Here is a 123149-nt window from a genome sequence, read left to right on the forward strand (position 1 = left end):
AAAAATTACCCTAGAACTGCCCCACAGGATCACATCACACCAGGGTCTAAATTGAACATGTTCTAAATTGAACATACTCCATTTTCACACAAAAACATCCAAGTATTTATCTGCAATCTTGTGCGAAAATCGTTGGGACAGATGATGTTTTATAGATCAAATTCCTGTGAATTGAACATAAGGCTGAAAATACATGATACGTTTCATAGCTCATGTTATGTACTTGCTTACTCCCCCTCCCCTCCCCCTGGAAACAATGTTGGAGCAGACATTGAGCGCAACCACTTGTTACTATTTGTCAGCATTCAACATTGAATAAGGGGAGCGGGGATGCGTAAAATAAACAAACTGTCCCAAGCATTTCGCGCAGGATTGTGGTTCTAAGCAATGTTAAATATGTGATGCGATCAAGCAAAATCAGTCGGAACTCGGGAATATTGATTTTGAGATATAGCCAAACTAAGGCAATATTTCCTTTTCTTTCCTGTTGTTTTGGTAACTCTTTAATTGCTTATATCTTTGGAACTGGGTGTTCAATTTCAATGGGGTTTTCTGCAAAATGCAGTTTTAAAAACTTAAAAACTGAAAATTTTATATTTCCGAGTTCCGACTGATGTTGCTTGATCGCATCACATATACACTCATGAACTGGATGAAGTGTAATTTCTGCTACCTGTATGGTCCTGTTGAGGCCATTTTCAGGGTTGCGGTGCCAAAATACTGATTGGCAAACAATGCATTTCAAATTTAGCATCCTCAGTTTACTAAAATAGAGTGGTTGCTAACTTTCACTCAAAAATGTTGTGCGCATCTTGAATATTTGAAATTATAAAGTCTACAAACCATGCCTAGTTTCACACAAACTTGCAATTAAGATCACGACAAACAATTATACCATTAAAATAAAACCAACATACATTTTGATAAATCAATTTTGACTAAAAAATAAAATAAAATAAAATACACTTGATTTGTAACAGTTCAAAACATCAAATTTCTATGCAGAACTGTTTATTTTGATAAAACATTCTTATTTACAAACCTGACTATAGTCTGTATGCCTTCCTCTGGGCAGTAAAGTAAAGTAAAATCAAATTTTGTGACTTTCTCAAAAACTGCTCATTTTTGCAGGAATCTACTATGCTAGTTGGATTCCTTGGACAATTTCCTTTCAGAAAATGTACTTTTATATACTTTTCATCATTACGTTTAGAGATACAATAAAAAACAATATCTAAATTACTTGCTCAAGGAAGACATACAGACTATAGCAAGAGCTTTGCTTGTGACCTTTTCATTGAAAATCATATTTCGAATCATACTAGCCACAAATTTGGGGTAAAGGAAGCATATTATAACTGGTGTTTTATATCTTTGATCTCTTTTTAATGGTTCACACACAGGGTTCCCGCACCTTGGAAGTCTTTAAAATTCAAGGACTTTCAAGGTCCAAAAGCATGATTTTCAAGGACTTACCACAACACAAAAATCATGATGCGGCTCTCCATGCGGCACGCATTAACGAAAGTGACAGCTCCTCTCCACTCTCCAAATTTTGTCAAAATTATACTTCGGGTAAAATTCAAATTTTCAAGGATTTTCAAGGCCTTGAAAAGGTGTTTTCAAATTCAAGGACTTTCAAGGACCGTGGGAACCCTGCATTTTTTCAGGTAAACAACTCTTCAATTCAACTTATAAACTGGCTTCAAAAACAAACTTATAATTTTTCACAAGGTCATATCTTAAAATCCTATCTATAAAAATGAACACAAATTACACACAGGATTACTTCAATACTCTACTCTAAACACATGTCAGTAACCAAACAGTTGTCCAACTGACACAACAGCAAAATGCACTGACATGGGCCAGCTTCCTGGACCACATTCACAGCCCAGCCCTGTTTCATGAAAAAAAGTGTATGAAAAGCAGAAAGCAGCACCGTTTTATCATCTGTGCAAGGATCTTGTGTGCATTCTCACAGATTTTTTGTCCCGGGTGCCAAATGTTGGGCTGTGAAAGTGAAAGAAGTCCAGGAAGCTGTCCCATGACAGTGCATTTTGCTGTTGTGTCAGTTGGACAACTGCTTGGTTACTGACATGTGTTTTGAGTAGAGTATTAAGGTAATCCTGTGTGTAATTTTGGTTCATTTTGATTGACAGTATTTTAAGATATGACTTTGTGATTCACAAGTTGTAAAAATTACAAGTTTCTTTTTGAGCTCAGTTTACATACAAGTATGTCAATTTCATAAGGTTCTTGCATTCATAAAAATGCAGCAAATTTTTGTTGTGTTGCGACTGTTCAAGTTGCCCTCCGAATGGTTAAAATGGGAGAGGTCGGATGGTCAATTCCGATCCTTTTTAACTTTTTAGTGAACATTAATAATAATAATAAAAATAATAATCTTTCTTAGCTAAATTCTTGACTTATATCCATTTCATGTTATATTGTTTTTGTATTTTCTTTAAAATATATATTTGCATATTTTGACATGGCTTCATCTGCATTGAATTTCTTCCACTTTAATTCTCATGAAGTAGTGAGGAAACAGTGGCGTAGCGTCATAGGGGCACAAAGGGGGCATCGATCTAAAAATTTAGAAAATCCGATAGGAAAATGGCCGAAAAATGGCTTGTGCCCCCCAATCAGGCCCGGTGCACCCCCCATATGATGAGCCACGCTATTATGCCACTGTGAGGAAATGTTCATTTATTAGATCAAATTGATCCATCAACATTAGCACCACAAGACATAATGACAAACAATTAAAATCAAAAAAAAGAAAGAAAAAAGACAATAATTTACAGTTTTTATACAGAGATACCTAAATTAAATGGACGATGGTTAAAACAATGTTTGAAACAAAACTTTGGAAACAAATAATTCCATATTTGTTAACTATACATGTATTTACAAATATAAAATAAAATGTGCAAATATAGATGTACATCTATATACAGCCCAATAACTTAATTCATTATAAAGCTGCTTAAGGATGCACGCAGGGTTGTGTTTGGTGTGAAGTTTTTCAACTTTATTTTCACTATATCTTTTAAAGTAACAAAAACAAATAATTATATGAAAATACACATTTTTGGAAAAGGAATGGTGAAAGGAATATGAGGAAGTAGATTTTTTGCTCCAGAACATTATGCCATTTTTATCATTCAGAAGTGCAACTGTAACTTCTTCTGGTGGACCAAAAAATGTTGGTCCTTTTTCAAAAATTGGTAATTTTAACACAATTTTGAAGATCAAGCTGCATTTCTTTTCAAAAATGAACACTTTCATATTGTTACTTTAAAAGTGCATTTCGTGATCCACAGCATCATCCCCCCACTTTTCTCAAAAATGGCTACATAATGTTTATGTACAAAATATTTCTTGCAGAGTAATTCGTTTTGCAAAGATATCGTGAAATTTGAATTTCGTTCTGGTGCACCAGAACGAAATTACAACGCATTGTCTATGGAGCAGTGTAATACACATAATCATGCATAACTCATAACGCATAAAACTGAAATTTTGGGAATAAGCTTTTTTTATGGGTATCTACTGATAAATGTCATAAAAAGAGGATGCTAGGATCACGAAATACTCCTTTAACGGACATAGTGAAGATAAAGTTTAAAAATGTCCCATCATAATGCGATCCTGAATACACCCTTCTTTAACTACAGTAAAGCAAGCCTTACCAACTATATTCAATAACAAATATTATAGCCATCCAGGCATACAGCAACACACATAGAGAGGACCACTGTTGGACAGAAAAGCGTATTCAAGGCCACAAATTAGGTGACCTTTCTCACCAGCACGATATAGAAGCTGCAAAAATATTACTTTGTTTTGGTAATTTTATAATTAGTTAAATATATACATATCACTTTTTTGCACATATCAATGTTTTCGAATACAATGCTACGCTACATAATTATGCACATGTATCAAACACTGAGCAAGTCCTATTCCATACCGGGCTATTCCAGTTGAAATCCATACACCCCCTATGGAAGACATGACCTTAATCTCCCACACAGATGGTGTGAATTTCAAATAGAGTTACCCATTCAGGTAACTCCATTTGAAATTCACACTCCCTAATGGAAGATAAAGTCATAACCCATTTGAAATTCATACTCCCTGTGTGGAAGATGAAGGTCATGTCTTCCATAGGGGGTGTATGGATTTCAACTGGAATAGCCTGCTGTTCCCAGCCCCAACATTAACATAGATTGATTGATTTGATTTTTCACTCATAACTTTGAAGAATTACACAAAATAATATAGATTTACTTGGTGCATTCACTAATTTGCTACATATTTCAAATCATATAAGGAAGCAGTAAGAAATACCATGGTGGGGGTTGGACATTTTATATTTCATGTACTGTATGAAAATTTTGTTGACCCCCTCTTTGAAAACCAGAAAGTTTTTCAACCCCTCTTTCGAGATCAAATACTTCTTTTTTTTCCAATCCCCCACAAATGTATTTCTAAGTACTCCCTAATGACTATAACAACTAGTATACCATTTTTCACCCTGATGTGGCAGTGACATCGATGCATTGATGCAGCTGTTTCTTGCGCACCATATGCGGCACCTTTAAGCGTGTGTACACCAGCACTTTGAGCGAATGCTAGCAATTTGAATCTGCGCCCAATGAAATGTGCACTGATGTCACTGCCACATAAGGGTGAAAAATGTTATAGACTATTTCTACTTTCATTTCACCTCACTAGGATCCACAACATGCTCATCTAATCAGGGCAGTTCTTTAACCCCAATACATTTGTATATTCATTGAATGACCTCTGAAAATTTGGGTACAAAAACTCATACCCTGCAACTTTAGGTCAAATTTTGAACTATGATTGTTTAATTGAGGTTATTGAACTATTCCATTGGGATGAGGCCATTGTGGTCCATAGTGCCTTGAGGTTGGTAGAAACTTAGTACTCTTACAAGCTTGCCCTGTACAGGTGTGTATAGACGCTTTCCGTGATTACGTTAGCAAGTACGTACCAATACTGTATCCAGCGAAATACGCACTTACGTTACTACCATACTGATTCGAGGTGAAACAGAAGTCGCTACCATGGTTGACCTATCAGAATTGTGCGCAGTAAGTTAGACAGCTTTTTTTGCAGCATATTACCATTATAATACATACACCCTGTTGTATAAATTTTTCTATACATGTAACGTAACAATACAGCTTAAACACAGGTTGAGTCATGACTGGAAATGATTCTTATGAAGTCCCTTTTTTGGGAATACTTGGTATTTCTAAAATCATGCATATTGTATACAGAGAATTTCAATAATAATGTTGATTCTTGTAAATAAAAACAATCATAAAAATCAAAGTTAATTCTCATTTCTCCAAGCATAACCATTGAGCCTGTTTAGAGCTGATATTATGAAACAAAGGTCTAATGCGGCCCATACATGATCAATTTGATTGATCAATATCAAAGACCCCTGATACAAGAGTGAATACAGAATCTACCATTGTGCACTGTACACACGAACAAAATAGTGATTTTATTGTCCAACCGTCAATAAAATCAAACTAGATTATTATTTTGTATATTATTTTGTATCCAGTCCTGCATCTAGGGTCGCCAATATCGATCTATCAAATTGATCGTGTATGGGCCGCATAAAACACATTATAATACATAAATATATGTAACCATTGCTCCATTCAGGCTTCAGTTTGTTTTATTGTTCACAAATTAACAAACAATAAACTTATAATTTATTTCTTTGAAGTAAGCATCAACTTCACCCACTTCAAGTTAATTGTGAATGAAGATTTGCAGCAAACTTAGAATTTAAAAATAAATTGAAATGCAAGCTTCTATAAAACTAATCAGTCACATTATAATAAGAAGATTGCAAATTATTTATATACATAAATATAAAATAAATTTGTATTCATTAAAATTTGGTGTAGATGCTTTAGCTTGCTGCAAAAACAAACATTTTAGGGGTGAAATCAAAACTCGACCGGCGGTTGACCAGCGGTTCCGTCCGGTTGCTATTGTTCTAAACAATGGCAACCGGATGGAACAGCCGGTCGAGTTTTGATTTCATCCCTTAACAACATCAGTTGATCATGACATATTGACACTCTGTTCGTTATATTGTACCCATGAAAGTACAAAAATAAAAGACACATAATTTCTTTTCCCTTCTTCACCTTGTCAACTTTTCCCACAATATGGGAGAAATCTTATTTTACAAATATACAAGATTATTTACAATGTTTTTTACCAGCTATGACTAATTACATATCGACTGCTCAGTGCCAGAAGCGAGTAAGTGCAATAGCTGCCATGCAGATACGTACAATTATACTGTGTGTAAATTGCCAAATGTTCACAGGGCAGCTGTTACACTTACCCACTTCTGGCACTGAGCAGTTTATATGTTCAAGAAATAAAAGCACCAATACAAAATACAACAAAAACAACACATATCTATATTGGACAAAAACAAAATCTATATAGTCTCATTACCTACGGGGCCAAAAAAATGTTATCATGCTCTCCGCTCAACTAGTAATGCACAGTTTTCAACTTATAAATGTACAAACAGGAACTTCAGAAGCTACGATCTTCGCGACCGACTGCTTAGTAACAACGTATCCTGGCATGATTGTGGTTTAATTTTTCCCCATAGTGCATGCCGGCTGTACAGGCATCCACTACTCAAAATATTGGACCTGCCTGTCATCTATCACACGGTAGAGGATAGTAAAAACATAAATTCCTATCGTTTATTTTCTAAGTGAATTCAAGCAAACTGGAACAGAATCATTACAAATCATAATTGCTATTTCGATTCAATCTACATGGTTTCAAATCATATATATTTACAATCTTACAAGAACCAATTTTGAATGTCATTATTTCACCTTGTTTAAATATTACCGATGCGGCAATAATAACTAATAATGCCCATGAAAGAAATTACATAAAAACACTCAAGTTGGTGTCTTTATCTTTGAAGATTGTTGCCTACAATTATGTTATGCCAAGCCCCTTGCAACTCTTTTCCCAGCACAAGAGGGAGGGGACAGCGCAAACGTACATGTGTATTATTATTATACACTGTGGTCCGAGCACAGACCCTTGTGCCACAGCTTCATCAGAAGAGGTGCTGATATCCACACACTGTAATCTGTCCTTTATGTAAGATTCGCACCATCCCAGTGGAGAGCATAAAAGTTTTATGCAAAATTTTCACACAAAGAGCGCATAAATTACACTAAAATGGCCAATATGAGGTTAATTCGGTCAGAAACCCACATAAAGGCATTACCATTGGGGGGGATTGTATGGACCTCCTTCCTTATCAAAATATTAAGGAGGGGGGATTCACCCCCATCCCCTATGGCAGACAGTTTTCCCAAAAAAAATGTTAGCCTAAGAAAAGAGCCTCCATACCATGCTGTGAGCTGGCAGGCTATTCATAAGCAACAATATTAACAGGGGTGTTAGTGACCACAAACAAAAGCTGCAAAGATATTAACAGCTAGCAAAAATAAGCTGAAACTGGAAAGCCACTAAACATTTGTACAGAGCAAGAGCACAAAAAAGCCGAAAAATCAAATCAACAAAAAAGCTGAAATCAGCTAAAAACTCACACCCCTGTATTAATTTTTGATCACAAATTATTCATTACCTTGAGTTGGTCGAGAAATGGAATTACAAAAATATTCTTGGTTAAAATTTCATTCCTGCACATCTGGGGCTCTAAACCACAGCTTTTTACCAACTGAGCAATCAGTTAATTTAACAACACAGCAAATCAAAGCAAAAATAGTTTCCAGCCCTAGTACAGGTATTTATTTGTAGAACATGTGTATGATCATTCTCTATGGGTGTATACAGGCTGTATCAAAATGATTGGTACCCACCAGTTTCCAGTGATTATAGACATGACTGGCACATCAAAATGCAACATAGGATCCGCATAAATTTGTTGATTAATGTCATAAAAAGTCATATACGATTGATTTAAGGTCTGGTCATTTTATCATTTTAAGGGGATCCAATATTGCATCTGGAAGAACCAGGCTTTTCAATAACTATCAAAACTGCTGGGTACCAATCTTTTTGATACAGCTTGTAGACGGATCATTCTATGAATGAAGCCTGCTCGTACACACCATGAAAACATGCAAATGATCTACCGTATTTCTTCAAATTGCATTTTCCAAGCGGGGGGTATTAGAGGTCATTTTAGAATGATAATTCCTGTTAAAATCACTAGGTAAGCGAACTATGAACTAGACACACTGACTTTTGGTTCACTTCCGGGTTTCCGATGCAGATTTTCGCCAATTATTGACCCTATTATTGATCATGTGAGCAACTTGGTAAGCTTACTACACAAGATATTGAAATATCAGCATTTTGAAACATCTTGGTTAAAAAAAGTGGTGGGGCGTTTTTTTTTTTTTTTTTTTGAGGGGCGACTATTCAAGGAAATACGGTATTATTGAAAAACCTTTTTCCATGTCTTGCTCTCTTTTATCCACAAAATTTTACTTTACTTTGATCAGTTTCTTTGGTTTCTACAATCAAAGAATCATAGAATTAAATTTTACAAAAATTGTTAGTCTCACAAATTATTCAGACTATTCAATTTATGATTGTCACAAAAATTATTATTACTTAAACTTTACAATTTATGAAAATCAGCTGATCTTCCAAAAGATTCTCGCCGAAATTCAAACCCTTGGCGAGGTAACTAATACAAACCTGGTATTCAAGAATAATGTTTATAACCCGCTCTTAATCATTTAGAAACACAGCAAATCTCATGAGTATGTATGAACTTTTTCCTTAATCATTACGAGGTAGCTACATGGTGGCTAACCTGACCAACCATCAACCCCTTGGTATTTGAGTTCATTTCACCAAAGGGCCACGGGCTGTTTATAACAATCCACCACTAAAAACTATTTCATCTGTCTTGCTTAATTGAAGTTAATTATGCTAATACAGTACTGCTATTAAGACAAAAGATAAGCAATAAATTATACAAGCTGACACAAATAATGCAAGCTAACATTTAAAGCGCTCAATTCCAGACAGATTTTCACTCTGATGGCTTCTTTCTCCGATTTATGTGGGAGATGAATGGACAACCACTAATAGACAAGGATGCTGCTTTACTGAAAACCTTACATCCGAATTTGCCAATTCAAATCCCTCAAAATTTGGCTTAAGCCACTGGAGTGAACACCTTAATTTAAACAAGTAGATACATAATCTTTAAATTATCATTGTATGTATTCTCAAAATACACTTATAATTATAATGAAAACAGGAATCATATTTCAATAAAAATTGGCACTAAAAGCAGGCCCGATTGGTCACAAGGTGCCAATATGACAATTTAATGCGATATATATTTGCTACTCGCCATTTTGTAACATTTTACAACCCATCATTAAATGAACTTAGAGGTAGAACCAACAGAATACGACATTACTATTAATCCCCGACTTATTACATTAAAGCCATAATGTGTGATTTGCTTCACAGCGGCGCCCTCAATTTTACTCGGATTTCGACTTTTTGCATAATTATAATGCCCAGTGGTGTACTAAAATACCACGTAAAAGACTAAGCCTGAAGTGCTTTAATAACAGTAAAATTTAACTTTTTATATTAAAACCAGGTCGACCCGGTTTTATTCAGAGTTCATCAATCGACTGCTTGCTAACATCTCCTGTGGATGTCAGCTTATGTGTACACACATCGAGCGCGATGCTCCGTGTAGTATTATATGTTACGATCGGCGAGCGTAGTACACTTATTGCGGCGCTGGAATGAAATCGCAATTTTCTTCGTTATACCTCATTTGTTTGGCTCGAAATTAAAAGGGGATAATGTGATCAGTGAAAACAAACATTTAAATAGGAATCTATTCTTTATGCGAATCACACATTATTGCTTTAATATTAACATTGACATTTACTACACTTGCCAACGATTTTGTTCAAAAGATGGCACCCTGTAATAAGTCATTCCTTTGACAATATCCTCTGATAGCCTAAAGGAGGTCGTTTTCATCTTGGTATGGCTCCACTAGTCGTATAGGGGATCCCGAAAGTGTTCATAAATGAGACCAAAATGTGGCAAAATTAGTGGGACTCGAAAATGTATCAAGAGAAGCTCATTTTTAAGCCTTTCTAGGATTTTTTTATATCCTTATTGGGATATCTTCAAAAAAATTGATCCACTTGTGATCTTGATACCCTATTTAGTATCCCATATTGACTTCTATTCCTGCATTTTTAAGTACCATGAGGCTATAATTCCTCTGGGCTATTCCAGTTGAAAACCATACACATCTATAAAAGCCATGTCCTTAATCTCCCACATCATACATGGGTGTAGATTTCAAATGGAGTCACCCATTCAGGTAGCCCCCATTTGATATGCACATCCCCTGTGAGGAAGATTAAGGTCATGTCTTCCATTGTGAGGTGTGGACTTCAACTGGAATACCCCAAGTGGAGACAATTGAGGATATTGCACATTTCTTGTGTTGAGGAAGGTTATGTTTGACATCCAAGACCTTTAACCTCAAAAACCCTATGCCCCTCTTTCACACCTTCATCATGACACACATGCATGACCTGATAAAGGATCCACATCCGACTATTCCCCACATCACTGCTATGAATACATTCACATCTTCGTAATGAATTTGTCGCTTTGCAACCATTTCATACTTAAAGCGCCCTCTCTAGTCCTCGTCCTCTTCTTCTGTCTTGGGTAGTGGATTATGGTCCACCACATCCAGTGTTATGTAATAAGGATTTTTCAGTATAATGTGAGCTAATTCTTGGTGTTTTTTGTGTACAACATCTACACTGTTCACAGCTGTGATATACTGCTTTGCCTGTTGAGAAAAGTGATAAAAATTTTCATATTTAGCATAGCCATGATCAGTGTTTACTCTCTCTGGAATTTGTGTGCACCAAATGAAGCATTTTCCCCCAAAATTTGCCCAATGTTGGCTCAGTAATTCCTCAAATTGACTAATTGTAATAGAGCATTGCAAAATTGTGTGCGCCAAATATAATTTTCAATGGGCCAAAATTGCGCCATACAGCCTCTGAGTAAACACTGGCCATGATTTCCTGTGCCGTATTCACAGTGATTGGTTACATTGAATGGTTTATGCTAATTAGTCTCAGAGTGTTTGTTTTGTGGTGCGCATTTGTCTCTCCAGAAATTGACCAATTCAATTTGTTCTACTTTTTTTAATAAAAATATCGGTAAACAAAATGTTAAAAGCATTTTGTTGAAATAATTTGCGATTCAAACTTAAAATTAGTGAAAATATTTCATTGTGTGTATAAAAAGGCAAGTTTTAAAGTTTTGAGGATGTCACACTTATTCTGACTGTTGCAGAGTTTGCATCAGGTATAAATAAGAAAAGAAAAAAATGCATTCCTCATTTGACACTGGTCGTGCGCCATAGCTCGCCTTCTTATCGGTGCCAATGCCTTATCCCGCCATTGCGACAGGTTCACGTTCTGGTGTTCTAAAAATATGTGGTCAAAAACAATCATGGTCAAAAAGTTCATTTGGACACAACTGTGCAGTCTCAGACCACCAGATTCACATGGTCAGTCCGATACTTCTTTTAAAATGTAAGTTTCTTAGTCGTCAACCAGAATGTTGATGATTGAGGGTAGCAGTCTACCCTGCTTGGTGGAATTAAGTTAGCTTACCTTGAGCCCTGCAGCGGCTGCGGGACCAGCTGGATCTACCGTGTGTACATAAGAAGGGCCTTCACCTCGCACTACAAACCCAAAACCAACCGAATCACCTGTTATCTGCAAAAAATAAATGGTTGACATGATATGGTTAAAATCAAGTGTATTTTGCTGTGAATAATTGAAAATTCTCATATGGTCTAGCTGCTGGACATTTTTGTTCATACTGCCTAAATGAAACATATTCCAGGCCTAAAAGTTCACTGAGGTTATAAGAACAATCATGCCTTTTCAACTGCTTCACAAGCTGCATTTTGATGAGGGTAAAGTGTGTGGGGGGATGAGGCTATCAATCAGATCAAGCATTTTAGTAATTTACAAGAATATATAGATAGTATTTGTGACCTAATCTGATCCACTCGGGCCAAAGTCGGAAATGTTGAAAAATGAGTTACTACCATAACAAACTTGCTCAGTACCTACACTTACTGAAGTTGAATCCCACAATCTCTTGAATACTTGGTTGCAACGTTAAGACCCTTTTATATGTCCAATTTCTTGTGTTTTTTATTGTGTTTTCTCGTATCTTTTTGCCTATATGTCAGTTTCATTATTGCCGACTTTAGCCTGATTGGATCAGAGCTGGTCACATTTATTCCTTTCAAGGTATGCTTGCTGCTAGGGAAGTATGACATATGTGACGCGATCAAGCAAACTCAGTCCAAACTCGGAAATATTAACTTTTCAGTTTCTTATAGAATAGTACAAAGCATTTACAAAGTTACATTTTGAAGAAAACCCCATAGAAATTGAACAACCAGTTCCAAAGATATGAGCAATTAAAGAGTTTCTTAAACAAAAGGAAATATTTCGTTTGTTTGGCTATATCTCAAAATCAATATTTCCGAGTTCCGACTGATTTTGCTCGATCGCATCACATATATGAACTGGAATGTTGGGCCTGAACATTACATCTAAAACACATGGATGTTATAAGCTTCATTGCTAGTTCAGCTGGTAATTAAAAGTGGCCAAGAGGTCCCCAGTTCAATTCTGGTGAAGGATGAGTTGGAAAGACGTAACCAGTCTAATAAAGTAAGGTTTATAATCCGAGACTGAGTTTAACAGACTAGTTTGCGTCCGGCGTCATCTGTCAATCAAACTCAGAAACGAGTTGTTCACGATTCGTTGTGACGATTGAAATTCTGAACAAAGCGGTAAATAGTGTGCCTTATGGTTAATTTTACACCTTCAAACATACAAACCGTCTAAAAAGTCTTAGTAATAGGAAACTTTCTTTCATGAAGACACCATGTCCAAAATGCCTAGAAACAATTTCTGCATTTTCACCATTTTATGAGATTCCTTTTTTCTGAAGGCACCAGATGAATCATCCTTCATTTTACATGCTTAACCAATCACAGGATGTGGAAAGTTGATTGTCAGACAAAAACTAGCATTTTTTCACCTGGCTCCCAAATCTACTTGAATGTGTACACAGCATATTTCAAATGGGAGTATGCAGCTTATGCTTCATATTAATTAAAAACACTTTTCCTGTATCAAATCTTACCTTAATTGTATTTTTCACCATGTATTCCTCATCAGAACTAATTCCTCTAGTCCGTACAGGCGACATGGACCGTGACCCTGTTGATATCTTCCTGACCCTTGGTGGTAGTGGTGAACTGGAATCTGATGATCCGGGACTAGATTTTCTGATGTTTTTGTTTTCATCGCCACTATATGAGGTAGGTTCCAATGTTAAGGGACCCAAAGCAATATCTGTAAATAGCAAATAAAGTTTATTTGGATCAATAAATGTTCTCATACTTCCCCATTTCCACAGATGTTTCTCTAGATATGGAACAAAATCTCAAAACTCTGATTTTGAAAGAGGCTCAAAGAGATTATACCCAAAAGTAGACCTGAATCTGGTCAGGAAATTATTAGTAGGCTTCAGTCGGCCAATCATGCACTCCACTTCAGTATTTGCACACTTGTTATCAGCAAAAAATGTACAAGAATTGTGACAGCAAATGTAATAATGCTTCTATTCCCATTCCTACCTATTTTAATTAGGTGTTCTAAATGGCGAATGTCTTGGCAAAACCTCACTGTGTCTTCTCAAGGAAAGAGGGCTATCTTCATTAAGGCTACACAGTCTCTTCCTCAGATCAAACCTGTACATAACTATTGAATTAGGTGTACTAATTGGTGAGTGTCTTAGCAAAACCTCAGTGTCTTCTCAAGGAAAGAGGGCTTATATATCTTCATTAAGGCTATGTGGTCCCCCAACCAGATCAAACCTTGTACGTACCTATTGAATTAGGTGTTCTAATTGGCGAGTGTCTTGGCGAAACCTCACTGTGTCTTCTCAAGGACATAGGGCTATCTTGATTAAGGCTACGTGGTCTCTCATCCAAATCAAATAAATCCATCACCTTAAGATGTGCCATGTTGGGGTGAAACTGGTATAACACTCTCTCATCTTTGAAATGGTGTCCTGTGGTAACTGCAGATGAGAAACAAACATGTAATCTGTAAAACAACTTTATTTTCATGATGAATCTTTGAAATGTGTCAACTACCAGAGGAAAAAATTTGGCATAAATCTCATATCATTAACCCTAACCGAACCGAGTCTCACTAAAGCTCACTATTTTGGCATGCACATGTGATGCGATAACGCAATCAGCCCAAGTCATATACCCAGGCAATCGCTGGCCGGGCAAGCGTAACCTCTGTGGCTATAGGTCGGTAATCATCTGCATGGCTTGCGAGGGGTCCAAGGTTCAAATCCAGGGGGTACCAAGAGACTTCTTTGTTCATCTTATCTCCTTTTTCGTTTCTTCTTTCCCTTCTGATAGCAAAAAAACACAGGTTCGGTTAGGGTTAAGCATATTTATAATGATATACTGTAAACTTGGAAAGCTATTTAATTTTGCTGGTATTTAATTCCGCTAATTGCTAAATGCCCACCATGTTCATGGGTATTTAATTGCATCAATTAATACAACGATTCATTTTTAGAATTCAATGCAAAACTGTCAAATTTGCGGGTATTTAATTTTGCTATTTAAGGCTTCAAGCAAAATTAAGTCCCTAGTGCAATTAAGTAGTTAAATTATCCTGAACATGAAATACACCATTGAGTATTGTAATAGAAACCATCAGCAGACAGTGATGACCATGAATTCTTTTTAACTTATTCAAATTTAATACTAGTTACTAACCTTTAATCGATTTTTTAAAACTCAAGTGTCAAGTGTGGACTGAACCTTGACCCCAACTGTGGACATTATTTATATTGCGTTTATGCTATTTTCGATATATAGCAATATAATCCAGCAAGCGCGGAACACAGCTATCCTCACTGGCACAGAAATTTCTCATAATTGTCCACGACTGACAGTTTTTACAAAAGTTCAACTATTTACACACACACAACTTCTTGTAAGTGTGGAGTTTATAACTGTGGAGTTTCATACATCCACATTCTAACCGTTGAGTTCAACACAAGCAAGTACATAATTATCTTACTGTGGAGGCCTCTTCGTATCACAAATGAGGGGTGTTATACCCCCTCTATGGCTCAAAGGCACTGGTTTTGATGCCAACTTCTTCACAGTTTGATCAGGCTCCATAGTTGAGTTGTATGTTTATATGTGGATACAAATGCATCCCACATACTTGAGGCTATTTGCTGACACCAAATCCTACAGAACCTCCCCCCCCAACACAGACCATCCCCCTCCCAGATCTTTCATACAATTTTCTATATATACAGTTGCGGCGCCATTTTTTTTTCGGGGTGGGGGCAAAATCAAATTTTGCACAAAATTGCCTCAAAAAATGGACACATTTTCGCAATTTGGGGTTTTTACAGGGGAGGGGGGGGGAAGAGTTCTGCCTTGCATGGCATTCCCCCCATGCTGCCACTGACTACATAAACTTACCATGTCTAATAATATCGCATTCTACCAATTCTTTACCCAAGCCTATGGCTTGTGCCCTTGATGCTGCTAATCCATGCTTGACGACCCATTGTACTAGCTCGCTACCATAGAAACTCTGCATAAACAAAAAACAAAGAGAAACATACATTAAATGCAGCTTGTAGCATATTATTAACGCTATTCCACATATAATAATGGTACTGTAAATTGCATGCTATAACCAACAGGTGGGAGAATTTTGTGCTTTAATGAACACAAGTGCACATAATGCATACATGTATGTTGTAGGATGCAATAGGACATGATAGACATTGCAAACACAATGACTGGATATTCCAATTGCTTTGCATGGTCCTTGTATAAGGCCATCTATAATAGTTTGTCTCAAAGCCCCCGTGCGCATTAGTAAAATCGCCCGCTTTTTGCGCGTTATTCCCACTGGATTGAGTAAATTTCAGTTTTTTCCCCATTTTATTTTTCCCCAATTCCACCACACAAAAACATCACATCTGACATTGTCAAGCCTTGAAATAAGTGGGCGAGGGAGCAAATTTACCCTAAATAAAGCCATCAATTGCTCCTGGTCCTTGTAAAATTCACATGAACCAGGAGCAATTTTATAAAATAAATTGCTCCTGGTTACAGTTCTGCACTTGATGCAGTCGTGCTGGTATGCTGTATTGTATATATGCAGAAAAGGATTTAATATTGAAAATTGCTCCTGTTTCTTCAGAAATTGCTCCTGGTTCTTGTAAAATCCCAGTGAACCAGGAGCAATGTTCAAAACAAATTGCTCCTGGTTCCAGTCTGCTTATTTCAAGGCTTGGACATTGTCAAACGTCAAAATAGCCTAAATCGTTAATCTTAATCAAATTCTTCATCTTGACCACAGTAAAACCTCCTTGACAGATGAAAAGGTGGTAAATTCTTGACAAAAAGCTCATCCCATAGATAAAAAAAATAAAGTAAAAAAACAACCCCAAAAACCGCATTCGGTTTTCAACTTGGGAAGGGCTTTGAAACGAACTATTAAATTATTAAGATAGCCTAATATGAGAGAACATTTCGTTTGCTGCAGTTTGCTCTCATTCTTATCTTATCATAATGCGACCTACATTGGTTAACCTGGGGCATCCAGGGGGCAAGTCCTGATGGGTAGCTCTTAGCCTTAAGATTAGACATTTTGTTTTTATAAAATTGTCATCATCTGCTTTAATGGTTCCCTCAAACTAAAATTAACTTGGAAGGAAAAAATTGGTTGCAAAAACAGCAAAGAATAGGTATAAAGAAAGTCAGCAACCGAAAGTCTGTCTGGCACATGCCTGTACAAATTGTTTAAAGGACCCCCGATATAGAACAGAATATACTATAGTTATCAATTAGAAGCAATCTTCTTCTTAATGCAATCTAGTTTCTTACCAAGACCAATTGATGTTTGCAGCACTCTTGCACTAAAAGCATCATAAAGAAATTGAAGTACTTAACATTTACTTGCCAAGTGCAATTCAATTCAATTCTAGGATCTAATTTAAACAAGTGTCTCTCATAATTGTGTAGCCCTACTATATGGCCTTTTAAACACACTATATCCGAGAACCGCTAAACCCACTAACCGCTCCACCTGGAAAAAAATAGCACTCACAGGGTTTTAGTTCTCTGGATATAGCCAGGTTTTATGATATAGCATGGTTTCGGATCACCACAGTCAAAAGGCCCTATACCAGTAGGGCTAATATTGTGTGTATTAATGATGCGGCATGGGTGGGAAAGGTGCTAATAGTATTTCATGTTGATTGCATTTGGCAGCACTATATAGCAATTGTGACAGTAAAGCGAGTTCCAAAAGATGATATTTAATTTTGTGTGTCCATTTATTTCCATACAGAATTCACTTCCCAATTGATATTCATGAAATGTAATTATGTATAAGGCTGGCATTTTCGGGGGTAGCGGGTACACAAGAGAAAGGTATGTTGAAGAATCTGCGCTGTGCTGGAAGGGTTGCGGTTTGTGTGAATGTATTGTAGACTTTTACTTGGATATGATTATTTTTAATTGAATTTGAATGCATTTTGAAATCATTAATAGAATATGACATGAATACAAAGTATCAATTTTCATATTAAAAATACAAAATATCTTGAATGATCCTAGCATTTAGGTCTAGGTCCAGGGACACTACAAAACCGAAAAAATAATTTTTTTTTTTTTTTTGCAATTTGGTATTCGGTTACCCGCCCATAAAATGCGCTGGTACCCGGGTACAAAATTACCGAAAATGCCAGGCCTAGTAATGTACATACAGTGGCTCCGGAACCAACCTGGGGATCCCCGGCCCACAATTTTTTTTGGTGAGGGGGCCCAAGTACCCTAGAGCCCTCCCCACAATAATCTCAGGTAAAATTCATAATTTTAATATCAAATTCATAATTTTAAGGTAAAATTCATAATTTTAGGGTCTAATTCAAAATGTAAGGTACAATTCATGTAAAAATGCATTTCAAAAGCTTCCACACGAAGCACAGAAAGATACCCCTCCAGCACCCACCCCTTCAGTGTTTAACGCCTCGGAGCAGGCCAAAATGTTGCCGCCCCCATATTCAAAATCTTTTGGAGCCTCTGACATAGGGGGCAGGAGATGTTGATTGTTTAATATTACTATTAGATTTATGTACAATTTATTCTTATTGAGAATGAGAGGGGAAATCCAGGGGGGTAGGCCAGGGAGGTAGGCCTACATGTAACAAGCAAACAATTATACATGTGCTCATTAATCAACCCAAACAGACCCTAAATGGAGTAACCGGTGGTGGCACGGGGGTAAATGATAATTTTTCAGATACAGATATTAGGTCAAAATCGGACGATTATTATTTTACCAATCATATCGGTTAGACACTAATAGGGGTAGAGAATCTGAAGGGGATAGGAGTACGAGTAGTATTTGGTCTACTTGGAAAGGTCAACATTTTAACATTAGATTTAACAACTTTGCATTTCATACTGGCTGAACATAATGTACCAGCTTTGGAAAAAGCATGGTCTAAACTACTATCACTACATGACTAGTAGTAGCAGTACATTTGACATTTGTAACATGAGTTGCTTCACACCAAACACACACTGTTTACAAGCTCTCCATGTGAACCATTATTCAACCATACTTCTGTACATTCTGGAGTCTATGATATGACTGTATACAGGCCTGTAACTAGAACTTCCTCAGTTTTGCACCTAGCAACACCCTAAATATCGGTGTCCGCTTGCTATGCCATAGGTTCAAGCCCGTAACCAGGATTTCATGGGGGGGATTTTGAAAAAGTGGAGTTGGGAGAGGGGTTGTATTTTGAAAAAGTAGACTTTCTTTTTTCAAAATGTGGACCTTTTTTGACCAAAAAGGGCTAAAAAACCTTCTATTTTTGTCGCTTGCTACGCTCGCAATCACCCGGTACAAACCAGTGAGCTTATCCTTTCCTTTTTGTATACAACTCTAACAAGGGACATGCCACAGATCAGTTCCTGCCAGCAACATGATGAATTACCCATCAAATACAAATTTATGTAGGTCATAATTTTGCATCTGAATAAGCTAGACTCATGTGCTCTCAACAATTGAAAGTTTCTGATATGAAAATTTTCCAAAATAGTGTTGCAATCAAAATGGACCACATCAAACCATATTTTCACATTGGACATGGCATACTTTTAATTATATTTAGTACTCTATAAACATTTTCTCCAAAATGTTGATCAAATGAGGCCTATACACCAATCCGAGAAGCGTTTACTCTATTTGGCCCTCTATTGACGGAACCACAGATGTACCAGTGCGGGAGATTTAATTTGTACAATCAAGTCATGATCGTGTATTGAAAATTACTGTTGTGTACAATTCTGTATAGCACACAAACAAGTAAGTGATGGAACCCCCGACCTTGGGACACCGCAGTTTTACGTCGGGGACACCGCAGTAATGGCGTTTTCGGATTGGTGTATATACTATGTGATGACAATGTCAACATTCCTATTCAATTATTCACAAAATTAACTGCAAATATCGCACTCATGTATCTCAATATTTTATCCTACACACCCTAGCCAATATTACTATTATTAGAACAGATAGATCGGAGTCCACCTAACCAGACACCAAACATAAACAACGCAATGCAACACCTAGAAAATCAATGACCCAGTAACTAGAGATATTAATTGCAAACCAGCACGCAACCATGTTTACAACTAACGAGGCTGTGGTCAATCTTTTCTGTGCCACACACGCACACTGCCTCCGTATGCAGTTTGCATACAAACCCATTAGATGTAGCCTATATCATAAGCCTCATTGCATATTAATAAGAGCACCCAAGTTTTCTATGTATATGTGTGTATTCATAATAATCAGTTTAAATGCCCCATCAACAGTTTTGATAGCTACAAAATATAGCCAGTCATCATTTATATGCAACCGTCCACCACAAATGTAAAGTGTAACTGTAATGTGAGCGTTTCCACTTTTTGAGATACGGGACAGGAAAATTCTCCTCAAAATAAGCTTTACAATTACATTTGTTGTTTGTTTGCATGGTAGTAAAAAATCAGTAAAAGAGTTGAGAAATCCATGTTTTCTAAATTCTATTGTTTTTGACAAATTTAAGGATCATTAGGTTTAAAAGAATACAAAATTGTGAGGACCATAATTCGACCTAATTAGCGCTCTCCAAGCAATGTTGAGGCAGATATACATTTTGTAGCACAATCATCTGACACACTTCACTCAACATTGATTAAGGGAAGTAGGGATGAGTGAAACCGGCATGATTGTGGGCTCAGAATCACACCTTTAACCAACTATAAAGTCTCTTTGAAGTGAGGGGGGATTAGTGAAGCGCTAGACTGGCCTTGAACGTGACACAAAATTTTCAATTCTTGTGTCACATTGAAATATAAAAAAAGGGCAAAATAAAAGGGACGCTTCTTGATCTTGAATCAGAGAGTACAGTACCAGGGGGCAGTGTTTTGAAATTTTGGTTGTCCGTTCGCCCGGGACAACCAAAACATGCACCGGACAACCAAAAATAATGCTCTAGTTGTCCGGCGGACAACCAAAGATCTACAGCCAAAAGTCACCTTTTCAGCATGTTAGTTTGCTAAAACCTGACACAACTGATGAATTGTTAAATATTTAAGAGTAATTGTTCATAAATTGACTACACTCACTCCACTTTATTGGTCACATGTACATGTAGTTGTTTCAGATTGTGGCAGCTTACGGAAAACCAAAAACTTTGCTGGACAACCAGAAATTCTAACCTGGTTGTCCGTGGGACAACCCCTTTTATTTTCTTAATTTGGACACTGCCAGGGGGTGATGGACAACCTGCACGTTATCGGATTGAAGATATTATGGAAAAGTAAAGAATATTGTCTTAGCACGTACTACACAAGCACACGTTATTGGCCATTTAGAATCATAAAAGGAAATAGGCTTTATGAATGACAGCATTTATAATGGCTATTTGCCAACTTGTGCCAAGACCCCCGACTTGAGAGCCGAAGAAGCGATATGTCCACCCCTGCTGTGTCAATGTCTGTGCATGTCTTATGACTATTAGAGTATACTAACATTATACAGATACACTAGGATCCACAACATGCTCATCTATCAAGGCACAGTTCTTTGACCCCAATACATTAGTACATTCATTGAATGACATTTGAAAATTTGGGTACAAAACTCATACTCAGCAAACTTGAGGTCAAATTTTGCACTATGATTGTTTAATTGAGGTTATTGAACTTTACCACTGGTATGAGGCCATTGTGGTCCATAGTGATAAGGTCAAATTTTAAAAGGACATACAAAATGTGTCATCGCAGACATTTTTTATCACTTCCCAAAATATCTGATGCGATCAAGCTAAATGAGTCTGATGTTGATCGAAATCAAAATTCAGTTTTCAATTTCATTACATTTATTCTCAGAGCTTTATTCTGCTGAAAACCCCATCGTACTAGACTTCGGTTCGAGAGACATGGCCATTTTAGTGTTGCTCAGAACGACAAAATACAAAGAAGCTGAACACTAAATTATTTGCTATATCTCGAAATCAATATTTCCGACATCTGACTCGTTTTGCTTTATCACATTATTTTCTTGCATAATGTACATGACAAGTTCAGATGCAAAACACGATATACGCCATTTCCAAACTTTATGCGTCAAGGCCACCAAGATCTGGCCTATAATAATAATTGACACCCTAATTCTGCCAAATCCAACAACTGCGAATGCATGCATCCCTTGTTATGCCATGATACAATCGCCCAAGTCATATATATACGCACAGAATCGCTGCAAAACCCACAAGGGGTCCTAGGTTCAAATCCCGTTGTACTAAGTGACTTCTTTGTTCATATATATGTCGCATCTGAACTCTTCGCATGTTTACCAAAACATGTAGTAAATTGGGCTGTTCCAATTGAAATCCACACTACCCCTGTGGAAGATTGTGGAAATATCTTCCATAGAGGGAGTGTGTTTTTCAAATGTAATTGGTCAGGGTTAATCATTTTGAAACCTATACTCCCCCTGTACTGTAGTTTTACCCATATCTTACACAACTGTAGTGAGTATTTCAAATGGAAGTTACCCAATTGTCTATTGTATTCAAAACTCATACTCCCTTTGTGGAATATTTTAGCTAAATCTTCCACAGGGGTAGTGTGGGTTTTAAATGGAATAGCCCATTCTCCATGCAGAGAGATGCAAGAAACCATGGAAGTGAAGAAACCAGAAAGCCTATTTTTATCTTGTACTACAAAATATGTACAGTGAATTCAGAAGCCATGCTAATTATGCGCACAAGCAGACAATAACAACGACATAGCATTCAATAACACCGGTCATCAATCATCTTTATACACCCACCTTTTCATATACTGTCCCACTTTCAGTGTGAACTTTCAGAATTGTATTTTTTGTCAGCTGCGAAGTTAATCTGCAAAGAAATGAAAACGAAAGTAAAAACATATTAGCTATAAAAACGCACACAAATAAACAGCATTGAAGCAAATCACAAAATGTTTAAACATTAGAGTTGGGAATCACACTCTGAATCCAAGAATTATTCCTTAAATTAAAGCGAAAAACAAAGAAACAAAAAAACAAAAACCTATTCTACAAGCCCGACCAACCCAGATTTTCTATATTGAGAATTTGTTTAATAGTTGTATGACATTAAAAACAACCATTTTTCGCACTAAAGTGGATCAATTGATTTTAACATTATTTTTTTGAAAATATCAGATTTTAAAAGCTTTTGGTGATTTTAGGGTCATTTAGTCTCTTCCAGGAAAACATAATTTTTTTAAAGCTTTTGGTGATTTTAAGGTCATTTAGTCTCTTCCAGGAAAAAAAATCCTGACCAACTGACCCTACTTGGCAAGTCCGCCCAACAGTAGAACAGATTTTCCTAAGCATTGACCACTATTTCTTAACCCTTACACTATTACCCTCACCCTACAACCAAACCCAGGGCCGTAGCAAGGTCGAAAAATGTGGGGCGGTCATCACAAATATGGGGCGGGCCATGGCATCCCCGGCCGCCCCGCTTGCTACGGCCCTGACCAAACCTTTCACTCAACACTAATCCTTAAAGCTGAATTTATATTCTTCTGCTGAGCGTGATTAATTTCTGACCAATGAGATTCTGGCAAAAGTGCTCTTCTGCTTCACTGCTCGCAAATCAAGTGCTCCCTCGGGATCGCTCCTTGCTCACCGACTGAGTATAAATGCAGATATAGTCTTCGGACCATATACATGTAGCATCCAAATTTGATTTGAAAGTCTTGCTGATATTTTCCTGTTTGCGACACAGTTTTTGATGCAGATTGATTTTTCATTTTTCATTATTTAAATCAATACTATTGAAAAGTAATACTTTGATGCTTTGCAAAAGTTCATTCTACAAATCATATACTTTGAAAATATGCTAGATTCAATGTGGTTAATGAGTTATGTACGTTTTTCAAAAGTGTTGTTGTTTCAGCCCTCTTTACAACATAACTCAAGAACCACAGGACCTACAAAAGTATAAAGTGATATTTGAATTCTTCTACATGCTCGCTATGAAATGATCAATGCAATTTTTGCCAAAGTTCACTACCATTCGCAAGATGCTGTGAACTATCAAATTGCAACAGTTTAAAATAGTTGACCTTAATTCTCTCTGTTCATGAACACGCACCCAATTCATCATCTTTATTTCCTAGTCAGTCTCTCATCACTTGGGACAGAACCAAGTGTCAATTCACTTCACAAGAAATATCAATGACTGCATAATGATGACAGTGCATCATCTCTTTAACGAGACAGTTTACTCTAGCTACATGTTCAGCCTACTGGGCCTATACCACAGAATCAAAACCAGAGAACCAGGACTCGACCGCCATCTTGATACAGGCATGGAGCAAAAATTGGGGGTATTCTGTTTCCCTCGGAATACGCTCGAGGCATTCGTTGTCATGCAAGCGCGACATGGCTGATGGGCGCATTTGAGAGACGCACTTGATGCGACCTGCACGCGAGTACCAAGACGCTTCAGATGAGATGCAGAATTGTTTTCGTTCCTCTCCGCGCACCGCGTCGGCAAGGACCCGAATACCCCCAATTTTCTCCCCATAGCTGACCGCGCGATTGTACGTGGCGGTATAGGGAGTCCCGGTTCTCCTTCTCTAATTCTGTGGCCTATACTCTATCCTGCCAGATGTATGATGAGATTCAGGGTTTACTTTTAAAACCCCATGAGAACTACCTGCCTATTGGTCAAAAAGGAGTTTTCATTATCAATTGGACCAATCAGCAACATTGTTAGAATAATTTCAACATGCAAAAAAATTGGGGTGAATTATTTGCAAAACTCCATTCTGATTGGTGATTAAAATGAAGATATCATGTAATTGACCAATCAGAGACAACGTTAGATCGGCATGTAGTGCCAGCCCTCGAATTAACCCACGGCACCCATGGCATTTTGCTGTGGGTGCCCATCCCCACTGCCGTAATGCCCTCAAAATATGTCCTTTACCCAAGGCAGTCAATTGCCGTGCCCTCTAATGACGTTGCCGTCGGTGCCCCAGCCCTGCCCCTTCATTATAAAATCATCTATCAATGTTTGTGTGTGTTTTCATCACTTTTGAGAAATTGCCTTGGTGCCCTTCTCAAGTTGTCAATAGTTGCCATGATGCCCTCTTGAAATATTACAAACTGCTGTGCTGCCTTGCCTTTTCTGTGAAAATCCAAGGCAATTTTCAACTTGCCCTAAAAAAGTTGCAGTGCCCCTTCAGATCCTTAATTCGAGTGCTGTGTAGTGCTCAGGGGGTTAACCAAGGATATGCTTGAACACACAAATCACAGATAATTCACATACTTTCTGTACCCAAACATGTACAAAATCTTGAAAACATACACGTTCATATACCGTAAAATTCCGTCTACAAGCATATATATGCCTCTAAACAAGGTTTTTTTGACACAAGAGACACAAGGCAGACACTCTCAACAAAAACGTTATTTGGAGTTTGCACAACTATATTACTGATAAAGGCGGCTGTACAAACATGTATATTTGTAAGACCAATCTATTGCAATGTTTTTGAGAAGGGTATTGGCCTTTCATATCTTTCGTTAAAAAAACCCTCGTTTAGAGGCATGCTTCTAGACAGAATTCTACGGTATTCAATGATTTAATACAGAAAAATCCCATATTTTCATCTGGTCATGCCTAGATGACAAAAATAATCCCTTCTCTTTATATTATGGGAACGAACCATGTGATTATGGCTATAGGTAGTGGTGGCACAAGTCAGTAGTATAAATAGTATTTTATTATAGTTGTGAAAGTAGTGAAAAATTTCAGTCTGTACCCTCATGATATATGTGACGTGTCATGTCAAAAGGAGACACTTTTGGGCAGTTTTTACAAATCTTAAATATAGAGATATTTTGCTCCACAATGCCGTTTTTTCTTCCTAAGCGAAGATATTGAGTTTGTAAGTTATGGTATTATAAAATTGGAAATTGAGATATCGGCCTTTATAAAAATATTATTGACAATGTTGAGAGTAGGAATTACCTAGAAAAATGTCTCAAAAAATACAAGATGCCAGTTATATTCCGGTCTGAAACTATCAGACAATATTTTAAACATTAATAACATCACAAATTATAACAAACCCAAATTGTGAAAAAAATCTCCCGGGCAGATTTTTGGCTATTTCTCCATTTACGATCCTGCCCCAAAGTGTGTCCTTTTGACATGACACGTCACATACATGTACAATGTATGTATCCGATGTTGTTTACCTCAGGGGTTTACCTATTGATGTCATGCATTTACAATATAAACTGATGTTGTGAAAAGTTTTTTTTTTTTAATGTAGGGGCCTATGCATTTATTATGCAATTTACATGCACTTTTGAATCAATGATGATAAATGTGTAGGAGTGGAATTACATAATTTGACTGCAAACCCAATAGAGTATATCCAGCCAGACAGATTACATTGTATGTAGGGCAAAGTTTAGAGATATGCTCCTGCAGGCATGATCAGAATGTGACAGGCAACCGCAGGTAAACTCTCTCCCATATAGTCCAACTAACAGAATATAAATAAACCATCACAAAGGACAACTTAGGACATCTACATGTAGAAACACTAGAAAATTATCAGCATTGAATGCCAATGATAACAAGGATGGAGAATCAGGGGCTTTGCTAGACCAATATGATATATTCGAGGGTGTACAGCATGTTTTGCAGATAGAAATATTTTGTGAATTGTAGACCCATTTTTTTTTAGCCAGGACGGCGCTCAAGAATCAATGGGGTGTGTGTGTGTGTGTGGGGGGGGGAGGAGTCAAAAAAAAAATTGACTAATTTAAAAAAATTAAATGTTTATCTCTAGTATATCCACAACAAAGTGGAACTCTGAAAGAATCTGCTCCCAGGGCCCTGCCCCCCACCCCGCCCCCATGAACCCAGAATGCCCCAGATTAATATACTGTATTTTTTTCGCGTATTCCTGGCGCCGCCACTGAAGGTGCAGCTCCACTGGGATTTTGACAAACTGCAGCACCCCACGGAATCAATTGTGAAAGGTTTTTAATGCGCTATACAAACTGTTAAATTGTTGTTGAAATAAGTGGTCTCATCTGACGGGACTACCATGTTATAGTCGACTACTAGTACCCCATTAATTTCATGTATGGTTCAAACATCAGCATGATCAGGTCAGGAGAAAAGCTCACCCTCACATTGTTTCCCCTCGGGGAGCGTAACTGCATGACTTGAACTTCAACTCCAGACACAATCCTATTCATTTTAATGCACTTTAAGCCACCTTTGCAGAGTAATTTCTGAATTCTCTGAATTGGAGGAATGTCCTTCTGATATCAAATAATTTTGATTTGATGTAAACTCCCGTATGTTGAAGATACAATGTATACATTTTTTCCCAGCCTGGAACACTCAATAAGTAAATCCAGTACCTTTTGGCAACAAAATTAAAGTTCATGTGCATCGCGCCCGTGCTCCGCGTTCAAGAAATAAAATTACCCGTGAAAATCACGGCTTGCTGCAACCAAGGTTAGACCTTTTCAAGCCTGCAACAGCCTATTTTTTCAAATGTTGAATAGCTGTTTTTTAATACTTTTAATAATATTTTTAGCACATCCATTAACTTAATTTATTAAATACATCAAATCGACCAACAATCCCACTCTCCAGACCAAGATTTATACAAGAAAAATACTGTTTCAATCACAAAAATTAACCTTAATTTCGCGCCTACACGTAAGACTTGGCAATAGTCTATTCAGATATCGTTGTCAAGCTCGAGGTGATTGACCCTTGATGATTGACAGTCGGGAACGCGTACTGTTACGCGTAGTCATGGTACTGGGAGCTGCTGGACGCGTTCGGGGGTGCTGGCGGACGGTCGCCAGCACCCCCTTTTTTCCCAAGATGGCGGCGCCCATGCTGGTACCAAATTTGTGATTCCGGCAACTTTTGTATAGCATACCGTAGCGTGCAAATTTGGCCAAATTTGGAGAATCGGCGAATCACTGTCAACCCCTTGACTGAACCTTCCTCCAAATATCTTCTGATGGATGGGAAACAAGGAAAGAATCAGCAACAATTTCCTTTAAATTTTGAATATTTTGGATGGAAATCAAAACTGTTCATTCTCTGTTAGGCCCGGTGGGGTCACTCCCTGGCAGGGAGGACACATAGGACCGTTACCACAAGTACAAATTACCCCCTTTCGAGTCGATTTCAAGGACAAATCATGAAATTTTGCCCCCTTTTTTACTCCAAAACAAGGACAAAATAGTACTCTGAAACACCCCTATTTTTTAGATTCCGAGGACACATCTGCAATTTTGACCCTATTTCAACATTTCAAGGACAAGGCTTTTATGAATGTTTTTTTCAGTAATTATTAACAGGGCATCACAGAATTCAAGTAGTACCCCTTGCATATAAATCAGAGATACATAGTGGTGGTTGTTGAAATACAAATATTTCTGTGACACCCTATATAAGAACCCCTTTTTTTTTTTTTTTTGACATTTGTGAGAGAAAACACCCCTATTTTTCCAATTTCACGGACAATTTTGTCCGTGCACAAGCCCTAAAAATGACCCCTTTTTCCGCGATTTTGGTAACGATCATGCGGTCACTATTGCAAGTTGAGTGACCCCACCGGGCTGTTAGGCCAAAAAAAGGTTTGTCTCAAAGCTCACGAGTGGTTTGAAAAAAAAAGCGAAATGCAATCTTTTTTTTTATTCCCGACTTGGTATTTTTATGGTATTTTGAGAAAAAAAGTGTGATTTTTGCTGAATTTTTCCGGAAAAAAGTAAAATAAAAAAATTAAAAAAATTCTGCATTTTTTTTACAAATCGCGTGTTTTTACAAACGTGCGCGCAAGGTTTGTGACAAACCTTTTTTTTGGGGGGGGGGTCTTCTCAAACTCAGTTAATTTGAAGGAAGTCATTAATTCTGATTAGAGTTTCTTGGGACTTGAAATTTGATCTAAATTCTATTAAATATGTATAGAACCTAGCTTGGCGCCTTTGGGGAGGCTAGATTCTGAGCCATGCATGCCAGCTACTGACTGGAAGAAAGGGCACATAAGGACATGCAACTCCAGTCACTCCTTCAGGGCTGGTCACCAGACCTTTTTCAGAATCACCAGGTCAATGGTCAAACCACAATCAGCTAGATGTGGTAGGTTTTCAGCCAAGTTTGGGAGTTTTTGGTTTTGACAATATTTGCATCCTATCAAAGTACGGTATCAGGGCACTGCATGATGGCCTTGATGGGCAAAGTGGCAGAAGATCATTTCATTTGGTTGATGATGTCAAAGAAATGGTGCATCATCGTACCGCTTAAAATTAATAATAGCCAAAAAATTAATACACATACATGTAGGCCTACAAACTTAGTACCAATATGAGTTTGGATTTCGGTTCAAAGGTTCATGTTTACAAAATTAATCCAGAGTAAAGTTTAAGTAAATCAGGAGAGTTCAATTGCAGTTTGATCCTGGGAAGTGGAACCTGCCCTGGTCATATATACATCTAGGTAAAAGATAACTCTGCATGAATTTGTTGTTATTTACACAACACAATAGGCCTAAATGTCTTATTCAAATTAATAGCAGTTGCAGAATATATCTAACAATATGCAAGTTATTGAATGGTCAGTGGGCGGTCGCTGGTCACAATTGAAAGAGACCAAAACCACCTTCCCTTGTGGAATCTGTGTTCTCCTTTTAAGTTCCTTGAATGAAAATTTATAATTTTGAACCTAAAATGGTCAAATAAGCTGTTAATGTGGTCCAAAAGACACATACACATAGGCCTACATGTATGTATGGGGGGGGGGGGGGGTGATTGTATGGACCCCCCCCCTTTTCAAAATATGGGGGGGGTTTTGCTGGTTCCTTTCATGTCTCATCTCTGTAGACTAGAGGAATGTAGTCATCTAGCCTGCATGTTACAAGGCATTGCCATCTTTGACGTAGACTGACATGTAAAGGTGAAACCCGTGTTCTCCTTTTGATTTCCTTGGTTGATACCTACCTTGCGTATAATTGTTCTCCCTTGATATACGGTTCCTTTTCACGACTCATAGGAAATGTACAGTCATCTAGTCGGAATCTATACAAGGCATTATCGTCTTTGAATAAATAGCTTTGGTCTGAGACTGAAACAAAACATACAAGAAAAAAGTAAATTATAATCAAAGAGGACATATCTGTGACAAATTGATACATTTTGTGACCCAAACAAATTAAGAGCACATTTTTTGCTGTGAAACAGGAAATTAAAACCTGTATAACCATGACATCATTTTGTTATTTAGGTCAGAAAATGAAATGTTCATGGTTTTTAAAACTTTAAACACAACTAGACCATACATGTACAAAATCTTACAGTACAAAAACGACTGCAAGCGCAAGTGTCTCACGCAGGGCTCGAATTAGGAATTTTGAAGGGCACCCATTTCAAGGCCATCAACAAATCCTTTGCAAAGCCACCATTGCCATTTAGTGCTGAAGAATGCTTTGAAACTTGAAGCAGTGCTAACTAAGGCATCAATGCCAAGTTTAAGGGCACCGAAGGCCATGGCCTCGTTGGCCTTCGTTTAATTTGCGCCCTGGTCTCACATGTTATTGCACAATCATGAGCATTGATGAGCAAAGTAAAAAAAACTCGGAAATTGGAGGTATGAGAATAATTATTTCGGTGCAATGTGTGTGTAAATGCTTCTTTGGCGCGCCAACTGCTGCGCAATTTGCACTTGCCGAGCGCACCACTCTCTATACGCGTCACATTTTTTAACACAAAGTGCATGTGACGCGAAGCATCGACCCCCGATGCGACATATTTAGTTTGTACTTATGGACAGATTGTAGTCACAAATCTGCAGGATCAGATTGCCCAATTCTATAAAAAAACACAATTTTTATTTTTTCATTTTTTCATTTTCTTAATTTTTTCAATTTTTTTTTTTTTTTTTTAGATTTTGCGTTTTTGGCGGAAATCACAGATTTTTGGCGCGTTTTTGGGAAAATCGGGGTGCGTTTTTTGGCCTCCAAAATCGTGCATTCTTAGCAGGCCTATATAAGACAATCTCACAGTTATCATGACGAGCATGATTTGCAATTTACCAAGTTGGCAATTATACCTGTAGATTGGATTTTATCTTGAAATATTATGTAGGCTATCTTTGATCTGGGACCAGGACAAAGTCAATTTGCATTTTACACATAAAACAATTGAAATCAAATAAGAAATGTCATCAACATACAAAGTACATGTGCGTCAATCTAGGGTCAGCATGTACAAAAATATAATATTTTTTGCATTATCATGAGAAGTCAGATGACAAGTCACACAAGATCACACCATATTTTTCAATTGAATCATCCAAACTTGATCACTAGATAAGCAAAATTAGACAGCCTAAGTCTGGAAACATGACAAACACAAGAAATTAAGTAACCTATCAAAGGTGAAAATATTATAAGAGCTTTTCTGCAAGCTAAGTTGAGGGAAAAGTGAGTCCTGGTTCACCTGAACTAAGTGGGGACCAGCACTCACTTTAGTCGTCAGAAACAGGACTCATTTTTTCAAAGTAACAGTCAGTAAAAGCCTCTGTACAACAAAAATAGCTGAAATTCTGACCTCAAATTGCAGAGAAACCCCAGTTTGGTTCACCGATTCCTAAGTATCTTTAAGGGTGGTGCAATTATTATGCATGATACCCTGGGGTGGTGAATTATAGGGGGTGGTGAATTATAGGGGGGGGTGCTCCTGACAAAAGGAAAAGGCATTGCACCCCTTCATATATTCACCTAAAAATGTCTGCTGTTGTATGGAGTCTTCCCAATCCCCCTCCCCCCATTGATCTGCCCCTCCCAATTCCTGGCTAGTCTTGTCAAATGTTATACATTTTGAGTCAGACAGTACATACAGTATAGTACAACAAATAATAAATATCATCCCAAATATTATCCCAAGCTTGATGAAATCAAACTCATTATTCCCCACATCATAGGGTGTGGGATAAAATATAGAGTAATAATTTAAGGAAGCCAATCCCACATTTATGACCTGTTTTAATATTTTTAGAATCGGACCAATCTTTGTACATCACGGGTTGGTAATGGTATGATACATATTTTTGCAGTTGCCACGATTTATGTACAGCCATTGGTCATCTGATCTGTGAAGTTGGGTTTTTAACTACCAATGACATCAGAGCCAACTATTTTTAAACAAACCTTTTCCTTGTTTTGATACCTCAGCCTAATTTCACAATTTAAATCAAGTGACGCAGCCTATGTGAAACAATATTTTTATTTGCAATTTCTGTAATAAAATACCATTTTTCTCTAAACATAGCAACTTAAACCGATGGTGCATGTTGGGAACTTTCGATTCCTAGTTTAAATTCTTTTCGTTTTTAAATTCTTTTTTTTTTTCTAATTAATGACTGCAGCAATAGAAAAAGCATGAGAAAAACTAGTTTTGATCTCAGTATCCGGCATTTATCATGCCAAAATTATTAAGACTAATTGACCCTATTAGAGCTGACAGGTCTGGTATAGTATTAATTTTAGAAGCACAGGGTCAGAATTTCGTTTCACAGTGTGAGAATCAATCTTGATTCTTGCAGAATAAATTTGAGGGAATCATTTGATTCTTGCAAATCAACTTCTGTGTAAACTACATGTACAAACGTTTGCGGGAATCAACTTTGACTCACGCAAATCTGTTTACGAGAATCTTTGCGAGAATCAATTCTCTGATTCACGCCAAAATTCTGACCCTGGAAGCACACAAGTATGTAGCATACTGTACAAAGCATTTTAAATTAATTTCTAAAATATAGAAAGACTTGAATCATCTAAAGAGAGCTCTGAACATTTTTTTTATTCCCCAAGTTCCAGAACATAACTCTACCTTTCATAATACATACACATGAACTTGTTTAGAGCTATGTTGCATAATAACACAATGTTCTTAGTTTGAAAAATTGTGAAATCAGAACTCTATGACAATCCATATTGTGGACAGGCAAAAAATGAGGAAGTGCTGGACACATAAATATTATGTGGTTGATTTTTCAAAAAAAAAAAAAATCATTTTAATAGTAAATTACAAAGGCAACAAAAGATGAAAAATATAACCCAACAAACCTGTTCTACGGTCCTGACCGACCCAGATTTTGTGTTTTCTGAAATTTTTTAGCTGAGCAAAAATTAGGCAATTTTTAAACTGTCTGCCTGATGCCTGTAGAACAGTTAGTTTTTTTTGTCGCCTCAATGATAAAATTTAGTTGATCTCCATATCAGGTGTTTTCATCCTTTTTTATTTACAGGGGTGTGATTGGTGCTTTAAGAAAAAAACCCCAAGGCAATGAAATTGCGAAGCGGAGCGAGCGAAGCGAGCGGAGCTATCGCCTGTTGCGGCCGGGGGTCCAGGGGCCCGCTTAAGGGCCACTGGTGGGGTCCAGGGGCAACGCCCCGGTGGGGGTCAAGAGGGTTTTTTACAGAGGGGTTTTACACACTTGAGCACCACTGGAGATGCAATTTCATGGGGTAAAATGCAAAAATGAGAAACTGTTAAAATACTTCACTTTATAGTATAAAAACATTTATTATCTGTGAATACATACTTCCAGTATCATATCATTCACATACACATGAGAAATTGCATCACCATTTTTGCACAGTACAGTGTGTCTATAAATCATCCAGTCAGGGTTCTAAGGAATTTTCATTTTAAATGAGATTTTCTCATATCTGGAAACTGAAAATTCCGGAAATGTGACATAGCATTTAGCTCTTGGTCAAGGGCCACTCCAAAATTTTTTGAAAATCCGGAATTTTTTTTAATCCCCAAAATCCGGAAAAATCACACCCCTGTATTTAACATTCAAAACATTGAGACCTATAATGATTAAAATTAATGCAGTGGGACAATATGAATGTTTTCTAGAAAATCAAATTAACGGATCGTGCGTGCGTTTAACGGTACATATGCGTTTAACGTTCCCATGCCTAATCATATTGTATTGTAGGACTGTATTTAAAAGCCTCCTCTGACACGACTCAAACTGAAATTAAAATGCATGTACCAAATGTTATGCAATCTGTACAAACAGGTTGAATAGAACAAATCAATTTATTGTATAATTACTGAACAAACAGCGGAAGTCATGTAGCATGCTTCCAGGTGATGATGATCATGGCAAATGAAATAATTGATTTTATTTGTTGAATGATTGGAATCAGGGATGTTTACAACAGGTACACCCAAACCTTTCATATTCAATTAATAATGCATGATAACACATTGATCAACAAATATTGACAAGGGCACTGTTTTGATAGACTGCACAAAAAAGTCTATGTACACAATATGTAAACAAACGCACAGCGATGAAAACAATCACTATCTTTCAATTTCCACTGAATCAAGGTAGGGATCAAAACACTGTTTAATAACAAGGGCTATTTCAAACAGATTCTAGGAAAAATAACCCTGGTGTTTAGATCTTGCCATCCACAAATATTTGGGGCTATTTTGTAAATAATATGGGGTGCATTGTCCTAAAAGCCTGCGGCGCTGTGTTTTGGGATTTTTGAGCCCTGAAATAATGCATTTGTCTCCAGTTATGAAATATTATTAATGTCTGTTTCAGCAGCACATTTTCATACTTGGTCGCACTCTATTGCCCGCACAGCATTATTCCCAATGAGGAGCAAATTGACAAATAGCGCACTAGTCTTGAACATTTCCACTTGTTCTAAATTTTCCGGCTTGCTTCGCTTGCCGTAATAGCTAATAGCTAAATCCTCAGATTGAGTGCATTTCCCACAACTTACTGACAAAAGTAGGGGGTGCCCCTAGCCCGAAACATCATGGCCCTAGTTGTTCCTTCCTCACCATAGGGCCATGAATGCCGTACGTACATAGAAACGGGCACCTTGAAGTCATGTCGCGGCGATGACGTCACACTGACGGCATCTATTTATAGGAAGAATTCAAAACACGGCGACGATAATAGTCACAAGTCTGATCTTTTACATCCTCAAATGTGCTCAAAATTTACGAACATGCACCAAATATGTTTTGTTTAAGTCTCATCTTCACATGAGGAATATGGTAGTGGTATTTATGAGAAAAAGTGGTATTTTATGTGTACCCTGGAAAGGTTTAAGGTAGACATCTCAGACCTTCGTAAGGAGAAGGGCAGTGGAAATCGGAGGTGTGAGTACCTCGGGCTAGGGGTGCCCCCAGCCCAACCTCCCCTTTGTGCATGCCACTGGTTAACCAGCTTTTTCCTCCGGCATTATTCTACTGAACAATTAAAGAGAAATACCGGCGGAAGATCAGTCAGTAAATTACATCATACGTACGGTACATCATATGGCAGGAAAATGTAGGAGGACAGCTTTTTCTACTGGGCTTTTAAAATAAATTCGAATATTCCGGTTTAAAAAATCTAGTTAACAGCAAAATGCTGAGTGTGAAGGTTGACGTGATTAGTCTACTTTAATTTATATTATTGCTCCCACCTGATATACACATGACGTGTTTCACCCAACAGAGTACATACATGTATATCGCAGATGCGATGAAAATCAATCATTCTAATTTATACTAAATGTAGTGATGAACTGATTCTGATAACAGTATAATAAAATCGGCCTGTTCAGTCCTGCCCACATTTCAAACAGACCTTTTTGATACAATGCATAAACTAAATGTGACCCGATCTGATCCACTCAGGCCAAAGTCAGACATTTTGAAAATTGAGTTCAATTGTACCATTACTAACTTGCTCAGTACCCATACCTACTGATGTTGAATCCAAAGGTATCTTGAAATACTTGGTTGCAAAGTTATGAACTTTAATCAGTGCCATTTTTGAAACAATCGCACGCGGAGCACACAGAAATTTGGACAATTAGGGCCTACCACTAATTTGTTTTGGTCATAATTAAGTTGAATATCGGTCTTACAATTTGTAAATTGATCTTTCACATGATTTTGTGCCTGAATAATGCACGCGAAGATTTTGACATTCATCGCTCGGAGGGGCGCAGAATCGATGCTGAATTGGCCAAATATATCCAAATTCTTTTGTCTTTTCTCTTCACTTTTTGCTTTTATGTATCTCATATTTAAGTTTCATTATTGCTGACTTAAGCCCGATTGGATCAGATCTGGTCACAAATATAAACCCTACACACAGTGTATGTACCACAAAATGAAATGCATTCCTCTGCAAACAATTCAAAAGTAGGACAGTGCTAGGTCTGTAAGCACTCTTTCACAGCCTGGGAAAAACTAGGACAGAAAAAGGGTTTCTTTTGTAATGACAGCACTATAGGGTGTATTCTTGATGTCCTCATCAGGTCATCCATTGAAAGACTAGACTGAAATAATTCCACTATAGACCATAACGGCCTCATCCCAAAAGCATAATTCAATAACCTCAATTAAACAGTAATAATGCAAAATTTGACCTCAACTTGCAGAGTATGAGTTTTTGTACCCAAATCTTCAAAGGTCATTCAAAGAATGTAAATGTATTGGAGTTAAAGAACTGTGCCCTGATAGATGGGCATGTTGTGGATGTTAATGTTCCATTCAGAATGGTGGAGTACAATACATTCACCTGCTATACCTGGGCATGGTGTGGTATTCTTTTAAGGGGGTACTACACCCCTGCCAAATTTTGTGCCTATTTTTGCATTTTTCTCAAAAATTATAGCGCATTGGGGACAAGTAATATATGAATATTATAGGGGCAAGGACTACAACTACTGCTCTGGAAATTTTATTTCTGCACAGACAACAGTTGTGGAGTTACAGTCAAAAATGAGGGAAAACCAGTATTTGTCCAATAAATCAATAACTACTTGCTTTGAGTTGCTGAATTTTCAGTGCAGTAGTTGTAGTCCTTGCCAGTATAATATACATATCTTACTTGTCACCAATGTGCTATAATTTTTGAGAAAAATGCAAAAATAGGCCAGGGGTGTAGTACCCCCTTAACAGGTGATTGTATATTGTTCTTCATGCACTCCTGGAGGCCGTTAACCTTAAGAGCTCAGTGTAAGGGCGCTATACAGTGCGCAAAAGAATTAAGGTACTATTCATGTTGTTCACCTTCTCAATGATTAGCACATTATTTAGCAATGTGCTCTCATTGATTAGAACACAAAAGTGCAACTTTTGATTTTGTTTCTTCCTTAGGTTTTAGATTGCCGCTTCTAAAATTCTCAACCAATTTAACAAATGAGGTCTTAAATCGGAGCGAAAGGGTACATGTATTGGCTTCTTCTTTTAATTTTAACATATTTGTCTCGGTTTAGGACATACATGTACTAGGTGAACATAACTGGTACCTTAATTATTTTGCGCACTGCAAAGCAACAGATTTGGTATTAACCTACCATGATGGAGCACATTATTCCTTTGCAATATCCTGAGTAATTTGACAGCAAGACCTCTGTCAATAATATCCCGGTTTGTCACCATCCAATCCACTGCTTCTCGACCAGTGAAACATTGTGTGTATTGACGCAAGAGCTGGCGTCGGTCCCTCACTATCGCAGGCTTGTTGTTGTGGAAAGCTTGCCTAAAATAGAAACAGAATAAAGAGATATATGATCATTTAATTGTGTTTCTTTGCTAGAATTTCAAATCAATTGTGGCCCTGGTGGAATGTACCATATTTGTTCCATTTAGAGGTAGCCCCATCAGAGCAGTTCTTCTGGGGTGAAACAAACCTACCTGGTTATCAAATTAATCAGTGACAATGTTATCTCTGAATTTGACAGGTGCTAATTGATGTTTTAATGTTATTGCATCAATTACCACCTGACAAATTCAGAGACAAACTTATCACTGATTAATTTGATAACCTGGCAGGTTTGGTTTACCCCAGAAGAACTGCTCTAACAGGGCTAGGGCTACCTTTTTAACCGCCCATGCTCCTCTAAGCGCCCACCCAGTGACTTTACAACAAGCAAACTGATATTAGTTTATTAACTGCCCATGCCCATAGATCATGGTCTGAAACATACATGTATGGCTCACTGATGATGATGGATGAATATTTTGTGTCTTTTTCACATATTGTCAGCTTAGACAATGTAAAAAATAAGTCCCAGTAAAACCTGAACAAAATATGCTTTGTAATCATGATTGGTACCGTTATCAAGCTCATTGAACTCCTGAGAATACTAAATTATCAATATTACCTGCAGTTGTACCGGAAAGGATAAAGACCATCAAGTTCAATCAAGGGCCAGCTAAATTAAAAACAAAATTTGGGCAACAGTTTTCTACCATCTGCGCTAGCACGTGAGTCCAAAGTACACGTACTATACATTGTACAGAAGCACGTACATTCCAGTACCGGTACACAATCATAAACTGTATTCATAAATAGCATTTAGATTAGCTTTGTGGGCTCTTATCATTTGATTTGACTGATAGTTGGTCTAATTCTGCTGATCATCAGCTGGTCATGACCCACAGTACGTGTGTACTACTTGACATTTTCAAATTTGGAATTTGACAGGCCTCAAATTTGCACAATTTTCTAGAATTGCCAGCTCTGTAAAATGAACAACAGTCAGTGGACAGGGCAAAATAAAACCTCATTATAATGAAATCTGATACAAGAAAAACCCTGTTATAAAGAAGTATATAACGAAATAACTGATATATAACGAAATTTGGATATAAAGAACTAATTTCTCTGTCCCTGACAACTTCGTTATAATGAGTTTCCACTGTAAATGAGCTGCATGTTAATCTAGTCCCCAAACTATACATGTACATACTAGATCCACAATTAAAGGCCTGCAATGTACATGTAGACTTTAAATTTAACCCCATGAGAACATACGTATACACATGTACATACATACATACATACATAAACAACATTTAATAGGGCGCCTTTCCAACTTGATCAAAGCGCCGTAAAAACAAAGCAATAACAAAAACAAAGTCAATCAATTCGATGGATAAAAATGAGACTTCCTTGAAACTAGGCAGTGTGCATGCCTCCCTGATGGTTCTTGGGAGGCTGTTCCAGAGTGTGAGAACTTACTGCTGATTGGCCAAAACTAAGTTTTCAATCTTTTCATTATCAATTGGACCAATCAGCAACATTTTTAGAATAATTTCACCAAACAAAAAAATTGGGGTGAATTATTTGCAAAGCTCCATTCTTATTGGTGATTAAAGTGAAGATATCATGTAATTGACCAATCAGAGGCAATGTTAGATCGGCAGGTAGTGCTCAAGGGGTTAACTTATGAAACTCAATTTCCTATCACTATTTTTTAATGAGGCAACTTTTTCATAGATTCATTATTTTGGCAATTTCCATTTCTCACACAAATTTATAACCCCTTTAGCGCCACCCATAGATTATACAAGACACTTCAAGCTAGCGAAATTAATATAGGGGATCACCGAAGACTGAATTATTTATTCCCTGCTTCCGAAATTATTTTGCAGCAGGTTTTCACTTCAAAGAACAAGTGCTACAGTTTTACCAAATCCTTAATTTTTTCGGATTCTTCAAAACGCAGGCAAAATATCATAACGAGCGCGGAAGACAGGGAAACAACAAGGACTTTATACATGTACATGTGGGCCTACCGGTACATTATTTTGAATTTAAAAAGTATATTATTTGATTGAAAGACAACAAAACGTGACCTGATCAAGCAAACTGTATCAGTTGCCCAAGTATGAGCAAAGCCGAATTGAGACGGTGACTAAAACCAGGTACCTGCCTCAGAATTCTAAACTGATCACTCGCCCCATGCCACCAAAATTTATGCAGCTGTATAAATGTGACCAAATTTGAACATGTTGATGACGTTGCTCGCTTACAAAGAAGAGTCCTACAAAACCGTGCTGCCCGCATTATCTTCCAAGTTCCACGCCGTCACTCATCTTCACCTCTTTTAAATTCGTTACACTTGCTTCCAGACAAGAGAATTTGCTTCAAAGTGCTACTGCTACTCTACATTTACAAGACATTGAACGATCTGGCACCACCCTACCTCTCTGATTGTCTGACCATCCGTGTTCCAACTAGGGAAGGCCTTCGTTCAAATCAAGATCTTACGCGCCTTATCATTCCTAAGACAAACAGACTGATAGGCGATGGATCGTTCAGTGTCTTTGGACCCAGAATTAATCTCCCACAGTTACTACTTTCAAACGTAGCCTGAAAACCCATCTTTTTAACCATTGCTAATTTTACAAAATTGTATGTTGTTTCTTTTGCATATTTTTGTTTTCTTGTATAGTCTTTAGTAGTAGGCAGGGGTAGAAATAAGGGACCATTTCCTGATAGCCATCCGGGCTATCTAGCCATTTTTCTGATAGCCCTGAAGGAAATTCAATAGCCCTGAAAAAGACATTGTTTTAGCACAATTCAAACCAATCGTTTGTTCAAATATTCAGTTATTAGTGAGTAACCCTTACCCCCCCCAATGCCCCCCCCCATAATCAGGGGTACATTGTAGCACTAGGTTTTAAAACCAGGGGTTCTCAGAACCCCCTGAAAGTGTTAAAAATATGCGCTCAAATCCTAAAATGAGGGGTTCTCTAATCTGTCAAGTATTGAATGTACGGTTTTAATTAGTATCATCAGATTTTGTGATTTTGGTTACAATGATGTGTTTCCGGTATCTGGTATAAATACATGAAATAGTTAAAGCCCGGCAAAAAATGTGATCTCACTTTTCACGCCACGATTCTCGCCTGTAACCAACTATCTCGCTTTTTAAGAAAGTTCCCAAGCAGTTTACTTACTATAAAAGTGTTGCTTTATGCCATAAAAGTTCGCCGAATTCCACAAAATGCAGTTCAACTTCGGCAAAGTGCAGAATTCAACACCATTGGCACCACATGGAACCCATGCTTAACTCAATAAAAAATGACATTTCATTGCAAATGAGTTCAAGTTTAGGCCAAATATTATGATAATGGTTTAAAATCACTTTGTAGGTAGAGATATTTTACAAGTTTAGGACATGAGATGATGAACATAAAAATGTAGTTCATAAATTTGCAAGAAAAAAAAGAAGAGGGGTACTGATGAAAATCAGGGTATTATTCCCCCTTAAGGGGGTAAGTACCCAGGCTGGACAATTTTGTGCCTATTTTTACATTTTTCTCAAAATTATAGCGCATTGGTGACAGGTAAGATGTATATGGGCACAGACTACAACTACTGCACTCTGCACTGAAAATTCAGCAACTCAAGGCAAGTAGTTATTGATTTATTGATCAAATATTGGTTTTCCCTCATTTTTGACTGTAACTTCACAACTGTAGTCTGTGCTGAAATAAAATTTCCAGTGCAGCAGTTGTAGTCCTTGCCCCTATATACATGTCTTACTTGTCATCAATGCTCTATAATTTTTGAGAAAAATGCATAAATCCGGGGGTACTCAAGTTTGGTTTTGGTAGGGACGTGCGCTGAGATTTTGGAAGTGGACCCATACCAATTTTTCAAGAAATTTGGACCCATTGATATACCAAAAGTCCAAATTTTCGGCCAAATTTAACCAAAATTGTCTTAGTTTTTACAAATTTTCACAAAATTTTTGAAATTTTTTGAAAATTTTGGCTAGATTAAGGAAAAATTGGGCTGTTTTCCAAAAAAATTTAGAAAATTTTGAAAAAAGGACCCATTCATATCCAAAATAGGCTTTGAAAAAGGGGCCATTGATCCACAAAATGCAGTTCAACTTCGGCAAAGTGCAGAATTCAACACCATTATATTGGCACCACATGGAACCCATACTTTACTCAATAAAAAATGACATTTCATTGCAAATGAGTTCAAGTTTAGGCCAAATATTATGATATGGTTTAAAATCACTTTGTAGGTAGAGATATTTTACAAGTTTAGGACATTATTATGAGATGATGAACATTCATTCATATTCATATTCAATTTATTTCCATCAAAAAGCACAAACATAATAACACCAACAACTTTATATAAAAACAAGATGGAGGAGGTGCAACTAAAAGCAAAAGCCTGAGAAAATGTTGCACCACCTGACAATTAAATTAAACACTCAAAAACCAAACAAACATACAAACAAGACATGACAAGAGCGGTGGCCGAGAACACACACACACAAAGCAAAAAAAAATATATGAGAAAAGAATCATTTACATTACAGACATTTGACATAAACACAGACATTTGACATAAACATAAAAATGTAGTTCATAAATTTGCAAGAAAAAAAAGAAGAGGGGTACTGATGAAAATCAGGGTATTATTCCCCCTTAAAGGGGGTAAGTAGTACTACAATGTAAGTACCCCTGGCCAATTTTGTGCCTATTTTTACATTTTTCTCAAAATTATAGCGCATCAAAGCCATTGAGAAGATCCAGAGAAGAGCTACCAAACTGGTTCCAAGCCTGAGGGAGAAGTCCTACCAAGAAAGACTTGAAGAACTGAACCTGTATCCCTTGGAGATCAGGCGACTGAGAGGTGACTTGATCGAGGTCTTCAAAATTCTCAACGGCTTGGAAGATATCCACCCAGATCAGCTTTTCACCATGTCTCATAACACAGGCACCAGGGGTCACAAATTCAAACTCTTCAAAAGGCAGCTGAAGAAAGGTTTGAATTTGAGGAAGTTCTTCTTCTCCCAGCGAGTGGTAGATGTGTGGAATAACCTTCCTGAAGATGTTGTTGGAGTTAATACTACAAATCAGTTTAAAGGAAAGATTGATCAGCACTGGAAAGAAAATGGATATGGGGTACTGAAAGGCCTAAACCTATAATTAATCCCATCAATCCTGTAAGTGTAAGTGTGTAAGTGGTGACAGGTAAGATGTATGGGCAAAGACTACAACTACTGCACTGAAAATTCAGCAACTCAAGGCAAGTAGTTATTGATTTACTGATCAAATATTGGTTTTCCCTAATTTTTGACTGTAACTTCACAACTGTAGTCCGTGCTGAAATAAAATTTCCAGTGCAGCAGTTGTAGTCCTTGCCCCTATATACATATCTAATACTTGTCATCAATGCTCTATAATTTTTGAGAAAAATGCATTTATAAATCCGGGGTACTCAAGTTTGGTTTTGGTAGGGACGTGCCGCTGAGGAAGTGGACCCATACCAATTTTTCAAGAAATTTGGACCCATTGATATACCAAAAGTCAAAATTTTCGGCCGAATTTAACCAAAATTGTCTTAGTTTTTACAAATTTTGGAAAAATTTTGAAAATTTTGGTAAGATTAAGGAAAAATTAGGCTGTTTTCCAAAAAATTTAGAAAAAAGGACCCATTCATATACCAAAATAGGCTTTGAAAAAGGGGCCATTGATATACCAGAAGGCCGAAAATGCTACCCATGTTTGTGGCACGTCCCCGTATGGTCATTTGTACTGAGTACCCCCCCCCCGGGCATAAATAGGCACAAAACAAAATTGGGCGATTATTCAATTGGGCAGGGGTGTAGTACCCCCTTAATATTTCTGGACTAAACCATGGCACTTGGCAGTGACATTTTTATGATTTAAAAAATTTATATATAAATAAAGCTGCACTTGCATTGCATTTCATTTGGCGCAGTTTTAAATCGCTATAAATTAACAAAGTGACATGCGCTCAATTTCAAATTTAAGCGCTGGCGTACATCACAGGCAGGCACTTACACCGCATAGATTTCTACGATGACCAATCATTATTGTAAGTTCATATATTAGTATATCACGAATGTGGTTATTGTGGTATAGCACTAGCAGCATGGTCCCACCGTCCAGCATGTCTAAAAGCATGAAAAGGGCAACAAGGACATAGGCCTGAGTGATGGAAGGTCACACGTGCAGCATGCATGCAGGACACCAAACGCAAGACCTGGTCATATCACGCGCGATCTAATTCTTAAAAATACTAACCTCAATCTTTCACCAATCATAAGAATGTTTCCCGTAATTTTGGAACCTATAGATGCTGTTGATGAAGTCCGGATGGTTGTAACAGATCTTCTTGGCAACATTTTGTCAGTTTACTCTTCAAAGTCTAGACGATCGACGATGTCGTGAAGGTGGCTTACCACGTTTTTCATGTCACGTTGATAATACACGTGAAAAGCAAGTTTGTTATGATTGCGGCGGGTGGACACGCTATAATCCACAGCATATTACAGTCTTCTCCAACCAGATAATTCTCAAAAAATTGAGTTTTACGTATCTCGAACATGTAAACGTTCAATCTGCACTACGGCTTAATAATATGACGCAGTCAAGTGAGCAGAAATGGCGTGGAAAATGTAGTGTTGTGATGACAAATTCACCACGACTTCGAAAATGAGTAAATGACGTAGTCGCTCTGTCTCGCTGGCTAAATCTGGTTGAGCGACCTTTTTGAGAAAACCTAGAACCAAGACTTGTGTAGTAAGAATGGAATTTGTAAAATCCTAGGTATCAATATCTAAAAAAAAGCGGGAACTTTGTTGGGAATATTTTTTAAGTTATACCCAAATAATCACAAAGTTGCTTTAAACTGTAAAATTGTCATTTCAGAGTGTATGTTGACCAAAAAGAAAGAAAAAACAGCCAGTTGTTACCTGAAACTACAAACCATAGTAAAAGACTGGTACCAGTCTAGCGTTTACCGGTAGGATTTTCTAATAATAATACAGGGGCCAAAAAGGTCAAACAAGATCAAAATCAAATTGTCTTTCTAAAAGCATGTTGATACAAAACCAGTTTACGTGTGAAATATGAAACATTATTTTAGAGATTAATATTTAATACATTTGATCTATTTCTACTACATCAGTGGCTAGTCTCACACCGTCACACGTCAATGTCCAAATACAAAAATATCATGACACCCCCACGATGTTAATGGATCTGTCTCTATTTACTAATAAATCGAATAAAGCCGCTAACTTCCGGGAAAAATGTAGGTCAAGTTTTAATGGCGGGAGTTCATGAAACAGCGATGGAAGGCGAAACGGATCAAAGGTAAGCTTAAAATAAGATGCTGAATGTATATAGAATTTAGAATAACATAGCTAGTTAGGTGAAGTTTGGAATATTGGGCATATTTTATTAATAGAATTTCAGAATCATGCCATAATGGTCAGGATGATATTTGCAAGCTAGACTATTTTAAGCTTACCGGGATGTGGGACTCATCCTACTATACTAAAATGCAGCAAACCTTTTACGAGCGCGACTACCGTGATGTTGCAAATTCGGCGCTAACAACGCGTACGGCGCACAGTTCATTCATAAATTTCCACTCAGCAACAATATATCGCCTTAGCAGCCAATCAGAGACAAGTGCGTGCAACGCAGTATATACGCGATGTATCCTTACAATACGCGCTCGTCTAAGGTTTTCTGCATTTTAGTATAGTCCTAGTAACTAGGTCGGGGAGATCGAACACAGACATAATCATTTGGACGTTTAAATAATACCTACCATGATAATACCCAATGTAAAAGTAAATGTCGTCACGTTCTCAGTTACTGGGACTAGCTAGGACTCATCCAGTTGTTGTACTTGTAGTAGTAGTAACTCATGAACTACAATTTACCACAAATTTCGAACGTTTGAGGACTTGTTCTCAAGTTGTAGCAGGTGCCATAGGTAGGCATGTTCATAAAATTTTGAAATTTAATAAATTCATCTAAAATTGCTTTCATAAAAAAGAGAATCATTTAACGTAAAAATGAGGGGTCAATCATGTATGTAGGCCTATAATTGGCAATGTTATTAGGGAGTTCGGCGAAATACGGTATGGGGGAATTCCTATCTGAACGCATGGGGAAATACCCTTCGTTGTTTAGCATGGAAATTTTCATTGAAAATGTATCTAAAAAATTACAAGTAGTTTTGAATATATTTTCTTTCATTTACCATCGCTTTTTTTTCTCAAATCAGTTTTAGTTGCCCTTAATAACTCCAAATTGACATGACATTGAATTTTATTTGCTTAAAGGGGGATCCAGTTGACCAGGCAAACTTTCAAGGACAACCCAATTAAGTAGGCTTAAAATATAATCAAGTCAATGTTCACCTCTATACCACCAAACTTTGTACAGTTCCCAACTTAATGTGTTTTCCAGATATTTATAGCGGCCTTTAATTTCATACCAAAATCAAGAAAAACATGGTTTTGTTATTACAAAATAACATGGAAATCACACAGGGTCATATCTGGTCACTGCAGTAGGCCACTTGAGGTAATCAATATTGGTACTTGAATGGTGTGACTCAGTGACTTTCTGCTCATTGTAAGACTGAGTGATAGTGTTGTAAACTTGATTGCATAACATTAAAATTGCCAACTGATATCCTTTGTATTTGAGTTGTCAGTTGATGGTATTAGAACTGTCATGGAAATAAACATTTTAAAAATGTCAACAAAACATGCTACTGCAGATTGCAGAACTCTATGCCTGTATGTGTGTGTCTGAGGGCCGATGACCGGGCCGATGACACACATTCGATGGGTGTATAGTTACATGCAGAACCCCAAACAGAAACAACAGATTATTAGGGCATGTAATGCCTATAGTGGTCTCATGTATGTAGGGGCAGGGATGCCAAAAGATTTCAGCCCGAATCGCAGGTCAAATAATCGAAAAGTCACCCAATTGTTCTCCTTATCATGGTTTCTATGGGGCATGAACCTATCGGAAGTTGCGGGAGCCAATGTTGAAAAGTCACCCAAACTTTTTCTTAACCATTGCTTTCTATGGGACAGGAAATTGTCAAAAGTCGCGGGAAAAATCTTCAAAAGTCGCCCAAGTGGGCTACCAAATCGCGGGTTTGGCAATCCTGTGCAGGGGGGCCATGGAGTATATACTTGAATAGTGCATACAGAGTGATATAGAGTGGCTGAGAGTGCCAATAGAGCAATAAACCAACTGTAACAGTAATTGAGATGGCAGCTTAACCCCATGAGAACTACCTGCCGATTGGCCAAAATGAATATTTTGTCAAATTTTGAACCAATCAAGGAGGGTACATCATCTGCATGCAAGTTTGACCATAAATAGTTTAAAGCCTAGTCATAATTGGCAATTGAAATGAGAATTTCAAGTTATCAGCCAATCAGAAATGCTGTTAAATGACCAGTTAGGGTTAAGATGACAGAGGGACAGGTCTCTAGATCGATTCCACAACCATTCATACCCATCACCTGTTTTATTGTATTATCATATGTATATGTGAATTGCCCTGTACCTTGTGGAGAACAGAATATTAATTTAAATGGGGATGACTCTATCATGAGTGACATTATATTAAACACCCTCTACACGGCACACTATTTTAATTGTCTTGTTTGTACTTGTTTGTTACAATATATTCTATACAGGACCATAGAGCATGTTCAAGCTATAGCAACTCAGGCCAAGTTGGACCCAACTGACCTTGCACCCATCTCACAATGTCTATACTTTGCTGAGGAACTCAATCCAGAGGAGATGGCCCTATTACAGGTTGAAGATGGTATGCTGGAGCATATCATGGAAGGCAGCAGGTAGGTATAGGGGTGGGAAGAACTCAATCCTGATGAGATGGCCCTATTACAGGTTGAAGATGGTATGCTGGAGCATCTCATGGAAGGCAGCAGGTAGGTATAGGGGTGGGAAGAACTCAATCCTGATGAGATGGCCCTATTACAGGTTGAAGATGGTATGCTGGAGCATCTCATGGAAGGCAGCAGGTAGGTATACTATAGGGGTGGGAAGAACTCAATCCTGATGAGATGGCCCTATTACAGGTTGAAGATGGTATGCTGGAGCATCTCATGGAAGGCAGCAGGTAGGTATACTATAGGGGTGGGAAGAACTCAATCCTGATGAGATGGCCCTATTACAGGTTGAAGATGGTATGCTGGAACATCTCATGGAAGGCAGCAGGTAGGTATACTATAGGGGTGGGAAGAACTCAATCCTGATGAGATGGCCCTATTACAGGTTGAAGATGGTATGCTGGAGCATCTCATGGAAGGCAGCAGGTAGGTATACTATAGGGGTGGGAAGAACTCAATTCTGATGAGATGGCCCTATTACAGGTTGAAGATGGTATGCTGGAGCATCTCATGGAAGGCAGCAGGTAGGTATAGGGCTGAGAAGAACTCAATCCAGATGAGATGGCCCTATTACAGGTTGAAGATGGTATGCTGGAGCATCTCATGGAAGGCAGCAGGTAGGTATAGGGCTGAGAAGAACTCAATCCAGATTAGATGGCCCTATTACAGGTTGAAGGTGGTATGCTGGAGCATCTTATGGAAGGCAGCAGGTAGGTATAGGGCTGGGAAGAACTCAATCCAGATGAGATGGCCCTATTACAGGTTGAAGATGGTATGCTGGAACATCTCATGGAAGGCAGCAGGTAGGTATAGGGCTGAGAAGAACTCAATCCAGATTAGATGGCCCTATTACAGGTTGAAGATGGTATGCTGGAGCATCTTATGGAAGGCAGCAGGTAGGTATAGGGGTGGGAAGAACTCAATCCTGATGAGATGGCCCTATTACAGGTTGAAGATGGTATGCTGGGGCATCTCATGGAAGGCAACAGGTAGGTATAGGGGTGGGAAGAACTCAATCCTGATGAGATGGCCCTATTACAGGTTGAAGATGGTATGCTGGAGCATCTCATGGAAGGCAGCAGGTAGGTATAGGGCTGGTAAGAACTCAATCCTGATGAGATGGCCCTATTACAGGTTGAAGATAGTATGCTGGAGCATCTCATGGAAGGCAACAGGTAGGTATAGGGGTGGGAAGAACTCAATCCTGATGAGATGGCCCTATTACAGGTTGAAGATGGTATGCTGGGGCATCTCATGGAAGGCAACAGGTAGGTATAGGGGTGGGAAGAACTCAATCCTGATGAGATGGCCCTATTACAGGTTGAAGATGGTATACTGGGGCATCTTATGGAAGGCAGCAGGTAGGTATAGGGCTGGGAAGAACTCAATCCTGATGAGATGGCCCTATTACAGGTTGAAGATGGTATGCTGGAACATCTCATGGAAGGCAGCAGGTAGGTATAGGGCTGGGAAGAACTCAATCCTGATGAGATGGCCCTATTACAGGTTGAAGATGGTATGCTGGGGCATCTCATGGAAGGCAGCAGGTAGGTATACTATAGGGGTGGGAAGAACTCAATCCAGATGAGATGGCCCTATTACAGGTTGAAGATGGTATGCTGGAGCATCTCATGGAAGGCAGCAGGTAGGTATAGGGCTGAGAAGAACTCAATCCAGATGAGATGGCCCTATTACAGGTTGAAGATGGTATGCTGGAGCATCTCATGGAAGGCAGCAGGTAGGTATACTATAGGGGTGGGAAGAACTCAATCCTGATGAGATGGCCCTATTACAGGTTGAAGATGGTATGCTGGAGCATCTCATGGAAGGCAGCAGGTAGGTATACTATAGGGGTGGGAAGAACTCAATCCCGATGAGATGGCCCTATTACAGGTTGAAGATGGTATGCTGGCGCATCTCATGTAAGGCAGCAGGTAGGTATAGGGCAGGGAAGAACTCAATCCTGATGAGATGGCCCTATTACAGGTTGAAGATGGTATGCTGGAACATCTCATGGAAGGCAGCAGGTAGGTATAGGGGTGGGAAGAACTCAATCCTGATGAGATGGCCCTATTACAGGTTGAAGATGGTATGCTGGAACATCTCATGGAAGGCAACAGGTAGGTATAGGGCTGGGAAGAACTCAATCCAGATGAGATGGCCCTATTACTGGTTGAAGATAGTATGCTGGAGCATCTCATGGAAGGCAGCAGGTAGGTATACTATAGGGGTGGGAAGAACTCAATCCAGATGAGATGGCCCTATTACAGGTTGAAGATGGTATGCTGGAGCATCTCATGGAAGGCAACAGGTAGGTATAGGGCTGGGAAGAACTCAATCCAGATGAGATGGCCCTATTACAGGTTGAAGATGGTATGCTGGAGCATCTTATGGAAGGCAGCAGGTAGGTATAGGGGTGGGAAGAACTCAATCCTGATGAGATGGTCCTATTACAGGTAGAAGATGGTATGCTGGAGCATATCATGGAAGGCAGCAGGTAGGTATAGGGGTGGGAAGAACTCAATCCAGATTAGATGGCCCTATTACAGGTTGAAGATGGTATGCTGGAGCATCTCATGGAAGGCAGCAGGTAGGTATAGGGCAGGGAAGAACTCAATCCAGATGAGATGGCCCTATTACAGGTTGAAGATGGTATGCTGGGGCATCTCATGGAAGGCAACAGGTAGGTATGGGGCTGGGAAGAACTCAATCCAGATGAGATGGCCCTATTACAGGTTGAAGATGGTATGCTGGAGCATCTTATGGAAGGCAGCAGGTGGGTATAGGGGTGGGAAGAACTCAATCCTGATGAGATGGCCCTATTACAGGTTGAAGATGGTATGCTGGAGCATCTTATGGAAGGCAGCAGGTAGGTATAGGGCTGAGAAGAACTCAATCCTGATGAGATGGCCCTATTACAGGTTGAAGATGGTATGCTGGAGCATCTCATGGAAGGCAACAGGTAGGTATAGGGCTGAGAAGAACTCAATCCCGATGAGATGGCCCTATTACAGGTTGAAGATGGTATGCTGGAACATCTCATGGAAGGCAGCAGGTAGGTATAGGGCTGAGAAGAACTCAATCCAGATGAGATGGCCCTATTACAGGTTGAAGATGGTATGCTGGAGCATCTCATGGAAGGCAGCAGGTAGGTATAGGGCTGAGAAGAACTCAATCCAGATGAGATGGCCCTATTACAGGTTGAAGATGGTATGCTGGAGCATCTCATGGAAGGCAGCAGGTAGGTATAGGGCTGAGAAGAACTCAATCCAGATTAGATGGCCCTATTACAGGTTGAAGATGGTATGCTGGAACATCTCATGGAAGGCAGCAGGTAGGTATGGGGCTGGTAAGAACTCAATCCAGATTAGATGGCCCTATTACAGGTTGAAGATGGTATGCTGGAACATCTCATGGAAGGCAGCAGGTAGGTATACTATAGGGGTGGGAAGAACTCAATCCAGATGAGATGGCCCTATTACAGGTTGAAGATGGTATGCTGGAACATCTCATGGAAGGCAGCAGGTAGGTATAGGGCTGGGAAGAACTCAATCCTGATGAGATGGCCCTATTACAGGTTGAAGATGGTATGCTGGAACATCTCATGGAAGGCAGCAGGTAGGTATAGGGCAGGGAAGAACTCAATCCAGATGAGATGGCCCTATTACAGGTTGAAGATGGTATGCTGGAGCATCTCATGGAAGGCAGCAGGTAGGTATAGGGGTGGGAAGAACTCAATCCTGATGAGATGGCCCTATTACAGGTTGAAGATGGTATGCTGGAGCATCTCATGGAAGGCTGCAGGTAGGTATACTATAGGGGTGGGAAGAACTCAAGCCTGATGAGATGGCCCTAATACAGGTTGAAGATAGTATGCTGGAGCATCTCCTTGGTCTGGGGCGGACATTTTAAAAATGAATTTAGAAGAGCAGCAACGACATTACTTGCATTACATTCCAGATGTTAAATCTACATCATATGCAAAATTTGAGGAAATTCGCACGAGTCCGTTTTATTTTAGGGCCATTTGTCTACAACTGGTCTTTACATGTAGCCCTATGGGAAGAGTGCCCGTTGAGGCGCTATAACCCCATTTAGGAACAAAATGTGATTTTAAAAAAGCGGACTCGTCATGAATTTTCTAAAATTTTCAGAGTATGTAGTATGAACATGTAGAAATATAATCAAGTAGTTACCCTACCTGCTCTTCTCCGAAAAAATAAAAAGTCCTATACCTCAATGATAATGAAACCTAGGTGAAGGCAGCAGGTAGGTATACTATAGGGGTGGGAAGAACTCAATCCAGATGAGATGGCCCTATTACAGGTTGAAGATAGTATGCTGGAGCATCTCATGGAAGGCAGCAGGTAGGTATACTATAGGGCTGGGAAGAACTCAATCCTGATGAGATGGCCCTATTACAGGTTGAAGATGGTATGCTGGAACATCTCATGGAAGGCAGCAGGTAGGTATAGGGCTGCAAAGAACTTCAGATTTAGGGGCTGTAATTTTCTTCGGAAGGGCGCATTATGAATATACTGGGGGCATAGTTTTTTACACCAAAAATAGGGGTCATAATCATGATAATCTTTTACACTAAGCATCATTGGCCAAAATTGTAGTTCTTTCTATAAAAAACTTATATAACACATATTTAACTTTGTAGGACTAAGTAAATAAACACCAATGCAAACCCAATTTTTGGAAGCCCCTCCCAAAAAACCAATCCTAGCTACAGGTTTGAGTTGGGTACTTGGATTTATTGGCATCATCCAGTGCTCGAAATACCACATGCATACATGCACAGATGCATGGAACTTTGACTCAGTGCATGTAGAATTTTGCCTGTGCATGTAAAATTTTGTGAAAATCAGCCAATTTTTAGGAAAAATTACAAGTTGTGCATGTAAGTTTTATTCTGTATTTCGACCCCTGGCGTTATCACAATCAATACTGTAGACAAAGCGATCAACTTGTTATGCGAAGAAAGTCTGATTTTAGATGCAGGAGGAAACTGGCAAGCTACTATTGATCGGACTCTAAGTGCACTTAAAGTCGCCTGGGAACGGCCGGGCTGGAACCCAGGACCTCAGTGGGGGAAAGTGAGGACAAAACCGCCATGATAAACCGCTCCCCACTTTTTCAGGAATTTAACATACTCTTTCCAAATTTGCATATTAATTAGACTCAGTACACGGTCGATCTTACCGTTTCGATGTTGATTAAGATACTTCTTGCATCGATCCCGAGATGCGGAAAAACCAATAGTCATTTTGTCCCACATAAATGAATAAATAACAAAACCCCGATCCCCGAGTGGACTCACCCATTCGGTGACGTCACTACGATAATCACCCTTATCCTCCTTGGTTTCTAGATGAGATAGGCGTGTGGATTTTTCTTTACCAACGCTAAGTATCATTACGAACCAAAGGGCGAGATATACAGTTTGTTTGTTACACTGAGGTAAAAACCAACCAGTATAGTCGCTAGGGAGATAGTTTTGACGACATTTTTCGGCTAGAAAAGTGACAAAAACGATCCAAAAACTTAGCTTGTATGTGTGTTTCCGTTCATATACGGGACACACGTTTTCAAAGTGGCCGCCCTTAGGACGCCATTTTATTTTTGTTCTCACGTAAAACAACTATAACAGACTAGTAAGTTACAATAGATGTTTGTACAGTACTGTGTATACATGTATGGTGAGTGATTATCGCTATGTTTATGGTGTGCTCTATCGTTATATCTTTCAGTACGCTGGCGTCTGATGACGCCTTGAGTTACTGCTAAGAGTTCGGTGGGTTTCGAAGGACCAGCCTGACAAATCTTCCCCAAAAGGTTTTCAGTTTTTCATCCCTTTGTATATATATTTTTATATCATACCACTACATCAGCGTCAGCCACTGTGCGTGTGGGTCTGTTTATTGGGCTTGAGCTTGTGTTCGGGGGTAGTGCTGTACGCTCCCCCATTACTACGATGTCTAGGCCTTGTCAATCATGCCCTTCCCTTGTACCAGAGTGGGACCCGCATCCACTCTGCTACTCCCACAGGGATTGCTCTAAATCAAATAAGTGTGCTTCCTTTTGCATAGGCTTATCGGACATCCACTTCGAGGATTTAGAAAGTAGCGCTCGTTTAGGTCTTGACACAGACAGAAGGCGAAGACTAAGAAACAGAGGCCTACAGGTAAGATTGATATGGTAGGTACTAGCGAGGCAGGCAAGGGCCACGCTAAGGTAACCTCTGGGGCTCCGGTCCCGGGCAAGCAGGCGGACCCTCCGGGGACGGCTAGCGAGCCCAGAAGGCCTAGCAGCCAGCGAAAGCACTGACTTTACGTCTAAGCTAGTAGCAGGCAGCAGGGCGGTACTTGCCCTAACAGGCGAGTACCAGTCTACCAGTGAGATCTCTAGCGAGCTTCTTGCAGGTGGACACCCGTCTATTGCTGGCGAACAGCGGGTCTAGCACCCGCATGAAGTAGCCGGCGACGGACAGTATGCCAAGGGTACCCGGGCTTGCCTGGGTTGAATCCTAGCATACAGCGTGCAGCGGACTTGCCTCGGCCGGTCTGTAGCACGCAGCGTGCCAGTGGAACCCGGGCTTGCCTGGGTTGATCCACGGCACGCAGCACGCCTTTCGTTCCCCGCAAGGGTCGAATGAAAACGTGCATGGGTTTAGCAGAGACGATACCGGGGCTAACGCTTCAGGTGTAGTCTTAGCAGAACCAACTGGGGTTGTCACACGGCAGCGTTCCATGGTGGGACCGCCGAGTGATTCCCGGGGCCTTGGAATGGCTGCCGGCTGTCCTCCGGGACTGGCTAGCGGCTATACGGGGTTGGGCTCGCAGTCTCTCACGGGACAGCGACCCAGGTGCAAACAGGGGCAGCTACCGAGGCGAGCTACGGCTTGACTTCAGTGGTAGCCACTATGCACGCAGCGCCCATAGCTGCCGTGAGTGGTCCGCCACACACAGCGACCTTGGGCGAGGCTCAAGAGGTTAGGGTAGGTAGTTTGAACAGCCTGGCTGATCAACAACCCACTTATGTCCTCGAGAGCCAGCAGAGCGTGGGTGATCCATTACAGTCAATGGGTCAATTACCCTCTTATGATCGATCACTATCTATTCAGCGGAGCATGGCTCCATTGATTGATACTGCCTATTCAGGTAGCGAGGTGACTGATCGAGGGTATACACGCTCAGCTACCCGTGATACTAGGCAAGCTCCTTTTAGCCAAGGGACAGCCAGTATGGCGGGGTACCCATACACACGGCTTGATCCTCTAGCGGGGAACGCTGTGAGGCATGGGTACAGTGGTACGCAGCCGGAGCCCTACCGGGCACCTACGCTACAACCACGCAGGTACCGCAGTACTCGTCCTGGTTACCACAGTCTCTGTGGCAACAGGGGGGGGGAGGGGGTACTGGTACTGCCGTTCCATGGGGTTTCCCTGGTGGCGGATCCTTTCAGGGTCAGCTACCAACAGGGTATGCCCGTGGTATCCGCCGCAGGGTGGTTTCTTCCACGGTCTTCCACCGTGGCAAGTGCCGCCTAGCGTTGGGCAAGCAGTACCACCAGTTGTTACCCAACCCGGCGGCGAGTGGCTAACCCTGATACAGCTCAGGGTAGGCCGCACACTGCTATGGCTAGGGCGACAGCAGCGAGAGCGTGCGGACCCCGGGGTGCTATAGCTAGCATCTCGGGGTCTAGCGGGAGTACTCCCTCTTCTGCTGGTGTTCAGTTGGCTAGCCACACGGTGGCGACACCTCCCTGTCCACCTTCAGATGCCCGTCGTCAGACCTCTTCCTCATCAGAGAGTGAGTCAGAGTCTGAAGGCGAGGGAAAGGAGTCGGAAGATGAAACCAGTAGCGACTCACAGTCTGTTGAGACTGTGCAGCTAGCTTCAGGTATCCTTCCCCGCTTCCCGTGAGGAACTCGCTAGCAATGGTCTGCCTGCGGACACCGCTGAGGTGATGAGCCGTGTGGCCCAAGGTTTGGGCCTGGCTTTCTCTCAGGAGGAGTCCGTTCAGGAGGACCAGGGCATCTTTTCAGTAGGATGCCCAGCTAGCGCGTCCACACAAGGGTCGCCCGCACTTGCATTCCCGGCGGACCTCAAGGGTAGGTTTCAGAGGGCTGTCAGGCTCGCTGGAGCTTCGACGCCCGCGTGCTTGCACGCTTCCACTGCGTGTTTCGCAGGAGGACTACTGAAACCTACCTCAGGGTCCCTGACATGGATCCAGGCGTTGCCAAGCGCCTGCCGCTAGCGGCTAAAGCGCGACGGGTCGTTCTCCCCCAGTGGAGGAGGAGGCTAAAGCTCATCGATAAGCGAGCACGCCGCTTATCAGAGTCTCTAGCGTCGCTACCACGCTTGCCGAGCACCTCGGTAGGAAGGTAGCGAACGACCACGGGCAACGTCGGAACTCTTCCGCGAGGTTAATCTGTTAGCGGTGCTAACAGCTAACCTCAACGAGAGTTCTATGGGCCTAGCCCATAGGATGTCATCTCGCCGCCCGGAGAATGCCTGTCTGTCCCTCCAGTCAACTTACGGCTCCGACTTTGCTGATGCAATGAAGAAGTCAGACTCGGTGGGACAGGGGCTACTCTTTGGACAGGCCTTGTGCGCTACGGTTGAGGACCGGGCAAAGAAGGCCACCAATGAGAGCACTCTGAAGAAGTCGGAGGCTGCCCTGACCAAGGGAAGGGCAGTAAGGCGAAAGAAGAAGCACAAGAAGAAGAAGTCTTCTAAGCGTTCTTCAGCGCCAGCTCCGGCTTCAGCAGGACGCGCACCACAGACTACACCGAGCCGAGGCTACTCCAGCACCTCCCAAAAAGACTGGGAAGCGCAAGAGTAGTGCTGGACCGTATGGCAAGCCCCCTAAGAAGAGCCGTTCTTCTAAGGGTGGCAAACCAGATCGGTCCTGAGGGCACGGCGGTCGACAGTCCATGCCGGCAGGCCTTGGACTTCCACAGGGGATTCCCCTGTGGGCGGCCGCTGTGCATTACGCCCAGAGATGGCATGCCATCTCACCGGGCGCCTGGGTATTGTCAGTGGTCAGTGGGGTTACAGGCTGGAATTTACCAGCCACCCTCGTGCGCCTGCACAATTCAGAGGTCCACGGTAGTGCCGCCAGACGGCCCCCAGCGTCGGGCACTACTGTCAGAGGTCACTCAGCTTCTCACGAAGCAAGCGATTGTCCCGGTCTACCCCCCTTTCACCAAGGGTTTTTGGAGCACGTTTTTTCTGGCTCCAAAGAAGACCGGCGACTGAGGCCCATTCTGAACCTCAAGCCGTTGAGCGAGTTCATCAGGCCCAAGAGGTTCAGAATGGAGACTCTCGCTTCGGTGCTAGCCTGCCCCATCAAGGGTATGTGGGCGGCATCGCTAGATCTCTCGGACGCATATCTGCATGTTCGATCGCACCTCAAGATCAGAGGTTTCTACGCTTCAAGGTACAGGGTCAAACTTACCAGTTTCGATGCCTGCCATTCGGCTTGTCCACCTCCCCAGAGTGTTTACACTCCTGGTCAGGGCGGTGGCAGCGTACCTGAAGCGCAGGGGAGTCAACATGTGTTGCTACCTGGACGATTGGTTCATTTACGGACGCACCCCACTGGAGACACAGTGTCTCGTGGAGTTAGTAGTCCGTACGGTGCGGGACCTGGGATTTCTGATCAACGTCAAGAAATCCAATTTGGTCCCGACGCAGACACCACTATTCCTAGGGGCCCAGATCAACCTCAAGGAGGGATCGCGGCGCCCTCACCGAGAGGGTGACGAACATGGCGAGGTGTGCCCGACTCTTGGCCGAGTCAGAGGGAGCACCCGCTGTGGCATGGATGAAGGTTTTGGGCCTTATGGCCAGTATGGTAGACCTCGCACCGCACTGCCGCTTTCACATGAGGCCTATACAACTACACCTTCTAGCCTTTTACAGGCCCAGTCGTCACCCAATATCCCTCGCGGTTCCGATGTCGGAGATCGCGCGAGAGGAACTCTGGTGGTGGACCCATCAGCCCAATTTGACTCAAGGTGTCAGGTTCCCTGCACCAGCGGTCAAAGGCCACGTAGTGACGACCGGACGCGTCAAAACTGGGCTGGGGGGCCACATCCACGGGACTCAGTCTCGGGCCTATGGTCGGCCACGGAGACGGAGTTCCATATCAACCTTCTCGAACTTTGGGCAGTGGAGAGAACTCTCCAGCATTTCGAGAAGGTGATCGTGGATCTCATATCGTTGTCCAACGGACAACACAACCGTGGTGGCCTACCTCAACAGACAAGGGGCACAAGGTCACCACACGGTTGTGCCTGCACGCACTACGCCTGATAGGGTGGTGCAAGGCCAGGCAGATTACGTTGAGAGCGATGCACATAGCGGAGTCACCAACATCCTCGCGGACGATCTGTCACGAGGAAAGGTGTCGGGACCTACAGAATGGTCCCTTGCTCCGCAGGTCGCCCAGACGCGATCTTCGAGGTGATGTACCACCCCTCGATAGATTTGTTCGCATCTCATCGCAATCATCAGCTGCCGGTGTACTGCTCGAGGGTCGCAGACCCACAGGCATTCGCCGTGGACGCTCTGTCCGTAGACTGGGGAGGAATGACTGCTTACGCTTTCCCCGATCTCGCTACTCGCAAGGGTGGTGACCAAGATCGGGAGGAGGATTGCAACGTCATTCTGATAGCACCGTTCTGGCGAAACACCTGTGGTTTCGACCGATGGTGGATCTACTAGCGGCACAGCCGCGAGTACCCCAGTTACCAAATCTACTCCGGATGCCCGGGAGAGGTACCAAGTCTACCACTAGAGCACCTGCAGTTAGCTGCATGGCCCTTATCAGGGAACGTGCGGCGGAGGGAGGCTTTTCATCAGAAGCTGCTTCTCTCATCGCCGGGGGTAGACGAGAGTCTACCCTCCGTACGTATAGTCAGCGTTTGGCTCCCTACTACGCATGGTGCGATGAGAGAAATACATCTCCCACTAGAGCCTCTGTGCCTCTAGTGGCAGATTTTCTGACAGAAAAGTTCAGGTCTGGACTTCAGCAGGCAACGATAGCCAACTATAAGTCAGCCATTCTCTCGATTCATCGAGGATTCGAAGACGGGTCGACTATCAATTCAGATGGGTCCCTAAGTCTTCTTCTCGACGGTATGTTCAACGAGCGCCCGCCCGAAAGGAAGGTGGTCCTCCATGGGACCTCAACACAGTCTTGGAGTATATTAAGGGTCCCCTTTGAGCCCCTGTCAAAAGCGACCCTTAAATACGTCACTCTTAAGCGGCCTTTCTTCTGGCGTTGGCGGGACGGCGCTGCTCAGAGTTGCACGCAGTCTCGAAGTCAGCCTCCGTATTTACTAACAACGGGCGACGCTGTTTCTTCGCCCGGATTTCCTTGCAAAAATGAGCGAAGTACATTCCGACACTCGCCCTCTTCCTCCCCAGTATTGGGCAGGGTTAAATCAATAGCCGAAGACAGGTTGTGGTGCCCGGTGAGGGCGCTACAGCACTACCTTGGCGAACACAAACCTTAAGAGGGGCTCATGACCGCTTATTTATCACTCACGCGAGAACCGCACGGTCCAGCCGCTAAACAGACTCTGGCACGGTGGCTGGTCCAGGTGTTAGTGGACTCGGGGCGGCAAAAGACGCCGCCCCAAGGCCCACTCAACCAGATCTATCTCATCTTCGTGGGCCTACCATAGGGGGGTCCCCATAGAAGAGATTTGTCAGGCTGTGTCTTGGAAGAACCCGTCGTCCTTTTCCAGGGTTTACTACAAAACCGTAAACCAACGACCAGGCGATAAGTTCTCCAGGGCCATTCTGCGGAGATAATATGGTGGTTGGGTATCAGGTGTTTTGCGGACAATCAGAATTCCAACATGGTAAGAACCAGTGTTTCTATTCTTAACCACTGAACTTTCAGTTCAGGGGTTTTTGTCTGTTCACGTAGTCTTTCTGTTTCCCGGCCGTGAGGGGGGGAAATAGTTTGACCTCGCGATTACCATGCTACCCACTCTCCCGATCCTTATCAGATGCTGGCCAATCTTGTACCTCCATCCGTCGGTTACTTGCTAGATCGATCTTTCAGATGTTGATGCAAGAAGTATCTTAATCAACATCGGAAGCGGTAAGATCGACCGGTGTACTGAGTCTAGTCCCAAACAAAAATGTTTGGTAGACTCATAACCGTGCGATCTTACCTTTCCGATGTTGATTATCCCGACCCCGCCGCCCCTACAAGTTTGGCGAGTAGGGGCTGCCCAAGTCGGATAAGGGTGATTATCGTAGTGTGACGTCACCGAATGGGTGAGTCCACTCGGGGATCGGGGGTTTTGTTATTTATTCATTTATGTGGGACAAAATGACTATTGGTTTTTCCGCATCTCGGGATCGATGCAAGAAGTATCTTAATCAACATCGGAAAGGTAAGATCGCACCGGTTATGAGTCTACCAAACATTTTTGTTTGGGACTATTGTTATTGCTTTTTTTTTCAGTCTGATAGTTCGTGGAGACAAGCAGGAGAATGCCATATTGTGTACAAATGATAGGACCTTTGATATGAAGAAACAACAGACGTCAAATACATTATTACTCCTACCAGAATGTCAGACGGTAGCAGACATGAAAGATGCAGACCAATCACTGTATGATAGACAGGTAAACAATGAATTTTAGGCAGCAAAAATTGTTTTGTCGCTGGGCGGGAAAAACTTCACATGTACTTTTTGCTCTTGAACATAGATGAACCAAACCATTCAATATAAGGTCTACACCTACAAGGCTTTATCCATTTTCAAGGGCCAAAAGTAAATATGAGGTGCTAGGTGTTTCCTGCATGTACTTTTAGCCCTTGAACATGGATGAAGCAACCTCTTCAATATAAAGGCTACACATACAAGGCTTTATCCATGTTCAAGGGCCAAAAGTACATAAGATGTTTTTCCCGCCCAGTGACGGTTTGCTTGTCTTTTCCCAACCAACCCTAATCTTGAAAATTGTAGAAAATCTAGAAAAGTTTCAATGTACACAAGAATGCAGACTCTTATTTTGGGAATTCCAGAAAAGTTTTTTTTTTACTGGAATTTTTGACATCCCGAAACGTTTTTTCAACAGTTTCTTCACACCTCTAAAACTGTTTTAAAACATGAAGTGATGCAGTCGAGAAATATCCCAAATCACAGTATTTAGACTTTTTATCAAGCTATCTGTTTTGCCTATGAAATTAAAAAATCTGACCAACAACACTGTTGGCAGGGCACCCTTTTTAAAGGGTGCCACTTGGAAATTTGGAAAATCCTTAAAAGGGTGGGGGTTTAAACTTTGTTGGTAAAAAGGGTGGATTGATATAAAGGGTGGGAGTAAAATAAAAAGGGTGGGAGTGCCAGCTTACAATATATTTTCATTGAATGATAAAATGATTAAAATCATCCTAGTTTCCAAGAATAAGTGCCAAACCACTGCCAGCAAACCATTACCATATCGCAAGATAAAATTCCATTTGATCCACTAGGCTATCGTGTGATGATAGGTGCAGAATTCGGCGTACTTGATTTACTTCGAACCAAATTGCCTGTGACTTCATCAATGTTTACAAATAGGGGAAAAAGCAAAAAGTGGTGGGGGTCAGGAATTTTCAGTGTAAAGGGTGCCTCAGTATAAAGCGTGGGGGTCAGGAATTTTCAATATAAAGGGTGCCTCAATAAAAAGGGTGGGGGTAAAATAAAAAGGGTGGGGGTCAAACCCCACTGCCAAGTATGACAACCCTGATTCACCCCGTCCTCCACAAAGAGTAAAAGGACAAGCAAGCAATGGGCTATTCCATTTCAAAGCCACACTACCCCTGTGGAAAATGTATCTAAAGTCTTCCATAGAGGTAGTATGCATTTTAAATAGAATAGACAATTGGGTAACTTCCATTTGAAATACTCACTCCAGTTGTGGAAGATATAGGAAAAGCCATAATACAGAGGGAGTATGGGTTTCAAAATGATTTACTCTGACCAATTACATATGAAAAACATACTCCCCCTGTAGAAGATATTTCCAAAATCTTCCACAGGGGTAGTGTGGATTTTAAATGGAATAGCCCAATTCTTTTTCTGCCTAATAGTAGAGTCATATGAGGTTTTTCGTGATCGTGAGAGCAAAGGAAGATTTGAGAGTTGAAATTGATTCTTTGAGATAATTAGAATAAAATAAGCCCCTATGTCCCTCGTAAAAGAGTGGGCTAACTTCAGGAGGGGGTAAATCAATTACAGGTGTTAAACATGATAAATTGATAGTTGTTGCATCAAATATTCAGGGACACCCTGTCAGTCCGAAACGCCGTCAATCTAAACCCTGTCAATCCGAAATCCCATTAGGGTTTACCCTAACCCTTGCCCTAACCCTAACAGGTTTTCGGACTGACAGGGGTTCGGATTGACAGTGTTTCGGACTGACAGGAAAACCTCAAATACTCAACATTGAATAAAAAAGTACAATTTTTTTTCCACCATGCATCTGTTTTTCCACAGGTTGTAGGCTATGTCCATTCCTACTACGAGTTACGTAGGATGAGACCGAAACTTCAGAAGCTACACATCTTACTTGATGACCGTGCATATAAAGGAGCCATGTACGAGGCCGACCATGACGAAGACGATGAAGATGAACCTAAGCTGTATACTCTGGCGGATCTCAAGTCTAGAATACAGGCTAGTGAGGAGGAGATAATGGCAGAGTTGAAGAAAATAAAAGCCTGTTGTATCAATAGTAAGTAAGGCCGGTGTCGACAGGTCCTCTGTCGGAATCCTGTTGACAAAGTGAATTATGTCAACATATCGACAGAACTTCGTCCATGGCGACATAGTGCTAAGGCAATGGCCCAGTAAAACTTCGCCAGGCAAGCTCATTTTCACTCAAAATATTGGCCATTTCCAATGTATTTTCAACAAAATGCAATGCCAAATCTTATCTTTTACCTACTATTTCGCCAATTTTTCATGTTATTTGCCTTCAGGGGTCATACTTTTGACAGTATTTTGCCTTGTTTTCCGGTGTAAATTGTACACTTTATCGCTACATGCTTGATATGAAGACGGCCATCTTGGAAATTTGCTGAAATTGCCGGCGGTGTTTCTAGTAGGTTTGTTGTCAAGTAGAATTTTCATTGTCGACAATCATCAAATCTCAAGATCTGACGTTGGCAAGTTGTCGACAAAGCAATACATCAATAAAGTTCAAATATTAAGTTCAGAGATCACATTATGCGTTATACAATACCGGTCTTTTCAAAGATACTAATCTTACAGGTGCAAGTGATCAGCATGATGTGGTTCAATGCAGAGGTACCGCGTGAACGTACCCAGTGCAGCGTGGTATATTCAAAAATTGTTTTCACCTGTTGCTATGATAGTTAATCCGATTATTACATAACTTCGCCAGTATATACTAGTATTTGTGATTTTTGAATACGAACAAATAACTGAATACTATAAACTCTCCATCATAACCAGTCAAGTGCCCTCCACTATTCGGCAAGTGCAGGCAGTGACAATAGCATATCGGCTTTACACCACAAAAAATGTTGATAACTGCACCCTATAGTCACTTATACAAACCACCCCCCAATAATATTTTGATGGGGGTGGGGATGGTCCATACAATCACCCCCCCCCCCCACATGATGATGCCTGCTGTACTGTATATGGGTTTCTGACCAAATTAACCTCATTTGGCCATTTTGAAATAGACTTCAAGAAATGTTTCCAATCCCATAACCCCACCCCATGTCAAGAAATCTACACCACTGACTCAGTAAATGCAATCATAGACAGGCTAGTTAAAATGTGCAATTAATTCATACAAGGTGTCCCAGAATGATTTATACCGTGTTTGAACAAAATATCAAAAATATATAGTCAACAGTGTATCTAATCTTAATAAGTGCAATACAATGCCACACATGTCTTTTACTTATTCTGTGACTTTCATGGAAATAGCTTGGATTCGTTTTCATGTGACATTGCTGTTACTGAAAATGGACAAAAACTGCATGTGTGTAATTTACAGTGCAAAGGCATCATAACACATGGATCCTTCATCACCATCGTCCAGCTGCACTGCAAATGTGCAATATATTGGAGAAATCCTACATTCTTATATAGGAAATTTGGCACAGATGTTAAAATTTTACAATGCTAAATAATTCTTGATGCGGGATTAAGTGAAACATTTCAATATGACATCAGATATTTAGGTTGAAAAACATACTTTTTATGTGATTTTTACCCCAATTTTTACCCAAAAATGTCATTATTACAGAGGGATATAACTTCCTCTAGGATCCTCCGCAGTAAATTTTCATCTTTGCGTCACATAGCCGTGGGTTTGCACATATACTGTGGACATAAATGCATGCTGTGACACTAAGGACGAACCTTCTCTATACTTTTCTGAAAAATGCATCTCTGCCGGCATTTCAAATGACGAAACTCACACACCGCAATAATTGGCTTCAAAACTGCCGCCAAAGAAAGAATAGTTTAAGGTCACTCAAGCGTAGCAAATCTTTTAGTCAAGGATTGCTTTGTAACATCATAAATAAACGATAGATATCGACTATTTAGTAGAAGTAAGAACAGGACATAACAAATATACTGCATAACATTTTCCAAATAACTTTGTGCTGAACGGTTAGTAATTTTACAGATTTTCAAAATTGCTTTGTCAAAACTTGGAATTAACCATTTTTATGCAATCCTCTCTAACTTCTAATAGAAACATCCAAATTTTAAAATCTAAAAAATCTGAGAAAGCTAAATATATGTAGAACTTAAGGGCTGGGGTATGAATGTTTGGACAGTATTTATTTTGGGACATTAGAGCACATCAGACATATCGATTGCATTCTGAATACTGAAGAATGTCATTCTGATATCAAATAATTTTGATTTTTGAAATTCGCAATTTAATACACATTTTATGGCAAATCATTAAAATTGATATTTTTGATATTTAACAGTACTTGAAGTAAACTTTATAAATCTGATGATTTATACTTAAAGTGTATGTAGGTGGGATGAAAAGCCCGACGATCAATTGAAAATTTTGACCTTTCATTATTGAAGATATGGATTTTTTTCCCAAAACACCAAAAAAAATTAGGTCTTTTTGGGAAAAAATCCATATCTTCAATATGAAAGGTCAAAATTTTCAATTGACCGTCGGCTTTTCCTCCTGCTACATACACTTTAAGAATATATCGTTAGATTTATATAGTTTACTTCGAGGACTGTTATATATCAAAATTTTGAAAAATATCAAATTTTTATAATTTGTCATAAAATTTGTATTATATTGTGATTTTCAAAAAATGAAAATTATTTGATATCAGAAAGACATGCTTCGTATTCAGAATGCAATTCGATAGGTCTAAGGTGCTCTCATGTCCCACAAAAAATACTGTCGAAACGCAATAAACGCTCATTTTAGATCCCTTAATGCAAAACAATATTATCAACAGAAATGCCGTTCATACCTAAAAAATTCCATCTTTCCCAATATAAATCATTCTGGGACACCCTGTATTAATAATGTGACCTTGATCTTATCATGCAGGTTATTGGAGGGTGCTGGAATACAATTATGAAAACCAAGTACTGTCACATATAGTCAACTTAGTAGAAGAAAACTCATGGAATTATAAAGAAATACCACTGAATGAAACACTAGAAGTATTGCAAAGTCTGGAACCAAGGTAAGTGGGTTTATTGATTGATTGATATGTTGATTGATTGATTCATTGATTAATTGATTCATTCATTCATTTGGCATTCATTCATTTAATCAGTTAGTCAGTCATGTGATTGATGTGTTGCTTTCCATCTTAATGGTCTTCTAAATCAGCCAAATTTGATAAATAGATGACTAATTGATTGGTTGATTGATTGATTGACTGATATGTGGTAATTGATTTACTCATGACAGTCATCACCCCAAACACCCCCCCCACACACACACACAGTGGCAGGTCTAATATTATTATTAAATAACCAACTTGTTAGGCTGGTAATTTCTGGTCAATGTGATTTACCCAAATGTTTGGCTGCTAAATGGTGTAGCCGGTCTTTTAATAACTATGATCAATTTACCAGCCAGACTGATTACTGATTATAGCACCAAATGTCAAAAACACACTACTTTCAATTATCTATAAAAAAACAGGGATACATTTTTTGTTGTTGGTTTTTTTTTTTGGTTTGTTTGTTTGTTGTTTTGCTATGTTTCATTTCAATAGTGTGTGTGTTCAATATCATTACTAATTACCGTATTCATGCCAATACGCGCCCAGGGCGCTTTTAAACAAAGTCATTTTGGGTGGGTGCTTATTTTTTACCTGGATTACCTAATTTTTACGTAAGGGGTGTTTATTAGAGATGAATTCACATACGTTATAAAAGGGTCCCGAGATGTTCTGGTAGCTTTTCTGATGCAGAAAATGTATTGCAAATTAACAGAGGACTTGTAGTCCTCCAGCTATTTCACTGTATCGACATCTATCTGTCACTTCAACATTAATGGTAGTATATATGGTACATGTACCCTTTAGCAAATTGAAAATACACTGGGTGGGGCATGGGCGCTTATTGGAACGAATACAATAATTATTAATCACAATGTCTGTCATTTCTACACAGAATCATCTTGGAACATTGTCTCAATTGCCATGGAGAAAAATTTGAAAAAGGTAATGTGTCCTTGGGTCTGTAAAATATATGTGTTAACAAGTTTAAAAAGATTTTTAAAAATTCAAATTGTTTTTAAAATTAAAAAATGCATTAAAATGAGTACAAACAAGCCTAGCATTTGTTCAGTGGTTCTTAAGATAGTTGTTGATATTTTGAGAAAATATCTCAAAACAGACTTTTTATGTTGAAGCCTATGGCCAGCATGCAGAGCATTAAGGCTTGAGAGAAAATTTCCCATCCAATGTAACAAGATTCCCATTTTCTTGTATTGTTTCTCCTCACCAGATGATGTAATTTACTATGCCTTGGATGAGGACAAAGTGTGTAGGTCATTTGCTGAGCTACTTCTCAGACCAGCAGACAAGGTATGCTTCTAGTAAACACAGCCAAATTAAAAAGTCTCCACTAGTTCCATCCCCATTTAATCAGAGTCTGATGAGTTTATGGCAAAATATAATTATCATATGATAATATTCTATACACTTTCCTTTGAAGGTTGATACCAAATTTGATATCAACAGTTTAATCATTGTGAGCATAGGAACCGTTGTTTGGAAATTCGTGCAATTTTTAAAATGACATAGGGAATTGTATCACGTAGCGGAGCTAGCGTGAGTGCCAAGAATTACGTCGCCTGAATAGGCCGGCAGGTTAAAGGTTTACCCATGCATGTCAAAATGCAAATCAAAAACCCTGCTCTTTCAATTGTGCGCAGGCAAGTGTACAATGATTCCTGTACGGGTTGCTTCAGGCCACATAATAAGCTGATACCATGCATTGTCTTTTGCGTGGACAATTCGTAATCTGTCATTTTTTAATTGCATGAATTTCTAAACAACGGCTCCTGTGCTCACAATGATCAAACTTTTGATATCAAATTTGGTATCAACCTTCGAAGGAAGGTGTATAGAAAACTATTATATAAATTATTTTGCCATAAACTCATCAGACTCTGATCAAATGGGGATGGAACTAGTGGAGACTTTTTAATTTGGCTGTGTTTATTATGATTCAACAACACAAAAAGTTACCTAAATGCCAAAAATAATAGAAAAATAAGTGTCTCCCTATGACACAAGAAAAGTAAAGCCCCCTTTTGGAAAATGCAGATTGGTGCACTGAATATCGTTGGGTCACATAGTGACAGATATGACAAATCTGATAAAATTCATAGTGATGGATGAGATTTTATGAAAAATTGTTTTCATTTCACATAGTGACAGATAACTTTGGCAATCTATTACATATGTCAGATGTATGATTTTACAACACTTGAATATTTTGGTAATAACTTCATGTTATAATTTTAAAATGAATTGCTGAACATTGATGGCGAGACGCGAGAGTATAATCTATGCCCAATACAATTCATCTACTCAACATTTTCCTGATGTTCATTTCTTGATCATTAATTGCGATTGTTATTTGTCACTATGTGACCCACTCTGATGTACGCATCCATCACTATGTGATACTTCCAGGTTAATAAATGCGCATCACTTGTTGGGAGTGAAATTGTACAAAATAATGCACATGTACTGAGATGTTGATGCGTCTAAATCACATGCAAGCCTCGTAGGGGGAGGGCATTAGACACGTCAACAACTCAGTACAAGTGCATTATTTTGTACAATTTCTTGATCAACAAGTGATACGCATTTATTAACCTATTTCATACATATGAACAAATCGCATGATTTTTGCTATTTTTATAACAAAATTGTCACTAAAAATGTTGGAAAATACAACCTAATGTAAATGCACCAACCCACAAGGAAAATGAACTAGTCCGGCATCACTGTGCGGAGTGCGCGCCCCTGCAATAATACACATTTAATGCATGTTTCGCATTCTAACATTTGCTCTGATTATTTCTCGCTATCTTAAGAGTGCATGAATTCGTGATAAATTTGCGATTGCCATCCATCACTATAGCTAAAATAATAGTTTCTCGAACATGAGAGTATGAATGTACTGCGTGCACTGCATAATGTCGCAAGTTTAGTGGAATGACACGATAGCGCGATCGATTGTGCACACACAGGAAATGCAGCGCTACCCAAAGCATGTGTGGTAAGCATTGTACGCCAATGCAATTGTCATTGCGTGCCTATTGAGCTCTCATGATCGAGAAACTATTATTTTAGCTATATGTGACACACCCTGATGTTTGCATCCATCACTATGTGATACACCCAACTAATAAATGAGCTTCATGCTCATCATACACATTGCATTTTTTTACATTATTTCATTCATATATTAATTTCTTATCCAATTTTCTATTTTGATCTAGTTCAATTTTTCAGAGTTCTTACAATCATGGCAGATGAGTGTTCCTGAGACCATGACAACAGGCTTACATCAGCTTCAGGTAAGCAAGATAGTTGGGTTTATTAAACAAAATAAAAAAAAACTCATAATGCAAGAAGATAATATTTGTGGAATGCAAACTGCAGCTGGAAGGACCACTTAGCTAGCCTCCTTATAAACATGTTTGGGTTTGTTACATATGTGAATGGTTGTGGAATCGAACTAGAGACCTGTCCCTATGTCATTTAGAACCATCCATCATGTCTGCCATTTTAGTTGTTATACTGTACCCATAGAGGAAAGAGATAAACAGAGAAAGTACCACCAGTCAAAGTCCCCGTGTATTGTATGCTACCAGTCCTCGCATATTCATGAGGGCCGATTGTTCGATCGTGCGTGTCTAACAATCACGCCAGCGCTGCGTGCCTTGTATACGCCGATAGAGCGTTGCGTGCTTTTCGCGACACGCGATAGACCGTGAAAATACGCGGTAATTGCCTAGCAGTCTCGCCTGTCGCATTTCATGGAACAATCGGCCCTCATTATCGGATGAGGCGGAGACTTTGACTGGTGGTACGCGCTCTGTAGACCTCTGTGACTGTACCGGTTGAGTTTATTCGAAAGTGTCTTGGATTTTGCAGCTGCAGATTTAAATCTTGCTGGCTAACCTAATCCCATACACACAACAAACTTGATTTAAAATGTGTATTTGTTTACCCTATGCCTGTAAATGTTTGGTGGTGTTACCATGGTGATAACACATATTTAGCTACAGAGGTAACACTTTGTCTGATTCAAGATGCAAATTATACTTGAAGTTTGATTTTGCACTTTTGCCAAAAAGTGTTGGAGGAACAATATTTTGGTCTCCAGACCCATGTGTGGCAATCCAATATGTGTGTATACACCCCTCAGGATTAGGTTAGCGTGGGTATTTTAAAGCTGCCACTGCAAAATCCAACATGGCATTACTCTCAACTTGAGATGAGATGGACTATAGTCCAACCTCTTTTGTCTATGGTTCACCTGAAGTTCGGTAGTGACATTGATGCTTTTTCACGGTTGTGCCGCAATTGTGCACGAAAACTACCCTTTACACAGGTGGGTTCGATAGTACGCACAGCGAAATATGTACCTACGTCACTACCGAGTTTGAAGCGAACCACAGTATAGTTTGAAGTTTTATAGCCTAGAGTAAAGTACCTTTCCTAAAAATGCACTGTTTTTTCCTCTTGCAGGGTATGGCATTGATTGATAAGACGTCTCGTCCTGAGGTTATATGGTACTTCCCTGTGTCAGCATTGCCTGAAGATGAGAAAGACAGGTGAGCAACTTTTTTTTTCCCTTTTGATTACCTTTAAGCTGAATTTATACTCCATCACTGATCGATGAGCGGTTGGTTGCTAGCCAGTGTGGTAGCTCCCATTTTGTTGTGTTGGGAAAAGCGTGTCACCTCATTGGTAAAATACCAATTGCTTATCGCTCAGCGAAGGAGTATAGACGAATACAATTTCACACATTCCTACACCACAATGGCAGCCATAGCTGGGTCCCCCTTTAGGTTTATCCCACCTGAAATGTGAAATGACACAGCCTTGGCGGGGATTATAAACTGCAGTCCATCACCTGTGTTACGCGTAGACAAAAGAATGATAAAAGTTTACAACACAATACAATATAACATTGATTTTTTAAGCAGCTTTAATCCACCCAATTGGGCGGTAACAACACCAGTTTGGTGCAGACAGGACCAGGTAATGACCAACTGAATTCTGATATAAAATTGGATCGATTGAGCCCATATTTATTGGTCGAGCTATGAGTTTTAAAATATTGGACAAGACGTAGTTGAGTCCAATATTTTAAAACTCATAGTGAGACCAATAAATATTGGGCGTAAAGCATCCAATTTTATCATTATTATGTTTTGGATCCAATATTTTCACACACTTGGACTCATCAAAACATAATAATGTCCATTATTGGCTCGTTGGATTTGTCTATAAATTCAGCTTAGGCTGTCTACTTTCCTTGCCATGTATAGAGATAAAATCACAGGGAACAAAACAAACCAAAACATCAATGATATCCTTACCATTCCTCTGAAACAAGGTTTGTTCATAGGACTTCATTGATCTTTTGGTTTTACCCCTAATAAAGGATCACATTTTTGTGACGTTTCATAAGAAGAAACAAGCAATTTCTGAGCAAACTTTTTGAGTGGGCAGATGAAATCATATTGATGAGGCTCAAATGAAGCTGTTTTTGTTTTCATTGGAGTAAAATGAGATCTTGGTCTTGCATTATGGAAAAAATTGCATCTATTTGAAATAGTCAAGATTTAGAAGTCGGTTGCCAATAATATTCTTTGTTAAATTAATAAATTACAAGACTTGGATATAACAGTGTGTTTAACCTTTACTCAAATCTGACATGTCATTTACTGTAACTTCTTTTCTACATATAAGAATGTTATTTCTAGAATTGGTATTAATTAAGACAGGTTTGAAAATACAAACATTTTATAGTTACCTCTCATGCATTTTTTGTGATAAAATGTTATTGTAAATATCAATTTCTCATGTATCAATCATATAATCTTAACCATCATATCACTAGTAGTATGATTGTGTTGCTAAATTGTAATAATATACCATTTGTAAATTGTATTCAATTATATTTGTAGATTTGATACATTATTTAGGACAAGAGAAAAATGGACAAAGGATGACATTGAGCCGTATATTCAGTAAGTTTTCTATTTTATACATACATGTATTCAACCCATGCCGTATCAAAATTATTGGTGCCCAACAGATTGTTCATTGTATAGTTTATTATACATGTACATGTACAATTAATCTATAAATTATTTGGATCTAATGTTGAATTTTGATACGTCAGACGAGGACTTTCCTGGTCAGACTTGTCCATTATCAATGAAAACTGGTGGGAACCAATCAGAGGAGGCTTAAATACATTCCCACAATGCATTATGATTGGGAAATTTGATCAATATCATTTTAAAGGCAAAGTCCCCATTACCACACACACAAATGGTAATTTTAAAATTGCAGCCAACAAGCCAATAGTCGAGACTTAAAAAAGTAGATTTGGTTTTTTATTATAAAAAACATTCATATTGTCCCACTGCATTAATTTTATTCATAAGTCGCAATGTTTTGAATGTTAAATAAAAGGATGAAAACACCAGATATTTGCACACAATCCCAATGCAAGGTATGGTCAACTGTGCCACATGTGTACAAAAGGCAGACATACCAAGGCCAGAAACACCATTGGGTTATGGGAATGTATTTAAAACATCCTCTGGGAACCAATCATGTTGATACAGCCTGTATGCTTGTTCCATAAAGGCACAAATCAGAATTTTGATTAAAGTTAGAATGTTCTGGTTTGGCCAATCACTGCTGATCTCCTTAAAGGAACAGGTAGTGATTTGCTAACACAAAACACCTTACTTTAATAACTTGATGGTTAATACCGTAAGGCAGCTGTCAAGTGTCAGAAATTATTGAACGAGAATATATTAATGAAGGATGTAATATTCACTATAATTTTTCTCACATGAATGATTTATTTTTTCTGATTATAATTTACAGAGACCTAGTAACAGCCAAGACCTCAGCTGGAGCACTATTGACCAAACATACCAGATCATCCATGGGACCCAATGGAGTTAAACTTTACAATTCTAAGCGTCCAGTTCGATGATAACAGTCAATGTCAAAAACAATAATTGAAGTCCACAACCACATGTTTCTCATTAACTTGTGTGATACAATCACAATTACTTTGACAAGTTTGACATTAGCAACAATGAGTTGTACCATCAACAAGCCATTATTTGCCATAACAATGCTGCTTAACAATATGCAGACTATTGTTCTCATTTGGGAACCAAAGACCTCACACAGTATTGTTACTGTGCATCCATCCACTGTTTGCTTTGTAATGAAACTGAAACAACCCATTGCAATATCCCGCACAGGTAAATCAGAAACATTTGTTTGTGGACTTAACATGGTTTGGAACCAAACTCTTCAATTATAGGAATATTTTTCTACCAGTGCATCATTTGGTGTGATGAGATGTGTCTTGTTCAACTTTCCTTGGTGTATCAAAGCATCATTGATTTAGAGAATAAAAGATCGCTGGTATCCACTACGATAAAAATATTGGCCAGCCCATCCATTATGACACAATATTGGATGCGCAAAAGACTAAATCCTATCTTTTATTCTCATTCTTATTCAGTTTTAATGTAATTTTTGCGAGAAAAACTGCCTTTTTCAGAAAAAATAAAGTTACTTTTGTGAGGACATCCCGTTGTTTTAAATGAACGAAACCATCACAAACATCTAAGCTGCTGAATCGCATTCTTAGTTCTCGCACGTGTATTACGCGAACGCATTATCGCGCGATCATTGAGGAGCAACAAGGGTGCCGCCGTTGCGTGGCGGCGCGCACCCTGACTAATATCACTATCAACTATTGTGAGATATTATACACCAGAAAACCAATCAAATTACGTGAATTCTTTACAAAACGCACCCATTGAATAAGAATTAGATCATCATAGACCCAGTCCACACTAGTATTTTTTCGTAATTGTGTCGTAATTCATTCATTCATTCATTAATTGTCCGATTATGACAAAATTATAATAAATGAATGATGAGAGTGTTCGCACGGTCTGCACCTTGTCATTGTATTATAATCACTTCTGGTTATACACTCAACTTGGCAATTACGAAGTCCATTGAGTGAGCATGATACAACAACAAAATGCATACACATATTTACTTTTGATAGGAATGCTGTAGCATGTTGATATTGGTATCAAAATGTTCATTAGGTATTAACAGATTACAAAAATGTGACCGCTCCGACAGAACCAGGAACAAGTTGCATTTTTGACATTTCATGATTTGAATAAAAAATGTAAGCACTAGATAATAAGCTTTACAATGATACCAACATTATATAAATAGCATCAATACTTTTCAAGATATGGCTAATTTTATAAATGATAACCTTGATATTATTGCCGAATTGCTAAGTATGAGAAATATGCCAATTAGTTTCTTGCCTTACACAGGATTGAATAGGGATTATCATAATTCAACTGTTATTTATTGATTAAATAAACCTGTTTTCAATAAGTAATTTCAAGGATTTGAAAGTCCATTTAGTCCCACAGCCAAAATTTTTATTTTTTTATGGGAATGCCTTCTTTAAAGGCCAATAACTCAAAAATGTGTCTGGCGACTTGTTCCGGGTTTTGTTGGAGCTGGTCACAAATATGAATATATCTCAATTTTGATATTTCACGCAATGTGCCTTGTACTCCTATTGGGTCACATATTTGTCTTTTTCTGGATATACAGGGGTGAACATAACTGATACCCAGGGGCGTAGGCAGCTTTCTTGGTCAGGAGGGGCAAAATAAAATGTAACCTGAAATGGTCAAATATGAGATAGTTATTCAAAATTACACACACAGGCGGATTCCTCTCTCTTGATATTGTTATTGCCTTACATTTTGATGGCTCGAGTGTCACCTTCCATCTGTCAGCTCAGATCCTCATTTCCTCCAAGTCTCTGTTCAGGCTCGCAGTAACGACCTCAGGGTTCTGTTGTCTCTAGATGTAATCTCACAAAACAAGGAATCATCTGCGTAGGGGTAGAGTTGGTTTTCACACTCATCACCCAGGTCATCAATGAAGACAGAGAACAAAAGTTTGTCCAATATTGACCCCCGGGGAACTGATTCATTGATGGAGTAAGTACTTGATGACTGGCAAGATAAGAAAACTTTAATGGAACAATCTGTCATGGAGCTCCTGATCCAGGTGAGCAGCTTGTCAAATGCGCCTTAGATATTCAGGGCAATCAGGCGCACTTCGTTGCCTCTGTCCAGGGAGTTAGACCACTCTTGGGTCAGAATGGTAAGGATGTCAGCTGTGCTGTTGTGTGGCCTAAATGCAAACTGTCTATCTGTTATCAGTTCGTTTCCAAAGAGGTACTTCTGAAGTTGGTTCTGTACAACAGCCTCCATGACCTTGCTGATGAAGCAGAGCACAGAGATGGGCAGTACATATGGATTAGACTTCGAATCTCTCTTGTGAATAGGGATGGCAGATGTAGTCTTCCATTGACTTGGAAAAACTCCATTGGAGAAGCACTAAGCTCAAACTGCAGGCAGAGTAGTCATGCAAGTTCTGCGCTGCACTCCTTCAGGACTCTTGCAGGGATTTCATCAGAAAAAGTAGCTTTGTCTGGTCGCAGATTCCTAAGAAGCTTCCTTACATCTCTGACCTTGAAGGCTATCTTTTCCATTGAGCATGTTGCTGAATGCTAAACTTCGGGAGCAGATTCTTCTGCAGCAAAGGTCTGGCAAAATTTTTCAGCTTTGTCTTTTGATGTGATATGGTAGACTTGACGCCCATCCTTCAGCACTTGTATATCAACTCTGGTGGACTTACCAGACAGGGTGTTAACAGTGTTCCACCATTTGTTGCTGCTGAGGCTACCATCTGAGAGTTCTTTCCTTAACTTGTTGTTATAGCTCCTTCTGGCTTTCTTTGCATGGTTGTACTCCTTTCTAGCTTTTGTAAACTTATCCTTATTTTACTTGGTGTCAGACTTGTAGTATTGGGACCCCGGGGGGGTCACTCGCATACCAAAGTGGTACGCATGCTCGTCCCCAAAAACGTCGAAAAAGGGTTGATTTTTTGGCCTTGTGGCGGCGTCGCCGTTTTTAGAAAAAAGGGTGCTTTTCAGGTAAAGTTTCGACGTTTAGGGTATATTTTTTCAACTTCAGTGGGTTTGTTTTAGAATTTACGCCATTTAGGGGTCCATTTTAGCTTCTTACGTCGAATTATGCCATATTTTAGGGGTAAGATTTACAGAGTCTTACGCCAATAAGGGGTGAAATCTTTCCACACTGATTACGCCATTTAGGGTCCATTTTTGAGGTGCTGGGACGAGCATGCATACCACTTTGGTATGTGAGTGATCCCCCCGGGATTGGGACCCGTCATGAGTACGGGTACGGGTACGGGTCCGAGCCATGAGTACGGGTACGGGTACGGGTCCCAGACTATGGGTACGGGTGCGGGTCCCAGGCCATGGGTATGGGTACGGGTCCGAAGCGATGGGTACGGGTACGGGTCCGAACCCAAAATAGGGTGCGGGTAATGCAGTACGGGTGCGGGTCCGGAGCCATGAGTACGGGTAGCGGGTACGGAAATGGGGACTCGAGTACGGGTACGGGTACGGGTCCCAGTATGGGTACGGGTACGGGCCATGGGTACGGGTACAGATATTGGGACTAGAAACATTGTATGAGTCCGGTATGGGTACATGGGTATAAACAAAGCTGTTGTTATTGATTATTGACATTAATTTATTGGCTATTATACCTTGCTGTAAATACACTCTTTGATGTCATTAATACCACAACAAATGAATTAAACTACATTTCGCACCAACAGAATTAGAGAAATTAATTTTGTCATAAGCATATGGCCCATTTCACGGTTAGGCGCCACTTTTTGATTTTCAACATATCTGGCCTGGTGTGTAAAAAATAATGGGGTTACAGAATTTACTGTTGGTGATTTTTCATTGTCTCTGTATGGCCTACCTCCATTAGCTTAATCGGCCTTTCTAGTTTTATCTTTCAGGGCGCACAGGGGTCAGAAGTGGTCAAAAAACCACATTTCACTAGCAACCTGGAAACAGACATTTATTTTCCAATGCTGCCACTTTTAACTATGTTGAGCCTACCAGCTGCTTTTGTTGTTTTTATGTAGTGAACAAGTTGCACTATACAGCCATACATGAACAAAGTAAATAGTTGTCAGTTAAACTAGCATGAGAACCATTTACATGTAAATTTCTGAATTCGGATGTGACATTTTCCGTTCACATCTATGTACCTTATTCAATGTGGAATAGATCGACTAATACTTTACATGAATGGCAAACTAGTGTGTTTTAGTAAAGTTCAAAGTCTTGTTACTATTTGTTGAACAAATTACACTTGTTGCTCTTAATATGTAGATACAGCGATATTTTGAATTTTTGCCAACAAATTCCGTTCACAATTTTGTCACATCCGATTAATTTTCCAAATAGTATAATTTATTAACAAAATGTGGCAGAATTTTTTCTCCTTGATTTTTAAAAATCTCCTGCTATGAGCTATCTAATGACACCATTTAATGAAAACTCCTTCATCAACTTAGCTTGCAGATGTCATTTCAAAGTTTCCGTTCACATGTGTCACATCCATGGTATCTGTCACATCCAAAATAGTTTCTTCAAAGAACTAAGACAGGAATGGGACTAGGATGCCAGTTTGAATTTATTTCATTACAGGTTTGTGGGGGATCAAAAGGCACAACAAATCTTTAATTCAGTATGCCTTCTTTAATTGTGACAGGAGATTCAAAAAGCTTCAATTTCCGTTCACATGTCACATCCTCAAAATTAGTAGTTTTAGGCCAAAATACTTAAACAACATGATATTTGACTTTCTAAAATAGGTTTATTATTTTGTACATGTCATATATGATTATTTCAAAGCTTTGTCTTTGTCTTTAGAGGACAGTTTTGTATACAATTTACAGAAGCGGATGTGACATTTTCAATTGTGAACGGAACATTTCAGTAAATTATAAACATTTTGCTTGTCAAAAATATAAAGGGTCAGGAAAAACGTTTTAGCATTGCTCAATTCAATAGAATCTCACAAAATATATGTGTTAGAAGTGCCCAAAGCTTATATTTTTGACAAGCAAACTGGTTATCATAATGAAACATTCCGTTCACAATTGAAAATGTCACATCCACTTCTATAAATTGTAAACAATGTTTTAAAATGAACACTAACACAGGTTGATATGTTTCAATATATCCCATTTAATTCACTGAGTGTGTGAAAACTCTTTGAATCATTATTTTCTGAAACATACTCTGCTTTACAGTGTGTGGTTTCCGTTCACATTGACATCAGTCACATCCAAAATTGCACAAACATCAGAATCTTGAATTTGACCTGTGTTTTCAAACTGGCTGATATTATTTGTGAACATTACCCATATTATGACCTTCAAAGCTGTGCAATATCAGAGTCATTCATTGATTATTAAAATTGTTGAGTAAACCTTTTCATGTCAATTTCCCTTTTTTACCACAAAAATTACATTAAAGTGGCAATAAATTTGTCATTACACAACAAAATTTGCCCAAATTTGGTCAGAAGGGAGCCTATGACATACTCGTTTATTTTAAATATCTATGATATATGTATTGGACAGTCAAAGTATAAATATACACTACTCAATATTGATCAAATTTGTTTAAAAATTACATAACATGAGATAATAAATCATAATTTTCTTCAAGAAGTAGCGAGATTTAAGCTGGGAAATGATATTTTTATGAAAATCTGGTCTTATTTGGAAAAGAAAACCCCTATTAAATTAAATTTAATCCATTTTGAAAATTTCGAGTTTTTTTCACTAAAAGTGGCGCCTAACCGTGAAATGGGCCATATACAACATTTTAATTTGTTGTGTGTGCCATGAGTTGCTGAGACATTTCTATTTGCTAAGAAGTACTTCCATTTACAGAACATTGTAGAACTGGTTTTGTGGAATTAATCAAGTACAAAAAGAGATTGGTGATGGTCTTAGTGAATCTAGCTTAAATATTTTGGGATGAAAAAATCATGTAAACTATGTCTGTGTATTGACACACAGACTGCACAATACTAATTTCAACATACATTTAGCAGTGATATAGCATTCAAGTTATTATTCACCTCAAAACATCAACTGGATTTCAAATTTGATCCAAAATTTGTAGACTTAATTGTCAATATCAAATTTAGTGAAGCCTTTCATGGACATCCACACATCCCAGCACACATCCACCAGATTATCCATTAGCTTAATATAATTATTATCATTAATTATGCACATCTGGATAATTATTAGTATTTTGCCTATAAGCTCCAATAAATCATAAATTTCTGTAAACATGGTATGGCAAAGGAACTATGCATCATTTGACTCAAATGCACACACTGCCCAAATGCATGTGGTGGGAAAATGTAGTTTTTATGTGTGCACTTGTGCTAGGGGAGTGTATTTGGATGGGGAATATTAAAATGATGAATGAAATAATGCTATAATAATGATATCAAAACGGGGTCATGTCGTTATTCCGAAGGACCGTTATTCGAAGGGTCATTACTCTGAATTTACAACAAGGCTCATTATTCAAGGGTCATTACTCGAAGGTTCACTATTCGAAGGGTCATTACTCGAAGGGTCATTATTCGAAGGGTCGTTATTCAAGGGTCGTTATTCAAGGGTCATTACTCGAATTTAAAACAGGGCTCGTTATTCCGAATTTACAACTAGGCTCGTTATTCCGAATTTAAAACAAGGCTCGTTATTCCGAATTTAAAACAAGGCTCGTTATTCAAGGGTCATTACTCGAATTTAAAACAGGGCTCGTTATTCCGAATTTACAAGTAGGCTCATTATTCCGAATTTAAAATAAGGCTCGTTATTCCGAATTTAAAACTAGGCTCGTTATTCCGAAGGGTCATTACTCGAATTTAAAACCACGCTCGTTATTCCGAATTTAAAACAAGGGTCGTTATTCCGAATTTAAAATAAGGCTCGTTATTCCGAATTTAAAACTAGGCTCGTTATTCCGAAGGGTCATTACTCCGAATTTAAAATAAGTCTCGTTATTCCGAATTTAAAACAAGGGTCGTTATTCCGAAGGGTCATTACTCCGAATTTAAAGCAAGGTTCGATATTCCGAATTTAAAATAAGGCTCGTTATTCCGAATTTAAAACAAGGGTCGTTATTCCGAAGGGTCATTACTCCGAATTTAAAGCAAGGTTTGATATTCCGAATTTAAAATAAGTCTCGTTATTCCGAATTTAAAACAAGGGTCGTTATTCCGAAGGGTCATTACTCCGAATTTAAAGCAAGGTTCGATATTCCGAATTTAAAATAAGGCTCGTTATTCCGAATTTAAAACAAGGGTCGTTATTCCGAAGGGTCATTACTCCGAATTTAAAGCAAGGTTCGATATTCCGAATTTAAAATAAGGCTCGTTATTCCGAAGGGTCATTACTCCGAATTTAAACCAAGGTTCGATATTCCGAATTTAAAATAAGTCTCGTTATTCCGAATTTAAAACAAGGGTCTTATTCCGAAGGGTCATTACTCCGAATTTAAAGCAAGGTTCGATATTCCGAATTTAAAATAAGTCTCGTTATTCCGAATTTAAAACAAGGGTCGTTATTCCGAAGGGTCATTACTCCGAATTTATATTAAGGTTCATTATTCCGAAGGGTCGTTACTCCGAATTTAATATGAGACTCGTTATTCCGAAGGGTCATTACTCCGAATTAAAAAGTAGGCTCGTTATTCCGAATTTAAAACCATGCTCGTTATTCCGAATTTAAAACAAGGGTCGTTATTCCGAAGGGTCATTACTCCGAATTTAAAGCAAGGTTCGATATTCCGAATTTAAAACAAGGGTCGTTATTCCGAATTTAAAACAAGGGTCGTTATTCCGAAGGGTCATTACTCCGAATTTAAAACCATGCTCGTTATTCCGAATTTAATACCATGCTCGTTATTCCGAATTTAAAACAAGGCTCGTTATTCCGAAGGGTCATTACTCCGAATTTAAAACCAGGCTCGTTATTCCGAATTTAAAACCATGCTCGTTATTCCGAATTTAAAACAAGGGTCGTTATTCGAAGGGTCATTACTCCGAATTTTGGAGTAATGACCCTTCGGAGTATTGTCCCTTCGGAATAACGAACCTGGTTGTAAATTCGATTCAATAGGGTTCGTTATTCCGAAGGGTCATTACTCCGAAATGACAATAATGGGCCTTATAGGTAAAAAAACAATACAAAAGAAAGAAAAAGAAAGAAAGAAAGAAAGAAAGAAAGAAAAAAGAAAGAAAGAAAGAAAGAAAGAAAGAAAGAAAGAAAGAAAGAAAGAAAGAAAGAAAGAAAGAAAGAAAGAAACTAATTAATCAATTAACTAATTAATTAATACTTTGGTTAAATAAAAGTCGGGATTTCAACAGAGTAAAGGTACAAAACGAAACATGCTAGAAACCTAACTTTTTTTAATGAACGATAAAAACAGTATGGAGTTAGATTTTTGTTAAACATGAATTGGTATAATAATAGCGTTCCCTATTAATGCACCGAAAATTTAAATGTTTGGGTTTTAAATACTTGTTTAAACACTTCAATACGTTTACTTTGTAATACCTTTAAAGGTTACCATGATTACAGTTAAGGTACATGAGGTAAAGACTAAATTAACCAAATTAAACAGTAAATTAAACAGTCACGTAAATACTCAAAAACACTAAGGGCTAACTATAGCCCCTAGGTCTATGGCCTAACGATAAACACATTTAAAGCAATAATGTGTGATTTGCATAAAGAATAGATTCCTATTTAAATGTTTGTTTTCGCTTTTAATTCCCCTATAACACATTCAAGATGTTAACAAAAATATGTCCCGGCACTCCGGCCATATTCAAGGTTAAAGGTCAACACAGTGGTCAAATTTCAAAGTTGCTCAAATCTGGTTAACAAATTATTCCTCTCATTGCAAGGATTCAGAAAAAGTATATTTTGACCTACCTGCGACTTACCGTTCTTGAGTTATAAGCAAAAAGGTCAAATTTTGGGCGGTGGTCAGTTTTTTTGGCCACACATGGGGCCAAAAATTAAAAATGCTCCGATTTCAACGCAAATGGTCTCAAATTGCTCGTCATGCAAAAGCAAGTCAAAGAAGGATTTGTTTGCACTGTCTAAAATGCTTCGTTATTGACAAAATTGGCCATAAAGTAATTTTTGGCCCCTATGTGGCCAAAAAACTGGAAAAGCGTTCATTTTCTAAACATGTATGCCCTACTGAACTCGGGGGGGGGAGGATGGTTGGGGGTATAGTGCCGACAGGCGTTGGGTAGTAGGGGCCTGTCGGTAATAAATGGTGATTAAAAGGGTTTATTGGGTATTATAAAATGAAAAAAGGGTAATTGCGTGTAAATTTTTGACAAAATGGGTTTATTGGGTATAAGACTTGAAAAAGGGAGTTATCGGGTAGAGAAATTTCAATAAATATGGAACAAATTTCAAAAGTTTTAATTTTTTGCAAATTTGCAATAGAAATATAGATGCCAATAGTTTGATTTTAAGTTTCTTCATTAATTACTTCATGGCATTTTTATGATAAGATTGGGTAGAATGTAAAAAAGAAGGAGGGTCTCATCTAGCATATTGACTTTAAAAAAGGGGTCTTTTCTTATTATTCGGCTAATTCCAATCAGCCGGAATTAGCGGACCAGAAAACTGGATGGCGCCTCTGCCGAACTAAATTTCCCTTTTTTTTTCATTTCATATTATGTTAGGGAAATGTGGCTGGGAGAATGTATGTATGGCGAAGAGTGGTGTGAGATCTAGCTATCTCGCTGGCAGTTTTCCGGTCCGCTAATTCCAGCTGATTGGAGTTAGTCGAGCCAAATACGCCCAAAACGCCATCAACGTCAGGATGGGTGCCAGTTATAAGATAACTCTTGACAGGCACATTATACCCGTCTATTCAAAAGTTGAGTGCTCTCACTGAACTTTTAGGGTTGAAATCCATGAACACGAAGACAGAGTAGGCCTATTAATCAACTGATGACACAATCTTAGAAACAAACAGGTTGTAGGGGTTCTACATACAGGACAACTAGTGGCCCTTGCATAACCCTTTTTATTATAGTTCTACGTACATGACATTCTAAGTATAGGTTATCTCGAAAGTCTCTTTACCATTTCGAGCCTTTATATCTCTCACATGTATTATCGTAAGGGAAATCCAAATACATATTTGAAAAGAGCACACTTGTACAATTATTCTCAAACTCAGGTGCCCTTTTTAAACCATGGATATCAACTTTTAGATATTCAAGTCAGGAATGTTTGCTAATGATGTTTACCAACTGTAGATATTTGATTTTGGACTTCAGAAGTTTAAATTCTGTCACTAGAAGCTACTGGACCTTTCAAAACAAGAAAATACCTGGTTAAGTTTCAGCTAGATTACCATTATGTCATCAAAAGCTGCTTGAAATGGCAAAGCCGATGTAAGCTTTCATGTTGGATCCCTCGTATAAAAAACGGCCCCGGGTATAGGCTTACACTTTAAAGGCTACGTTCTACATTCAGTTTGGATATGTTAAGAAATTTCATGTGAGACCAAGGAAAAGTCAGTAATAATATATCTTAGTAAATGATTTCATTTTACTCAGTACTTGATATGTTTTTCCCGGGGTTTTCCCCTTTAATGACGCATTTTTGATGCAATGAAAGTTGCCCTGAATTTTCCGGTCCACTGATTCCGGCTGATTAGAGTTAGCCGAGCCAAAGCGCCCAAAACGTCATCAACGTCAGGAAGGGTGTCAATTATAAGAAAACTGTATCAAAATATGTCAATCGCTCCCTCAAAACCAGGAACATGGTATTGGCAAACTATGATCTTTGAGAATGTGATATAGGCCTATTTAAAAATGAGAAAATATGTTTGAAAATGTTATCAAAAGTTTGATAATACGGTGAGATTTTCAATGTTTTTAGATAAAAGGATTTGGTATTGTTAGTGTCACTTTTTGGTCCACGTCGAATATTCGATGCAACAAGTTTTTGCTATTCAATATTAATATGTCTATTATATTTCCATAATGAATTACAATTCACCAAACGCATTGTATTTTCATGTACTATATTATGGAAGAAAAGATGATGCAGCTCTGGCTAGCTTGCTAATCAAATTTTGTTTTCGCAACATCATAATAAAAAGGCGTGTCGGAATAGTCATGCAGAAACTCAATTTTCATTGTATAGATTAGGAGATTAATGAAAAGTTACACCTCGAAGATTTGAATGGGTACGGAATGCAAAGAAACAAAAAAACCAAAAAACAAAGGGGGGCACTGAAGTGGGCAAATGGCGAAATGATGATATTGTATACACTCCTAGATAGTGAGAACCAATCAAAGCCTCCGTAATGCTGGTTTCATACTTTCCTGCCGCTTGCCGCTTTGCCGCTCTGAAGATGATTTTACTTCACTGCGCAATCTCACTAAAAACGCTAGCGGTGACCAGCGGCAAGCCGATATATCGATTACTCCACCGCTTTGCCGCCGCGGCAGCACCGCTGGGAGTTGAATTCAAGTCAACTCGGAGCGGTGCCGCTCTGACGTATGAGAACAAAATACGATTTTGGAGCGGTGCTGAGCGGCAAGAGTAGCTTTCAGAGTCATGCCGCTGCCGCTTAGCGGTGTGCCGCCCGCTTGCAGAAAAGTACAAGCGGCATGATGAAGCGTCATGCCGCTCAGCGGCAAGCGGCAGAAAGTATGAAACCAGCTTTAGTAAATTACTAGCCGTGCATAAATGTTGTATAATTGCACGGGCGCGCACTCCGCGTAGTACTCGCAGTGCTTTCGGACGCGTTCATTTTACTTGCGAGTTGGTGCATTTGTATTTGCCTGCATTTCCCAAATTTTTAGTAACAATTTTGTTACAAAAATGAAAAAGTAACAGGATTTTTTTTTCTCGTGTATGAAATAGGTTAATAAATGCGTATCACTTGTTCCTCGAGAAATTGTACAAAATAATGCACTTGTACTGAGATGTTGATGCGTCTAATGCACTCCCCCCTTCGAGGCTCGTGCATTAAGGTTCGTTCATACTATACCACCGCATTTGCGATGCGTTGCTTTGCGAAGCCGATATATCGATTACTTTTGCCGCAACTCAACGCAACTCGTCGCAATTCCAAGTTAAAATGTATTTAACTTCATTGCGATATCGCAATGCAGTAGTTTGCAGTACGATGCAGTGCGGCAACGCACCGCATCGCAAAGCAACGCATCGCAAATGCGGTGGTAGTATGAACGGACCTTTAGACGCATCAACATCTCAGTACGCGTGCATTATCTTAATACTAATTATGGCGTGTCCGTCCGTCCCTCTGTCCGCGCGCTATCGCGTGCGCGTGGCTCGCTAACGCGTGCTCGCGGTGCATATAACGCGAGCTCGCGGTGCGTATCGCGTGTGCGCGGTGCGCTATCGCGTAGTGCGCGAGGTACGGACGGGCGCAGTGCGAGCATCGGAAAGCATTACAGTGACTAACAGTAACAGGTGCATCTCATCGGACCAATAGGCTTATTTTAAAGACATGATTAACATAAAAATCATCAGTTATGGTAAGGCCTACGGTAACCCGTTTGCGTTCACATTTCTCCCGATTGAATTGACGGCCTACATCTAGACACTACTATTTCGGGGTATTTTTGGGTCCTCCGATGTGGTTGCAGGACAGGGTTTGGAAGAGGCGAACGATGGGTTTTCAGATTATAGGTTCCGAAGTAAGCGTCACAGCTACAAAACAGTTGATAGTTGTGTCTTAATCATTCAGAGACGTATATCGTATAGTAGTTTGAAAGGTCAGGACAAGTATTATAGGTAACGGGCGTTGGGTAATTAGAGATAGGCCTATCACGAGAACCGCCCAACCCGAGAACCGCGAAATCTAGTTTTGTATAATTTCACTCCCAACAAGTGATACGCATGTATTAACCTATAATTAAGTCATATTCGGGTTTTCTCATATTTAATTTCTTTGAAATTGCAGCTTCAATTGGCATTTTTATTTGAAAGATATCGGATATTCGGTTCTCATTATGGTCATAGACGTGGACAAGATAACGCAAAATTGAAACCACTTATCATTCCTTAGTCTCGGTCCCAGCCGGTTTGTGCTCCTTCGTCACTAAACAAAGTGACGGAGGAGCACAAACCGGCTGGGACCGAGACTAATCATTCCTTTACTAATGCACGTATGCAATTTCTTTTGTATTTTATTGTTTTTATGAGGCAATTTTGACAAACTTGTATAGTTAAACTGGTTATTAAACCTATTTTATTACAGAAAATTTTGTTTTTGTATCTTTTTTTATTATTGCAAATAGCCAAGCCATGTTTTGTGATTCAATTTGCATTTGTAAATAAGTGATAAATGTTTCATTTTTTTTCATCTCAAAACTAATTATTATGTAACAAAAAATATTTCTGACTGTAGGCCTAATAAGGCCAGATTTTGCAATTATAAGTATAAGAAATTAAAGGCATTGGGTGTCATTGCTCACAAGTGCACTTCACTGAAATGTGTCATCATATCAAATGAAACAAAAAATGTGTTGAATGATTCATTATAACTTAAGTTGTGTGGTACTGTTTATGAGCTTTCTGTGTTACTTTTTAATATTTGACTGACTATATTTTTTGCAAGTTTTGGCCATTCTTTTTTTTTTCTTTCTTTCTTATTTACTTGCTTACTTATTTTCTTTCTTCTCATTCTTTTCTTTTTTTCTTTCTTTCGTTCTTTCTTTCTTTCTGTGTCTGTGTGTCTGTATGTCTTTCTTTCTTTTTATATTTCTGTTTGTCTTTTTTTCTTTCTCTCTCTCTCTCTATCCGTCATTTTTTTTTTTAATTTTGTATTTCTTTATGTTTTGTCTGTCTGCCTGCCTTTCGTCATTTTTTTTTGTTTAATTCTTTTTTCTGTCTGTCTCTTTCTTTCTTTCTTTCCTTCTTTCTTTTATTACTTTCTTTTATTACTTTCTTTATTTTTTGTCTGCTTTTTGTCTTTTTTCTATTATTTTGTCTTTCTTTGTCTCTCTTCTCTCTCTCGCCCTCCCCTTTCTTCGTTCTTTCTTTTATTCCTCTCTTTATATCCTTTCATTTTGTCTATATTTTTATCTCTCTCTCTCTCCATTCCTCTTCTTCTTTCTTTTTTTCTTTCTTTTTTTACCTATAAGGCCCATTATTGTCTTTTCGGAGTAACGACCCTTCGGAATAACGAACCCTATTGAATCGAATTTACAACCAGGTTCGTTATTCCGAAGGATCAATCTCGAAGGGTCATACTCCGAAATTCGGAGTAATGACCCTTCGAATAACGACCCTTGTTTAAAATTCGGAATAACGAGCCTAATTTTAAATTCGGAATAATGACCCTTCGGAATAACGACCCTTGTTTTAAATTCGGAATAACGAGCCTTCTTTTAAATTCGGAATAATGACCCTTCGGAATAACGACCCTTGTTTTAAATTCGGAATAACGAACCTAGTTTTAAATTCGGAATAACGAGCCTACTTTTTAATTCGAGTAATGACCCTTCGGAATAACGAGTCTCATATTAAATTCGGAGTAACGACCCTTCGGAATAATGAACCTTAATATAAATTCGGAGTAATGACCCTTCGGAATAACGACCCTTGTTTTAAATTCGGAATAACGAGCCTGGTTTTAAATTCGGAGTAATGACCCTTCGGAATAACGACCCTTGTTTTAAATTCGGAATAACGAGCCTTATTTTCAATTCGGAATATCGAACCTTGCTTTAAATTCGGAGTAATGACCCTTCGGAATAACGACCCTTGTTTTAAATTCGGAATAACGAGCATGGTTTTAAATTCGGAATAACGAGCCTGGTTTTAAATTCGGAGTAATGACCCTTCGGAATAACGATCCTTGTTTTAAATTCGGAATAACGAGCCTTATTTTAAATTCGGAATATCGAACCTTGCTTTAAATTCGAGTAATGACCCTTCGGAATAACGACCCTTGTTTTAAATTCGGAATAACGAGCATGGTTTTAAATTCGGAATAACGAGCATGGTTTTAAATTCGGAGTAATTAATGACCCTTCGGAATAACGACCCTTGTTTTAAATTCGGAATAACGAGCCTTATTTTAAATTCGGAATATCGAACCTTGCTTTAAATTCGAGTAATGACCCTTCGGAATAACGACCCTTGTTTTAAATTCGGAATAACGAGCGTGGTTTTAAATTCGGAGTAATGACCCTTCGGAATAACGAGCCTAGTTTTATATTCGGAATAACGAGCCTTATTTTAAATTCGGAATAACGAGCCTAGTTGTAAATTCGGAATAACGAGCCCTGTTTTAAATTCGGAGTAATGACCCTCGGAATAACGAGCCTTGCTTTAAATTCGGAATAACAAGCCTGGTTTTAAATTCGGAATAACGAGCCTAGTTGTAAATTCGGAATAACGAGCCCTGTTTTAAATTCGGAGTAATGACCCTTCGGAATAACGACCCTTCGGAATAACGACCCTTCGGAATACCGAACCTTGTTGTAAATTCGAGTAATGACCCTTCGGAATAACGGTCCTTCGGAATAACGAACCTTATCGTTAATTCGGAGTAATGAACCTTCGGAATAACGACCCTTCGGAATAACGAAGCGAAACCATCAAAACATGATACATGTAACTTGAAATTCACCACAAACAACAATTTCTTGAAATGTTTTACTTCCAGTTTGCTATTTTTTCTGTATCAGTCAGAGTGTGAATGCTACATGTAGTATACATGTAGGGGTGGCATACAGTGTGTATAGGCTGGAGGCTGTCACAATCATGACAATGTAGGTATCTACCCAGTGTGTAACATACATGTACATTTTGTGTAGCCAGGACTAGATTTACCTTTTTCAGGGCCCTGGGCCAGGCTACAATTTAGGGCACTTGCTATCTGGATCCATGCATGTGTTACTCTCCACCCAACCCCATCCATGTAACCTATTGTTTTGATTATGTCTATGATCAGAGGACACAGTGCAGTGGAGTTAACATGCTTGTGAGAAGTGAGAGTAGATCTACTCTCACTTTCTTACATGCATGTAGGCAGGCACTGTATGGTATGGTACCCGTACCCATGGTACCCGTGTCCACGGGTACGGGTACGGGTCCTGGACCATGAGTACGGGTACGGGTGCGGGTCCCAGGCCATGAGTACGGGTACGGGTACGGGTCCCGGGCCATGAGTACGGGTACGGGTACGGGTCCCAGGCCATGAGTACGGGTACGGGTACGGGTCCCAGTCCATGAGTACAGGTACGGGTACGGGTCCGAAGCCAAAATAGGGCATGAGTACGGGTACGGGTCCGGAGCCATGGGTACGGGTACGGGTACGGAAATTGGGACTCGAGTACGGGTACGGGTACTACAAGTCTGCTTGGTGTTGTTCTTTTTTAGCTTCCTGAATAAACGGTGCTTCTTGGTTGCTGCTCTATAATATTAACTTTGTTGATATAGGTCTACCTTTTATGTTATTTCCCATTGGATGTTGTGTCACATTTCCCCGTTTTTAATTTTATGCATTGCTAGTGTGACTGTTGCATCCTTGCGGATCCATGCTTTGGTTCCCTGCTGGTCAGTTGGAACAGGTTTTCCGGCCCTGTTTTTATATAGCTTTCCAAAGTAATATAGTTCGCTAATAAAAGACTATTCCCAACTTTCTAAAGTACATCATACGGGGCTAGCTATATATCATAGTTTTGTCAGAATTTCCGTTTTGATTGCACCATTTTTCACTTGCGACTGTCAAGATAGGAAATGTCAATTAAATACGGGATAAGTCCTTTTCCTTAATAAAGTAGTACGCGCATCATAACCGTGCACAAGTACGTTATGTTTAGGCTAAATGCACTCAGATGCCTAGCAACGGTCAAGCAAACTGCCGATGAGTCAATCAAATTACCGGCGAGCGAAGTGATTGAATACGAGTATCACGGCTTAATATTTTGCAAGAATTACAAGGTAAGCTTGTAAAATGCTGTTTATAAACTACTCTAAATCAGATTTTGTAAAACTGTTTTAATAACAAATAATGATAATAATACATGATTCAAGTCTGGCCACTTAGTGAACAATAATGTTTTAAAAGAATAATTTAATTTAATGAATATTCCACAGAAACAGGGATGATGAACCAAAATATAAAATAGACTAAAAAAAGTCCCGGGCTAAAAGTGCTATTCGATAGACCTATACCCTATTTGGTATTTTTAAAATGAAATGAGAGGCCAATTACTCTTTAAATCAAGCTATTATTTCAGTCAAATCGATGCATGTTTACTATAATAAGTATAATGCTTCTTGATAAAAAAAAAATCTGCGATGTTTGTAAGATTTTTGGGTGTCCTATGTATTTGATTTACTCTAAATAGTCTAATTTGTAGCAAATTTGTACCATAGTATATATGGGCAGACAAAGAGCTACAAAGTGTTATGCGAGTTAGGGACCGTTCACAAACACTTGTAAGGGGGGGGGGCTGATGCAAAAATATTTTACCTCGAAAATTTCAGGACCCCCCTTTTTTTTTTTTGACATGAAAATTATGGGTCAACCCCATAGAAAAGCATATAAACTCAATTTGTGGTCATTTTTTCAGGCCCCCCCCCCTTAGGAGGGTCAAAAAATTTCAGGCCCCCCTTTTTTTTTTGCATCAGGCCCACCCTAACAAGTGTTTGTGAACGGTCACTTACCACCAGACTTTTCTACAACTACAATGTGAAAGTTACTCCAGAATTTCCATGATCGTTATTCAGTATAGTAGATATAGTAAGCCGGAACAAACTAAACTGGTTAGAAGACTTTCTTTTTGAGAAAACTTTTAAATTGAAATCATCCCCAAAGCATGTCTTTTTGGGGTATTGAGAGTTACCGATTTTCTCAACTGTGTCTAGCTCGAAGTAGCAATTCAGCTCCCGGATTAAGCTCTTTCAATGGCTCCGGTTCGCTATCTCGATCTAAGGACCGCTATCTCTATAAGGTTCGCTATCTCTAAGGTGGTTCGCTATCACTAATTACAAACAAGGTCCACTATCACTAATTTTAAATAAGGCCCGCTATCTCTAATTTATATCTCTAAGGTTCACTATCACTAATTTTAGATAAGGCCCACTATCTCTAATTTCAACAAGCCCGGTATCTCTAAGGTTTGCTTCTAATTTCAAATAAGGCCCGCTATCACTGAGGTTCGCTAGCACTAATTTTATATAAGGCCCGCTATTTCTAATTTCAAATAAGGTTCGCTATCTCTAATTCAAAATAAGGCCCGCTATCTCTAATTCGCTATAGGTTCGCCATGATCAATAGTTTTAAAATAGAGATAACGGGCCTCATTTCAAATTAGAAATAGCGAACCTTACGGTGATAGCGGACCTTAGGTATAGCGAACCTTAATTAAAATTAGTGATAGCGAACCTTAGAGATAGCGAACCTTCAATAAATTAGTGATAGCGGGCTTTATTTAAAATTAGTGATAGTGGACCTTATTTAAAATTAGTGATAGTGAACCTTAATCAAAATTAGTGATAGCGAACCTTAGAGATAGCGAACCTTACAGATAGCGAACCTTCATTAATTAGTGATAGCGAACCGTAATTAAAATTAGTGATAGCGGACCTTAGGTATAGCGAACCTTAATTAAAATGAGTGATAGCGAACCTTAGAGATAGCGAACCTTCAATAAATTAGTGATAGCGGGCCTTATTTAAAATTAGTGATAGCGAACCTTAGATGTAGCGAACCTTCAATAAATTAGTGATAGCGGGCCTTATTTAAAATTAGTGATAGCGAACCTTATTTAAAATTAGTGATATCGAACCTTAGAACTAGCGAACCTTAGTGATATCAAACCTTAGCAGTAGCGAGCCTTTTTATCTATTGGAGATAGCGGGATTTTCATCTTCATTGAACTTACACGTTAGTGATAGCGAACCTTAAAGATAGCGAACCTTAGAGATAGCGGTCCTTAGAGATAAAAGGGATGTTACGCTTTCAATACCATTAGGCCAAAGCTTTGCATGAATAGCATGATGTGTTTCTACCACAAAAATATGAAACAGCAAGGCTAACTAATATCAAAACTACAGTACTCGGTTTAAGGGTTCGGATAGCAACAGTATTTTTGTGGGACATGAGAGCACATCAGACACACCAAATTGCATTCTGAATACGAGGAATGTCCTTCTGATATCAAATAAATTTGATTTTTTGAAGTTCGCGATATAGGCCTAATACAAATTCTATCGCAAATTACTAAAAATGGAAAATGTTGACATTTAACAGTTCTCGAAGTAAATATGCAGCTGGGAGGCAAAGCCGTCCATCATTCATTTGAAAATTGTGACCTTTCGTATTGAAAATATACAGTTTTCCCAAAAAGACCTAAATATTTTAGGTCTTGATGGGAAAAAAAATTCATGGATATGTTACAAGTATAGGCCTTAATAAATAAAGGAAAGATTAAGCAAGGAAGTATGGGTATATAAACTTGATTACACTACTTTTCGAGAATGGATCAATTACGGTTAAAGCAATAATGTGTGATTTGCAAAAAGAATAGATTTCTATTTAAATATTTGTTTTCACTGATCACATTATCCTCTTTTAATTTCGAGCCAAACAAATGAGGTATATAACGAAGAAAATTGCGATTTCATTCCAGCTCCAACAATGGGCTATTCCGGTTGAAATCCACACTACCCCTGTGGAAGATTTTGGAAATATCCTCCACAAAAGGAGTATGTTTTTCAAATGTAATTGGTCAGGGTTAATCATTATGATATCCATACTCCTCCTGTATTCAGTATGTCTTTACCTATATCTTCCCACAACTGGAGTGTTGCAAATGATGGAAGTTACGAAATTTTCTATTGACAACTTTTGTGTTCAAAACTCATACACCCTCTGTGGAAGACTTTAGCTAAATCTTCCACAGGGGTATTGTGGATTTTCAATGGAATGGCCCAATGCGTGTATACTACGCTCGCCGATCGTAACATGTAATACTACACGGAGCATCGCACTCGACGTGTGTACACATAAGTTGAAATCCACGGGAGATGTTAGCAAGCAGTCGATCGACGAACTCTGAATAAAACCGGGTCGACCCGGTTTTAATATAAAAAGTTAAATTTTACTGTTATTAAAGCACTTCATGCTTAGTCTTTTACGTGGTATTTTAGTACATGGGCATTATAATTATGCAAAAAGTAGAAATCCGAGTACAATTGAGGGCGTTGTTGTGAAGCAAATCACACATTATGGCTTTGCTAGAATAAATCTTTCGGGTATCAAATAATTTTTTTTAAATTCGATATACACATTTTACTGGCAAATTATTAAACATTGATATTTTGGATATTTGTGATATTTAACAGTCCTCGAAGTAAACTTTATATGTACTTAAAGTGTATGAAAAGCCGTCCATCATAATATAAAAATGATGACCTTTCGTATTGAAGACATATTCCCCCCCAAACACCTACAAATTTAGGTCTTTTTAGAAAACTTAAATTTGATTAACAGTCCTTATTTGGAACGCGGATTAAAAATAAATTATGTTAAACTGTTGTTGTTAAGGTTAGCAACTAGTTTAAACTGTTGCGATTTGGTAGTTCATAGCATCTTGCGAATGGTAGTGAGCTTTGGCAAAAATTGCATTGATCATTTCAGAGCGAGTGTGTAGAAGAATTCAAATATCACAGATATTTTTTGTAGGTCCTGTGGTTCTTGAGTTATGTTGTAAAGATGGCTGAAACAACAACACTTTTGTAAAACGTACATAACTCATTCACAATAATAAATCAAGCAAGTTCTCAAAGTATATGATTTGTAGAATGAAATTTTGCAAAGCATCGAAGTGCTATTTTCAATAATATATTGATTTAGCTGAGATTTAGATAATGAAAATTAATTTTTGGCTGCTCCGACCAACAATACCTCGTCTACCCTTAAGTGAGCTGACTTACGAACAATTTGAACGGTGGTAGGCCTACTGTTTTTAAGAAACTACTCTTGGTATGGCGTTAATTCTCAGTTGTCGTTTTTAATATTGCATACAGGGGCAGATGATCGTAGAGCAAATATGAATAAAATCTTTTGCGCGGGCATTGTTGCTGTACTTTTGATTATGGTGATAATCGGCATTGGGATTGGAGCTCGAGCATACTTTGGTAGCACTGGAAAAGGTATGTAGCGTGTCTTGTCTTTTGCATTTATTATATCACATGAAATGCTGGAAAACAGTAGGATTATTTCATCGTCGAAACAAGGAATTAAAGGAGGATTTCGTGATCCTAGCATCCTCTTTTTGTGACATTTTTCATTAGATATCCACGAAAAAAGCTTATTCCCAAAATTTCAGTTGAGTTCGATTTTGCGTTTGTGAGTTAGGCCTATACATGATTTAGTGTATTACACTACTCCATAGGCCACTGTTGTAATTTCGTTCTGGTATACCAGAACGAAATTCAAATTTGGCTACATTTTTACTAAACGAATTAATCTGCAAGAAATATTTTGTACATAAACATTATGTAGCCAGAGGTATTCCAGTGATATAAAAATCTCAACTTTTTTTTAGAAAAGTGGGGGCGGGATGAGGCTGTCGATCACGAAATGCCCTTTTAAGCCAGAAGATAAGCAGTGGCGTAGCCAGCACTTTCAGAGGGTGGGCAAAGGGGGGCACGGCAACTTTCAAGGGGGGTCGGGAGGGGGGGGGGCAAAGAAGTACAAAAAATAACCCCCTAAAAATCTTAAATACCAGGGCGGCCAGCATCCCACAAGGGGGAAAGACTTCTCACCCGGGTGGAGGCAGCTCAAGAACTGCGGAACATAGGAGTTAGCTCAAACTATACTTTTTCTGAATCCTCATATTGAGAGGAATACATTGATATGGGGTAGTGTTTTTTTAAACCCAGAATCAATAATTTTGACATTTGAGCCGTGCATAAGCGGCCATATTTTAGGGAAAATGGCATTTTTCCTTTTTTCTTCTTTTTTTGATATAGGCCTATCTCTACGTTACAAACACCAATGTTATGCAATATGAAAATATTTAAACCAAACTAAAATTAACATAAGCACACCACTTGAGGTGACAATCTAGTGTTTTGTTTGTTTGTTTGTTTGTTTTAGCAAGTGAAGTCACCAATGCTGGAAATACTTCTGCTACTAAGCATCTCTCAACTGAAGGTAATAGCTTACAACTTAGGCCAAAAAAAATAACAAGTGTGTTTCCTGTAGCGCGCGCATTTCGTTTTTGACGGCTTTTTGCGCATTTTTTTTTTTTTTTTCACTTTTGAAAAAAAAGAAGAAAAAACCCGGAAAAAATCGCAGCAAATAATATAAAACACTAATACTGGAGTAAACATTTACACATCACACAACAACCGAGCTTAGTGAAAAACTACTGGAGAAAACATCACACATTTTTTAAATACTTTTTTAACCTGCAGGTTGAAAGGGGATCATAAATATTCTTGAATATGAAGAAATATTTTTTGTGTGTGTGTCGGAGAGACCCACTGCAAATTTCCATTCCAAAAAAAAAAAAAAAAGGGTTTTTTTTCATTTGAAGACGTGGATTATAAAAAAAAATAAAAAACCGCATTTCGCATTTGACTTTTTTGACCTGCTACAGGAAACAAACATGTTTTTTTTGGCCTTATTTCTGTAAGATAATGTTCGTGGTGAAGAGGGTGTGAATTAATTAAAATAATCACTATTAGGGGCTGTGCAATAATTATGAGCCGGTGGGATAAAATTTCCAAACGGCTCACCAAAAATCGCTTTCCCCCGTCCCAGCCCGCCAAAAATCGCTTGGCAAAAAATCTTTGGTCCCTCCCCCTTTGCACATGTCTATAGATACATGTTAAGATCAGGACAATTTGCATATGTAAGTGTTTCCGTACTGTTTTCATAAGCCTTTTTAGAGCGTTTTATTTGAAAGGCGTCCCCATACAGTGGGGTAGCCAGGTGGCAAAGGGGGGAAGCTACCCCCCTGTGAGAAGTCTTGCCCCTTCCGTCCCCCTGTAGGATGCTGGCCGCCCTCTTTTTAGCCCATATTTTTACCATTTTTGTCAAAGTTTGCCCCTCCCCTTGAAAGTTGCCCTGCCACGCCCACACCCTCTGGAAAGTGCTGGCCCTATATGAATGTGTGCCAAAAATCACATTCACCCCTATCGGTTTCTAACAATTACTTCTACCTCTTTCGGCTCGCCAAAAATTTCTTACCCCCTCCCACCAGGGCTCATAATTATTGCACAGCCCCTTAATGTTTCTTGATATTCTATGGATCTCGTTATGGATGGACAATGCCTTATTTGCTTAGGTACGTTTTTGGCATGAAAGTGATGTATATTTCACTCAAATTCATTGTCAAATACTTTGAGAGGGATACCAATAAGGCCTAAAAAAGAAAATTGTTTGATTGGCGTAACATAAAAAATAAATTAGGGTAGGTCGGTCGGGATTTTTTTTTTTTCAATTTTTTTTTTTACTTTTTAAGCTGTAAATTTCGTTTGATAAAGGCTTTGGAACTTTTGTTAATCTTTCTTTTTTTTTTTTAATTTAATTTTTTTTTTGAAAAAAAAGAAGAAAAAAAAGTCAGGATCGGGCCTACTTTTAGGGTCGGTCGGGTTACGCCAATCAAACAATTTTCTTTTTTAGGCCTAATTGAACACCTTATCCTATTATTTAACTTTTGTTTCAAAATTACCTCGTGTGTGTCAGATTTATTTGTCTCAATATTTGAGTGCAAACACCGCTATAGGTCAGGCTCCCCTTCGACACATTTGATTTTCGCACGAGTTTTCCATTTCAGTGGTTTAGAGAAAATAGCTAAATAGCCATTCACATGCAGTCAGCATATAATAGAATTGCTTATTATACAGCCTTTCCGTCCAAGGTCGGAATTACCAGAGCATGAGCTTCGTCATATAACTTAAAGATGTGGATCTCCAAAGGTTTTTCCTTTGTATGTATACTTATTGTATGTAGGAACTGAGATAGGATAAAATTGAAACCCTTCTTAAGGGACCTGGAATGAGCGTTTTGAGCGTTTCGACAGTATTTTTTGTGGGACATGAGAGCATATCAGACATATCGAATTGCATTCTGAATACGAAGAATGTCTTTCTAATATCAAATAATTTTCATTTTTTGAAATTCACGATATAATACAAATTTTATGACAAATTATTAAAATTTGACATTATTCACATTTTTGCTATATAACACTACAGTCCTCGAAGTAAATTTTATAAATCTAATGATATATTCTTAAAGTGTATGTAGCTGGGAGGAAAAGCCGACGATCAATTGAAAATTTTGACCTTTCATATTGAAGATATGGATTTTTTCCCAAAAATACCTAATGTTTTTGGTGTTTTGGGAAAAAATCCATATCTTCAATACGAAAGGTCAAATTTTTCAATTGATCGTCGGCTTTTCATCCCACCTACATACACTTTAAGTTTTATAAAGTTTACTTCGAGTACTGTTAAATATCAAAAATATCAATTTTTAATCATTTGCCATAAAATGTGCATTACATTGCGAATTTCAAAAAATCAAAATTAATTGATATCATCAGGACATTCTTCGTATTCAGAATGCAATTCGATATGTCTGATGTGCTCTAATGTCCCAAAATACTGTCCAAACGTTCATACCCCATCCCTTAAAGGCCCTTTCAGTGATTTCACAGGAACATTAAAAAAAATGGAAATTTGTCAGAGTTGCTTAGAAATTAAGAATAAGTCTACAGAATTTCATTAAACCACTTTTCCCTGAATACATCGACAAATTAGTCAAAAACAGAAGTTTTAGAAAGGTTTTCTACTTCAACTCAGATCGACTCGAGAAAATCGAGATTTTCGTACAGTGCGCCACCAATCGACTGGAAAAACTTCCTAGTCCAGTGTTTCTAACACGGGGAAGTAGAGTCTAAATTGATTTAAAACAGACGCTTAATTTTTGTAGTAGAAGACAAAATAAGCAATTAAAGGTCACCGAGGCAAACTAACGGTCAATTCAAATATGAAAAACAGTTAAAATTGTGTATTTTGTTTAAAATAGTATCTACTGATGTAATAAGTAGTAGAAACAATACGCAACGCGTGTTGGTACGGTGGAGAGTGAGCTTCTTTCGATCTCGAGTCGGACTTTTTGTACTGTCAGTATCAAAAGTCCAGATTCATGTAAATGCTTTATTTTGTCTAAAATACACGGCTTTCGACCGAACCACTAGCAGGCTATGTTAGCACATCTATGCCAATTACAAAGGTACCAAAATCTGAATTTTGATGATTTTTACGATCGTCCGGATGAGCAAATCACTGAATGGGCCTTTAATGATTCAGATCACTTTTACAAAGTAATTCTCAGTCACCCTGAGAATAACGATTTTCTATAGTTTTCATCAAGATATATTTAATAATGGAAAGGGAAAGGTTAAAGTACGGTATATAATGCTCAAGGTAAATAATTGTAGAGAGAAGAACTGGAAATATGATAAAAAATATAATCGCAGATATTAGACAATGAATGTATAGGCCTACCCATGATATTAATTATGAAATGAAAGAATGTAGGAGGAGATAGTTTAATCATTACATAACTTTTCCCAGAATCTCAAAGACACATGATTATACAGCAGTGGACGCCGTTCACCAGTATTTCTAAAAGGCTGCTAGAATAAGAAAACTTTTAATGCTATTTTCTTGCACATGCTGAGGAAGCCTGATTACCTTTTTAAAATAGCCGAGTGGGAGGGTTTTCAATGAAATATTTTTTGTGTAAAAACTGAAGCATCATAATGTATAAAAATATTTGAATATTAACTGTACATCATATATAACGATTCGTGATACCCAATGGTTCTAAAGTTTATGTGGTTTAGAAAGCAGAGAATTTTATTTCAATTTTACATACGCCAACATATTTTCTGAATTTAGTGGAAATTAACACTGAATTGATGGTGAAAATTTTTAGGTAGGTCCCCACTAAAAATTAATGTTTCGTCTTTATGGGAATCTAATCTCCAATATCTGGAAGAAACTTTTGGGGACCTACGTGGACTTCTCCTATAAATTGCAAAAATCCAGACCGTGTATACACGAAAAATGGTAGGCTCCATTATACTGACACATGTATCTACCAAAAAACGTTTCAAAACGTAAAAAGCGGCCAAAGTTTAAAAAATCTTTCCTGTGTGGCTTTTCACCCTTTTTTAAACTTGGTCCCATTTAGTAAAGTAGTATTAACATGAAGAATGAGTCCAAATTTTTACATGCAACAATGTACTCTTATAGGTTTAAGACTGTTCGAAAGCGGTGCAATATGACGCAGGCTACCGTATGTATTATCAAAAACATTTCAAGGTTTATGTTTTATTATATTGCGTGATCATAAAGAGTAGTAGAGTATTATACTTAGCAAATTGACTGTGTGTCAACCTGCTACATATAGGCCCTACATCTGTACATAAGGCGCAGAATCGCACATGACGATGAAGAATTTAACAAAGTGAGTATTTGCTACAAAATACATTATAACGTCTATACGGAAAAAAACTTCAATTACGCACGAACATTAATTCATTTGCTCTACAAAATAAACATTGACAACTAAGAAAACCAACAAGTAGCCTATAGATGACTTCGTATGGGTCTTTAAAACTTTCATAAATGGGACCAAGTTTAAAAAGGGTGAAAAGCCACACAGGAAAGATTTTTAAACTTTGGCCGCTTTTTACGTTTTGAAACGTTTTTTGGTAGATATTAATTCTTTTTTTGAGGTAAAAAATATTGCGCGCTAAGTGGTTCTTTGTAGCCATGCGAGGTGAACTAGTTGGATATCCATATGTTGCGGTTAATGGTGCTTTGTAGCCCTGCAAGGCAAACTAGTTGGATATCCATATTTCGGGGTGAGTGGTTTTTGAAGCTCCGAGGGCAAACTAGTTGGATATCCATATTTCGCGGTTAGCGGTTCTTTGTAGCCCTGCGAGGCAAACGAGTTGGTTATCCATATTTCGCGGTTAGCGGTTCTTTGTAGCCCTGCGGGGCAAACTAGTTGGATATCCATATTTCGCAGTTTGTGGTTCTAGTGGTTTTAACGACCCGTAACCACCCAAGTCAGCTGCATACCGCATCCAGCTATTTTAATTATCAAAATACTAGTTTTTTAATGCTATGGAGTAACAGAATTATTAAAAAAATTAATAGCTGAACCCAATAGTTCAGCCAAGGACTGGAAACGACATATTGATGACTTTATATAGAGTGTATTCAATAAACCCAAGGCGGAACGAGAGTTGCTAAGTAACCGCTATCCGAACCATAAACACACATGCATGATCAGACAACGAGTATTCAATTTCCTTATAGCATCCCACGTTGTACACACGTCAGTCGAATTTGGCGGTGTTGGTTTGTTAGCCCTCCAAGTTATAACATCGTTCACTTTGTGTTGAACATTGTATGTGGGCCTCGCTGTAATAACATAAAGATCAGTATGATCAGTGTGGTATCACAGAGCAGACCCTTGAGAGGGTCTGCTCATTTGGCTCATTTGCATGGCAGTCGAACTCGCCATTGTATTTGATCATTTGTGTATGGAGAGCAATGGCGACCCGTCATTGTATTTGTTCATGTGTGTATGGAGAGCCACTCTTGGAGCCCATGGGACTTAGGCTAGGTCCTCAGGTAGAGTCAGACGCTGTATGTACTAGAAACGCCCATTCTTGATTCTGCGTTCATTCAATGTTAGCATTAAATTTGTATTGCCCGGCGGCCCCGCGTAATGGAAAAACCTGAATTTGTTACATAAAAAGAAATGAAAATTAAAAAAAGCAAGGTTCCACCTGAGTACATATTAAATTGGTGTAGAAATTGTTTTCAAATATATATATGAATTTAGACAAACATACGGGATATAATGAACCTTTGAGACATGACGCCATGATGACATGATTTTATTAGTCGTTTTGTATATCATAATACCAGTATTTGTAATTTTATATTATATAGAACTAATATTTTAGTTTATGTCATAAATGCGCAGTTCATATGCACAGACGATTACTAATCTTCAAGACTTCAAGTTACTAAGCAGGTAATAGGTGCTGGCCTTGTCCTATTGTACTTGTTCATTTGTGTATGGAGAGCTCACTGACCTGTTAATAGAGGTCAATGGGATAGCTTCTTTATGGGGCACTTCTCCATCGGTTTCAGGGCGCAGTTCATTGAACTCAGCGGGATTCTATTGCAAGTGCTTTTATATTATTACAAAACGGATCGTGGTTATTGCCTCGACAAATCTAATACATAATTCATACCAGGGATTAATAAATCCAGGGGTGCGGACATTTCATTGGTCGCAAACCACCGGGATTCGATACAAGTTTGCGTTGTAAATGAATGCGTGAATAAGAGTGTCATCCCCTTGGCGCGATATTTGATTTCTGAAAATACTCAAGTTGCCGTTCAAAATGCCTAAAATCATCAAGATATTGCAATACTGTCTAAAGTGATGTAAAATTGTGGCAAATTTGTATGATTTATCGCACATAATTTCTGCGTAGCGTGGAGAATCATTTACATAGGATTTTGGAGAAAAAATGTGATAATTTTAGGGAAATATAGAATGGCGGAAGAAACAAATAAAACATTTTCCTGGAATGTGTAGACCATACTCTTTCTGTTCCTATTGATTTGGATACTGAAATAATTCTTAAAATGAAGCTGTTGGGTGATTTATGTTGGCGTTTCTAGAGTGTGTCATTATTGGCAAACATCTAGGGATATTGTTGAGAGGGCACTCGATTCACGAGATTTCTTTTGCAAGAACGCCAAAATAGCACGAATTTTGTTGGTTTGCGACTGAAGAGTGTCCGCACTATAGATTTCTGCCATGCAAATTAGCTAGTGTCAGTGGGTAAGAAAGTGGCATCTTTTGAATCGTTAAGACAAGCCACATAATCTTATGTAAAACTCTGCTGGGTGTTTCGATCATGTATTATGCGTGTTTGGTCAAGTGAGGGTAATTTGTAAAGCATCAACTTGTGAACAAGTCATAGAGGGTTTGATCATGTATACAATTAAGTCTGATATATTTTCGATGGAATATATATTTTCACTTGAAAAGTTAGTAGTTTTCCGAATTGCAATTTCTGAATATTATATAAAAGGTGAGAATAAGACTATAAATGTAAGAGTATGGGATAATTTTGATTGTTAATAAATGCGAAACGCCGGCGGTAGACCTCAGCAATATCAGGGATTGCCGCGATTCTTGCAGTAGCTTTTATGAATAGAATACAATAGTGGATACAATAGCGGATACAATAGCGGAACAATAGAGCTCTCTTACGGGCAAATAAACCTCGTCGCGTTTTGCTAAATTTCACTTCTTCTTTTTCATATACTAACCGTTATTTTTTTAAACTTGTGGCAAAACTTCGACCGAAGTTTTTAATATATGGAGTAGCACGTGTAGCCGCGCGGCGAGTCAAAATCGATATAATGTATTGTGCAATGTGCATGTATGAGAGACCCAATTATTGTCGGATTTCTGTATGTAGAACACGCAGTTATTAACAATTGAGCGCTATTAATAAACATTAATGTTTTTAAGCAAATAAAATTCCAAAATATGGTACGTTTTCTGTCATTGCTTGTCACATGGTAAGCCTATGTTGAATTGCGATGGATATCAACATCAACAAGTCATGTGGCCGAGCGGTCTAAGGCGTTAGGCTCATTCAGATTTCACGATAGCGGTGCGGCGTGAGTTCGAGCCCCACCTCTGCCAAACTAAATTTCCCTTAAAAAAATCATATTATGTTAGGGAAATGTGGCTGGGAGAATTAATGTATGACGAAGAGTGGTGTGCATATCTCCATAAAGCTGCTGTATCTTGAGTGAACTTGAGGCAATCATACACACAGGAGATACGTCTTTGTGTCGCTGAACCACCAATTAACTTCGTTTGTTTCTGTCCCCAGTAGTCTACCACCTTTTTTTCGCTTTTCTGAATCCGGGATATGTTGAATAAGGCTAAGCAGTTACGTATAGAACATTTCCTGTGGATCGTATACTATATTCGCTACTCAAAGAACATATCCAGTAAAATGTAAATAAAACGTCTTTTTATAATTCGTGGAACCGAGACTAAGATATGGATTTTTTTCCCAAAAGACCTAATTTTGTTTTGGTGTTTTGGGAAAAAAATCCAGTCTTCAATACGAAAGGTCAAAATTTTCAATTGATCGTCGGCTTTTCATCCCACCTACATACACTTTAAGTATAAATCATCAGATTTATAAAGTTATAAAGTTTACTTCGAGTAGGCCTACTGTTAAATATCAAAAATATCAATTTTTAATCATTTGCAATGTGTATTGTATTGCGAATTTCAAAAAATCAAAATTATTTGATATCAGAAGGACATTCTTCGTATTCAGAATGCAATTCGATATGCCCCGGGTCTGATGTGCTCTAATGTCCCACAATAAGTACTGTCCAAACGTTCATACCCCATCCTTTAAACGAGCAAAGAATATTGAATTGAAGAAAACTGAATTTGTTCGACAAAATTATCAAATCATACTTTGATAGTTGGTCTTACGGGAATGTACTATATGAGATTATTTAACATGTAAAAGTCCAAGAATTGAGATGAAATTCAGAATCATTCAGTATTTGGTATTTTTAATCATCTATATCTTTCGTTTTTGTCGACATATGGGCAGCATGTTCCGAACGATATTATAATTTCTCAACAAGTTATCGCATATTCTGAAGATAAAAATAAATATCATCCGCCATTGAGTAATGAGCATGATCAAAATGAGGATTTAATTGATAACTCTGTATTAATATTTAGCATATGTTACAGATCACACACACATTTTATACTGTGATATTCGCTCTGGTCTTAGTGGTGCGATGGCGTTGACTAAACTTTCGCAATCGAGCACGCAGTTGAGGTGGGGGATCTGCAAAGAGAGGTCAAAACCCTCCGACAAACGGTCAACTCTTTTGGGACGGGTTCCAATTGCGGGGGTGTGGTGGGTGGTACTACTGGTATTTTGTCAAAACATTCTACAAATATATGGCCTATATTATGAAAGAGCAAAAGTAACTACATTTATGTACTAGGGGCTATTATGTACCCCCGGGTATGTACCAGGGTGCCTCCTGGCACGTTCGTGCAGTGAGAATAAAAATCCGTGCAGTGAGATTTACAAATCCGTGCTTAAAATATTTCCACTGAGCTCTCCCTCAACATGCTCAAGGGTCCATCCTATATTCTGAAAAAATCCTGGTTTGCATACATCTAAACATCCCGAAGTCAAACCTTGCCCCATCGCATAAAGGGGGAACTTTGGGATTCCCTTTTCCCTCAGAAAGGGAGGGCCCATGTACATTTTTCTTCAATAATAGGATATATTTTGCACATTGCAACGTGTTCGCACAGAAAATTTTGACCTCTTGTAAATCTACGGGCCTGAATGTGGTGCTTAATTGAAACATGCAATTAAATATATAAGTCATGCATGCAACATGGTTTAATTTCACGACTATCACGTGCCCTTAAATTAAAAGTCTGAAATATAGCAATACATTGCTTATCACTAGGATTAGGAAGTATTAAAATCGAGTACATATCTAAGATACGCATAGGTATTACTTCAGTCCAGCGGCAACAACTCGGGCAACGCGCATCATCATGGAATTATACCTCGTTTTATTCATGCTGGTGGCTTCGGCCTCGGCATACTGGGTTCCAAGTAAGTTACCGTATTTTAGTAATTATCGATGATTTAAGAAAATATATCAAAAATCCATATTTTGTATACACTCTTAGAAATATGATACTCAACTTGAGTAAAAAGGTCACAACTCAACTAATTGAGTAAAAAATATAATACCCAACATTGATAGCCCATATCAATAAATAGTACCCTTGATGTAAAGTAATATTTCTCAATATGAGCTCAATGTTGGGTACTATTTCCTCAATTTGAATATTTTTTACTCATTTTGTTGAGATGTGACCTTTTTACTCAAGTAGAGTAAAATAGTTCTAAGAGTGTATCCATCACTGCTGAATCTATAGGGGACTCATATAAGAAGTGATAAACACTAAATGGTGAAAACTGCAAATCCAAGCTGTATGGGAAAATGTATCTCAGTCTTCGCACCTTCATCATCATCATCCACCCATATATTGTCCCACTGCTCGGCAAAGGCCTCTCCTAAATTCTGCCAATTTCTTCCGTCTCCTGCAATTCCTGTCCAGGGTGCTATTCCCAAATAACTGACCAGCTCATCTCTCCATCTACCTCGAGGTCTTCCTCTATTTCTTGTTCCATATAAGGGTTGCCACTCTGTTGTGAGCTGACTCAATCGTCCATATGGTATCCTTGCTCAGAAATGTCCAGCCCACTTCCATTTAATTCTTTTTACTGTTGTAAACACATCCTTTACTCTTGTTTGTTCCCTAATCCAGACGTTCTTTTTCCGGTCTCTTGTATACCCCAGCATCATCCCTTCCCTACTTCTCTGTGTAAAGTTTCCTTTCCACATCTTTATTTAATGTCCAAGTTTCACTTCCATATGTTATGGCAGGTAAGATGCATTGATTGAAAAGCTTCCTTTTCAGACAATTTGGCATGGTTTTGTCTGTTAGTATGTCTTTGTGTCTGCTGAACGCTGCCCATCTGGCTTGCGTTTTTCTCTTTAATTCTTTTTCGACTGGTTCCCATCTGGCCAAATCTCTTATGTGTATTTGGATACCTGTTCCAGTGTTTCACTTCCAATTTCGATTTCCTTGTTATCTGCATACATGTTTGACATACCCATTGGTTTTGACACGTTCATTTTCAGCCAAGCTCCTATACTCTCATTGTTAAAATCAGTTAACATTTCTTCCAACTCGGCTGGATGATCACAATGTCATCTGTGAACCTTATATGGTTTAATTGCTTTTCATTTCCATTGATGCCTTTATCAACCCAGCAGGTCAATCTCTTTGAAGATTTCTTCTACGGTTGCCACAAACAACTTGGGTGACATGGTATCTCCCTGACGTCCTCCCCTTCTGACATAAATTGGTTCACTGTCCTTATGAAGTCTTTGTATAGCTGTGGCATTGGTATATATTTCCTAGATGGTCTTAATGTAGAGTGTGTTTATGCCTTGGTTTTCGAATGATTGGATGACTGCATTTGTTTCCACTGAATCAAAAGCTTTTTCATAATCCACAGAAGCGAGACATAAGAGCAGCTGGCATTCCCTGGATTTTTTTGTTCTGCAAGTTGATTTTCGTCCAGTTGAGTAGTCAGTCTGTTTGTGATCACTTTGGTGAAGAGTTCACGTGTGCGAGGTACTGCTAATTGTCCGGTAGTTTTTAAGATCGTTAGTGTCGCCTGTCGTATTACATGTATGTTTCTAATGCTAATTATGCATGATTCATAATTAATATTCTGTCTTTTCGTTTAGGCGCCGATGATTCGTGTGTTGGGCGATGTGATAGCCCTCTTGATGTAACAAAGCCTTGCCAGTGTAACACAGCATGTGAAAGATACGAGGACTGTTGTGCCGACTATCAATACACATGTCTAGGTATGGCATATGGGAAGGGTAACGGGGTATCTTGGGTTTTGGAAGGGTTCCCGGTCTCCCACGCACGTTACAAAAATATTAAAAGGGGGAAAAAGGAAAGAAGGATCACAGAATTGGGATACAATTATCACAACTTCCAAAAAGGCAGGAAAGGGGCGTCAAGTTTTTGTATATAGGCTTAGGTATAGACCACAGTGGGTATAGACCACTTCACATGTGACGTCATTGCCCAGTAGTATGCGCGCGAATTATGACAACTTCCATTGTTCTTTACCCCCTGCCTGTAGTGTGCGTATACATCGTAGTTTGCACAGGGCACGTGCATTTTAAATAGCCCACCACATTTCACATAGTACGAGAAAACCATTGAACAATGTAGCGATTTGTTCAAGCATATCGATAGACCAGTCCCTCGCCTTTGCTGTTAAACAATGATGTCAAGTGGTCTATAGGCATAAGCATGGCTGAGGCCTGAATGCCTATCTTGAAGGCAATGTCTATGGTTAAAAATTACATTTGATAGGGATAACGAAACTCAATCTGGTATTATAATACATAAAATACTAATTATATACATGTACAATGATATCTTACAGGAGCGGCATTTTCTTGCTACTCACAATGCGGTCGCGCCTATGATCCAGCCGATAACTGTCATTGTAATAGTTTATGTAAGCAATACGATAACTGCTGCGGAGACTACGATGCGTACTGTATAAGTAAGTAACATATAATTGGAGACATGATAATTAAAGACAGTAGTAAAGACTAGTTTGCTTATACGACATCCTGTCAACCAGACCAAAAATGTTGTACTGCGCAGGTCAGCAACTGATCACGTCGCGCCGTTGCCCTGACGTCAAACGCAAACATTTGCATAATTGCATCGCTACTTTTGATTATCAATCTTATCAAATGCTTTTTTGTTATAGAAGATAGGTCACTATATCGCCAAGCTTGAAATAAATGAAGGATTGAACTTTTGTTCACAACCATAATAAAGTTGCTAACCTGAAATTTTCGATGTTACATTACAATCTTCGCCAGCGAATGATCCAGTTCGTTGATTGGTTTGACGATTTTTGACTTCTGACGTCATAATTGGACCATAGACTCTTGATAATTTATAGTGCATCCTTGTTCTAAAAAGGCTTTAAGGTAAAAGAACATAATATCATTCTGTCCGGGGCCAAGTTGTATACATATTGACCTATTTTGTGTACAAAGAAGTGTTTTATTTTACAAATACATGGAGAGGCTATTGGGTCTCATAGCCCTTTTATTTGTAATTTGTATAAAGAACATCTCCATTGCTCTTCATCCCACATTTTTGTGGTTCAGATATGTTGACGACACTCACACCAAAGGAAAGAAACAACACGTCCCATCAGAACGTCCAGGAATACACTGATTACTTGAATTCACTCAATCCGGATATCGAATTCATCACAGAGCATCGAGATAACGGGACCCAACATTCTTGGACACTGTATCTGTCATAAAACCGAACCGCTCAACCAATATCAAGATCTATCGCAAACCCACGCATACAGACCGTACCAGTACTTGAACTTTTCATCCAAACACCCTTACAACAAAAAATGGGAGTGGTATACACTTTATTTCATCGCGCAGAGTCTGCTATTACCAGGGCCGGATTTATCATTGGGCCAGATGGGCCCGGGCCCAGAGCCCCCCAAACCCGGGCCCCCAAATTGCCCTGTGCATCTTCCTTTTTAGCCCAAAAAACACCTTGTATTGGACAAAATAGGGTAAAAATGCAACATTTTGCTCGCTTCGCGCACAATGGCCCAGTATGTAGCAAAATTCAGTTCATATTGGGCTGATTTTAGAAAAAAATTTGCGCGCGAAGTGTTCTTCTAAAATATATGTTCGTCTCCCTCTAAATTGTAATGCTCCCGCCGCAACTGTCGATTTTATACCTAAACCAAAACTTGGCCATAGTGAGTTTGGGAGCCTCCACATTTTGACGTGGCCCAGGGCCCCAAAAAAGGGAAATCTGGCCCTGGCTATTAGTATTACTGATCTTGTATGCCCAGATTGTGACGTACGGAAGTCTCACAAGCCCTGTCTAAGTGTGGGTAAACCCTAATTGGGCATTTAACAGGTTCAATAACCCTAAGCTTACCATTAAAACATCTAATAAAGGCCAATTCGTTCTCCCAATTATGTCAAAGGCATATCAAGTCAATGCGGGCATACTAGTATCCTGGGACATATCCATGCACACTATGTCAAGGTTTTGATTTGCCCAAAGACAAAACGGACAGAAAGGACATTACGTGTCATGTATCTGATACCGTGCCATGGTAAGACATCCCGAGGCCCACGGGATCATCTATAGCACACAGTTGTGTGTTTGATGTGATCATTTATTGATATTTCTAACAAACATTACATAATTTTCAAATCTAGTCCTTTACAATAACAACAGCTATCACACTGATAAACACATATATTTTTTTAGCTAATCTTTGGCTGACTTTTTGTTTTTAATTTTTATTCTATAAACTGTATATTTGTGTGCAAATTGAGGGCGCTATTTACATATATTTGAGTTATTCCTTTCATTTCATGATAAAAAAAAAGTAGTGATGAAAAATTCCTTGCTATATATTACTCATTTTTATGATATTTTAATATCATTATACATTTACGATAAATAGCACCATCAGTGTTCAACGTTGCTTTAAAATGAATACAATTCTACATGCCATCAAACAACAGTGAGCAGAGATTGAATCTGATGCCGTAAAAGGGATTGTTAGCTCGTATACGGGATAACACTAGTGTGTTTCAAGCCAATGCGATCATCATCTGGGGTGGACATTTTAAAAATGAATTTAGAAGAGCAGCAACGACATCACTTGCATTACATTCCAGATGTTAAATCTACATCATATGCAAAATTTGAGGAAATTCGCGCGAGTCCGTTTTATTTTAGGGCCATTTGTCTATAACTGGTCTTTACATGTAGCTCTATGGAGAAAGTGCCCGTTGAGGGCGCTGTAACCCCCATTTTAGGAACAAAAATGTGATCATTAAGTAGTTGTCCTACCTGCTCTTCTCCGAAAAAATTAAAAGTCCTATACCTCAATGATAATGAAACCTAGGTGGGATGCACAACAAAACGGACGTTACGTGTCATTGTATCTGATACCTTGCCATGGTCAGACAACCTGAGGCCCCTGCACGGGATCATCTAAAGGCGATACAGAGAGAACTCTTAAAATAAGATTCCTTGAGCACAGGCGTCCTAGTTCAACCTCGTCTGAGGTATTTCAGCACATATACACATGATAACATAGCGGAGTCCCTCATATGTCTTAGAGAAAGTGCAGATCCTCGATAGAGAATCAAGGTGTTTTGAAAGCGGAGTCAAAGAAGCCATTTACATCCCGGCTATTAACCAACCTTTTCTGAACAAGGACGGGTCCTGCTACAAATTATCAAGAGTCTACAATCCACTGATGACGTCACAGTCCAAAGTCGTCGAGTCAATCAACGACAAACATTTCAAGTTAGCAACTTTATGTGTTGTGAACACTAGTTAAAACTCCTTCATTTATTTGATTACCAACACAGATTTTCATGCTAATTGTAAATTACTTTTCTGCACACAATACCGCATTTGGCAATAATATTGAGCTAGCTTGAATTTCCCATGAATCACGTGGAACAAGGAAATACTGCCCGTACGAAATCCAGGGAGCTAATCCTATCTGCGATGGTTAATCGTCATATATGTATATGTTCATTAGGGCTCTGCACTTGTTACGAGCTGCGTCTCTGAAGCTCTCTGATGCCAAATGGTTTATAAGAAGTGTCTGGGGAAAGTGGTCAGCGGCTTGCTTCCACAAAGCACAATAGTCTATGTTATTGTACTATTTAGCGTCGCTATTTTCAGCAAGTATCCGTTATTAAACCTAAATCTGTTTCAAGTAATTTGTTTTATAACGAATGTTTGTTGACGAAAACAATATTCGCCACCGAATTATTTGGTAGCGAATTGACCTTTTCAGTAAATCCCAAAAGCCTTTGCGAGCACACCTGAGATGTCGTCATTTGACGTCACGCCGACTTGCAATTCGCAGTAACGGCGTTCGCCACTCGGATGTTCGCTAAACATTGTGCGCATCGGTGCTGACGTCAAATGACGACATCTCATGTGTACTCGCAAAGGCTTATCTACTTATGACCGAAAGGATTTACCGAAAAGGTCAATACTATCCGATTCAAAGCGCCACAGTTATCAGTTCCATTACATTTCAGTTCCAGATGGTACCTGCTACGGTCGATGTGATGACCCCATCGACTCCAATCTACCATGTCAGTGTAATAGTGCTTGTCTAACCAATGGAGACTGTTGCCCTGACTACTCCGATGAGTGTGGTGGTAGCGGTGGAGGCAGTAAGTTTTTTGTCTTCATATATTTTATTCAACTTTTTCAAAACTTTAAAAAACGGACAAGGCACCAAAGAGTACAAAATAAACGGTCATAATACAAACACGTGTTGGTTCAAGCAATTTGGATTAATTGATTTGGTTTGATTTGGTTGATTGTTTGATTTGATGTGATGAGAAAAAATGTCATTGGTATTAAATGCGAGATATGGTAAAACTACAGTATTTGGTTATGTGATGAACAGAATGTCGTGCATTACCAATGGTTGTGTGATGAGAGGAATGTCATACATTGGTAATGTGAGATGTGGTAAAACTACATTGTATTGGTTGTGTGATGAGAGGAATGTCACACTTTGGTAATGCGAGATGTGGTAAAACTACATTGTATTGGTTGTTTGATGAGAGGAATGTCACACTTTGGTAATGCAAGATGTGGTAAAACTACATTGTATTGGTTGTGTGATGAGAGGAATGTCATATATTGGTAATGTGAGATGTGGTCAAACTACATTGTATTGGTTGTGTGATGAGAGGAATGTCATATATTGGTAATGCGAGATGTGGTAAAATTACATTGTATTGGTTGTGCGATGAGAGGAATGTCATACATTGGTAATGCGAGATGTGGTAAAACTACATTGTATTGGTTGTGTGATGAGAGGAATGTCATATATTGGTAATGTGAGATGTGGTAAAACTACATTGTATTGGTTGTGTGATGAGAGGAATGTCATACATTGGTAATGCGAGATGTGGTAAAACTACATTGTATTAGTTGTGTGATGAGAGGAATGTCATATATTGGTAATGTGAGATGTGGTAAAACTACATTGTATTGGTTGTGTGATGAGAGGATTGTCATACATTGGTAATGTGAGATGTGGTAAAACTACATTGTATTGGTTGTGTGATGAGAGGATTGTCATACATTGGTAATGCGAGATGTGGTAAAACTACATTGTATTGGTTGTGTGATGAGAGGAATGTCATACATTGGTAATGTGAGATGTGGTAAAACTATATTGTATTGGTTATGTGATGAGAGTAATGGCATACATTGGTAATGCGAGATGTGGTAAAACTACATTATATTGATTGTATTGTGAGAGGATTGTCATACATTGGTAATGTGAGATGTGGTAAAATTACATTGTATTTGTTGGGTGGTGAGAGGAATATCATACATTGGTAATGCGAGATGTGGTAAAACTGAATGAATTGAATGTGTGATGAGAGGAATGCCATACTTAGTAAGACGAGAATGTGGTAAACTTGCTTTGTATTTTGGTTCTGTGATGAGAGGAATGGCAGTGATTGGTAATGCGAGATGTGATAAAACAGCCCAAAATAACTAATTATATAATATTGCATCTTTGTATCTCCAACCCAGTCACTCCTGGTGCATTATCTGCTCTGGCTGATGATCTGTGGGCCAGTGATACAAGCAGGGCCGATCCTTCTGAATACACCATCAATAAGCAAGCACAAGTCGCTGATGGAAACACAGTGGATCAGTCATCTGAACCGTAAGTGAAACACCCCTACAGCCCCCATACACAGACCCCACCCCTACACCTCCACATACATAAACATTTCTGGTTCAATCTAGGGACAATGTACAGGAATATGCAAGTACTAACAGCTGCTATTTCCATACTATCGACATACGGTATTGTAGTCTTCCACCACCATTTCTCTGTATGTTTGTCTTTCCCTTCTTTCATGATCTCACAGGTTCTTTGTCACCATTTGAAGATTTCACACATACCTTATCTCCCAGGTTCTCACTTCCTCTTGTTTTGTCATCCCTCTATCTACCATTTTATCATTCTCTTTACCATGTTCACATGCACCATTTTAAACAGACCACTTTCCTCTCATTACAGATTGTTCAGCTTCGTTGATGAGGCAGCAGTGTTCAGCAGACCAACCTTTGCAGCCTTCATTAACCTCCTTGATAATTACAACCCTAATTATGGTGTTGATGAAGTTAGAACACCAGGGAAAGAGGCAGAACATGTTGCTTTTATGGATGCTATCATGGCCACTAAAGTGATGACAAAGACTGTCAACTTCTTAGCCGGCTACGGTATGATATTTTTATACTTTTTATTGTTGGCGTTTCAGGGAGCAACTGCATAAAAAACATGAACAATACAAACCCAATAAAATAAGCCACGAATGATGTTAATCAAGTACCAAGCCGCGTAGCATCACGTGACCATTTTTTACACCATAAACAGTGAGAGTGTTTTACGAAGTGCCAAATCTTCCTGGTATACAGTTCAGTAAGGCTTAAGACTCCAGTGCGTTAGTATGTGGCAACACGAGTTCGAATTCCGGCGCAGTTTTTTTATTCTTATTAGATAATCGAGCTAACTTGAAATTCCCATGGTGCTTATTGTCTCGATCCCCCGTACGAGACCTCGGGGAGCTGATCCTGGCTGTGATGGTTTATTGTGGTATGTATATGGTGTGTGCTTCTTAGCTGTACGTCCCTGATTGTTAATGGTTTATGGTGTCTTGGGCCACAATGGTCAGCGAATCACTGCGCTTTTGTTGTTGTTGTACCGAGTTATAAGAATTCTATTAGCCTAATAATATCATTTTATTCCATACGTACAAACCTGCAACTAAATTATCTGATGCAAGATTTCAAAACAAGTGGACAAAACAACCTCATAAACAATGTAAATTAATCAAAATGTTCACTGTCATATTCAACACAGGTTATGTAACGGACGCAGCAGATTTCAGAGCTAAGATTGAGCATGCATGGTTCACCCTGTATGACCGCAGCAGCCCTAAAGATTCATCAGGATTTGAACATGTATTTTTGGGTGAATACAAGAGCGGCTCAAAAGTCAATGGTTTCCACAACTGGGTACAGTTCTATTTGAAGGAGAAGGCTGGTGAAATCAACTACCTTGGCTATGTCAGGGACGATGAGGTAAGTTGAGAATGGATCATTTCACTGGGCATGCTGGGAACGATTATTGTATTTACCAATGTTTAAATACTAGGCACAATGTTGCAGGATTGTGAGAGTTCATAGGATAATTTTGAAAGGTTAGGTCTATAGGCAATTCCTACAAGGTCTCACGGTTGTTTGATATTATCATTTATTAATTTTTCTAACAAACCTTTATATAATGCTCATTCTAGACCTGAACACTACCAACAGCTATCATATTTATATAGACATATATTTTTTAGGTGTTTTTAACATGGATTTTCGTTTCTATATCAAACTATTCATCTTTTTATGCTTTCATGCTATAAACTGTACATTTGTCCGCAAATTGAGGGCGCTATTTACATATATTTTAAATTTATATTAGCCAAATAATATAATTTATTCCTTACATTTCATGATAATTTTTTTTATTTCCTTGCCATTTGTGAGTCTTTTTTCTGATGTTCTAATACCATTATACAAGACGTGTCTACCCCTGAGCTCCCTGGTAAAGATGCAAACAAGATTTAAGATAAATAGCGCCACCATTGTTCAACTTTTCTTAAAAATGACTCTTACATGCCATCAGACAACCGTGGTCTCTAGGCCATTTCTACAATTTCATATCATATTATACACGTGCTGTAATACCAAGGTACAAAACTTTATTTGTTAACATGTTCTCCATTCCCACTTACTAAACAAAAATAATGTTGTACGAACTATTCTGCAGCAAATCGATCAATTATAATATAATATCCTCCACAGGTAGTTGACGAACACGTACCATGCGTTGGTTTGGCGCATGCGTCCAAAGTTATCATTGTTTTATATGACTTATTGTCCAGACAGTGCCCTTATGAACTCTCACCCTTCTGGTTTTTCCATTTCACTTCATAAAAGCACTCAATATGTGCGAAATATTCTTAAGAGCTTTTGAGGTGAAAAGAGACAGAGTTGAAACGAAGTGGATGTCACTCACTAAATCTAAATGGAATTGATTACATCTGTAGCTTGACCACAGGATTCACAACCTGCGAGTCACGGTCCCATTTGGAATCATTGGGGACAGGAGACTTCAAAATTACTGATATAGGAATTTAACATATCCGGAGTGGTCCCACTTTTAAGAATTAGAATTGGGTTGGCGTTCCACGCATTTTGTTTTCCTTGTTCTATAGTGTTATAGGAATTTGGAAACTATTGTTGGATTATTTTTGGCATTCTATTAAAAACACGATTATACATTCATTCACTATTTTGGCAAATTGGTTCACTGGAGTGACACGTTAAAGAGACACTACTTTATTAAATACTTCCCATATTTACAGATGGGTTAATTACAAGAAATAATCATCTGAGTATTCAATCAAAATGGAGCTTGTAGATCTCTTGGTTGTATGAGAATAACGTCATGCATTTGTAATGCGAGATTTGGAAAAACTACATTGTATTGGTTTGTGTGATAAGAGGAATGTCATACATTGGTAATGTAATGTGAGATGTGGTAAAACTACATGTATTGGTTGTTTGGTGAGAGGAATGTCATACATTGGTAATGCAACATGTGGTAAAACTACATTGTATTGGTTGTTTGGTGAGAGGAATGTCATACATTGGTAATGCAACATGTGGTAAAACTACATTGCATTGGTTGTGTGATGTGAAGAATGTCATACATTGGTAATGCGAGATATGGTAAACTACATTGTATTGGTTGTGTGATGTGAGGAATGTCATACATTGATAATGCGAGATGTGGTAAACTACATTGTATTGGTTGTGTGATGAGAGGAATTGCACATTGGTAATGCGAGATGTGGTAAAACTACATTGTATTGGTTGTGTGATGTGAAGAATGTCATACATTGGTAATGTGAGATGAGGTAAAACTACATTGTATTGGTTGTGTGATGAGAGGAATGTCATACATTGGTAATGTAATGTGAGATGTGGTAAAACTACATGTATTGGTTGTTTGGTGAGAGGAATGTCATACATTGGTAATGCAACATGTGGTAAAACTACATTGTATTGGTTGTGTGATGTGAAGAATGTCATACATTGGTAATGCGAGATTTGGTAAAACTACATTGTATTGGTTGTGTGATGTGAAGAATGTCATACATTGGTAATGTGAGATGTGGTAAAACTACATTGTATTGGTTGTGTGATGTGAAGAATGTCATACATTGGTAATGTGAGATATGGTAAACTACATTGTATTGGTTGCGTGATGTGAGGAATGTCATACATTGATAATGCGAGATGTGGTAAACTACATTGTATTGGTTGTGTGATGAGAGTAATTGCATACATTGGTAATGCGAGATGTGGTAAACTACATTGTATTGGTTGTGTGATGTGAAGAATGTCATACATTGGTAATGCGAGATGTGGTAAACTACATTGTATTGGTTGTGTGATGTGAGGAATGTCATACATTGGTAATGCGAGATGTGGTAAAACTACATTGTATTGGTTGTGTGATGTGAAGAATGTCATACATTGATAATGTGAGATGTGGTAAAACTACATTGTATTGGTTGTGTGATGAGAGGAATTGCATACATTGGTAATGCGAGATGAGGTAAAACTACATTGTATTGGTTGTGTGATGTGAAGAATGTCATACATTGGTAATGTGAGATGTGGTAAAACTACATTGTATTGGTTGTGTGATGTGAAGGTTGTGTGGTGAGAGGAATGTCATACATTGGTAATGTGAGATGTGATAAACTACATTGTATTGGTAGTGTAATACGAGGAATGTCATACATTGGTAACGTAATGTGAGATGTGGTAAAACTACATTGTATTGGTTGTGTGATGTGAAGAATGTCATACATTGGTAATGCGAGATGCGGTAAAACTACATTGTATTGATTGTGTGATGAGAGGAATGTCATACATTGGTAATGTGAGATGTGATAAACTACATTGTATTGGTAGTGTAATACGAGGAATGTCATACATTGGTAACGTAATGTGAGATGTGGTAAAACTACATTGTATTGGTTGTGTGATGTGAAGAATGTCATACATTGGTAATGCGAGATGCGGTAAAACTACATTGTATTGATTGTGTGATGAGAGGAATGTCATACATTGGTAATGTGAGATGTGGTAAAACTACATTGTATTGGTTGTGTGATGAGAGGAATGTCATACATTGGTAATGTGAGATGTGGTAAAACTACATTGTATTGGTTGTGTGATGTGAAGAATGTCATACATTGGTAATGTGAGATGTGGTAAAACTACATTGTATTGGTTGTGTGATGAGAGGATTGTCATACATTGGTAATGTGAGATATGGTAAAACTACATTGTATTCGTTGTGTGATGAGAGGAATGTCATACATTGGTAATGTGAGATGTGGTAAAACTACATTGTATTGGTTGTGTGATGAGAGGAATGTCATACATTGGTAATGTGAGATGTGGTAAAACTACATTGTATTGGTTGTGTGATGAGAGGATTGTCATACATTGGTAATGTGAGATGTGGTAAAACTACATTGTATTGGTTGTGTGATGAGAGGAATGTCATACATTGGTAATGTGAGATGTGGTAAAACTACATTGTATTGGTTGTGCGGTGAGAGGAATGTCATACATTGGTAATGTGAGATGTGGTAAAACTACATTGTATTGGTTGTGCGGTGAGAGGATTGTCATACATTGGTAATGTGAGATGTGGTAAAACTACATTGTATTGGTTGTGCGGTGAGAGGAATGTCATACATTGGTAATGCGAGATGTGGTAAAACTACATTGTATTGGTTGTGTGACATGAGGAATGTCATACATTGGTAATGTGAGATGAAAAGGGGCTGTAGAGTAGACTAGTTTGCATTGCGATTAAAGTAAGAAGAAAATGTTTTTATTTCACCCTATACAGGCTGTCAATAATATAGGAGCTAACTTTGTTTGGAATGGCTACAACAAAGCTCTAGGCGGCTTCTTATATGGCTCTAGTGTGGAGTTTGATTTAGCAATGATGGGGACATGTTTCATCACCATGCCTGGCAAAGTGTGCCGGTTTAATCTCAATGGAAATCCTACTAGCATCCAGACCTACACCATATTCACCACAATGGTGGGATCAGCTTATTTCGTGGTTTAAAAACATCTAAACTGTGTAATACTAACATATGAGCAACAAACGTAAACGATCCAACTAGGTTCAGCTCCTGGGTTCATCTATCTTTAAAAATATGTCTCAACTTAATGTGTTACTAAAATTATGTCCGTTGTAAGTAATCTAGACTCCATGAACTCTTTTATTCTTTTAGGAAATATATTGTTCAAATGCTTGTTTCAAAGTAATGTTCATTGGATTTTCAATTTCTGAAAAGCACTGAGACAAAGTAACAAATTTTCTAAGATTACTTTATAGGTTTTTAATCAAAATCTGTTTATAATAATTATCAAAATGTTTAATATTTTGTTATTTGTTGCAAGAAAGCCATAATATGTTTTGAATCGTCTATAACATACAACGGATTTGTTCCTATAACACCAAAAACTAAAACTTAAATGCAATTTTAATTTAACTTCAAAGTTAGTTATTTGCTACCGGTATGTCTCCACTCTCCAGTTAGGATGATCTACATTAGGCCTTATGATAATGGTTTGCATAATTTTACATGTATTTTATCAATGTATGATAATTATTGAATAAAATTGAAATAAAAGTGTAAAATGAGTTTTAACTGTCTATTAGAAGAAAAATATATTGGTAAAAACAATTTGCGCTTTCAGTAAATGCAACATTTTGACTTTCACTTTTTATAAACTTAAGATAACACATAACTGAAGTCTACTATATAATATCTTTTCTTTTCAAAATTAAAATAACATGTATTGTAAAGCTACTTGGAGTGTTTAGTCGTCGTATGGGAGTCTCCGGCCTGTCGGCCTTGATGTTTTTTGTACTGGGACCCCAGTATCAACAAAAAACATCAAGGCCGCAGGGCCGGCAGGCCCGAGGGCGGAAACTCCCATACGACGACTAAACATTCCAAGTGAGTTCCAATATAGAAGGGCCCTTTAGGGAAAAAAAGCCCAGTGACCTTGACACCAAAGAATATAATATTCTCCTTTAAAAAAAAAAAACCCTTTACCCCATAATTGCCCTCATTCTTCAAGCCCTGCTCTCTATCGGGGACTAATTTATAGTTTTGACTTATTGGATACATATTTCGCGGTTAGTAGTTCTTTGTTGCCCTGCGGGGTTATCTAGTTGGATATTTATATATAAATTTAGCGGTTAGTGTTTTTTTAAAAACTCACTAGGAGTGTTTAGTCATCGTATGGGAGTCTCCGCCCCCCCCTAATTCCCTAAAAATTGACAAATGCGTCTTTCTTTTAGCCCCAATAACAGCATGTTTTGGGTCAATAATGGTGTGCTTCAAATAGCACTCACTTGGAGTGTTTAGTCGTCCGTCGTATGGGCCACAAAAATCCCTAACAATTACCCAATGCATCTTCCTTTTAGCCCCAATAACAGCATGTTTTGGGCCAACTTATGGAGTCCTTCAAATAGCAAAATTCACCTTGATTTGGGGTTGAATTTTGCAGAACCGGAACAAAATATGCTAGTCCCCCTCTACATTTTAATGCATCCGCCATCACTGTCGATCTTATACGTAAACCAAAAACTTGGCTACCTGAGTGCACATGCCTTCCTTGGCCTGGCCCAGGGCCCCCAAAAAGGTAAATCCGGCCCTGCTTTTGACCAAGGTTACAGGTATATTTTATATTCATTTTGAATTCCCTCAACTGCCAGGTTATCCACAATGCAGTCAGACTTCGCTGGACCGTCATACCCATACCCGAAATCTTGATCGTTGTACTCCTTCGGTACCTGTAGTGCAGATTTATGGGAAGGAAAATTCAATGTTGAATAATTTGTTATATATATATTGTTACGGGAGTCATGATATGCAAGTCTGACATCTTAACAATATCCTTTTATTAGTTAGGGATGTAAGAGGTGCTACTTTGCACCCCCTCTGTGATTTAATGACACCAAGTGCTTTTGGTGTCTTTTACCAGATTTGACCAAGTTTAATGAACGGTTTTCAGAAAAAGTATAGTTTGACCTACCTGTGATATATCGTACTTGAGTTTTAAGCTAAAATGTTAAACAAGGGTTAGGTTGTTTTTGGCCATAAGCTTAATTTCCTCTATACATGGACCCAGGTTAAAGAAGAAATAATTTTAAAAAAAAGGAAGTAAATTTATAAAAGGACTGTGTAAATAATACTGCATTATGACATGGGCATGTTACACTGCCCTCTATCCATCAAGGGCATGAGAAATATTGTAGAGGGTGTTCATTAATGAGTACTGTTGCATATTTAAGACTGAATTTTGACTTGGTAAAATAACATTAAAGGGTAGAAAATTACCCAGACCATGTGGGTCTCTAGAACAGCACTCCTAGCTAATTTATGCCTACATCAATTACAGATATATTCCAATATCCTTAAGCTATTACAACACAGGCAGTAAGCGCCAGATAGATCTCCATTAGCTGTGTCTTGAATGAAATGATCAATATCGCTAAATGAAAGACGGATAAAAAGACTAGCTCGCGTCTGAAATTCTGACAACTAGACAGAAAATGCGCAGGTCGGCAACCAATCACGGCGCGCCTTTGCCCTGACGTCAGAGGCGATTTACTCTTTTTTGTTTTTATCTCCGTCTTATTGTGTAGCATTCATACACACTGCAGCTCTAACTGGAGATACGTCTTTGTGCCGCTGAGTCATCCATAAGCTTCGTTGGTTTCTTTTACATACCAGGTTGGGTCTTCACTTTTCCGATGTTGAACGGGGTTATAATATTAAGCAATTATAGAGAGTTCACATTATCTTCGATACCAGAGACACGCCTTACTCAAAGAATATTATCAGGAAAAGGTTGATAACCCTGGAGAATAAACATGCTATGTAATAGACTTACTGTTAGCTATTGATTGGCATAATATGAGTCGAGAGCTAGCTCTAAATTTGGCAAGAAAAATGTTTTCATTTTGTCAAGTTTATAAAAGTATTTCAAAGGCCACTTGTCCAATTTTATACATTTTTTTTTTTAAAGAATAGAAAAAGTGCAGTGTTCTATCTGCCCAGTTTCGCATGATAGCTGGGGTTATAGTGCGCTACGCGGCACAGGTACAACGCCTAGACGTTAATCCACAAGCCTCAGCACACTTTACAGGTTGTCGCTGACCAATACGAACCCACATCATTCCATAAACCATTAAACAACAACACAGGGACTTGCAGCTAAGAAGCACACACTCTAGACATTCCACAATAGACCTTCGCAGCCAGTATCAGCCCCCTCCCCCCGAGTTTCGTTATAACGAGACAATTAGCAGTAAGTTCCTTGTCCAGGAGAATTTCAAGCTTACTCAAATTTTCACACGAGAGCATATTAACCACCGCCGGGGTTCGAACCCGCAACCTCTCGCACAATAGCCGAACGCCTTATTCAGTATCGAAGTTACGTAATGTTACTATGTCAACGGGATCACGCGCTAGAGTAATGAACCACGATCGAAATGATCACCACATAAAGTATATGGCACTCGAAGGCATACCAAAGTAGCGTGATCCGGTAACCAAGAGAATTACGTAACCACTTCGATGCTGAATTGATTGAGCTATATATATTTTAGCCTGTTGATGGACAATGAATATTGAATGACAATAATATTTCGCAGCCATTCGTTTGTTCGATACGCCACTTGTTCGAAACGGAACAACCATCCTAATCCTAAACCGACTGTCCTTACCCTAATTGAAAGTCATAAGGCCCATTCCATGTCAACTCCAGGGATGTGCATATCTTCAACATACCTGAAATTGATGGTGGGGCAAATTGTCTGACATTGGTTTTCAGGGGGTCAAAATGTAAAAAAAAGTGGTTTTGCATGGGTAATATCTCAGCTAAATGTGTTCTAATATGCTCAATATTGGATAAGAGTAATGTCCTACCAAAGGGCTCTGACTGGCAAAAACTGGACAATAAAATTATTTTTACTTTTGGAGTTCTGACCCCCCCCCCCCCAAAGTTGGTCCTGGTTGGACGAAGTTGCATTTTGAGGGCCCTATATCTTTTAAAGTAAAGGGGTTACAAGTTTCCTGATACCAGATTTGATTTCTACACCAAAAAGTACCCCAGGATACATACTTTTCAAAGTTTTAAAGGGTTCCCTTTATACATTTATGGACCTCCAAACATCGTCTTTCGAGTTGCGACACATTTTTTACGCTGACCCCCCTAAATTTCAAATTGATGCCACGGGAAAACGAAATGGAGTATGAATCTCAATTTTCAGGATTTTACTTTCTCATCAATATCTACCACCACACAGAAAAAGAAAAAAATTGGAAGAGGTGCTGCGGTGCACATCCCTGGAGTTGACATGGAATGGGCCATAAGTAATCCGATCTTTACTGTTGAATGGGCTATTACATTTAAAATCCACACTATCCCTGCATGTGGGAGATTTGTGAATAGCTTCCACAGGGTGAGTATGAATTTCAAATGGAATGAACACATTAGGCGGCTCCATTTGAATTTCATACACCCTCTGAGAAAAATTCAGCCTGAATCTTCCACAGTAGGAGGGTGAGTTTTAAATGGAGCTGCCTAATGTGCTAATTCCATTTGAAATTCATACTTCAATACTGTGGAAGGTATTTCCAAAATCTTCCACAGGGGTAGTGTGGATTTTAACTGGAATAGCCTTTGCGTGTCGAGCAAGCCGAGCGAATGTCGAGCAACGGAGGAATAATGAATATATATTTTCAGTTAAGGTGGTACTACACCCCTTGATAAATTTGTGACTAATTTTGCATTTTTCTCAAAAAGTAATAACACACTGGTAACAAAAGTTTCTTTATTATAGGGGCAAGGAATCCAGTGACTCAAGACAAGCGGTGCGTTATTTATGATGAAAAATAATAGGTACTGCTAGAATGTACCTGATTTCTTAACATTATAATGAACCACTTGTCTTGAATCACTGAAATTTCAGTGAAGTAATTGGATTCCTTGCCCCTATAATATACATAACTTTTGGTACCAGTGTGTAGCTATTTTTTGAGAAAAATGCAAAATTAGTCACCAAATTTATCAGGGGGTGTAGTACCACCTTAAAGACATAAATCTTCCGTTATAAATAACATGTGGGCATCACGTTCTTGATTTTATTTGAACTAATATTCATAATTTCTTTATCGCATATTCTGAAGATAAAAAGCATATCATCATCCGCAATTTAATAATGAACATGAGGATTTTATCAATTTGATAACAATTAACTTGTTTTGTTATCGTTTAGAAATTACACATGTTGTAGATCCCACGGTTTTGATGACGTATATGTGCCTATTGTATTGTAATATAATATAACTGATATTCACTCTGGTTCTTCACCACAATTTTAAACTTTTATGATTTGCTTTTCAATTTATCTCATTTTTCTGAAAAATCAATTCATTTTTTTGCAAATAGTAAGACATTTTCTGAGAATTTCAAAAATAATAGTTATGTGATAGGTTTTACGGTTCTTGAATCGTAGGGAAACTCAATTTGAATGTCATTATTTTGTGAAATTCCAGACAATTTTCTATGCGATTATAATATCACTTGTTACAATAATATTCAGAATTTTGATAAAAATAGAGAAATTGATCAAGGGATGGAGGCATGTAGCCTGTGCCTACACGAATTAAAAAAAATATATTCGCAGCCCGATTCAAAATCGTTCATATCTTCAAAAATTGAGCTCTATTTTTGGGTGTTTTGTTTTTGTTTTGTTTTTGTTT

At 38.7% G+C, this 123149-nt stretch overlaps 3 protein-coding genes across 9 annotated transcripts; 2 read left to right on the forward strand and 1 right to left on the reverse strand.

Annotated features, from left to right (window-relative positions):
• Positions 1-8477: 8477 nt before the first annotated feature.
• Positions 8478-44183, reverse strand: LOC140165865 (DEP domain-containing mTOR-interacting protein-like). Its single transcript, XM_072189200.1, has 9 exons — positions 43779-44183; positions 37265-37449; positions 29868-29991; positions 22650-22719; positions 15719-15833; positions 14080-14274; positions 13333-13544; positions 11775-11879; positions 8478-10936 (listed from the first exon to the last, which is right to left on the reverse strand). Exons 1-9 carry the CDS (start codon positions 43877-43879, stop codon positions 10781-10783), a joined length of 1263 nt encoding a protein of 420 aa, XP_072045301.1. The 5' UTR covers positions 43880-44183; the 3' UTR covers positions 8478-10780.
• Positions 44184-44707: 524 nt separating this feature from the next.
• On the forward strand, positions 44708-73954 carry LOC140165866 (sister chromatid cohesion protein DCC1-like). Of its 6 annotated transcripts, XM_072189202.1 has the most exons (12): positions 44708-44852; positions 47219-47342; positions 47921-47961; positions 59935-60097; positions 61957-62194; positions 65042-65180; positions 66121-66170; positions 66457-66536; positions 68468-68545; positions 69723-69808; positions 71171-71233; positions 72108-73954. In XM_072189202.1, exons 1-12 carry the CDS (start codon positions 44806-44808, stop codon positions 72217-72219), a joined length of 1221 nt encoding a protein of 406 aa, XP_072045303.1. In that variant the 5' UTR covers positions 44708-44805; the 3' UTR covers positions 72220-73954. The 6 variants fall into 6 exon arrangements, with proteins under 6 accessions (XP_072045303.1, XP_072045302.1, XP_072045305.1 ...); XM_072189201.1 differs by lacking the exon at positions 47921-47961 and having other exon boundaries at positions 44711-44852; positions 47219-47383; XM_072189204.1 differs by lacking the exons at positions 44708-44852; positions 47219-47342; positions 47921-47961 and adding an exon at positions 50236-50306.
• Positions 73955-89140: 15186 nt separating this feature from the next.
• Positions 89141-118024, forward strand: LOC140165326 (uridylate-specific endoribonuclease-like). Of its 2 annotated transcripts, XM_072188658.1 has the most exons (10): positions 89141-89249; positions 93345-93470; positions 94420-94476; positions 105792-105914; positions 106511-106633; positions 110208-110345; positions 111733-111868; positions 112229-112431; positions 113072-113292; positions 117203-118024. In XM_072188658.1, the coding sequence occupies exons 2-10, from the start codon at positions 93368-93370 to the stop codon at positions 117425-117427; spliced, it is 1329 nt and encodes a 442-aa protein (XP_072044759.1). In that variant the 5' UTR covers positions 89141-89249; positions 93345-93367; the 3' UTR covers positions 117428-118024. The 2 variants fall into 2 exon arrangements, with proteins under 2 accessions (XP_072044759.1, XP_072044760.1); XM_072188659.1 differs by lacking the exon at positions 94420-94476.
• The last annotated feature ends 5125 nt before the right edge of the window (positions 118025-123149 follow it).

The sequence above is a fragment of the Amphiura filiformis genome, chromosome 12, assembly GCF_039555335.1.
Source record: "Amphiura filiformis chromosome 12, Afil_fr2py, whole genome shotgun sequence".
Taxonomy (NCBI): Eukaryota; Metazoa; Echinodermata; class Ophiuroidea; order Amphilepidida; family Amphiuridae; genus Amphiura; species Amphiura filiformis.

Coding starts and splice junctions, on each gene's coding strand:
- LOC140165866 (XM_072189202.1), top strand. CDS start 44,806: ATGGCGGGAGTTCATGAAACAGCGATGGAAGGCGAAACGGATCAAAG. Junction 44,853..47,218: donor GAAGGCGAAACGGATCAAAG/GTAAGCTTAAAA, acceptor TATTCTATACAG/GACCATAGAGCATGTTCAAG. Junction 65,181..66,120: donor TTGCAAAGTCTGGAACCAAG/GTAAGTGGGTTT, acceptor ATTTCTACACAG/AATCATCTTGGAACATTGTC.
- LOC140165865 (XM_072189200.1), bottom strand. CDS start 43,879: ATGTTGCCAAGAAGATCTGTTACAACCATCCGGACTTCATCAACAGCA. Junction 37,450..43,778: donor ATGATTGGTGAAAGATTGAG/GTTAGTATTTTT, acceptor TTTCTATTTTAG/GCAAGCTTTCCACAACAACA. Junction 29,992..37,264: donor GAATAATGTGCTCCATCATG/GTAGGTTAATAC, acceptor GTTTTGTTTCAG/TCTCAGACCAAAGCTATTTA.
- LOC140165326 (XM_072188658.1), top strand. CDS start 93,368: ATGAATAAAATCTTTTGCGCGGGCATTGTTGCTGTACTTTTGATTATG. Junction 93,471..94,419: donor CTTTGGTAGCACTGGAAAAG/GTATGTAGCGTG, acceptor TGTTTGTTTTAG/CAAGTGAAGTCACCAATGCT. Junction 112,432..113,071: donor CAACTTCTTAGCCGGCTACG/GTATGATATTTT, acceptor TATTCAACACAG/GTTATGTAACGGACGCAGCA.